This window comes from Nerophis ophidion, linkage group LG01 (assembly GCF_033978795.1).
Source record: "Nerophis ophidion isolate RoL-2023_Sa linkage group LG01, RoL_Noph_v1.0, whole genome shotgun sequence".
Classification (NCBI taxonomy): Eukaryota; Metazoa; Chordata; class Actinopteri; order Syngnathiformes; family Syngnathidae; genus Nerophis; species Nerophis ophidion.
Window position 1 is genome coordinate 38,654,921 of NC_084611.1, and position 144,179 is coordinate 38,799,099.

Genomic DNA, 144,179 nt, shown 5'->3' on the forward strand with positions numbered 1-144,179 from the left:
ATTTTTTTTTATCTAAGCTAACAAGTATTTGTTTTAAAAATAAATGAAGCGATCAAAAACAAACACCCTAAAGAGAAATTCATATATTTGTTTTGTGTATATACATATATACACACACACACATATATATGTATATACACACATATATATATATATATATACATACATATATATATGTGTATATATATATATGTGTATATATATATATATATATATATATATATACACACACACAATGTAAATAGTCATGAAATGAAAGAAAACGCATTGAATGAGGTGTGTCCAAACTTTTGGCCGGTACAGGGGGGTGTGTGTGTCTATATACTGTATATATATATACACATATACATACATACATATGTAAACATATATACATGCATAAATATACATATATATGCATACATATACTCAAAATGTTTCCAAGCAATCAGGAACCACATATAAATCATTTAATTCAAATAAAATGCGATCACTTTTTATATCAATTTATTACCAACTGAAACTCATTATAAATGACATTTATTTCAAGCTGCATTGTTACATTTTTATTAAACTTCTTTCAGGCAAACATAAATAAATTACAAACCCTGTTTCCATATGAGTTCGGGAAATTGTGTTAGATGTAATTATAAACAGAATACAATGATTTGCAAACATTTTCAACTAATTGTTGAAGCTTTGAAAGTGGAATTATTTCCCATTCCTGTTTTATGCAGAGCTTCAGTCGTTCAAGAGTCCGGGGTCTCCTCTGTTATATTTTACGCTTCATATTGCACCACACATTTTCGATGGGAGACATGTCTAGACTGCAGGCGGGCCAGGAAAGTACCCACACTCTTTTACTACAAAGCCATGCTGGTGTAACACTTGTCTTGCGGAAATAAGCAGGGGCGTCCATGATAACGTTGGTTGGATGACAACATATGTTGCTCCAAAACCTGTATGGACCATTCAGCATTAATGGTGCCTTCACAGATGTGTAAGTTACCCATGCCTTGGGCACTAATACACCCCCATACCATCACAGATGCTGGCTTTTGAACTTTGCGCCTATAGCAATCCGAATGGTTATTTTCCTCTTTGTTCTGGAAGACACCACATCCCCTGTTTCCAAAAATAATATGAAATGTGGAATTGTCAGACCACAGAACACCTTTCCACTTTGCATCAGTCCATCTTAGGTGAGCTCGGGCCCAGCCAAGCTGGCGGCGTTTCGGGATATAGTTGATAAATGGGTTTTGCTTTGCATTGTAGTTTTAACTTGCACTTACAGATGTAGCAACCAACTGTACTTACTGACAGTGGTTTTATGAAGTGTTCCTGAGCCCATGTGGTGATATCCTTTACACGATGTCGGTTTTTGATGCAGCACCGCCTGAGGGATCAAAAGTCCGTAATATCATCACTTTTGTGCAGTGATCTCTCCATATTCTCTTAACTTTTTGATTTTACGGACCGTAGATGGTAAAATCCCTAAATTCCTTGCAATAGCTCGTTGAGGAAGTTGTTCTAAAACTGTTCGACAATTTGCTTACAAATTGGTGACCCTCGCCCCATCCTTGTTTGTGAATTACTTAGCATTTCATGGAAGCTGCTTTTATACCCAATCATGGCACCCACCTGTTCCCAATTAGCCTGCACACCTGTGGGATGTTCCAAATAGGTGTTTGATGAGCATTCCTCAACTTTATTAGTAATTATTGCCACCTTTCCCAACTTCTTTGTCATGTTGCTGGCATCAAATTCTAAAGTTAATGATTATTTGCAACAACGAAAAAAAGTTTATCAGTTTGAACATCAAATATGTTGTCTTTGTAGCATATTCAACTGAATGCGGGTTGAAAATTATTTGCAAATCATTGTATTCTGTTAATATTCACATCTAACACAATTTCCCAACTCATATGGAAACGGGGTTTGTACATTTCTTGCTTGCTCTCCACGAAGGCGGACCTTTCCCTTCCCTCTTCCTAATCTTTTCCCTGCATTTGCTTGTTTGTCTCGTCCCATCTTTTTTGGAGCCTCTCTCCGCACTGTTCTCCAAAGCAAAACCAAAGATACATGGTTGACAAGTGTCAGCGCAGTTGACCAGATTTTCTGAACGAGAAGGCCAGGGACGAGGGAGGCAGTCTGCCATGGACGCAAGGTTTCCTGCTGGATACATGTTGGACACGTGGGGAAGTGCAGGGGTGTGGGCCTGGCGATTCTTTCCATTTGGGAAATCAAAGCTATTCTTAGCTAAGACAACAGGGCATCTGCTGATTGGATTAAGTGTTTCCCTGGTGTACCAACACATTTGGAAGACGACAGCACCCGTTAAAGGTGCCCGTCTTGACTGATGGAATGGGCCGGGTGGTATAGGCACCAAGACCACGTCTGTTTCTGAACTAAGTCGCAAACTGGTAAACAACTCGGAAAAGCTTTCCGCTCTGCAAAGCAAAATGATAAACAATGCGTGCCAGGAATAGACAACTAGAGTAGATATGCATAAATGGTCTGTATTCATATAGCGCTTTACTATAACTGGAATGATTTTCGAACATTTTAAACCGCAATTCACCCTCCTAACGCTGGCCTTCGGAAAAAGTCCTGCTGGAAAAACCCCTCCAGCAGTTTGCTGTCTTGAGACGCTCTGACCTTCCTCCTCCCCCCTTCCCTTATTGACACCTGTTAATCGTTGACTTTGGTTCTGACTAATATCACGGTCGTATCCATAGCAACCTGCTGTGTTTATTGCAACAAGACTGCAAAGTGGGGCGCAAAGATTGTTATGCCAGACGAAGCGACATCGCAGCAATATAGACACACTTGCATCCACAATAGTCCTGTACCCCCATCACATTGTATTTGATTCTTGACTAAACAAATGTCATACTTTTTAAGCATCTTCTAAAAACCAATATGTTTACAAATTCAACTACTTTCATCAATGTTATTGTACTACTTAGAAGTATGGAAAGAATGTATGTTTTTTTTTGGTTGAACAAGCATATAGTTACAAAGCATCTATTTTCTACCGCTTGTCCCGTTCGGGGTCGCGGGGGGTGCTTCAGCCTATATCAGCTGCGTTCGAGTGGAAGGTGACGTACACCCTGGACAAGTCGCCACCTAATCACAGGGCCAACACAGATAGACAGACAATATTCACACTCACATTCCCACACTAGGGCCAATTTAGTGTTGCCAATCAACCTATCCCCAGGTGCATGTTTTTGTAAGTGGGAAGAAGCCGGCGTACCCGGAGGGAACCCATGCAGTCCCGGGGAGAACATGCAAAGATCCCAAGCGCAGGATCGAACCCAGGACCTTTGTATTGTGAGGCAGACGCAAAAACCCCTCTTCCTTAACCCTAACAAAACAAAAAAATAATAGTACTACATCAATTATTCTAAGTTTAAAAGTGAAGTGTGTATTAAGTTTACTTTCTACAATATTCTAGCAAGGCGCATAAGAATGCCAATGATTTACATAATTCATTTGGTAACTTTGAACTTCCCAATCAAAGGGTTTCAGTTATGAAATTCTTCTTTATCCAATCCTCTGCACGTTGACGTAGACATGTGGTCCAGTCTTCTCTCTTCACACACTGCACATCTCAATTTATCAGTGTATGTTCTTCAAAATAGGTAAAAAAAAAAAAGGTGCACAGATTAGCACGTGTATAAAAACATTTTGTTTATACACAAAAATATTTTTTAAGTTAAACCAACAAGTCCGTTATAAGTCGTTAGCAATGTTGTGTAAACAGTTGTTGAACGGGGAGTAGTAAAAATATTTTTTTCCCCTCAAATAAATGCACTGAAAAGCGACATTAAATAATTATTTCGAACACTTAACCGAAAAACAACACGAGCCGGCTTAAACTTCCAACTGCTCAGAACCTTTATTTGGAGGGCTATGAGAATTAAAATTAAATTAAAATATAAAATTTGGATGGGCAAAAGGGAGGGAAAAAAATGGAGGTACACAATGAAGATAGGGAAGGAGTCGAGGGAGGAGTTCTTATGTATAAAAAAAAAAAAAAAGACTGAAAATGAAGAGAAATGCAGTTAGGTCGTCATGAAGCCCACCCCCACCTGTGAAGTCCTCATGTAGAAACATCAGTGCTGTTCTCTCCTGTTCCATGTTTTAATATATGTAACATCTCTTCCTGCTTGTGTTGAATCAAAAAAAAAAAGTCAAGAAAAAGTCCTTCAAAAAAATAAAATGCAGCCACCACGTCATGTTCTACTATTACATATACAGTATATATATATTTATATAAATACATACATAAATATCTTACATGTACAACCAATTTGGAGGGGGGGAAGGAAGAGAACCCCAAAAGACTTTAGAGGACTTGTAAAGGTGGGGTGTGGTTAGGGGGGGCAGCAGGGGACCAAAAGTTGCTGATTGAGGGAGTAGTGTGTGGCTTTACCTTGTTTGTGTTTTCCCTTTCAGTGCGCACACACACGCACTCGCACAAACACAAGGACACAGCTGTTAAACAAAAAGGGAGGAGGAGGAGGTGGGGTGGGGGGATGGGGGGAGGAAGGAGGTCGTGTTTGGGAAGCAATCCTCAGTTGCCCCAGTAGGGGGAGCTGCCGTAACTGGACTTGCTGCCTTGGCTTTTCTGCTGCATGCTGCTGGACTGACTGCGCTGACCAGGACCACCCTGAGGAGGGAGTGGGGGCAGATCCATCAATAAAGAATACAAATAATAATTTACCATTTGAAAGTGTTGTTTAGTAAATGTTAACTTGAAGTAAAAGTTTTGTAGTACTCAGTATAGGGCTGGGCGAAATATCGATATATTGGGGGTCTGTCTCTGTGCGATATAGAAAATGACTATATCGTGATATTCGAGTATATGTTCTCACGCACTTGCTTTTAGCTGCGGGCATTACACTGCATGCGTTTCCCACTCTTCTTGTCTCTTCTAACAGACAGCAAGCGCACCTTCTCACATACGTCACATACGTATATGCCCTCGCGGAGCAGAGAGGTTGCAGCATGGGTAACGTTAGACGTGTTGCGAGTGGTAATACGAGAGAAAGAAGGTGCGAATCTGGTAACAAATGAAGAATTAATTCCCAAGAAAAACAGCAGGGGGTCCATCGTCTGGCGGTGGTTTGGCTTCAAGTGGTAAAATGTCAAATAGACAACTGTAATTTGTCACGTTTGGTGCTGAAGCGTTGCTACAAAAAGTAACATTACTGCTAATATGTAACATTTGAAAAGTCACCTGCTAGAAAATGAAGAGTGCTTGAAACTGCATGACAACATCTCCATTCAGTGCCACACTCCCACAAAAATCATGCACAAAAGTGCATTTTATTTGTTTTAAACTATTGTAGTGGTGTTCTGTACAACAAGTGCACTTTAATTTAGTGTTGTTTTGATATGTCATATTAGTGATAAAAGTGCACAAATAGCTTGTTTTAAAATACAATGTTTTAAAATATCTGACAATCTTGCACTTTCTGTTTTGAAATGACATGAATGTTTGTGCCACTGCTTAATAACTGTTTAATAAATACAGTTTTGCTAAATTTACTTAGTTTTGATTTCCTTCACCACATGAAAGTTTAAAATGAGCATACATTATTAATGCAGTATGAAGAAGAATGTTTTAATGTAGACAGAATAATCATACTGGTGTGATTATATGCATCAAGTGTTCATTCAAGGCTAAGGCAAAATATCAAGATAGTGTATCGTGACATGGCTTAAAAATATTGAGATATTTAAAAAAAGGCCATATCGCCCAGCCCTAACTCAGTACACCACTGATACTTTGTTTACCACAGAATCCATCTATTTTTTACCGCTTTTCTCTTTCGGTGTATGCTGGAGCCTATCTCAGCTGCACGTTTCATTATAATTTATGTACCAACTAATATTGTACAAGAATCATATTGAATTGAGAATTGATTCTCTATGGAATCATCGTCCTACGAATCAGAATCAAATCGTGAGATGCCTGAAGATTCCCACCTCTACAACACTAAATTAAAGTGCACTTGTTGGGACGGCGTGGCGCAGTGGAAGAGTGGCCGTGCGCAACCCGAGGGGCCCTGGTTCAAATCCCACCTAGTACCAACCTCGTCACGTCCGTTGTGTCCTGAGCAAGACACTTCACCCTTGCTCCTGATGGGTGCTGGTTGGCGCCTTGTATGGCAGCTCCCTCCATCAGTGTGTGAATGGGTAAATGTGGAAGTAGTGTCAAAGCGCTTTGAGTACCTTGAAGGTAGAAAAGCGCTATACAAGTACAACCCATTTATTTATTTATTTACAGTATATGATAAGCATTTTACAAAATGTGAAGCATTTTTTCAGATGAATAAAATATAAAATCTCCCATTTACCAATTGAAACAATCACCTCATAGAAAGTAATAAAAATAATATTTTTCAGAGTCAAATTGTCATCACCATAAAGCAATGTTTTTAAAGTAACATTTAAAAAAAAAGTTAATTGGTTGAAGCTGGAGTCTTACTGCTACTTCATAATAATAAAGGTTTTGAGCGCATGCGAGTGTGGAAAGGAAAACATTTCGCTTTGACCCCATTCTCATTTATTAACAAATATACACAACAGCAAAAGAACCAATATTCTCATAGCTGTAAAAAGCAAACTTCTTCGTCGGCATAAAACGACCTGTTAATCGCTAATTATCGTATTTTCCGCACTATAAGGCGCACCTAAAAACCTCAAATTTTCTCAAAAGCTGACAGTGCGCCTTATAATCTGGTGCGCCTTATATATATACCAATTTTGAGGAACAACAGGTCTCGCAACTACGATAAGCAGCCGCCGACTTCCTTTTCCCTCGTAGAAGAAGCGCCCGGTGCATACTGGGATATATGACTGCGGGAGGCGTGCCGTTTCTGTGTGTTTATGTAAAGACCCCAAATGGCTCCTAATAAGAGACACGCTTACGACGCAGAGTTTAAACTCAAGGCGATCAGTCACGCAGTAGAAGACGAGAATAAAGTAGCAGCGAGAGAATTTATCATTAACAGCAGCGACACTGACTCGTTTAATGACGAGACGGAGCCGGGCATTTTGGATGCCGTGTTCGCCCAGCTGTTTGATTCGAACACTGAAGAAGAAGAATTTGAGGGATTTGTGGATGAGGAAAAACATAATAAAGTGAGTTTTACATGTTTATTTTGTGTGTTGTGTGACAATATCGTTTGAGCAACGTTGAGTTAATGTTGTGATTGCACTAACGTTTGACTTACCGTAAGAGTATCAGACTGTTTTTTACGTGTTTATTGAATCAAAGAAAATAATAAAACAGCTGTTTATTCATTTTGGGAGTGAACGGAGTGGTCAGAATGCTGGTTTGTAATCTATTAATAAAGTTTGACTGACCTGACTGTTTAGTTGACATTCCCTTTAGCGCAGCTACATCTAAAGGATTAATAACGTAACCCCAGCCTCTACTGTAGCATCCATTCCATGCGCCTTATAATGCGGTGCGCCTTATATATGAACAAAGTTTTAAAATAGGCCATTCATTGAAGGTGCGCTTTAAAATCCGGTGCACCTTATAGTGCTGAAAATACGGTACTTCCTCCCATCCATCCTTTTTCTACCGCTTGTCCATTCGGGGTCGCGTGGGATGCTGGAGCCTATCTCAGCTACATTCAGGCGGAAGGCGGCGTACACCCTGGACAAGTGGCCACCTCATCACAGGGCCAAAACAGACAGACAAACATTCACACACTAGGGTCAATTTAGTGTTGCCAATCAACCTATCCCCAGGTGCATGTCTTTGGAGGAAGCCAGAGTCCCCGGAGGGAACCCACGCAGTCACGGGGAGAACATGCAAACTCCAAACAGAAAAAAACCCAAGCGCAGGATCTAACCCAGGACCTTCGTTTTGTGTGGCAGAGGCACTTGGCCCTCTTCCACCGTGCTGCCAACATGATTAGTGTTAGTATTATATTAGTATCATGTTTGTGTTCAATTACAGTGTGTTTATCATTTTAACATTCCTGCCACTTAATTTTTTACAAACATTGGCATTTAGAGTATTCTTTTTTGGACATATACCACAATAATATCGTACTGCAACCTTGATATGAAGATAACGAACCGTGAGATTTTTATACTGTTACATCCCTATTACCTGGATGTCCACTATTAATGTGTTTGTTTCCCGTCTGGTGGTTGACCAGTGTCAACTCTACAACCGAATGTGACGTCATGTACAAAAATAAATATCGAATTATAGTACTGTTGTAGTTTAAAAGAATCGGTATTGACAAACTTTGACCAGTACCTACAGAAGGTACAACAATAAATTACAAAACTGTTAAGCTGTGTGAGAAATGTAAAAGAGTGGCCTTCATATCCGTGCAGGGAAAACTAAATGAGAAGTATGAAGAGAGAGTGGGAATGTTACCTGACTGTCCTGTGTCAGGTGGTGATGTAACAGCTGCGAATGGGGCTGCTGATGAGGAGGCAGTATGTGCAGGAAGGGACCAGGGCCGTAACCTGGGGGGCCCCCGGGGTTCATGGCCCCTGTTCCCCCTAGGGCTGAGGGCAGGTTGAAGGGAGGCGGCGTCCCTGTGTGGAACCCCTGTTTGTCAAATGACTGAAAATAAATAGAAAAAAACAATAAGATTAGACAAGTAAAAAAAAAAAAAAGACTTCTCAACTAGTTATGGTTTAAAGTTCAAACATGCATACAGTCTAAATATGGTACATCATATAGGTTTGTCATTATAGCAGGTCCGAAAAGGAGTAGGAAGAAGGAGAACTTATCCATGCCTACCTCTTTACCATTTCATAGCAATTTTAAACACCTTTGTTAACGTCCTGAATATATTATCAATAAAGTTCTGTAGAATTAATAGTTAATTCATTTGTTATTACAATGACATGAATAAGATTCTCATTTTTTATTAACGTTCAAGAAGTTTATCAGGATTCTTCTTCCTTGTACTCTGTAAACACAGAGTTTGAATAGTATAATGGAGGTAATTACAGCCTTTAATAGGTCAGTAATTTCTAACTGGGATTTTGAAGCCTTTTTATTTTTGGACCAATGACAGTTTTCTAAAACCTCACACTATCCTTCCTTAGCAAAAAAACGGAGGCGCTCAAAAAAGCGTCATATAGTGATATATAAATGTTATTAAAACACTTTCACGGCTTAACATTTTTTCAACAGCTTCAGACCTATCAATAGATACACTTTTATGTTTTTGTAATGTTTGTTTTATGCTGCTTTTGTAAAAAGAACAAAAAACCCCAGCATTTTTATGATGGGGAAAAACAAAATACACATAATTTCCAAAAAACTGTTGCAAAGTGGAATACTTTAAATGAGGTAATTACAGCCTTTAATAAGTCAATAACTCAAAACACTGATTTTCCCTGCATTACTATTTTCAGAACAATGACAGTCTTTCCCTAAAACTCATGCCATGCCTTGTTGCCAAAAAAAAGGACAAACTCAAAAGTCTTAAATGATTTTTTTTTTTTTTACTTTAAAACGCTTCAGACCTATGCATAGATATTACATTTTTATGATTTGGTAAATTGGTTATACCAGCGCTTTTCTACCTTCAAGGTACTCAAAGCGCTTTGACACTATTTCCACATTCACACACTGATGGTGGGAGCTGCCATGCAAGGCGCTAACCACTACCCATCAGGAGCGAGGGTGAAGTGACAAGGGGATCGAACCGAGAAACACACTGTACTGGACAAACTGCCCAACCTACTCAGTGGCCTAGTGGTTAGAGTGTCCGCCCTGAGATCGGTAGGTTGTGAGTTCAAACCCTTGCAGAGTCGTACCAAAGGCTATAAAAATGGGACCCATTACCTCCCTGCTTGGCACTCAGCATCAAGGATTGGAATTGGGGGTTAAATCACCTAAAATGATTCCCGGGCGTGGCCACCGCTGCTGCCCACTGCTCCCCTCACCTCCCAGGGGGTGATCAAGGGTGATGGGTCAAATGCAGAGAACAATTTTGCCACACCTAGTGTGTGTGTGTGTGTGTGTGTGTGTGTGACTATCATTGGTACTTTAACATTAGCATTAAAGATCTGATAATATGAGTCCAGATGGGCTTAAATAACTTTTAAACTGTCTAAATTCCTGCATCAAGGCTATATTTTGCCAAAACACTATTGTGGGACCTCTGAGACGTATTTGAAAGAGCTGACAAATAAGTGTTTTGATTGTGACAGTTGAGGTCACCTGTGTTTTGCTGTAGATTGATGCGTTCATGTCAGGGACTCCTCCACTGGTGCCGGATCCAGACAGCCCTGGTGCTGAGAGCAGAGGGAAAGACAAAGAATGTATGGAATATGTAAGGAGGAAAAAAAAGAGAGAAATTAAGAATGAATTCAACACCTGGTGTTCAGGTCTACTGTTAGTAAAAGGAGACGGTGGATGGGGGTCAGCCAATAGGAAAATGCTGATTAAGTGAGGCAGTGCACAAGCAGGAACCACTTATACATTCGTGCAAAATACACAGCGTCCTTGCTTAGTCACGCCCTCAAGTGCAGATGACAGTGCTGCCGATGGGCCACAGCCTTGAACGCCCACCTTCTGCGTGTATGTGAGTGTGTGTGGTTGGGGTGTGTACCTTTCCCTGGGCCGCTGCCCGCCGTCTTGGCTTGAGACTGGGCAGAGCCTCCGTACCCTCCCTTACTGTACTCCCCACCGTGGGCTTGAGACAGGTCGTCAAAGGCTGAAGGAGGGAGAAGAAAGAGAAAAAGATAGAATGTGGTGGGGTGGGGGGGCAGGAAGATAAGGACACAGGATTGATGAGGAGGTGACCAGGTGAAAAGCAAAGGGTGACAAGAGGAGGATGAGGATGAAGAGTGAGAAAAGCAGTAAGGTAACCTGACTATAATGGCACCTGTGTCTATAGTAAGCCAACCTCAGCAAAAGGGGCGGTTGGGGGGGCGCGCTGAGCTATCGCATGCAGCATAAGCACAAAAACACACAAAAAAGCCCGATACCCACAACCCACACACATGCAGCATTTGGTGGATGGAAGTGTTGAAAGTTTGACCATTGTGAGAATTTATTACACCTGGTTCCCCGTCCTTCTCCTTATTATTGATACATTTGACCTACCTGCCAGACATTATCATTACAGATGTGCAGATAAACTAAATTAAAATGAAGTGTAAGATGGAACCTCCAAAGTCAAACACACAAAAAAAGATTATAATTGTACAGGAAATGTTTTAATCATTTACATTCTCAACTGTTAAACAATTGTATGAGTAATTTAATCAATAACAGTGAGAGAAACAAATGCCTATTCAATAAATGCAGTCTTCCCTTGTTGCTGGAAGAAACTACCAGCATCTCTATTTAGGTCCAGGTCAAAAACATTTGCATTAACGTTGCTTTAACATGAGTGGTCAACATCTAGCAGCTTTATCTACCTCTGCATAAAGCTGGGAGATCCGGTAAACAAAAACATTTTTTTCCAAAAGATACGACTTTGAATGACATTTTCTATATTGATTTTGACCAGTTTTAGACCATATGAACGAAAAACTAAATAAACTATATATTAGTTGAATTGTTTTTTATCATACTGAGAAAAACTGCAAATTAAATACAAAAAGCACGGTAACATCATGTACCAATATAAGCCTTAGGCTTCTCAAGTAAAAGACAGCACACAGTTATTTCAACACTGATGGCCAAACTGTAGTATTAGACGCTGTCAAGTTATCATTAATCAATGAAGAGGCAGGATCAGATTGTCACATCCACAACAGCAAAACAGCTAGCATTAGCAGTAGTAGCATATGTTTTTGGCACACTTGCTGCAAAAAGAGCGCCCGCGGATCGCCACGCTAAACTAGCATGTGGAACGCAGAGGCATGCTCTCTTTGGTAGCTTTTTTGGTTTGTAGTGTGCGCAAAAGCACTTAATATGTGCGATACAAATCCCAGACCGATAGGCTTCTGAATATTTAGAAAAAAATAAATAAAAAAAATCACTTGTGCCCACAAGACAGCTTTTATCTAGTTAGAAATATAGTCACGTTTTAATCTCGCGAGATCTAATGTCTAGGAAACAATATTTCTTGCCTTCACGAGAGAATGTACTGTTTACACTTTTTCTGTTTAATTACGACTGCTGCTCCTCAGAACCTCCAACTAAATATATTTTAATACGAAAATGCAATGTGGAAGTTCTCTATAAAACATAAAAAAAAAAAAAAAGCAAAACACAAGTTGACTTAAGATGTCTCTCTGAGCTTGTTTCCAGATTGGCAGAAAAACTTAGATATACAAAAGCATGACATCATGCACAATAGCAGATTGATCTTTTTGTGAGTGTATTTTTAGAGGTTCCAAAGTAGGATTATAAAATCTGTTAAAGTAATAAAAATGGTAAGTAAATATTTTGAAAAAAATAAAATCAATATCTATATATAAATAAATATATATATTAGGGTTGTCAAACGATTAAAATATTTAATCGCAATTTGTTCATAGTTACAGTAAAATGAATTGCGATTAATCGCAAATTAATATAATTTTTCGTCATTAATACATGTACTCTACACAGATATTAACATTTTTAATACCATGACTGGAGAATTAGTTTGCTTTAATGAAATGTATTTTAAACATTATGCTTTTTTTAAACAGCTTAACACAAAAAGATCTAAACACGCTTTTAATGACAAAAACAAATTTTTGCAGTGCGTTGGTGTCATGCCAGATTTAAAATTTTGTAGGACTACATAATTTGTATTCCTGCTATAGGAGCACTTGCCTTCAGAGAGGATCAACACGATGTTTAGATACCAGTTTGATGCATTAATAACACAAAATGTGAATTGCTAGGATCATGGTTTGATTTTCAAAGATGTTAAGCAATATATCTCTGATATTTGTACCTGAATAAATTATTCTGATATTTTGCACATGTAATAAAGTTGATGGTATTCATATAATTGTTCAATCATATCTATTTATAAATAAAATGTAATATACAGCCTGCTAAACATTCTGTTATTGCAGACAATCTATCACAACAGGTCATAAAGAATGTACACTTTATTTCAATCTGTCACGAAACATTTATTTAGGTAGAAATATCACAGATTACATTACATCCATTTTCTACCGCTTGTCCCTTCTGGGGTAGCGGCGGGTGCTGGAGCCTAACATACTTGACAAAGCATGATCATAATGTAAAATGATTTTTAATTGTTTATTGGTTAGACTGGATGTGACACATAGCACTATTAATGTAAAGCCGGAAGTCTGAGATTGGTATGACAAGTCTCCTTTCATCTTTCTGACCGAAGTCGCCAATAAAAGTGACTCTAGACTTCCTCTCTATCGCCTTTTTTTTCTGCTGAGTGGATCTTCCATTTTACAAAAGCAGTTCGATAAACAATCCATCTTTTATGTTATTATTGCACTCAAATGTGATGTCAACACTAACGTGAAGCTCCTCCTCTCTGCAAGCAGCAAAGGGCCAGCAGGCGTTCGCTACAATGTCATCTCACGGCGATTGAAGATATCCTGTCGGGAGAACAACTTGCCATGGCTTTGGAACTGAGATTTTCATAATGTGGACCCCAGGAAGACTAGTGGGTTGTTGTGGCAACCAGCTAACGGGGATCCTTAATAAAAATAATGTCCCCTTTGGGAATTTATGCTCATTATTTTCGAGCTTGTGGCTCAACAGTTACCGGACGCCATTACATTTCCGCACGCTATGGAATGGATCACGGGTCAAAAAGGGCTCAATACGAATGCGTGTTAATGAAATTATTACCGGAAGTTATAGTAATGCATTGTCGCCTTAACTTTGACAACCCTTATATATATCTATATTTATTTAGATCTATCTATATATAGATACATATATACACACACACTATCCATATGATGTTTGTGGTTCCGTGTAGTCAGTCCTACCTGTGCCATACGCATGTTGTCCATAACTGGGCTGATGTTGGTGGTATTGATTGGAAGGATTCGCAAGGCCCATCGCAGGTTGCTTGGCTGAAGTAGGAGGCACAAAGACGGTGGGGCCGTACTGGAAGGCCGAAGGAACTCCGGGCATGCCGGTGTAGTACGGGAGACCTATGGAAACAAGGACAAAAACGAAAGAGGGCTCAGTAAAAAAAACACGTTTGAGCAAGAATCTTAAAATGTCGCAAGTAATGTGTACCGGTGTATCCACAGCCAGGGGGAAGCGGGGGGTTGAGGAAAGCCTGGTTCTGAGCCTGTTGGCCTTGGTTCTGCCCTTGACCCTGGCCCTGTGTACCAGCCTGGGGCGCCTGTAGGGCCTGAGACTGTACGCCAGCTGTGGACAAGCTGGTTGGCGGGGCCGGAGACGAAGAGTCGTTCCTGCCAAACTTTGTGGCCTCACCTGTCAGGAGAACATCTGCTGCTATACTCTGCAATATTGTTGCCAATGTAGTGTATGATGCCATTATATTTTAGACAAAAATTTGTGAAAAACAGTAATAGTCACCTGTGTAAGGATTATTGGCAAGCCCATCTCTTCCAGGCATGGTAGCTGTAGTACCAGGGAATGTTACACCATAGTAGTCCTGTGTTGACCAAAAGCAACGATTAAAACCATGCAATGGACTACAGATAGACAGATATGTTTTTTTAGGGCTGATTCAAATACCGATAATTAGCTGTCAAGGAGGCCGATGTTTGGAGCAGATATTCATTTGCAGTAAAATTTAGCTTAACCTGAATATAATGTCTGTAAATAGCTGGACAATGCTTAAAGTTGTTTATTTAACATTATTCTTTAGTACACTTTGGACCAGTAGTGATGTTTCATGCAGTGATAATGTTGTGGTTAATTAAACACCCAAAAACATCTAGGGATATCACTAGTGTTGTAACGGTACACAATAATTTCGGTTCGGTACGTACCTCGGTTCAGAGGTCACGGTTTGGTTAATTTTCGGTACCGTAAGAAAACAACAAAATATACATTTTTGGGTTATTCATTTACCAAATTTGCAAAATTTTCCACCAAAAATATTTTTCTTAGTGGAATATTTGATGTGAAGTAATCGGAACCTTAGGTCAATAATTCATAATAACATTGATTTTGATTCAATATTATGTTTTGAGCAATGACAGTTTGAAAGAAAAAAACAGCTTTGTTTTATTAGTCAATGTTGAAACTTTTTCAAAAATTACATTTAGCCTTTAAGCTTTTTTATTTCACTTTTGTTTATTTTAATAGTATTTTAAATGTGCCGCGGGCCTGTAAAACTTTAGCTGTGGGCCGCAAATGGCTTCCGGGGCACAATTTTGACACCTATGGCTATAGATAATAAAAAATAAAATCTGATAAATCTATGGATAAAGAGCAAAGCCTGGCGACATATGCGCGTTTATCATAACTCTCTCGCTCTCTCTGTCTCTGCCCCTCCCTCATGAATCTTGCTGCGAGCACAATTTATTTATTATTTTTAACCCCTTCTTAATCCTGAACGTACATTGAAAATACACGCAACCCTAACCCTTAATATGTCCGTGTGGAAACTAGTTCGGCACACCTCCGAACCGAACCTCTGTACCGAACCGGTTCAATACAAATACAGTTACACCCCTAGATATCACAAATCTATATTACGAGTGTCTAAAAGGAGCATCAGCATTTGCATTTCAAAATATAGGAGATCTCCTGAAAATTGGTAAATATATGGAACTTATAATTGGCTAGCTAATCAATTTTAAAGTGGTTTCTTAATGTAAAACATTGCAATGTTTCCTTATGAGGAACCCAGAAATTTGCTGGTTGGTAGGTTAAAGTGTATTTTGAACAGGTTCACGGTTTTAATATAATACAGCACATATTTTCATTTCTCTTTACAACATATCGAGAAGAAGTAGGAAGAAGCAAAGCTTATATAATCCTACACATTTTCCATTTAATAGCAATTACTAACAAAAATGCTTAGTTCCTGTTGTCAATTTTTAAACAAATTTACATCAATATGAAAAATATGATTTCTAAACATGGCAAACTTTAAAGAAAAATAATTCTGAGATCCTTCATGTAGCTTATGAGACATTTCTCAAGTTGGCTGAAAATGTATTCCTCAATGTAACAGAGATGAGCTGCTGCCTGCTCTTTACGTATTATGAAAGTCTGCTATTTGTCAATTTACACAAAGTGTGAGTTTTATTGTAAAATAAATATAGATCAATCATCTAAATAGATTAAATACTTAAATAAAAACACTAACTTTAGAATTGTCTAAAAGAAAGTTAGTGACTTGTAGTTAAAATGTTAAAAAAAAAAATTCCATATTGTGCACAAGAATGTATGCATACGCCGATTACATTTAAAGATGCTTTCAAACGGGAACGTCGATAATGATTTAAGTCACCGTATAAATTTAATATAAAATTGAAGAGGGAAGTTTGCCAAACATGAACAACATGTAAAAATCCAGTACAAGCTAACTGCATATAGCATATTGCAGTTAGCATTCCATGACCCACAATGCACTTCTGCCATGACCCTCCCCCGCCGAATTCTTATTGGTTGACGTTTATGTGACGATTGCTGACGTGTGTGTGTGACGATTGCTGACATTTTCTTGGTCTGTTCTGCGAATTAGATAATATTATTTGATATTGTGTAATCTGCAGTACATGATTTCCTTTTCGGTGCCATTGTTCAGCCCTTCTCAGTTTTTCTAAGTTACCGCCAACGATGAAATGAACCATCTTAATAGCTACGGCAGTAGCAAATAACAGTTAGCATTCCATGACCCACAATGCACTTCTGCCATGACCCTCCCCCGCCGAATTCTTATTGGTTGACGTGTATGTGACGATTGCTGATGTGTGTGTGATGATTGCTGACATTTTCTTCGTCTCTTCCACGAATGAGATAAATAATATTATTTGATATTTTACGGTAATGGCTTAATAATTTCACACAAGTCGCTCCGGAGTATATGACACACCACCGACCAAACTATGAAAAAAAAACTGCGACTTTTAGTCCGAAAAATACGGTAATTCAGTGGGCAAGTTGTGTGTTTTGTACCACATGTACTTACTGTGTTGTGGTTTTTGATGAATCAAACCATGGGTGGGAAAGGCCTTGTCACGCCAAATACCTTCCCCCCTACAAAAACCTCCACCCCCCCCCATTTACTTCCGGGGTCATGATTAATACAGACGTTTTGTTAACGCTATATTATAAAAATATAACGCTATATTATAAAAATATAACGCTATATTATAAAAATACAGACGTTTTGTTAACGTTATATTATAAAAAAAAAAATAAAAAAATTTTTTTACAAACACAAGGTATTGGATGATGCATTTACTTCCGGGGTCTCGTTTCCTCTTATGTCAATACATAGCTTGTGTTTGTAAATTGTTTTTTAATTTTTTTTATAATATAGCGTTAACAAAACGTCTGTATTTTTATAATATAGCGTTATATTTTTATAATATAGCGTTAACAAAACGTCTGTATTAATCATGATCCCGGAAGTAAATGGGGTGGGGGGAAGTTTTTGTAGGGAGAGGAAATTTGGCGTGACAGCCTTCTCAATGGTACCTATATATAGGGATAATACTCGAAACCGGTTTTCCCAGTTGTTCAATAAGAAAAGAACCGAGTCCTCGGACTCGAACCCCTTTTTGATAACCGGTACCCGTTATCGAGACCACCATAGTAAAGAAAAAGAGTTGGTTCTTTATTCAAATCCGTCCCGACCAGAAATGCACCATGAGACATCACAAGAAACGACGTCACGTAGCTCAGTCATTAGGCGCAGATAGCGAAAGCAGGAAAACAACGGACGGGAAAAAGCGCTCCAAGTTGTAATAAAGTTCAAAACAAAAGACATAATCCAATGAATAACTTTACTGAAATTTGAGTAGGGTACAAACACATGACCAACACTTTTACGACCAACCGGAACATAGCAACCAGGCTAGCAACGCACTTTACGGCAGCTGTCGCAACGTTCTTAAAGCAACCGCAGCACATACATATATATATATATACACAACATATCCCCCTTTTTTAACTTTTGTTTTTCTTTCTTTGTAAACAAAGCAAAATCACACTGTATATGTGTTGACAGTCTAATTATAAATAATGCAAACGAGGGGTGTTGGCTGAGTTCTTGCCCGGTGACGACATGCAACAACACTTTTCGGGGCTACTGCGCATGCTCGTCACTCCCGTTGCATGCTGGGTAGTGTAGATGTTGTATTCCCTAGCTCATAAAGAAATAATGTTAACTCAATAAAGTGTATTTCTTTTTTTAGCTTTAACTTTTCATATTTTAGCATTGTAACCACATTTGCAAACTTTTTTCTTCATAGAATTTTCTTTCAATAAAGAAATAAAGTGCAAAGATGTCATAGCATCATAAACAGTTATGTCAAATAGTAGCAGAAGTGCATTTTTTGGAGAGCTGTATTATTTTCATTTTTGTGCCCAAGGGACTGATTTTATTTAACACTATATTATTATTTATACACCTATAGTGATCACAGAGACAAGTTGTTTTTGTGTTACTGTATAGATTTTATTTTTTTCTCATATAATAAAAGTGATCTTTTGTTAAACCAAATGTTGTTTTTTTCCATGTACATCAACCTATCCGGACTCGATAAGAGAATCGATAAGGAATCGGTTCGATGAGAGGATTCGATAATAGGCTCGATCATTTCTTATCAAACATCATCCCTACCTATATAATACTTCTATGCATATTGCAATTCTCATGGTCAATTACTAACACCAATGATAAACTCCATCAGATGACAACACTCTAAATAGTTAAAGTCTGGCAAAGTCTTTACTTATTGCATCTATATTCAATCAGCTTTTAATCCTTTCATTTTTTTCCCAAAAGGAATGGGAGGAGTCAGCAAAATTAAATTATATATTGTATGATGACAGATGATTCTGATTCAATTCTTATTAAAGTACAGAATTTGGTACTCCAACTATGAATAGACCCATTTGCCCGAATAGACCCCTTGAGCCGATGACAAGTCTGCAAGCAGACGTGACGGCACACGAAAGACGGATATCAAAAACTGATATCATTTAATTAAACATCAACCCCCCCCAACCTCGAAAAGGACAAGCGTTAGAAAATGGATGGATGGCTGGTTCTCAGTAGTACCGACGGAATTCGGTTGGTGCGTATCAAGAAGTATCGAATTTGGTACCCATCTCTACATGCATCCCTCAATCATTCCATATCTTAACGTTTGGACACCTTTGCAACAAACACTATTCCGTTGCATGTTCTCCATATATGATTGAAAATATATGGTCGTCATAACAGCAGACTCACCATAGGGAGGCGAGATTGCAGCATCTGCAATTCTTCGAAGCCGTAGATCTGCTGCTGGGGAAAGAAAATGTCAATTCAACAATATTAGCAAGAAAGTTTTGTATTTGTATTATTTATATATTGTTACCGGGTAAGCATGGAACAAGCCACCGGGGCCCATGATGTACTGACTGGCCAGCACAGGGGGCACTCCTTGGGCTAAGTTCGGAGGAGCTTTTCCTGAGGGAGACATCAAAGATAGAAAATATGCAATTACTTGTTGCAAATCATGCAGACAGACAGTATACTTGTGGTATTTGAATTGGGGTGATTCTCTGATACCTACCGGAAGTGGTGGTGAGCAGTGGCGCGGTGCGGCTATTGGCAGCTGATAGCATTCCGTTTGTGCCGTTAGGAGTCAGGCCCGGCGCTCCCGACGGGTGCAGGACATTGCCGCTGGTACTGCTGACAGTCATGAGAACTGAGGAGGGATTGGTGGCATTGAGGGGCTGGCTGGACGACGTGGAAAAGGCGTGGAGATTGCTGGCGCTCTCCTCGTTGCTTGCCTGATGAGGAAACATCCTTACATTATCATACAGCTTCGGTTGAAAGTGACAGTGAGTGGACGCTCAAGTATGTCTTTTGTCTACCTGGAGAGAGGAGCTTGTAGTGTGGGTTGGTCCAGATGAGGGAGAACTGCTAACATGGCTGGAAAGTGAGTTACATTTGTTACATAAAAGTTGTACAAACATGTTCAAATAATTACTGCAGAGATTCGTGTTAACCAAAACATTATGGACTGGACTAATGTAGCCTTTTTTTGTTCCCCACAACATCAAATGTTTTTTTGTGTTGAAAAGGTATAACATTTCGACAGATATATCAAAATCTTTTACCAGGTGTCCCTTATGTCTGGACACAAAGGAAATATGAAGAGTTTGTAATTGTATAAAGTTAGGGATACAACGATATGAAAATTTCATATATGGTTGTTGTGACCAAAATTATCACAATTAATATTATAAGGGTATTTTCGAATGTGTTTAAAAAGCACTTACACACTGAAATCTTTTGACCAAGTCTTTTAAGCTACTAAAATAAATACACACTGTTATAAAACCCACTGTTCATAATGCTTCACTGATGGTGTAATCTTAGTATTGTATCTGTTTTAAAAGTCAAATTTGTATTGTTTTGAATATTGTTTGTACTGTAACACTTTAAGATTCATTTAAAAGAAAAGTGTGGAACAGATACATTCTATTATTATTATTTCTAGGCATTGTGGCGTCCTATTCAGTTCAGCGGCCCATGAACGTATCTTGTACTCCTTTGAACATAGAACGATCACTCTGTACTAAGAGACAACAGCTTGCAGGTTCAACGTCCATCCATTCACTTTCTACCGTTTGTCTCTTTTGGGGTAGCAGGGGGCTGGAGCCTATCCCAGCCGCACTCGGGCGGTAGTCCACAAGTTAGTATCTTAATTGCTCAGATACAGTCGCAATGTGCTTATAAGTTTAGATTGGGGTATGTGTTTATTAATAAGGAAAGACGTTAATACCTTTTGTTTTCATGTTAGCATTTAAACTGCCAAGCTGGCGGCAGTCAGTCCTTAAATTTACTAAAAAAGTGCAGTTATCAATCACAGTTTTAAAATTGTAATCTCAAACTAACCTTTGGGAGTTTTACCGCAGTTATCATTAATACGATTTATTGTCATATCTCTATATGAAGTTTACATCAATGTTACCAACTGGGAATCACTTTTGTTGTAAATCATATTTAAGATGTTATACTCCATGTGTCGAAAGTTTCATCCCTTGAAAATATTAATTTTTGTCTGTGTCCAGCCTTTAGGGACACCGTTTTTGTTGACCACATGTCCAAATACCTTTGTCCGTCTAATGTGGACACACTTTAAAATAAAAACTATATGCAATTTACAGGTGTGAAAGACATCTCTTACCTGTTGAGTGAGGGAATGGGCGCTGAGTGGGAGGTAATGGTGGCAGGAGAAGGTGTGTGATTGGCGGGGCCGCTGTGCCCCAATATTATTGGAGATTCTGTTTTCACAGTTCTTGCCGATTGTGTAGCTAAAAATAAAAAATAAAAAAAGTATTAACATTGTATCCACGCTTCAAAAGTAATGCACAGCTTTACCATCCTGTGGACTCTGCGTGTTTATACCACAGTAACCATTCTAGGACAAGAAGGAAAAAATTGTTATTGTCAAATTTTTTCTTTGGATGTCTTGTGCTGTGTTCCTTACGGTGAGAGGTGCAGCTGCAGATACAGGGTTGTCTTTGTTCTGAGAGAAGGCCAGGTGTGGCGGCAGGGATCGGGGTCCGCCGCTCTCTACACGCTTGCCAAGTGTCGTAGCTGCGGTGGAGGGCGGTGCGGCTGACCCAGGGAGACCCAGGGAGGGAGAGGGCGTGACACTGGGTAAGCCCAAGGATGGTGAGGGGAAGCTGGACTCCGCCACAGCAGAAGGAAGAGGGGGCTGGGTGTTCATGTGTTCGCTGTTTAGGCAAAAGTAAACATTGTAAAATTCCACAATTTATAGTAGTACCCGCCCGTTCACAGGAATTACCAGCAAAAACCCTTGGTGAATAATAAAATACAGCGGATAATGAACAAACCCACAAAAGTTAAGTTAAAGTACCAATGATTGTCGCACACAGGTGTGGCGAAATTATTCATTGCATTTGACCCATCACCCTTGATCACCCCCTGGGAGGTGAGGGCAGCAGCAGTGGCCGCACCTGGTAATCATTTTTAAAGATATAACCCCCAATTCCAACCCTTGATGCTGGGTGACAAGCAGGGAGGTAATGGGTCCCATTTTTATAGTCTTTGGTGTGATTCCGTATGGTTTTGAACTCACAACCTACAGATCTCAGGGCGGACACTCCAACCACTAGGCCACTGAGTAGGAAATGCACATATGCTAAATTCCGGACTATAAACCGCTACTTCTTTCCTACATTTATGGCTTACAAAACCAAGCGGCTCGATTAAGGGTTTTTCTTGGCTGAAAGCAATAATAAAAATAGTTTTATCTCAAACAAACAAAAACACTAACAGGTTTTTTTATTGTGTGCACTATGGCGCCATCTTTTGGAAAAATTTGCTCACTTCAAGTGCTGCAGTTTCCTTCAATTTATTGGTAGTGTTTTTTTCAACAGGAGTGCGGTTTAGTCTCCTCGCCGTCCATAGCGTTTTACTCGTATAGATTCTTCATTTATCACTGTAAACAACATTTATACGTTTTACAGTATAACAAACTGTTAATACTTACTAAACTTTCCCATGTGTCTGAAGGAGGGTTTTATTGCATATTTGTATGTGCTCTCATAAGCTATCATAATGTCATGATGCTAGCGTCGTAAGCATTAGGTAATATGCGAACACGTTTACGAGCGTCTGTGTTATTAACTTGCAACGACATTCTTTTTATTGTTTTATTGCCGCAAGTCAGTAAATTCACCAAGATGCCACCGTGGAGATATTGAGTTTGTTTAGCTGATGGGAGAGCTGGCTTCTTCAGTTAGACGGTCCATGAAGATGACTTGGTTTGTTTGATCACTCGTTTTTCTGCCATGCTACAGACATCGTCTGGAAATAAATTTGAAAGGTTTGCAATTAAACATTTACAAAATATTTCGTCCCGGCTAAATTGTAATAATTTGGAAAAATATTTTCTTCTAAAATTCAGTGGGTGTGGCTTATACCCCAATGCTCTCTTTAGTCCGGAAAATACAGTACTCTTTTAAACGCCATAATATTATGATTACCAACTTAAAGTCAATTAGAAGGGTTTTCTGTGGGAAAAATGGGAACATTTTTCCTGCAAATAAAAAAAAATGCCCTTTTTGCGTCGACAGAATGAAAAATCGCAGATCAGCGAGGATCTACTGTATGTGCAGGTTAGGAAAGAAAGAACATACCTTCCAGATCCTGGAGGCTTGGAAAACAGGCTGCCCTGTGGCTGCTGTGTGGGGGCAGTCATGGCCACTGTAGGTGCTGAAACCTTTTCCCTGGATAACTCTTTCTGGGCCACATCCACTGTCCCGGTGCTAGTCTCGGAACCAAAATCCAGAGCTCCAAACTGAACATTAAGGCCCGAAATGTCGGCTGAGCCCGGCATCTCTACTGCTGATGAAGGGATCTGAGGACCAGATTTAAGAGAGGGAGTGAAACCTGATCTACCAATTAAAAGTTTTAAGTATATTCTGTTACCATCTTGAACATGTATACAGTGGGAGCTTGGGATACAAGCAATGATCTTACAAGTTTTACGGGAAACAAGTTCTCTCTCTCTCTCTCTCTCTCTGCGAACTGTTGCTTTAGATTGCAGGCTAAAATTCGAGTTACGAAGCTTCACCCCTCTATTTGTGGTAGAGAATGCCACAGTGAACTTTACAAAATCTGACTAAAACAACCAGTCTTACACACCAGCAATAGCCTACAACTAGAGATCGACGGAACTTTTTGTGTTTCAACAAATGGAACAAAAAAAAGAGACTGCTGAGAAGAGGAAAATTAAATGTGAATTAAAGAAAGAAATCATAAAAACATGACCGTATGTAGTAGGGCCTGGCGATATGGCCTTTTTTTAATGTCTCCATATTTGTAAGCCATATCGCAATACACGTTATATATCTCGATATTTTGCCTTAGCCTTGAATGAACACTTGATGCATATAATCACAGCAGTATGATGATTCTATGTGTCTACATTAAAACATTCTTGTTCATGCTCCATTAATATATGCTCATTTTAAACTTTCATGCAGAGAAGGAAATCACAACTAAGTCAATTTAGCAAAACTGTATTTATTACAGTTAAGCAGTGGCACAAATATTCATGTAATTTCCAAAACAGAAAGTGCAAGATTGTCAGAGACATTTTAAAACAGGCTAATAGTGCACTTTTGTGCAATATGTCACTAAGAGGACTAATCAAAACACTAAATTAAAGTGTACTTTTGGTACAGAACGCCACTAAAATAGTTTTAAACAAATAAAGTGCACTTGTGCATGAGTTTGTGGGCGTGTGGCACCGAATGGAGATGTTGACACAAGAAGTAAGCACTCTTCATTCTCTAGCAGGTGACTTTTCAAATGATGCTACATATTAATAATCATAATGGATTAGATTTATATCGCGCTTTTCTATTGTTAGATACTCAAAGCGCTCACAGAGAAGTGGGAACCCATCATTCATTCACACCTGGTGGTGGTAAGCTACATCTGTAGCCACAGCTGCCCTGGGGTAGACTGACGGAAGCGTGGCTGCCAGTTTGCGCCTACGGCCCCTCCGACCACCACCAATCATTCATTCATCATTCATTCACCAGTGTGAGCGGCACCGGGGGCAAGGGTGAAGTGTCCTGCCCAAGGACACAACGGAAGCGATTTGGATGTTAATAGGTGGGAAGCGAACCTGCAACCCTCAGGTTTGTGGCACGGCCGCTCTACCCACTACGCCATGCCGCCCCTATTAGCAGTAATGCTACTTTTTGTAGCAACGCTTTAGCACCACACTTGACAAATTACGGTTGTCTGTTCGACATATTCCCACTTGAAGCCAAACCACCGTCAGACGATGGACCCCCTGCGGTTTTTCTTGGGAATTGATTCTTCCTTCATTTGTTACCAGATTCGCACCTTCTTTCTCTCGTATACCGCTAGCATCACAGCTAACGTAACCCATGCTGCTACCACTCTGTTCCGCAGGGGCGTATACATATTTCACGTGTGACGTGACAGTATGTGACGGGTGTAAAAAGGTGTGCTTGCTCTCTGTGAGAAGGAGACAACAGAGTGGGAAGAGCCTGTCATGTAATGACAGCAGCTAAAAGCAACTGCGTGAGAACGTATACTCGAATATGACGATATAGTCATTTTCTATATCCCACAGAGACTAACCCGCGATATATCGAGTATATCGATATGTCGCCCAGCCCTAGTATGTAGTCAACTTGGTAAAGCAGTTTGAGTGTAGCTGTACAGTGCTGGAGGAAAAAATATGCGTGCAGCGCTGTGCAGGAAGAAGAAAACGCCAGCAAAGGATGTTAATATAATATCCAAACGACTGACATGAAAATATAGAAAAATTGCTGATGGTGTGTTTGACGGAGAAGCAGCTCAAAGGAGATAGCACAAAAGTCCACTCTCCAAAATAAATGCTTGGCATTTTATGAAACTACTGAAATTTTTGGTAGTAAATTGTCTCATATTGTTTTTTGCCTTCGTAACATCAGCCAATGTTTATTAAAATAAGAGGAACACACCACAATGTATTCTACCAGTCATCTTCTAATTGTTTTGATACAGATAAAGTTACGACTCGGAATAAGTTATCACCATGGTGCGATATAATAATAAAACAATACTACAATAATAGCCATAATCAAGTCACCTTCGAGGGTGGTGGCACTCTGCGCTTCTGTGTCTTGAGCTGTCGAATGGGAGGCTCTGTGATGGGCGATTCCACTCCAGGCGGTTTCATTCCTGGAGAGGCCCCATCTCTTAGAGGGAGGACTGAGGACTCATGACCTATAGAAGATTGAGGAAGATTTGCAGTTGTCCTCGAACCTTTAGCAGATGGTGTTTAAATGCGATCATACCTGGTGGTGTGGGCACTTGAGGAGCATGTGAATGAGTCAGAACCAGAGGCTCTGTAGAGGGAAGAATGGATGATTGTTGATGCCTCTGCACTAGCTGGCTGAGCACCGCTGATGGTTCTGGTTGAAGCTTCATCTCTACTACAGTGAAGAGGAAACATTTAATGCATAGAATAAAACCCTTGTTAAATAAGTTTGATCGAAACATACTTTGTAGGCCAGCAACAGGTCCGTTGTCTAGTCTCTGAGGTTTGATTTCCACCGAGGGCATGGAGGCAAGAGCTGGACTTGGTACCGCAGGCGGCACTGCATCTTTGGAAACGCTACTGTTGCTGGTGGGGGTGGCCGAAGTCTGACTCGCTCTCTGACTAAGTCGAGGCCCATTGAGCTGCTCTGCTGTCCTTGCGTCCGATGCGGGCGTCGTCTTTGGTGCGCTCAGAGATCCAAAACCAGAGCCTAGGACCGAGGACTAGAAGGGAAAACTAAAATGACTCGACTGTGACAAGTAAAAGTGTTGGTGGTTGAAGGAGCAGTTGTCTGTACCAGGGCAGCATGCGCATAGGTGGTGCTAGCGGAGGCGGCGTGGGCGTAACTGTTGGCTGTAGCATGGGCGTAGCTGTGTGTTGCTGTGCGGCCATTGTGGTGGGAGTTGGTAAAAACTAGGCTTTGGCCCAAATCCTCAGGCCCATCAATTAGGTCTGACTCAACACAACCCCCCACAGACTTTGGCAGGAGACTGGCCAGGTCCACACTTGAAGGGAGAAATAAGTCATTATCCAGATTTTTCTTTTTTTTTTTTTAAGTAAATGTCAGAGGCATGGGTCGGCCCTCACTTGTGTCCAGGTGGGTTGTGGTTTCCTGGAGTGGAAGAGGAAGTGAATACTTTGGTCTCTGACAACTGTGGATAAGGAAAGACAAATATTTAAAAAAAATAATAAAAATCAAGGGAGGCTGACAACCTTCACAATGAAAAGAACATACTAATGTATGGTAGTAAATGATCAGAATGTATCCTTCAAAATATGAATATACCAGAAAAAAATGCAATATTGATTCATACCAATTTCTTAACGTCTATGTCATCACAAAAAAATCTGCCATTTTACTCTATCCGAATTTCCATTAGCACGACCAACACTTCCTCCTCACTCTCAGCGTCTACTATTAAGCTGTTGACTTTTTTCCCACTTCTCTGTGAGCGCTTTGAGTACCTAATAATAGAAAAGTGTGGTATAAAGTCTAATCCATTATTATTATTTATTATTATTTTGCTGTTCTGGCCGGCGAAGTTCGCTGGTTATGTTTCATCAGCCCACGGGAGAAGCGATTGCCTTAATTTGCTTCTTTTTTTATTCTACTGCAAAACTTTTCCCATGTGGCAACTACAATGTCTTACCATCTAACACATAACCAAGTCCCTCAAAAATTTTGCGAGGTAATAAAAAAGGTGTAGCCGGCAAACCTTCTCATCTGCACCACACCAAAGCAGTAGTAAAAAAAAAAAGCAGCCATGGATGTCAAAATATATCAAAATGGTGGACATTTAGCCATAAAAATATGGAGAACCTGCTGATGGTGTTTGAAGGAGAAGCATCTCAAAGGAGATACCGTAGAAGTCCGCTCTCCAGGAGAAATGTTGTACATTATTATACATTACGTCATAAAACTCCTGTAGTGGTTCGGAATACATTCTAATGTATTGATTTATTATGTAAAAATTTGTTTTTGATTTTAAACAGGTGTTTTCAGGGAAGCCAAGCACAGATTAAATTAATTTCAATTCATATCAATGGGTGACGCCGTTTCGCAATTCATGTTTTTACCAATTAAACTTGTATCCTGAGGTACCATTATGTGTCTAAACTATGCATATTTCAGCTGTATTGCATTCATATAAAGCTAAATGGGACAATTTTTATTAGGGATGGACAATATCTTGTTCGAGTCGATACCGACAATCAATCATGTTTTTTTACTTTTTTATTTAGATTTATCTGTAGTTTGTGTACACCTTTCTTTTCGGCTGGCTTTGGGGCAGTTTCTTCCGTCGTAGCGATGCTGTCATTTTAAGTGGCTAAAAAGCTTGACGCTTTTTCCATCCATCATCCAACCATTTTCTACTCCTCATCTCAGGTGTACTCGGGCGGAAGACAGGGTGCCCCCTGGACAAGTCACCACCTCATCGCAGGGCCAATACAGATAGACAAGCTTTTCCTCTCCTTGTGTAATGTTTGCAAAACATTAGTTCACATAAAATGACGTCCTCTAGAACAGTGAAGAAGTCCCCCACGATCGACGGTTTGTTTGTGGGAATATTTACAACAGGCGGTTGACAGCAAAAGCAGGAGAAAAGGAGCACCCTAACCCATCTACAGCACAGTATGGGTAATCTCGCCTCACTGGAGCTTTTTTTTTTTTTTTTACAGTTATCAGAGCGATATTTTGTATGTATATTTGACATATAAACACCAGTCTTTCAATTAGTCCTCTAAAGTAGGAGTGTAGTCACAAAGACGGCGTCGGTTAATTGTGTTGTCGTGTGTACAAAATCAAATCAACCAATTATTAACTGCCTTATTCACGTTTTTTGACAACCCAAACAAAAACACATTCCAACATACAAGCAAAGTCAGCCATACTCACGTCTTCATTCCATTCTTCTGAATTCCAGTCTTCTGGGTTGCCTCCCCATGTTGCTGAAAAAAAAAAAACATCAAAGTAGTAGTCATCTCAACGACACACTGTAAACTGAATTTCACTTATCAGCAACACAAGGACAGAAATTAAACTTCTGCAATACAAAGTGTCTTAGGCTCCAAGAATAAGCCATTTTCTCACAAAAGGTAGTAAACGGGCACCATGTCCTTAGAGCGTATCCCACTGAGATATGCACCCAATGAAAACAGTTTCTTAGACTATAGTCGAGGGCTCCAACTATCAATTATTTTAGTAATCTATTAGTTTGTTTGATCAATCGGATAAAATGCACTTTTAGCCTTAATGCATATTTAAGGAAACATAGGTGAAATAAGATTGACCTTTTATTGGCCTTCTAGTTAATCTTCTTGTGCCCTTTATTTACTTGTACTTTCTATTTCCTCATGTACCTTCAATTTACCTTTTTTACCCTTATTTTATAAGTTAGTTATACTTATTTAACATTTATAAAAATCAAAGCTTTTTTTCCTAATCATATCAATCATGTTGATCAATTAATTGTTGCAGCCCTGCTTACAGTCCATGTTTCTTACCAGTTGCCTCAGCAGGCTCGTTCGCATCGCCTTCCCAATTTTCGTGGCGACCAGCAGCGTTGGCGCCGTACTCAGCCGGGTTAAAGGTGCTGAGAATATGAAAAATGATTCTAATATGAGCAAATGGAGGGAACATGGTAATGCTGATAAGAAAATTTTCCTGGGAGGTTCAGACTTTGTCTACACGTATACTTTTAAGACATGTGCTTGTAATAAACATCACTACCTCCATTAGTCATCAATGGGAATAAAAACAATAAACACATGTTCTTACCCCATCCCCTGGGAGAACCTGTTGCCCATAGCTGCTCTTCCTCTGCCTCTACCACCTGCCCCTGAGAACAAACAATCAATCTGTGACATTTTATCACCGGTTGCTATTGTACTTTCATCTTATATATCAGAGGTCGGCAACCTGCGGCTCTTTGGCCACTCTGATGTGGCTCAGCTGCATAATCGCCGACCCCCCCGATTATTTCGGGGGAATTCCGGATTTTGGTGCCTTTCACGGACATCACCCGGGGCTAACATTCTCCGATTATCACTTAGACTAAAATATTGAGGGCGTGCCGCGATGGCTTTACTTTTAACGTCCTCTACAATATGTCATCGCGCCCGCCTTTACACCATACTATCTGAGTGCCAGCCGGACGCATGCATTTCGCTGCTTCTATCATCACACGAACAAAATTGCAAGCCATACTAGGTCAACAGCCATACAGGTTACACTGAAGGTTGTGATATGAACAACTTTAACACTTACTAATATGCGCCACACTGTGAACCCACACCTAACAAGAATGACAAACACATTTCGGGGGAACATCCTCACAGTAACACAACATAAACGCAACATAACAATTACCCAGAATCCCATGTATCCATGACTATTCCTGGCTATATTATACACCCCCGCACCCCCAACCACACCCACCTCAACCGACGCACGGGGCGGGAGGGTGTTTGGTGCTAGCGGGGAATGTAGTCATTCATAAAACTGGCACCCAGTGTTAATAAAAATGTATTTATTTTGAATCAAATGGTTTTAAATCAATAATCAATTCTGAATCAAATAACGTAGTATCCAAAGATTCACAGCCCTAATGTATATATACAAAGTTTAAAAAAGTGACATATGGTGCCATTCTTGTAAATGGTGACTAATAAAACAACTTGTGTTGCAGGCAAACATGCAAAAGGATGGTTTGTTTAAGGCATAAATCTAGCCAGGACCACCTTTGAGCAGTGTCAAAATGTTCCCAAAGAAAAGTTTATTACGTGACATGAGGCCAGCACATCCCGGCTGTTTGAGGGAACTGGTCAACAATAACCTCCTAACACAACTGATTAATATAGTGCGCTTTTGGTATGTCTCTGATGATCATAATAACCTCAAGTGTGATTTAAACACATTAAAACTTTACCTAAAACACCAAATAGCAGTTGAAAGTGCTTATCTGTTAGATCCGAAACTTGAAAGTTACTAACGCTAGCTTCTTAGCTTGTAGCATTCTCCGCGACTACAGTATTTACATTTCCACATACCTAAACAAGCTGAAATTACCACAATCGCCCCCCCCCCCCCCCCTGTGTACGAAAGGCACACTTGGCATAGCCAATAGTCACAAAGTAAGTGCATGGAAACTTGCACTTCACATGTACTGTAGATGTGAAAATAGAAGAAACTGAATTATTTTACAAATCAAAACTAATTTGGTGGATAGAAAACATACTGCCTGTAAAGAGACATGGCGTCAGACAAGGCAGCACAAATCTTCTATACCGGTAGTTACTTTCATCCCTCCATCCATCCATTTTCTACCGCTTTTTTCCCTTTCGAGGTCGCTGGGGTGCTGGAGCCTATCTCAGCTGCATTCGGGCAGAAGGCGAAGTACACCCTAAACAAGTCGCCATCTCATCCCAGGGACAACACAGATAGACTACATTCACACTCACTTTCACACACTAGGGACAATTTATTGTTGCCAATCAACCTATCCCCAAGTGCATGTTTTTGGAAGTGGAAGGAAGCCGGAGTACCCGGAGGGAACCCACACAGTCACGGGGAGAACATGCAAACTCCACAGACTTTCAAAATAGTTTTTCACGGAATACTCACTCAAGTAATTTATATGATGACTACTTTTTACTTAAGTCATAATATCGTTAAGTTATGGTACTCTTGAGTACAATTTTTGGGTACTCTATCCACTTCTGGTTGCAGGGCACGCCTAAGCTTTGGACAATCTCTAATGCCCAAAATGTGACACTCGACAAAGTAATAACCTACATGTTTAGGAGGAGGTGAAGGCCCACAACTATATTAGAACAAATATCCACTGAACATCAATAGGTGGCAGCTGTGAGGACTAAACTGATTCCACAAATGTTGAGTGCCAAAATACTTGGAAGGCTTGCCGACACAAATAGATGTTACACGCTATGTTAGTTCTCTAAACATGTGACGCAATCCACCAAAGACCAAGCTTGGCGAAAACACAAAACCATACTTGCTCATAAATCAAAAGACAAATCTTCATGCAAGCACGCATTGTCTAATAAATTAAGCTACATTTGTATTACAGACCAAAGATTTAAGAATTAACAGGGTTTCCCCAAGATTGATGCCTGTGGCGGTGTGGGCGTGGTTAGGGCCCTGGTCACCATGACATCGCACAATTTGCTATGATTTTTTTTAAAAAGGCTCAAAAAATGTATACATACATTTAAAAACAAATGGTATTAATTAATATTAACATATATTTTATATCGTTTTGCCATATTTTCAATTGTTGCTGCTTATTGTACAAAGTGCCTAGAAACCTTTAGTGACTTTTTTATTAAAAACGACCAGCAACAAATCTAGCATCTTTTTCTGGTGTTATTATAGAATGTGGTCGTGTTTGGAGACTCTACTTCTGTCCCTCGATGTCAATGACAAAAGAGACAACCTGCAGCGACCATGATGTCACATTTAAAAGCCACCCCTGTCTTCTTAATATTGGCACATTTTGTAGATCACTGTCCGCACATCCGTATTGCAGACATGCTAAATTAGCTCAAGATAACCGCGTGCATCTTGTTTACATCCGGTGCACATTACAAGCACGGAAACGCAAGACTTTGCACGGGAGGTAAAACATGTTGGAATTGTGCTGGTTGTTAACATAAGATTCGTAATAAAAGTTAAAAATAGAGTTGAACTTTGTGTCACTTCTTCCGGGGACTACAATACATTATTATTGTAGTTTGTTTTCACGTAAAAAAAAAAAAAATTTCAAGAAGTGGCGGCGATTAACTTGCCGTGGCGGTGCGCCACATTCAGTTACAATGAGGGGAACCCTATTGCCTAACTCAGCACTGGAGTGTACTTGTAACCAGACCGAGAACCATCTCTCAAGCGGTCACAGCCAGAGGGGAAATAATAGATTTTTTAGATACATTGCAATTCGGACATGAACGATTATAGAATCGATTACTAAACGTCAGTAATCGATAATCGATGTTTTCATTGTAAATAAAGTAACAAACAGTTTAAAATGTATCTGACCGCAGGAAGCCACCTCACCGAGATCCAACAAGCTCCTTTAAATTTGGTACTTAGACAAACTTTAATAATACACAAGGGAAATTGTTATGGTTCCCATGGTCCAGTTTTGCACACATTTTTATTAATTTAATAAATGTGAGATATAATTCAACACTCTTATTCAAAATTTATTTTCTTCTTTTTTTTCTTAATTGCAAGTGATAATTATTTTTTGAAACAAAAAAATCTAAACCTGCATAATCAATCAATGTTTATTTATATAGCCCTAAATCACAAGTGTCTCAAAGGGCTGCACAAGCCACAACGACATCCTCGGTTCTGAGCACACAATAAATATATATGAATTAAAGATGCATCAATAATCAATTTTTAATCGAATCGTAGCTCCTGCATTGTAATCGAATCGTGAGGTGCCCAAAGATTCCCACCTCCAAGTTTGGTCTGGTCCTAGGTTCTATGGACTGCGTCGACACTTCAACGCACGGCACTAGCAGACCAAACAGACTTGTTTGCTTTAATTGGACCAAAAATGACAAGGGTGAACATGCTCTTCAAGAGGAAACAAAAAGTCACTTTAAAATCACACCCTGTCGTCAAATTAGTCACAGGATTACTGCTGGTGAAAGATGATATGTTGGGCTGCCAGCACTCACGTGACTTAGAAAAAGCAAAATCATTGAGCTCAGTGTCAAGTTCAGAATCAGCAGTAAGAACAAATACAGCGTAATTTGGTATTTTGATCTTTGATTTTTTTGCAACTTGCACATAAAGGATCCACTGTATCATGAAATACTCTGACAGACACATCAGACAGAACTGCTAACAGTCAAGTCAACACGTCATACAAAGATTGCGTGTCTGACTGTTTGCGACACTCACCTCTACCACGCCCCCTGCGCCCACGGTCTCCACCCCTTTCTCCAGGCGCAACATCAAAACCGTTCTCTTCAACACGACCTGGATGAGCAAAGAACAAAAAAGTTAGTAAAATGGCCGAGAGAGAGACGCTACGCTGAAGATGTAAGGTTAATGCCGCAAGTTATTGCATGCTCGTTGAGTAATGAATCATCACCAGTAAAACAAATCCATCAACAAAGCTGTAACTATAATATTATACCAGAAATAGTCCAAACCATCAAGTCTAATATAGTCGCGAGGTCTATAAAAGCAAACACCCACCTGTTTAGCACCGGGTCAAAATGCATTAACAGCAGTGGCCGTGGATAGTCTGCTAATGTATCGTTTAAATCCACCTCACAAGATGACAGTAAGTGCATTTGAAGTTCAGCATCCAGCAGATGTTGGTGTGAATGTTATGTTTAGACATGTCATAATGTTGTTGCAATGAACTCATCAGCTATATTAATGCTGACTAAGCAGTGTGCTTACACATCAATTTGCTTGAGGACCTAACGTTTATGAACAAAATAAAAACTGCTTTAACACAGTAACAATTAACTAATTACATTATAAGCAATACGTTACTTTACTACTTATAACAAAAAGTCATACGAGTACTCAACACTGGTTATCTAGCTATAAAACACTTATACAACTTTAAGCACTTTGCCATTTTGCTTAAGAAACTGGTAAGTATTGTAAGGCTGGATGACGGTATTGTTAAACGTGCTCAAAAAGTACACACACTGAAATCATTTAATCAAGATGTTTTTTATTTTTTTTAAACTAAAATATAAAGCCACGTAAAATATTTTCTTGGCAGAAGAAACATCAAATATTCTTCTGGCTTAGCAAGAGACAGTTTTATTTTGTGTGTTTAAATATTTTTATAAAATAAATGCAAATTAGGTAATCAGTTTGTGTGACGTCAGTTCACTTCCCGTTGAACCGCCTGCTAACGCTATTGCTTCCATAAATTTATCAAAGACAGTTATCGATCAGGGTTTTTCGATAATTGTAATATAATATGGTAAAACAACCGTGGGGAGTTTTACAGCAGTTATCATTATTGTCGTTTATGTGCATGTAGTACAAACGTTATGCAAAAGAGTGACTGCTATTGTAATCAATTGCACATGGATATGGCGATTATTGACGCCGGAAATAATACAGACTTCATCTTCATTAATCGTTTAAGTAAATGACTTATCTAATACTTTCCTAACATTGACAAACTATTAAAAGGAGCCTTATGTAAGAAATGCATGTCAAGTCATTAAATGGCCCTGATCTGTCAAAAGGCATTATTAAATCATTTTCTTTTTGAATACCTCCATAACTGACAACAGTAGTTCAGCCAGGATATGCTAATTTCAAAATTAGATTTACAGCCCTGAAACATTGTTATTGTTTCATTTCGATGTCCCGCCCTCCAACGTTTTAATCCATTAGAAATTCCGTGAGTGCTACATCCAGGTTGCCAGTCATGCACCACCATCTTTGTCTAGTTACGGCCACTGGTTAAGTTACTAAACATTACATACCTTAGTAAATCTAAAAGGCCTCAATATGGTTCTCAACTTATTCATGACAAAGCCAGGAACAAAACAAAGATTTGTAATGGGGATGCCATTAAAAGGGGAACATTATCACAATTTCTGAAGGGTTAAAACCAATAAAAATCAGTTCCCAGGGGCTTATTTGATTTTTCTAAGTTTTTCTCAAAATTTTACCTATCACGCAATATCCCGAAAAACGGCTTCAAAGTGCCTGATTTTAACCGTCGTATATCCACCCGTCCATTATCCTGTGAAGTCACAGCGTGACCACACAGAAACAAACATGGCAGATAGCACAGAAAGATATAGCGATATTAGCTCGGATTCAGACTCGGATTTCAGCGACGTAAGCGATTCAACAGATTACGCATGTATTGAAACGGATGGTTGGAGTGTGGAGGCATGTAGCGAAAACGAAATTGAAGAAGAAACTGAAGCTATTGAGCCATATCCCGACAGACAGCGGCACGGGAGGAAGCAAGGACGAATTTGGCGATCGCCTTCTAACCAACGATTGGTATGTGTTTGTTTGGCATTAAATGTGGGTGGAGGGAAAGGCTGGATGAAAATATAGCTACAAATGAGGCATAATGATGCAATATGTACATACAGCTAGCCTAAATAGCATGTTAGCATTGATTAACTTTCAGTCATGCCGTGACCAAATATGTCTGATTAGCACAATCCACATAAGTCAATAACATCAACAAAACTCACCTTTGTGTATTCATGCACAGCGTTATAAGTTTGGTGGACAAAATGAGACAGAAAAAGAAGTGGCATAAATCACATCTTAGCCAACATATCCAGGGGGTTTACCTCGCTCGTCTGCCGGAACAGACTGCAGTCGTCCCTCAATAGCTCGCACTCCGGCAGATTCACTGGTGGTCTATTTTCCAATATTGCAGATTTCTTTGACTTTATCATTGGAAACGCATCTGCTTTGAGTGTGGCAGGATATCCACACATTCTTGCCATCTCTGTCATAGCATGGCTGTCGTCAGTAAAGTGTGCGGAACAAACGAGGGACTTTCGCATCTTTTGGCCACTGGTGCAACTTGAATCCGTCTCTGTTCGTGTTGTTACACCCTCCGACAACACACCGACGGAAAAGTCGAAAAAACGGAAAATAACAGAGCTGATTTGACTTGGTGCGTGTAATAAGATTGAGAAAATGGCGGATCGCTTCATGTTGTGACGTTACGGGTGAAAGGTCATCGCTCCGATAGGCCATCAAATGAAAGGCGTTTAAAACGAAATATTCACCCTTTTAGAGTTCGGAAATCGGTTAAAAAAACATATGGTCTTTTTTTCTGCAACATCAAGGTATATATTGATGCTTACATAGGACTGGTGATAATGTTCCCCTTTTAAAAATGGAAACAACTGAAGGCGGAGAAGATTTTTTCATATGTAGGTAAATTTGCTTATATCCTCCTTGATAGGCATATAAGGCATTTACATTTTCTTATAAAAGGATATGGAAATTTCATAAGTAAACTATAATGTCCAATACAGTCTATACTCTGGTCTAACAAAGCTAGTATGTTCGTGCAACGAACAGTGGTTCTCAACCTTTTTTCAGTGATGTACCCCCTGTGTACATTTTTTTAATTCAAGTACCCCCTAATCAGAGCAAAGCATTTTTGGTTGAAAAAAAAGAGATGAAGAAGTAAAATACAACACTACGTCATCAGTTTCTGATTTATTAAATTGTATAGCAGTGCAAAATATTGCTCATTTGTAGTGGTCTTTCTTGAACTATTTGGAAAAAAAGATATAAAAAAAAAACTAAAAACTTGTTGAAAAATAAACAAGTGATTCAATTATAAATAAAGATTTCTTCACATAGAAGTAATCATCAACTTAAAGTGCCCTCTTTGGGGATTGTAATTGAGATCAGTCTGGATTCATGAACTTAATTCTAAACATTTCTTCACAAAAAAATAAATATTTAACATCAGTATTTTTGGAACATGTCCACAACAAATCTGTCAACACTGAATTTTGCATTGTTGCATTTCTTTTCACAGTTTATGAATTTACATTCATATATTGTTGAAGTATTATTTAATAAATATATTTATAAAGGATTTTTTGATTGTTGCTATTTTTATAATATTTTAAAAAAAATCTCACATACCCCTTGGCATACCTTCAAGTACCCCCAGGGGTACGCGTACCTCCATTTGAGAACCATGGCTTAGCATGCTAGCTTGGTCAATGGGAGCATACGTATAGCCCAGTTCGATGACACATCGACATATAGGCTAAAGGGTAAAATATACGCCTGTCAGCTGGCATGTCGATGTGTCATCGAACTGACAGAGCAATATATATTTTCGACGAATTAAACCTGTGGATATGGATAGTGTCAGTGCCTTTTTTGTTCTCAATATGCCGATATGCTGAGGAAACGGGTTGCAACATTAGCACACCTGTCGTGGCAATGATAAACGTATGGCGACAGCCAAATCACATGATAAAATAATTCCTCATTCATGTTTGCATATTGTGGACTACATGTACCAAGTTATATGACAATCTGAAACATTTGAAACAGTAGCCTATAAGCATACATTTTGGTAAAATGTCTCCTTTTAGTTTTGGGAGTACATTAGGCTGCTAAGCCTGGTCTACTTATTTTCACCAGTTCAACAATTGTTAGCCTTGGTTGTAGTTTGTTTTAGTCTTTGTTTTCTGATATTACTGACAATAACCATATGATTGCCATTTGTTGTGATATTGTACAGAGGCATGATGTACTTTTTCCTGAAAATAGTCTAATTTCTGTGTAAAATGTGTTGGTTAGAGATTTGTTATTGACAAAACACTTGTCTATTCAGCTATTTTGGTCCCAGCACCTCATCCCCTAGTAAGAGGCAATGGAAATTTAAAGTTCTTTGGAGTAGCCCATTCGATTTGGCTGCGCTTCTGGCAACCTCAGTCAGGGACAGGTGGAGGGGACTACAGAATTTTGACCGTGATTGCAGTATAATTTCTAGACAGATTTTTACATATGACTCCTTTAAGTATATACGATACAAAACCTAAGCGCTCTCATTCAGTACCCCATTTTTAAGCGATTTATATAGCTACAAGGTATACCTCCAAAAAAGGGGTGTTTTTGTCATCAGCTTACCTTCACGGCCTCGGCTGACACCACGGCCCCCCCGTCTGTTTGACCCCCCTCGCCCTCGACTGGCCTCCCTTTCTCCTCCCTTCTTCTCTCGGCTGTCCTTTACCTCCGAGGGGCCTCCTTCTTTGCCGAGACTGCGCTTTTTCCCAACGGTCTCCCAGGAGTTCTGAACATGCGATGTAAAAAAAAAACATTGCTCAGCTAATTCAACCGAAGAGAGGAATTAAATGTGTGACGCCGCACCACTGTGTCTGAGGTGCTCTCCAGCAGGAAGTTGATGGCTCTGTTTACATCCTCATTGCAGTCATGGAGGGCAACCATGCACTCATCTTGAGTCTTGCCGGTGACCTCGATCAGCTGTGGGATTTGGTTTACTTTCATTAACAACACAATGTAAGAGTGAGAAAACGGACAGAAAAAAACAACACTGTTACCTGTTTGACTTTGCCCTCAAAGACGGCATCATTTTTGTCGTAGATCATTTGGGCCAAACGAATCTGTTCTGCTGTTGCCTGTGCATGAAAAATAAATTGAGTGAGACAAAAACAAAAAGAGGTAGAATCCAGGGGAACTGGCGGTCAGTCGCAATAAACTTTTTGTGGAAAAACTTGCTTCCAATGTTGGCCTTTGTCAAATTTTAAGAGACCGCATCTTAGCAAATATCTTAAAATTAATTCTACGTGCTTTACTTTGGCTCTCTTGGATGATGTCATCTTATAGCTTGAGATATAAAAGAGAAACACTAGACATCAGTTTGGTGAGCATCAAATAGTTTGCCTATTTTTTGGCCTAAGGTTTGGCAATATATACATTTTTTAAAAGAACCACTTCAAATATGAAGAAGGGGTTGTTTAAAGAATCTAAAAGAAGAACTACATGCAAAGGCAATCACGCAAACTATCTTAAGTAGACTCACGTTTGTCGTCACATTACGTTGTTTTTTCCCCCTTTACACCCCTTTACACCGCCTGTGCACCAATCGGGAATGGAAATCTCTGCATTACACTAGGACTGCACGATTAATGGGCATCAGTTTTAATTAGTGTGGTCACGTAACTGCCATAGGCATTTCACCAACGTCACCGACATCTGAGTGACAGCCATGTTTGCCTATCAGAATTGCTGAGCCTCCCGTTTGTTCCTCTCTCGCTTCAAACCGGAAGAATGACGTCTCACTCTGTGCATCGCTCTCTGCACCTGAGCAGGTTTATTTAACAGTAGAATTAACTGAACACAGCTAGCTGTCTTTTTAGGCAGCTTACACACAGGAAGCACAGACAGCCTCACTACTGGTGACTTGCCACAAAGTAACAAAAATTAGGAGGAAAAAAAATAGGATCACAAAGCTAAATGTACCGTTGTGGGAATATTTCAGCTTCAAATCCGATGAGCATTATTAGCCCATCAACACAGACGAACGAACGAGAATGCCGTGATCACATGATGGCAATAAATTAAAAATGTTCCAACCGGGAAAATAATGAACTTCAAGATGTTCAATATTTAATTTAAATGTTTGCTTACAGAAATGTTTTTTAATTATTTATTTAGGATAAAGTTAATTACTGGGAGTGAAACGGTATTGTAGATAAATAAACATTGATTGATAGATACCGCAGTATTGAAGTTTCAAAATCATCACAACTATGCTGTGACGTCCATGGGGCTTTAAAAGACTACACCCCCCAAAATCCCCTGCGCAGCGCAAGATAAGAAGGTGGGGGCGTGGAACGCAGTAAAGGGGAGAAAAGAAGGAAGCATGCAGGAGAAATGGGATCGGCATAGATAAGAGGAAATGTTTATTGTAGACATTTCCTGAACATTTTATCAAAGTCCATCCATAACAATTTCAATATTTTTGATTCAATAAATAAATGGTTTGTTTGTTCTTCATATGCAGCATAATGTATTATTCTAACTGATCTTTTTTTCCAGACCAAATATAAATGTTTTAGATAAGATTAAAATGTTATTTGAAACATCTCCTGTATTTATAGGTTCAATGGTGGTTACAATATGTCCGTGAACAAGATGATTATTTCCTTTTTTTTTTTTTTAAATCAGAACAAAACCTACCAGTACCAAATAACATACAGTTTTATTTTTTTCACGCTAAATCAATATGACTGTTGAAACTATCTTTGGGGTCCCACCGCAGTCCCAACGACCCCCTCTGTTCACCCTAGAAGGCCAAACAGTTGCTTTTTCTAAATACAACCAGATGACAACAGAAGTCATTCCAGGACACCTTATTCACACAACGGCATGTCAATTATGTTTCTAAATAATCAAGCCTTTACAATTCTACTCTGCTCTACATATTGTTAATGGTGGATTTTGGGGCAAGCCAGCTGTGGGTTTTGACCTTGTGGAACGTTTTCATTGATTTGTTTCATAAAATTGGGGCGGTTATCATACAGTTTATAACTGGCAAGGAGCAGTCACATTAGTCATTTATGACTCATCTACGCTACGCACAAGTTTCCAACGTTGTCTAAATTTACCCCCTGGAAACAGTTAACACTTGTCATCCACCCACCTGTATCTGTTTCTGTGGCTGTGTTGTCTGTGTGGTAGTGGGCAGCGTTCTGTCCCGAGTCCCCCGGGCTTGATTGCTGACCACAGAAGTCATCATATACAGTATATACAAAACAATGTATGTACAAAATAGAAAAAATCTGCAGGGGAAAGAGAAAAAGTAACAATAAGTGTCAGGCTAATAGCAAAACCGACTAAAAAAACTCAGCTCATTAATAGGGCTGGGCGATACATCGATATACTCGATATATCACAGGTTTGTCTCTGCGCGATATAGAAAATTACTATATCGTGATATTCGAGTATATGTTCTCACTAGAGCTGGGCGATATTGCCTTTTTTTAATATCGCGATATTTTTAGGCCATATCGTGATATACGATATATAGTTTACAAGTTTATTCACAATACCATATAACAATTACAATAGTGGTGAATATCATCATTTAAAGATGTTGGTAAGTGAAAGGGTCCCCCAAATAAGCTAGAAGAAGCTTTTAACAGGGGGCCCAAAGGACAATATATACATGGAAAGATTAAACATGGTAGCAAGCACAACAACAAAAAACAAAAACAAAACAACGCTATTTGATAAACACAAGATAATAGTACTAAAGCAAGCATACACATACATACATACATTCATTCATTCATTCAACCATGCAAAACCCAACAGTAGTCTAACCCCACATGAGGCATTAAAGATATGTGGTTAATAGGGAAGTTTTAAGTTTCATTTTGAAGTTGGAGAATGGATTCAGCATCTTGAGGCTCTCATTAAGCTGGTTCCAAATCTTTGGTCCCCTGCATACGACACTGTGAGCGGTACAAGCCAGTAAACGATGTTTACCTGTTATCAGATCTAAGTTACGAGTGTTGTGGGCATGCTTGGGATGGTAGATAGGAACCAAACTACAGAGCCTAAGATTCAGCCTGTAAATGACTTGATAGGTTAAACAAGCATTTTGATAAATATTGAACTCTGTCAGTCTTAAGAGATGATATTTATGAAATAGATGACATTCAAGTCATTTCCAAAACATAAATTGCAAGATTGTCAGAGACAATTTAAATGTCAAATAAAAATGAGCTGCATAATAGGAAATCAAATAGTATTCATCCTTCACTATGTGGTATGTTACTAAGGTTATTAAATTATCTTCATTTTCTAGCGAGTGACATTACAAATGATGCTACATATTAGCAGTAATGCTACTTTTTGTAGGAACGCTTTAGCACCACACTTGACAAATTACGGTTGTCTGTTCGACATATTCCCACTTGAAGCCGAACCACCGCCAGACGATGGAAACCCTGCTGTTTTTCTTGGGAATTAAGTCTTTCTTCATTTGTTACCAGATCCGCAGCATCTTTCTCTCGTACGGCTACGTTAGCCACGCCGCTAGCTCTCTGCCCTGCGAGGGCGTGTATGTGACGTATGACGTGAAAGAGCGAGGAGAGTCTGAAGTGTACGCCCGCAGCTGAAAGTCCTACGTAAGAACGTATACTCGAATATTACGATGTAGTCATTTTCTATAACGCACAGAGACAAACCCGCGATATATCGTATATATCGATATATCGTATATATCGACTAGCCCTAATTCTCACGCAGTTGCTTTTAGCTGCTGGCATTACACAACAGGCTCTTCCCACTCTTTCTTGTCCCTGCTTCTCACAGACAGCAAGCGCCCCTTCTTACATACGTCACATACGTATACGCCCTCACGGAGCAGAGAGGTAGCAGCATGGGTAACGTTAGCTGTGGTGCGAGCGGTAATACAAGAGAAAGAAGGTGCGAATCTGGTAACAAATAAAGGAAGAATTAATTCCCATAAACAAGAGCAGGGGGTCCATCGTCTGGCGGTGGTTTGGCTTTAAGTGGGAATATGTCGAACCGTAATTTGTCAAGTGTGGGGAAAAAGTGTTGCTACAAAAAGTAGCATTACTGCTAATATGTAGCATCATTTGAAAAGTCACCTTCTAGAGCAGGGGTCACCAATGCGGTGCACGCGGGCACCAGGTAGCCTGTAAGGACCAGATGAGTAGGCCGCTGGCCTGTTCTAAAAATATCTCAAATAGCAGCACTTACAGGTAAGCTGCCTCTATTTTTTAAATTGTATTTAGTTACTCGCAAGCTGGTCTCGCTTTTCTCAACATTTTTAATTCTAAGAGGGACAAAACTCAAATAGAATTTGAAAATCCAAGAAAATATTTTAAAGACTTGGTCTTCACTTGTTTAAATAAATTCATTTATTTTTTTTACTTTGCTTCTTATAACTTTCAGAAAGACAATTTTAGAGAAAAAACACAACCTTAAAAAGGATTTTAGGAATTTTAAACGCATATACCTTTTAAATTCCTTCCTCTTCTTTCCTGACAATTTAAATCAATGTTCAAGTATTTTTTTTTATTGTAAAGAATAATAAATACATTTTAATTTAATTCTTCGTTTTAGCTTCTGTTTTTTCGATGAAGAATATTTGTGAAATATTTCTTCAAACTTATTATGATTAAAATTCAAAAATATTATTCTGGCAAATCTAGAAAATCTGTAGAATCATATTTAAATCTTATTTCAAAGTCATTTGAATTTCTTTTAAATTTTTTGTTCTGGAAAATCTAGAATAAATAATGATTTGTCTTTGTTAGAAATATAGCTTGGTCCAATTTGTTATATATTATAACAAAGTGCAGATTGGATTTTAACCTATTTAAAACATGTCATCAGAATTCTAAAATTAATCTTAATCAGGAAAAATTACTAATGATGTTCCATAAATTCATTTTTTATTTTTTTCAGTTGAATTTTGAATTTTAAAGAGTCGAAATTGAAGATAAACTATGTTTCAAAATTTAATTTTCATTTTTTTTCGTGTTTTCTCCTCTTTTAAACCGTTAAATTAGGTGTTTTTTTCATCATTTATTCGCTCCAAAAAAAACTTCCGTAAAAGGAAAAAAATTGTACGACGGAATGACAGACAGAAATACCCATTATTTTTATATATTGATTTACTTATTAGAGGTAAATTTCTGGCAATTTATTTAAGTGTGTATCAAACTGGTAGCCCTTGCATTAATCAGTAACCAAGAAATAGCTCTTGGTTTCAAAAAGGTTGGTGACCCCTGTTCTAGAGAATGAAGACTGCTTACTCTGCATATTAACATATCCGTTCGGTGCCACACGCCCACACCATCAAAATGCAGAGGCAAACATTTCCAGATCAACACCATATAAAAAAAATAGTCAACAAAAAAAGGAGATAATGTCCGCAGTAACCTACCACATAGCAAAGGACATACACTATTTGATTTCCTATTATGCAGCTCATTTTTTTTGAGTTATTGAAATATTTTGTGTGACGTCATGCACAAAAGTGCACTTTATTTGTGTTTAACTATTGTAGTGGCGTTCTGTACAAAAATTGCACTTTAATTTAGTGTTGTTTTGATATGTCATCTTAGTGACATCATGCCAAAAAGTGCACTCATAGCTTGTTTTAAAATGTCTCTGAGAATCTTTCACTTTCTGTTTTGAAATGACATGAATGTTTGTGCCACTGCTTAATAACTGTTTAATAAATACCCCGCCCATCTCAACCGACGCACGGAGGGGTGGGGGCGGGGTTGGGTTGGTGGTAGCTGGGTGTATAATGGAGCCCGGAAGAGTCAGGATACATGGGATTCTGGGTATTTTTTCTGTCGTGTTAATGTGTTATAGTGCGTTTGTTCTCCTGAAATGTGTTTGTCATTCTTGTTTTGTGTGGGTTTACAGTGTGGCGCATATTAGTAAGAGTGCTAAAGTTGTTTAAACGGCCACCCTCAAGGTAACCTGTATTGCTGTTGAATAAGGATGCCTTGCAGTCTCTTACTTGAGTCTGCAATAGCCTCGTCAAACAATTATTTGGGCTGGCAAGCTATTTGTACAAGCTGTAGAGGGTGGTAGTGAAATCATTGTACACCCTTATTATTGTTCATTGGGTGAACACCAGTGTACATTCGAGAGAATAATTACTCCGAAAATTGGGAGTCTCCCGGGAAAATTGGGACGGTTGGTAGGTGTGACGCTGTCAAGCGCCGTTCATATAAAACTCGCGGGACGGTCTAAAACTACGTTTTCATATTAAGGTGCGGGCCGCGTGTCTGAGACCCCTGGTTTATTCATAGCACAAAGTAAAAAAAAAAAACTCTGTATGCAGTGTTATTTCATTTTAAATTTCAAAAGAGTTTTGTGGCTCCCATTGTTTTTCCTTTATTTTGTGAAACGGGTCAAAATGGCTCTGAGTGGTAAAAGTTGCCGACCCCTGCTGTAGTGTTATGCCCGCAGCCAAAAGCAACTGCGTGAGAACATATGCTCGAATATTACGATATAGTCATTTTCTATATCGCACAGAGACAAACCCGCGATATATCGCCCAGCTCTACGACATGGTTTAAAAAAAAATAGAGATATTTAAAAAAAAAAATTTAAAAAAGGCCATATCGCCCAGCCCTACTCATTAACATATAGTGAATATGCACTCTGACAGCGTAGTGGAGTATACCATGTAAGACCATCTGTCAAATTGAGGAGTTAAATTTAGCCCCCCCAAAGGGGACCGTGTGGGTGTCATCTTGCACCCCCCCCCCCCCCTCCCATTACAAAAACACCAACAAATGTTATGCAAACACTACCGTTAATAATAACAATACAACACTAACACATGACACGTATCAACTACGAATTGTCTTGATTTGACCCCCCGCGTCCCCGAAAGGGACAAGCGTTAGGAAATGGATGGACGGATGACGGAAATGCGTCGCCTTAAAAAAATTCACACCATCGCTTGATTTGATGGCTTGGTACACGACAAAAACAAGTTTAATAACAATATAGAACGTATGAGGAAGTAAAAAAAAGAAAAACTATGAAACGGCAGCAGCAGTGACGAAGGCTGAAGTTAGCTTAGCATGGCCGGGGCTAGCTCGTCTTTGTTCCGTGCGCAACAACGCGATACCCCACCCGAAGACAAACCTACATTAATTTACACGAATTGCTGGAAACACGCCGATTAGTTAGAAAATTACACCAGGTTTGTTCGATACACTTTGGGCGAATTAAAAAACAAAATTTCGTCTTATTGTGAAAGTCCACCCTTAAAAAAAATGAAAGCTAATGCTAGCGGCGGGCTAACTAACGTGACTGACAAGAATGCGCGGTGATTTACGCCACAAATACAACACACACACCTTAAAGTAGATAAAATGTGATTTTTGAATACACAGCGTAATGTTTTTAATACATATAAATGACCAATATCGGCATAATGCTTACCAGCCCGGTGTGTGTACGGCCTGCCGACTGACACAATATACAACGACGTGTTTCAAAAGACGGGGCGCTCACTTCCCTCCGACAAAGGCCATTTTATTCACTTTGGAGTGAGGCGCGCAGCTGGCGTTGCTTGAATAACAACAATAAGACGCCGTCATTAGTTATTGAGTTACCTGCTAACACGCTTCGCCCAGCCAGCAGCAGCAGCAGCAGCAGCAGCAGATGTCACGTGACCCTCCGCGCCGTTGTTGAACGTTGCTTTCTGTCCGCAGCCAATAGAAACCAGTCCTGCGGGTCACGTGGTATGAAAGACTTTCGTGCGCGTTGCCGAGAAGAGCGCGCGCACTATCGCCTAACACAGTGGTTCTCAACCTTTTTTCAGTGATGTACCCCCTGTGAACATTTTTTTAATTCAAGTACCCCCTAATCAGAGCAAAGCATTTTTGGTTGAAAAAAAGAGATAAAGAAGTAAAATACAGCACTATGTCATCAGTTTCTGATTTATTAAATTGTATAACAGTGCAAAATATTGCTCATTTGTAGTGGTCTTTCTTGAACTATTTGGAAAAAATCATATAAAAATAACTAAAAACTTGCTGAAAAATAAACAAGTGATTCAATTATAAATAAAGACTTGTATCTGTGTTGGCCCTGCGATGAGGTGGCGACTTGTCCAGGGTGTACCCTGCCTTCCGCCCGATTGTAGCTGAGAAAGGCGCCAGCGCCCCCCGCGACCCCGAAAGGGAATAAGCGGTAGAAAATGGATGGATGGACTTATACACATAGATGTAATCATCAACTTAAAGTGCCCTCTTTGGGGATTGTAATAGAGATCCATCTGGATTCATGAACTTAATTCTAAACATTTCAGTGCTATCAACACCGTGTATGGTGCGGATGGTGTTCTGCTGACTTCGACTGCGGATGTTGTGGATCGGTGGAGGGAATACTTCGAAGACCTCCTCAATCCCACCAACACGTCTTTCTTTGAGGAAGCGGTGCCTGGGGAATCTGTAGTGGACTCTCCTATTTCTGGGGCTGAGGTCGCTGAGGTAGTTAAAAAGCTCCTCGGCGGCAAGGCCCCGGGGGTGGATGAGATCCGCCCGGAGTTCCTTAAGGCTCTGGATGCTGTGGGGCTGTCTTGGTTGACAAGACTCTGCAGCATCGCGTGGACATCGGGGGCGGTACCTCTGGATTGGCAGACCGGGGTGGTGGTCCCTCTCTTTAAGAAGGGGGACCGGAGGGTGTGTTCCAACTATCGTGGGATCACACTCCTCAGCCTTCCCGGTAAGGTTTATTCAGGTGTACTGGAGAGGAGGCTTCGCCGGATAGTCGAACCTCGGATTCAGGAGGAACAGTGTGGTTTTCATCCTGGTCGTGGAACTGTGGACCAGCTCTATACTCTCGGCAGGGTTCTTGAGGGTGCATGGGAGTTTGCCCAACCAGTCTACATGTGCTTTGTGGACTTGGAGAAGGCATTCGACCGTGTCCCTCGGGAAGTCCTGTGGGGAGTGCTCAGAGAGTATGGGGTATCGGACTGTCTTATTGTGGCAGTCCGCTCCCTGTATGATCAGTGTCAGAGCTTGGTCCGCATTGCTGGCAGTAAGTCGAACACATTTCCAGTGAGGGTTGGACTCCGCCAAGGCTGTCCTTTGTCACCGATTCTGTTCATAACTTTTATGGACAGAATTTCTAGGCGCAGCCAAGGCGTTGAGGGGTTCCGGTTTGGTGGCCACGGGATTAGGTCTCTGCTTTTTGCAGATGTAGTCCTGATGGCTTCATCTGCCCGGGATCTTCAGCTCTCACTGGATCGGTTCGCAGCCAAGTGTGAAGCGACCGGAATGAGAATCAGCACCTCCAAGTCCGAGTCCATGGGTCTCGCCCGGAAAAGGGTGGAGTGCCATCTCCGGGTTGGGGAGGAGACCCTGCCCCAAGTGGAGGAGTTCAAATACCTAGGAGTCTTGTTCACGAGTGGGGGAAGAGTGGATCGTGAGATCGACAGGCGGATCGGTGCGGCGTCTTCAGTAATGCGGACGTTGTATCGATCCGTTGTGGGGAAGAAGGAGCTGAGCCGGAAGGCAAAACTCTCAATTTACCGGTCGATCTACGTTCCCATCCTCACCTATGGTCATGAGCTTTTGGTCATGACCGAAATGACAAGATCACGGGTACAAGCGGCCGAAATGAGTTTCCTCCGCCGGGTGGCGGGGCTCTCCCTTAGAGATAGGGTGAGAAGCTCTGCCATCCGGGAGGAGCTCAACGTAAAGCCGCTGCTCCTCCACATCGAGAGGAGCCAGATGAAGTGGTTCGGGCATCTGGTCAGGATGCCACCCGAACGGCTCCCTAGGGATGTGTTTAGGGCACGTCCAGCTGGTAGGAGGCCACGGGGAAGACCCAGGACACGTTGGGAAGACTATGTCTCCCGGCTGGCCTGGGAACGCCTCGGGATCCCCCGGGAAGAGCTAGACGAAGTGGCTGGAGATAGGGAAGTCTGGGCTTCCCTGCTTAGGTTGCTGCCCCCGCGACCCGACCTCGGATAAGCGGAAGATGATGGATGGATGGATGGATGGATCTTCACAAAAAAAGAAATCTTTAACATCAATATTTATGGAACATGTCCACAAAAAATTAAGCTGTCAACACTGAATATTGCATTGTTGCTTTTCTTTTAACAGTTTATGAACTTATATTAATATTTTGTTGAAGTATTATTCAATAAATATATTTATTAAGGATTTTTGAATTGTTGCTATTTTAGAATATTTAAAAACAAATGTCACATACACCTTGGCATATCTTCAAGTACCCCCAGGGGTACGCCTACCCCCATTTGAGAACAACTGGCCTAACATATCTCGGCGACGACGCTGATTGTTATGAATAATACAATAATTAAGGCATTTATAATCTGTATTAACATTTTTTTACTAATGTATTAAAAGTCAAATATTGGAAAATAGCTCAACCTTGTGACAATGAGCAAATTTAGAGTCAATCAATCAATCAATCAATCAATGTTTATTTGTATAGCCCTAAATCACCAGTGTCTCAAAGGGCTGCACAATCCACAACCCCCCCCCCCCCCCCCAACCCTCCCTCCCCAGGGGACCGAAAGCAATGGATGTCGAGCGGGTCTAACATGATGCTGTGAAAGTTCAACTTACGTGGATCCAATACAACCGTGAGAGTCCAGTCCAAAGTGGATCCAACACAGTAGTGGGAGTCCCGTCCATAGTGGAGCCAACAGGAAACCATCCCAAGCGGAGGCAGATCAGCAGCTCAAAGATGTCCCCAGTCGATACACATCTTTGGTCCCGACTCTGGACGAGCGGTCCATCCTGGGTCCCGACTCTGGACAGCCAGTACTTCATCCATGGCCACCGGACCGGACCCCCTCCACAAGGGAAAGTGGGACAGAGGAGAAAAAGAAAACAAACGGCCGATCAACTAAAAAGAGGGTCTATTTAAAGGCTAGAGTTTACAAATTAGTTTTAAGGTGAGACTTAAATGCTTCTACTGAGGTGGCATCTCGAACTGTTAACGGGAGGGCATTCCAGAGTACTGGAGCCCCAATAGAAAACGCTCTGTAGCCCGCAGAATTTTTTTGGGCTCTGGGAATTACTAATAAGCCGGAGTCCTTTGAACGCAGATTTCTTGCCGGGACATATGGTACAATACAATCGGCAAGATAGGCTGGAGCTAGACCATGTAGTATTTCATACGTAAAGAGTAAAACCTTAAAGTCACATCTTAAGTGCACAGGAAGCCAGTGCAGGTGCAGTATAGGTATATATATAGGTATATATGTATATAAAGGTATAGGTGTAATATGATCAAACTTTCTTGTTCTTGTCAAAAGTCTAGCAGCCGCATTTTGTACCAACCGTAATCTTTTAATGCTAGACATGGGGAGACCCAAAAATAATACATTACAGTAATCGAGACGAGAAATAAATTGCCAGAAAAAAACAATTTGCTCAATTTACCATTAAAGGCCTACTGAAATGAGATTTTCTTATTTAAACTGGGATAGCAGGTCCATTCTATGTGTCATACTTGATCATTTCGCGATATTGCCATATATTTGCTGAAAGGATTTAGTATAGAACATTGACGATAAAGTTCGCAACTTTAGGTTGTTAATAAATAAGCCTTGCCTCTACCGGAAGTAGCAGACGATGTGCACATGACGTCACTGGTTGTGGAGCTCCTCACATCTGAACATTGTTTACAATCATGGCCACCAGCAGCAGGAGCGATCCGGACCGAGAAAGCGACGATTTCCCCATTAATTTGTGCGAGGATGAAAGATTTGTGGATGAGGATAGTGAGAGTGAAGGACTAGAAAAAAAAAAAGAAGACAGGACAGTGGGAGCGATTCAGATGTTATTAGACACATTTATTAGGATAATTCTGGAAAATCCTTTATCTGCTTATTGTGTTACTAGTGTTTTAGCGAGATTATATGGGGGTGTGGCCACGGGTGTGGTGACCGCCAGTGTCTCTAAGGGAAGCCACGTTTCTCGACGAGGCGAAGCGAAGGCAGCCAGTCGGACCGGGCTGAGCTTTTTTTCCCCCTCCTTCACGGTGGAAGCATCCCACGTTCGGGGGCGGCCGGTCGGAGGAGGCAAGAGAGTCCGCAGCTGCCTCTTTGACAGGTGCACGAGGATAGGTTGATTGGCAACACTAAATTGGTTCTTCTGTGTGAATGTGAATGTTGTCTATCTGTGTTGGCCCTGTGATGGGGTGGCGACTTGTCCAGCGTCTATCCTGCCTTCCGCCCGATTGTAGCTGAGATAGGCTCCAGCAACCCCCGCGACTCCGAAAGAGATAAGCAGTAAAAAATGGATGGGTGAATGGATAAAAAAGGATTTGTACAATTACAACAGATTGATTTGAAGAGTTTCACAAATTGCATTACATAAGTTGGGACAAAGTTAAGTTATTTTGTCCATATGTAAAAATAAAAAAGTAATCTCCAATTGTGGTAAAAACAACCCAACTTGTGACATTTAGTTTCACAAATTGCATGAGGTTGTACTCATAAATTATTCATATACTACAAAATTATACTGATCGATAATGTACTTAATGTAATAACATAACTTAAATGTTTATATATTATGGCAGGGGTCCCCAAACTACGCAAGTCCCAAGTTGAAAAAAATTAAATGTTTAATTATTGTTTTTTAAAATCTGTACTTTCTATTCCCACCATCCATTTTCTACCGCGTGTTACTCTCGGTGTCTCCTTGCCACTCAGGTAAATTATATTGTCTAAAAATGCATATTTCCATCGATAACGTGACATCATCGCGCTCGGAATATATACATATATACACACACATTATATATATACACACATATATACAGTATATATACACACGCACATATATATATATGTATATACACATACACATATATATAAATGTATATATGTATTTATATATATTTACACATATAGAATAGAATAGAAAGTACTTTATTGATCCAAGGGGGAAATTCAGCACCAGTTCGCTCACAAGAGACAATAATAATAATAATAATAAATAATATATAACATATATTATTTATATATGAATAATATAAATATATTCTACATATATTCTACATTTAAATGCAGTCAAGGACATACCGGTATGGATTATACAGTCTGATGGCTGTCGGTATGGACCTCCTGTGTCATTCGGTGTTGCATTTTGGGAGTCTGAGCCTTCCACTGAACGTGCTCATTCTCTACGCAAGGTCTGAGTGTAGTGGGTGGGAGGTGTTGTCCATAATGGCGAGTTTTGCTAGACTTCTCTCTGACACCACCGCCAGAGAGTCCAGCTCCACACTCACGTGACTGGCCTTCTTTACCAGCTTGTCCAGTCTGTTTGCGTCCCTCACTCTCAGCCCGCTGCCCCAGCGTACAAGGCGCCCGCCACCGACTCGTAGAACTTCTTGTTTGTACAGACGTTGAAGGATCCTAGCCTCCTGAGGAAGTAGACTAATATAGAGAGTAATATAAACACACACATATATATATATATATATATATATATATATATATATACGGGCGTATATGTATTTATATGTTATATATAGATATATATTTACATATACACATATATATGTGTATATATACACATATACATATATACAGATATTTATATAGACACATATATATATACATACACACATATATAGTTTATATATATATATACACACACACACACATATATGTGCGCACACACACAGCCCTGGGCCAAATTTTTTTCACCAAATGCGGCCCCCCCCAAGTCAAAAAATGTGGGGTCCCCGGCTATATGGCATTAATTTTCACAAATCTCTGTGTACAAAAACACACTGAAATGTAATCATATAGATTTATTTGTAGATAAATAACAAAATAAATATCACAATACATTTGAACTACACTGCTAAGCAGTCCGCCATGTACACATCTTATCACATATTAATCCCTGAGTTGCAGCGGCATCGGCAGTCGATCAGGGGGTTTGTACTTTGAAAGCAGGGACATTAAAAAACAAATGTACACGTTCAGTACATTACATCCTTTTCTATGAGCTTGGTTTATTCAAGCGACGGGTTTACTCTGTTGTGTGTGCTGAAGCTCACTAACGGAACTAACGGAACTGCTCATACGATACAAGCGCATCTTGGCTCTCATGCTGTGCAAACAGCGGGCATTCCGCTCCATGATCTCCTCCAGCTTTTCCATGTAATCCCCAAATTCCTGCGGAAGAGCAGTGAGTTAACTCAAACTTGATTATACTCGTCAGGGCTGAATCAGGCTCAATTGAGGCCCTAACCAACATTTTATTTGGAGGGCCCCCACCCATTACAACATGTTTTCACACATTTAGTGGACTAGGACTTGAACTAGAATTTAATTAAAATAATGTTATTAGAGATGTCCGATAATGGCTTTTTTGCCGATATCCGATATTGTCCAACTCTTAATTACTGATTCCGATATCAACCGATACCGATATATGTGGAATGACCACATTATTTCTGCCTAATTTTGTTGTGATGCCCCGCTGGATGCATTAAACAATGTAACAAGGTTTTCCAAAATAAATCAACTCAAGTTTTGAAAAAAAAATGCCAACATGGCACTGCCATATTTATTAATGAAGTCACTAAGTGCATTATTTTTTTTACCATCTCAAAACAGCAGCTTGGAATTTGGGACATGCTCTCCGAGAGAGCATGAGGAGGTTGAGGTGGGCGGAGTTGGGTGGGCGGCGGGGTAGCGCGGGTGTATATTGTAGCGTCCCGGAAGAGTTAGTGCTGCAAGGGATTCTGGGTATTTGTTCTGTTGTGTTTATGTTGTGTAACGGTGCGGATGTTCTCCCGAAATGTGTTTGTCATTCTTGTTTGGTGTGGGTTCACAGTGTGGCGCATATATGTAACAGTGTTATAGTTGTTTATACAGCCACTCTCAGTGTGACCTGTATGGCTGTTGACCAAGTATACTTTGCATTCACTTGTGTGCGTGAAAAGCAGTAGATATGTGATTGGGCAAGTGCCTTCAAGGTTTATTGGCGCTCTGTACTACTCCCTACATCCGTGTCGCGGCGTTTTAAAAAGTCATACATTTTACTTTTTGAAACCGATACAGATAATTTCCGATATTACATTTTAAAGCATTTTTCGGCCGATATTATCGGACATCTCTAAAAGTTATGATATAGAACTACACATTTTGGACTAAAACAAATACATTTTTTGTGCAAAATAACCAACTTAACATTATTTAGCAAAACTTCCTGCCACGCGTGATTTGCTTTACAAGAACAGTGCATTAACTAACCTTATGTGCTGTGAGGAGGAACGTTTGCTAATATTAGTGACACAGCAGGAATAAGTTTTCACTCATTTTTGTTTTTTTTGTTTAGTTGGTTAAGCATATACATAATGCCTTTGCCACGACTGGACTGCCTTTTACAAAACAAAATAGCATCCACTGCGTCATTTCTTTTTTATGGAAAAAACATTTTTTACCAGCTGAAATGTAATGAAGAGGATGTTGATTATATTAAGATGTTAACAAAAGTTTCCAGAGATTTGCTCAAGGAAAAAGAGTTTCTTATGACTTTAATCAACTGTGATGATTAGCTCGGTTAAAAGAGTGGCCGTGCCAGCAACTTGAGGGTTCCGGGTTCGATCCCCCCCACTTCCGCCATCCTAGTCACTGCCATTGTGTCCTTGGGCAGGACACTTTACCCACCTGCTCCCAGTGCCGCCCACACTGGTTTAAATGGAACTTAGATATTGGGTTTCACTATGTAAAAGCGCTACTTAAATATTATTCACTTTACTTCATTTCAGATATGAAGCGCCCTGTCATTATTAATGTACAATTTTTCACACGAAATTGCCACCCCCCACCGATGATTTTCCTCTGACCATGTGGGGTTGCTTGCAGAGAAGGGTCTGCTCCTCGCGCAGCATAGGCTCCATCTCATGGAGCTTCTCCCAGTGGGCCTGAATGATACGCCATCTTAAAAGTGTGGAGGAGAGATGAACAGGGCAGGAAAATGTTGCATTCAAGGTACAGTTGTTGCTACAAAATGAGAAGTCTATTATTATGAAAGTGAAAAAAAATTGAAGCATTGTGGTTGTTGGTCTTTGTGTTTGTTAGTTATCAGTGTGGAGGAGAGACAAACAGGGCAGGAAAATGTTGCATTCAAGGTACAGTTGTGCTCAAAAATTATAATCTATTATAAAAGTAAAAAAAAAAAATTGAAGCATTGGGGTTGTTGGGCTTTGTGTTTGTTAGTTATCAGGTTGCGTTCTGGTTCACGGTGGATAGAAACAGGTGCAGTCATTATGATTCTATGGCGGTGGACGCTTGTGGGACAAATAATTGCATTTTAAAGGGAACTGCACCTTTTGATATTAGTGAAAAACTGCTCGTACGAGGCGGCTACCAATGCAGGTAATAAAGCCATTCATTTACTGCGCGTAGCCGTCTAAAAACATCCAACAGCCGCCAACAATGCTCCATTTACATGCAGTGACCTGCATATTTGTCAAGACTTGGACTATGGTGTGGTTTGTTTTCCCGTGGTGCAAATCGACTTGACCGGATATGGCGTGAAGGTACTGACATCTTTCGATTAATCACTCAAAAAGTACCAAACAAAAGGGCGCGCACAAGGCGGGGAACTAACTTAACACAGGAACAAACGAAAGGCGCTCTCAGCGGAGGTACAAAACTTGGCTATGAAAAGAAAACCCATTACTATAACGTAAGCTATGGACATACAACAAAACTTGCAAACTATGGCATGAATAACGAAAACTTACGTGAGTATGGATCATCAGCATGGGTAACAAGGGTGTGTAAAGGGTGATGTCGCCAGGCTGACTGGCTGGTAACTACAGGCTTAAATAGTGCTGTGATTATTGACAAGTGCATGAGTCCAAACAAATGAGCCAGGTGAAACTAATGGTTGTCATAGAAACTAAAACAAACCAGGGTGCACAAAAACAGGAACTAATGGAGTAAAAAACAAAACAGAACATAAATAAACAGAACATGATCACAAAGACATGACAATATTAACGCTATTGTGACACTGTTTCTTTAAAGAGCTTCTTTTTGTCCTGTCTAGCTTCTCAGGCAAATCTTATAGTTGATGTTGATGCTCGTGTCGGCTGTTCAGATATACTTTAAAAAAGAGAAGTGTAGGATACTTCTCGTTGCCTTATTTGTATTTGACTTTATTAAATGTATTTATATTATCATTTGGTGCAGCCGGGCCGCAGCAGGAGGGGATGGAAAGAGGAAAAAAAGGAAGCAAGATGGAGAAATTGTGGTGACAAGAGGGGGATTAGACAGAGACAAAAACAACAACCGCAAACACAACAATAAAAACAACATCAAAAATAGAAGAACATCAGCACATACAATATGTACAAATATGATGGTAAAAGTGATAGCAAAGAAGCAGTTAGCAAAATAAATAACACAGAAAGGACGATGAGCACTTTTACACTACAAATGGAGCATTACAAATACCAATAGAAATAGCGCTATTGATAATGAATATCTAAATAATACCAATAATTTACCTCTATTATCAACAATACAGTTGTTCAAATGCAACAATACATATACATATTGGTAACTAAAGATAAAAAAATAAATACCGAAAAATGGAGGGAAGGAAAGAGAAGCAACCTATATTAACCTTGTAGATTGTTATAGTAACAATAGGTTAAGCTTTGTCAGTGTGCCACGTGTTACCCAGTTTCCCCTAGGGCAACAACGTTATTATATGTTTGATGAAACGTGATAATGTGAAACACCTTGCTCCTCCAACCGCCAGCGAATACCAAGTTAAGGAGAGCACAAATGCTGAAAGATACAACATTCCATCAGCCGGTATCCATCTAAGCAGACATGGTAAGTTGGTGTTTTATGTAATTTGAAAGATTTAGTGCATAGTAACGGTAACGTTCATTGCTCTATCAATGCCCCCAGGAAAGACGTTTCGGTAAAGCTTAAAATGACCAAAATACAGTAAATATTTCCTGTTATCATAAATGTGTCTGTTAATAGATTACATGTACTTATAGCATGTACAAACCCCGTTTCCATATGAGTTGGTAAATTTGTGCTAGATATAAATATAAACGGAATACAATGATTTGCAAATCATTTTCAACCCATATTCAGTTGAATATGCTACAAAGACAACATATTTGTTGTTCAATCCGATAAACTTTTTTTTTTTTTTCCAAGTAATAATTTTCTTTAGAATTTGATGCCAGCAACACGTGACAAAGAAGTTGGGAAAGGTGGCAATAAATACTGATAAAGTTGAGGAATGCTCAACACTTAGTTGGAACATCCCACAGGTGTGCAGGCTAATTGGAAACAGGTGGGTGCCATGATTGGGTATAAAAACAGCTTCCCAAAAAATGCTCAGTCTTTGACAAGAAAGGATGGGGTGAGGTACACCCCTTTGTCCACAACTGCGTAGTTTAAGAACACGTTTCTCAAAGTGCAATTGCAAAAAAATTTGGGATTTCAACATCTACGGTCCATAATATCATCAAAAGGTTCTGAAAATCTGGAGAAATCACTCCACGTAAGCAGCATTGCCGGAAACCAACACTGAATGACCGTGACCTTCGATCCCTCAGACGGCACTGTATCAAAAACCGACATATATCTCTAAAGGACATCACCAGATGGGCTCAGGAACACTTCAGAAAACCACTGTCACTAAATACAGTTTGTCGCTACATCTGTAAGTGCAAGTTAAAGCGCTACTATGCAAAGCGAAAGCCATTTATAAACAACATCCAGAAATGCCGCCGGCTACTCTGGGCCCGAGATCATCTAAGATGGACTGATGCAAAGTGGAAAAGTGTTCTGTGGTCTGACAAGTCCACATTTCAATTTGTTTGTTTTTGGAAATATTCGACATCGTTTCATCCGGACCAAAGGGGAAGCGAACCATCCAGACTGTTATCGACGCAAAGTTCAAAATCCAGCATCTGTGATGGTATGGGGGTGCAATAGTGCCCAAGGCATGGGTAACTTACACATCTGTGAAGGCACCATTAATGCTGAAAGGTACATACAGGTTTTGGAACAACATATGCTGCCATCTAAGCGCCGTCTTTTTCATGGAGACTCCTGCTTATTTCAGCAAGACAATACCAAGCCACATTCAGCACGTGTTACAACAGCATGGCTTCGTAAAAAAAGAGTGCGGATACTTTTCTGGCCCGCCTGCAGTCCAGACCTGGTCTCCCATCGAAAATGTGTGGCGCCTTATGAACCTTAAAAAACGACAGTTGAACGAATGAAGCTCTACAAAACAAGAATGGGAAAGAATTCCACTTTCAAAGCTTCAACAATTTGTTTCCTCAGTTCCCAAACACTTATTGAGTGTTGTTAAAAAAAAAGGTGATGTAACACATTGGTGAACATGCCCTTTCCCAACTACTTTGGCACATGTTGCAGCCATGAAATTCTAAGTTAATTATTATTTGCAAAGAAAAATAAAGTTTATGAGTTTGAACATTAAATATCTTGTCTTTGTAGTGCATTCAATTGAATATGGGTTGAAAATAATTTTCAAATCATTGTATTCTGTTTATATTTACATCTAACACAATTTCCCAACTTATATGGAAACAGTGTTTGTATATAAAACAGTGTTGTTGTTTTTAGGGGGTTTCATAGGTAACCCCATGCATGCAAGGTTAGCCGCCTCTTATGAGCAGTTTTCACCATTGAGAAGATTAATGTCTCACACAAGTATTGTGCACGATGCGCAAAATTTTCCAAAGTTCCTCTTTAAAACAAAAGCAGTACTTACTTGTCATGATCCATGTGGCCAACAGAGCCCATTTTCAGTTGTAACTCCTGGTTGATGGTTGTCTCTTTATGAAGTAACTCTCCAGGACTTTCAGTTTGGACTGTAGAGTTGTGGCCCGAAAATAGTTGAAGTTGGTCTGCCGCAGGGTTTGCGGGACAAAGTGTCTTTGTCAATGACTTTGAGTGAGTGGGTTTGCAAGGGATGTTCTGTTCTGTATTGTTAGCTGGGGTTTCAGGCTGCTCTGGGAAATTAGTGGCTAGCTTGGTGTCAGAAGTAGGATCCCAGGGGTTCTTTATTACCGGACAACATTCAGCGTCTTTATATGTTGCATGTGTGATATGATCTGTCTTCCTCTCAAGAAAACTGAGATAGTTACTGGCATGGTCTCGTTGACTGGTGGTTGAATCCTCACAAGTATCTTCCTGAGACATTCTGGCTGTTCTTGGTGTCTGAGAGTCTCTTGAACTGGTCTCCCCACTCATTCTGTACGACACCAACTGAGATTTTGCTACAAATCGAGGTAGGTTTTTTGGCTTCTCGCTGTTTGGTTGACAAGTGGCGTGGGCTACAGACTGGCGGTCAACAAGAGGGGCGCCAAAGACGTCGGGCTTGTGGACGCAGTGGGCTGACGCTAGACTGTCAGTCCACAAGCCATCCAGCGAGGGATCCATTTCCAAAGAGTCCTCGCCTATCTCTGCGGAGCTGAAGGACGCCAGGGCGACATCAGCCGCCATGTGGGCCTCTTCTAGCTCTGTTGTTACCACCTGAGCCCACCTCAACTGTTCCCTTGGAACCCCATCGTTTTCAAGGGCGTCGTCCTTCCCGTTGTTAAAAGGCGACGGCGCACCATAGCTTCCAATCCCGCTGTCGTTCACACTGGAGGTGTCCTTCGAACTGGAATACATTTGGTCCGAACACGAGAGAGAGGATGAAGCTTGAGACGAGAGCGACTGTCGGCTGGAGGCAGACGGGGTGATGGCGAATGGCACAAACTTCTGCAGTTGCTGGTGATACTCGCGCAGGTGGTGCTGCATGTCTTCATCCCTCTTGCCCAACACATCATCACCTTCAGTCTCAACTTGCTTCTCTTGCCTTCTTCTATATTCACGCTTCTCTTCCCTTTTGTAACTGTCGCCCTTTTCCTGCGAGCCTACGAGTCGGCTCGCTTTTTCGGGCCCGACCCAGCGTTTGGCCGTGGCGGTTCGCTCCTCGTCACATCTGCTGCTCTTTGGTGTGGAAGAGCGGACCGTGTATGCTGAGGGCTTCTTTGAGGTGGGGAAAATAGCTTTTGGTATTCCCATTTTTGGCTTCTTTGGGAGACTGTTTCCTCTCGGGATGTCTCCATTGATGCTATTGGACAGGCTGCATTTGGTAAGAGGTACAGTTCTGCTTTCTCGTCCTCCTTGACCCCTCAACTCCTTCACACTGTGGTACACAAAGCAATCATTAACTTGTACAGCAGCTAACACCGCTCTCATTTCAGCAAGTATTCTTATTACATCATATCTTATCACCACTAAACTTGGATATACTTTAAGAGTAGGGTTTTGGTACTTGCATCGGTGTCAAAGTAAACGGTAGTAAGCCACCGGTGCTTCATTTCGGTGCTAAAAGAATGTGATCTCAGCCACCTGAAACAAGTGCTCAGCGGTTATACTGTAGCATACATACAGAAGCAGATCAAAACTCCTTTTAAACTTTATTGCCGACCTTAAAGGGGTAATGCAATTTTCAAAAAATTGTCTTTGTATGAGACAATAACACAACTAACAATGCAGTAGGGATGTAAAAACCATCTGCGGTCCTCTCCAAGGTTTCTCATTGTCATCCCACTGGGTTGAGTTTTTCCTTGTCCTAATGTGGATCTGAACCAAGGTTGTCGTTGTGGCTTGTGCAGCGCTCTGAGACACTTGTGATTTAGGGCTACATAAACAAACATTTATTGATTGATTGAAAAACATTACAATTTCATACCTTGTACCGTATTTTTTGGACTATAAGTCCCAGTTTTTTTCATAGTTTGGCCGGGGGTGCGACATATACTCCGGAGCGATTTATGTGTGAAATTATTAACACATTACCGTTAAATATTAAATAATATTATTTATTTCATTCGCGGAAGAGAGGAAGAAAATGTCAGCAATCGTCACACACACGTCGGCAATCGTCACACACGTCAACCAATAATAATGTGGCGGGGGAAGGGTCATTGCAGAAGTGCATTGTGGGTCATGCGATGCTATCTGCTATGTGCTACTGCCGTAGCTATTAAAATGGATAATTTCAACGTTGGCGGTAACTTATTAAAAACTAAGAAGGGCTGAACAAAAATGGCACCGAAAAGGAAATTATGTACTGCAGATTACAAGCTGGACGTAGTGAAATATGCAGCAGAAAACGACAAGAGGAAGCGACGTACCTTTGGCGTAGGCAGAGTTGTTTAGAAGCGACATCGAGGAAGAAGATTTCATGGGATTTATCGATTAGGAGTGACAGATTGTTTGGAAAACGTATAGCATGTTCTATATGTTATAGTTATTTGAATGACTCTTACCATAATATGTTATGTTAACATACCAGGCACCTTCTCAGTTGGTTATTTATGTGTCATAACGTACACTTATTCAGCCTGTTGTTCACTATTCTTTATTCATTTTAAATTGCCTTTCAAATGTCTATTCTTGGTATAGGATTTTATAAAATAAATTTTCCCCCAAAATGCGACTTATACTCCAGTGCGAGGTATATATGTTTTTTTCCTTCTTTATTGTGCATTTTTGGCCGCTGCGACTTATACTCCGAAAAATACGGTGTATATATATATATCCTGAACCGAGGATGTCGTTGTGGCTTGTGCAGCCCATTGAGACACTTGTGATTTAGGGCTATATAAAATAAAATAAGATTATCTAGAAAGTCAATGGATGGATGAAATACATTCAGAATGTTTATCATGGTTCTTCTTCTTTGTACTTTTTAAACACTTAAGTTTGAAGAGCTTCTTGAAGTGGATTATATTAGTACACTTTTCGATTTTTTTGCTTAATCCATTCCACAATTTAATTCCACATACTGATATACTGAAGGTCTTAAGTGTTGTATGTGCTTACGAATGCTTTAAATTATATTTTTCTCTAAGATTATATTTCTCGATGCTCAAATCAAAATTATAATGCTAATGTTAGCGATCGGAAATTTGAGTGGCAGCAATAAATAGCCACCAGCGTGATAGTTCCACACTACTTCCTTTCCTTCTTTCTTTGCTTCGGACCTGCATCCGATACATACATACATTCTTGGTAGTTGTGTCATGTTAATAGCACAATCCAAGCTCATTTATTGATAGTGTCTGCTATTTAACATCAGCATAGCCATTAGAGACCTAATATTTGTGCCAATATTACAGAGGACATCATGTCAGTTTGACACTATATCACCTTTCTCTCTGGCACTCATCGAGGGTGGACGATCCCCTTTCCTCTCCCTTATCTCTCCTGCTTGCCTTTGTCTTGTCTTAACTTTTTGGTTGCCTCTTTTTGCACTGCTCTCCAAATCAACATTGGAACTATTTAACTGGCCTCAACAAAATTGGTTTAGGGCAGGGGGTCTCAAACATGAAAATTTAATGTTGGTGCGGCCCGCAAGTCTTATATGAATGGCGCTTTTCAGCTTCATTCTTGTACATCCCGGGAGACTCACAATTTTCAGTGCCCTTCCAGACAAGGTAATCATTTTCTAGAATTTCACTCTAACAGCAATATTTAGGGGGCACCATGGAGGAACTGCCATTAGCGTCCTCTATTAATTATTCAAACAGTGTGCCAGACGCATGTTGTATGTGTCTTCTGTTAACCAGCAAGCGACTGTAAGATATAGTTGATCAACAGCCACACAGGTCACACTGAGGGTGGCTGTATAAACAAGTTTAACACTGTTACAAATATGCACCACACTCTGAACCCACATCAAACAAGAATGACAAACACATTTTGGGAGAACATCCGCACCGTAACACAACAGAACAAATACCCGGAATCCAATGCAGCCCTAACTCTTCCGGGCTACAATATACATCTCCAAAACCCCAACCCCGCCCCCTATTGTAGCCCGGAAGAGTTAGGCCTGCATTGGATTCTGGGTATTTGTTCTGTTGTGTTTATGTTGTGTTACGGTGAGGATGTTCTCCCAAAATGTGTTTGTCAATCTTGTTTGGTGTGGATTCACAGTGTGGTGCATATTTGTAACAGTGATAAAGTTGTTTATACGACCACCCTCAGTGTGACCTGTATGGCTGTTGATCAAGTATGTCTTGCAGTTACTTCTGTGGGTCTACAGAAGCCCCATGCAATGTGTGACTAGACCATCACACTGTTTGTATTGTGAAAAAGCAGACGGGACGGCAACTTGCAGAGGATGCTAAGCGCAGTGCCATCACAGCATGCCTTTAATATTATTGTCTGGGTGAAAATCGGGTGGTTGCCCCGGGAGATTGTCGGGAGTGGCACTGCATGATATTCACTGGTATTCGGGTATTTCCCGGAAGGATCGCGAGTGTTGGCAAGTATGTTGCTAGGGCAGGAAAGCCATTCAAGGAAGGTGAATTCATTAAAAAGTGCATGCCCAGCCTCACCCAGTTTCTGCATCCAGTGGCCCCCAGGTAAATTGAGTTTGAGACCCCTGGTTTAGGGGAACCTGCCACGACAAACTCTTGGGAGAAGAAAGAGTGCCGCGTGCCTGGAGACCCTGTTCTGTCGAGGACGTGAAGATATCCACCTATTCGGAATTATGACAACAGGACATCTGCTGATTGGAGTAACCGTTGCTATGGTTTGTCGACAAATTGGAAGTTGCTGGCAGTCTTCAAAGTACCCCAAAGCTGCCACAAATGACTGGAGGATGCGGGAAGAACTGTGGACACTATTGTGATTTTGGATCACATCGTACTGTCTGCCCCACAGGTTTGAAGACCAGTCATACACAATTTAGAGTAAAAAGCAAATTTAGTTTTCACTTGTATAAAAAAAAATCCTAACTTGGATTGTTTCCCTGGCTCCGAAACTCTCCCGAAGGACAGTGCAGCGAAGACACAACCAACTCCCTTCTTGTCTCTCATGGACACGCACTTGTTGTTCAAGACTTTGGACTAGCGCCTGCACGACATCAAGGCCGCGGAACAGAGACACACTGCAGGCTTACACATTAACATGCATCCACAAAAATATACGCCACACACATACATACCCCACCACCCCAATCCTCGACGTAAATCCCATAGGGGTGATGAAAAGATGGTCAGCGCCTGCAGCCTACCCCCATACCCTGCACTCTTTTCCCTCCGTGTCCAGATATCTTGAGATCTATGTTGTAATATGTATACGTGCTTTGCTATGGAGTTTTTTTCCCCACTCCAGACTGGGCACCCTTAGGAGCCCAGTCTAGATTGTATTTTTTTATTCATCCTTCCACAGCGTTTTACCTTTTCCCCCATCTTTTACGGGCTGCATTGTGGCGACCTATCAGTGTTCCAGTTCTGTAACCCTGTACACTGTCTAATCTTGAACGGCTGAAAACAAAAATTTGTTGTACTTGTGCAATGACAATAAAGACCTATCCTATCCTATCCTATCCTACCATGTGTGCTAGTCCTCATGGGAAATGTGGGCTTCTTCTCGCAAAACCCCAGATAACAATGGTGCTCACATTAGATAATGTATTTACACACAATTTGGGCATGTTCACTGTGAGGTGTTCATTGTCTCATTTTTTTTTACTGGATAGTAAATCTTTACTGCTATACAAACTGAACACTGACTACCGTAATGACTACCGTATTTTTTTTAATTAAAAGTCGCAGTTTATTTCATAGTTTGGGTGTGACTTATGTGTGAAAATTATTAACACATTACTGTAAAATATCAAATATTATTTATCTCAATCACGTAAGAGACTAGGCGTGTATCAGCAATCGTCACACACACACGTCAACCAATAAACATTTAGTGGGGGCGGGTCATGGCAGAAGTGCATTGTGAAAAAAAAAGATGCTACCTGCTGCTTCCGTACCTACGAAAATTGATCATTTCGACATTGGCGGTAACTTATAAAAACTGAGAAGGGCTGGACAAAAATGGCGCCGAAAAGGAAATCATATACCGCAGGTTACAAGCTGGAAGAAGTCAAATATGCAGCAGAAATTGTATATATTGTAAATAATTCAATGTATATACTCTGATGATTAACTTGTGTGATGACTGTATTATGCTGATAGTAAATATTTGTACCATGAATTGATTAACGTGGACCCCGACTTAAACAAGTTAAAAAACCTATTCGGGTGTTACCATTTAGTGATCAATTGTATGGAATATGTACTGTACTGTGCAAGCTACCATATTTTTCGGAGTACGAGTCGCACCGGAGTATAAGTCGCACCTGCCGAAAATGCATAATAAAGAAGGAAAAAAACATAAGTCGAAAAAACATAAGTCGCACTGGGGTATCTTTTTTGGAGAAATTTATTTGATAAAACCCAACACCAAGAAGAGACATTTGAAAGAAAATTCTAAATAAATAAAGAATTGTGAACAGGCTGAATAAGTGTACGTTATGTGACGCATAAATAACCAACTGAGAAGGTGCCTGGTATGTTAACGTAACATATTATGGTAAAAGTATAACATATAGAACATGCTATATGTTTACCAAATAATCTGTCACTCCGAATCTCTTATGTGAATGAGCTAAATATTAATATTTGATATTTTACGGTAATGTGTTAATAATATGACACATAAATCGCTCCTGAGTATAAGTCGCACCCGGCCAAACCATGAAAAAAACTGCGACTTATAGTCCGAAAAATACTGTACTAATAAAAGTTTCAATCAATCAATCAATCAATCAATCAAAAACGGCAATCGGGCAGCAGAAAGAAAGTTTGGAGTAACTAAGAAACTTGTAACTACATCCCATCCATCCATTTTCTACCGCTTATTCCCTTTGGGGTTGCGGGAGGCGCTGGTGCCTATCTCAGCTAGAATTGGACAAGTCGCCACTTCATCGCAGGGCCAACACAGATAGACAGACAACATTTGCACTCACATTCACACACTAGGGACCATTTTAGTGTTGCCAATCAACCTATCCCCAGGTGCATGTTTTTGGAAGTGGGAGGAAGCCGGAGTACCCGGAGGGAATCCACGCAGTCACGGGGAGGACATGCAAACTCCACACAGAAAGATCCCGAGCCCGGGATTGAACCCAGGAACACTCAGGACCTTCGTATTGTGTTGCAGACGCATTAACCCCTCTTCCACCGTGCTTGCCCTTGTAACTACATGTTATAGTTATTTGAATGACTCTTACCATAATATGTTACCTTAACATACCAGGCATGTTCTCAGTTGGTTATTTATGCGTCATATAATGTACACTCAATCAGCCTGTTCACTATTCTTTATTTATTTTAAATTGCCTTTCAAATGTCTATTCTTGGTGTTGGATTTTATGTAATAAATTTCCCCCCAAAATGTGACTTATACTCTAGTGCAGTGGTTCTCAACCTTTTTTCAGTGATGTACCCCCTGTGAACATTTTTTAAAATCAAGTACCCCCTAATCAGAGCAAAGCATTTTTGCTTGAAAAAAAGAGATAAAGTAAAATACAGCAAATTGTCATCAGTTTCTGATTTATTAAATTGTATAACAGTGCAAAATATTGCTCATTTGTAGTGGTCTTTCTTGAACTATTTGGGAAAAAAAAGATATACAAATAACTAAAAACTTGTTGAAAAATAAACAAGTGATTCAACTATATATAAAGATTTCTACATATAGAGGTAATCATCAACTTAAAGTGCCCTCTTTGGGGATTGTAACAGAGATCCATCTGGATTCATGAACTTAATTCTAAACATTTCTTCACAAAAAAAGAAATATATAACATCAATATTTATGGAACATGTCCACAAAAAAATCTAGCTGTCAACACTGAATATTGCATTATTGTATTTTTTTGTCAGTTTATGAACTTACATTCATATTTTCTTGAAGTATTATTCAATAAATATATTTATAAATGATTTTTGACTTGTTGCTATTTTTAAAAAATCTCACGTACCCCTTGGCATACCTTCAAGTACCCCCAGGGGTACGCATACCCCCATTTGAGAACCACTGCTCTATCCATCCATCCATCCATTTTCTACCGCTTATTCCCTTTTGGGGTCGCGGGGGGCGCTGGCGCCTATCTCAGCTACAGTCGGGCGGAAGGCGGGGTACACCCTGGACAAGTCGCCACCTCATCGCAGACCACTGCTCTAGTGCAACTTATATTTGTTTTTTTCTTCCTTATTATGCATTTGACCGGTGCGATTTATACTTCGGAGCAACTTATAATCCGAAAAATACGGTACTCTAAAGTATATCAAGTTGACTTTACGGTTAAATATACTTTAAAACAAAATAATTCCCCTTTCTTTGCACTTACCGGTCAGCATATCGCAGAGTGTTAAGTGTGTGCTCTGTTGCGATGTGACCGGGTGAAATGTTGGCAATCATGCAAGTCATTGAATTACCAACAAATGAGTCTTTCAAGACCTGGGGCAAAAAAAAAAATACCACAAGGGTTTTTAGTGATTCAACAAAAAAGGTAAACAATACAATCCAGGAAAAGTCTTAGTACCTGCGTGAGCTTGCTTTGTCTGAAAGGTGTGTGCCGCTGCTCTTGATCGAGTGAGCGGATGCATTCTTTAAGCTGAGAGAGGGCATTATCAGACATCGGTAAGAAAGCCAATAGAGTATCGGATATCCCAATGGCCTAAGCCAGGGGTGTCCAAAGTGCGGCCCGGGGGTCATTTGCAGCCCGCAGCTAATTGTTTACCGGCCCCCCACACAGTCTGGAAATGCTATTGGAAAAATAAAAAATAACATTAAAAAAATAAGAATGAGGTGAAGTCTAATGAGAAAAAGTTGCAATGTTGACACAAAGCTGCCATGCAGGCTGTTTTTTTTCTTTTGTCTTTATTTTACCACATAAAAACCATCTTTACCATGAATTGATTAACGTGGACCCCGACTTAAACAAGTTGAAAAACTTATTCGGTTGTTACCATTTAGTGGTCAATTGTACGGAATATGTACTGTACAATCTACTAATTAAAGTTTCAATCAATCAATCATTTATTTTTTTGCCATTGCTCAAAAAAAAAAAAATGACAAAAAAAATCCATGTTATAATGAATTATTTTCAAAGCTCCAATTAGATAAAATATTTCAATTTAAAATGTTTTATGTGGTAAATATTGCACATGTTGTGTAGTTGCCATATAAAAACAGTTTTCTTTGACAAAATAGCATAAAACATACAAAATAATAGTTTAAACGTAAAATTGACAGATATATCTGAAGTTCATCTCGTAACGTAAGTGTTGAAAATAAAAAAAATTAAAAACCTAACCTGTATCCCAAATATATTTAGTGGTATTTTATTTATCTTTTCACTGTGATTACTCAAAATAATAAAGAATTCAAATCAACGGTGTCCTGCCTTATTGATCTTTTAGGGCTCTAATTACTAAATACTGCATATTTCAGTTTAACTATAAAAACTTTTTTTTCAACAGAAAACCCGCGACCCCGAAAGGGAATAAGCGGTAGGAAATGGATGGATGGATGGAAAAGCCTTAAAAACTTTTTTTTAAAGTTGATATAGAGATTTACTATAAGCGTTAAATAAAAAATAATAAATATTTGACTTATTTTTAACATTTTAATAACTGAGACCCCTTATGGTCCCCGGGACCCCTAAAGGTAAAATACATTTTAAAAATCCATATATTTTGTTATGATTTCAAAATCAAAATGGCCCCCGCATGCTTTAATTTTTCCGTGTGCGGCCCATCCATCCATCCATTTCCTACCGCTTATTCCCTTTTGGGGTCGCGGGGGGGGGCTGGCGCCTATCTCAGCGGCCCTCAGTGGAAAAAGTTTGAACACCCCTGTCCTAAGCGTTTGTGCTTGTTGTAGCTTACAGCCAGCAGACTCTGGTTGATTTCCGCTCCCTCCATTCGAGTTTGCCAGTCTGTTGCCTTGGTGTCTGATGCCCTCTCGCTCCCTGCCAAGTCAATGAACCACATTCTGCACACAGGCACAAACATATGACTAATAGCAAACTCCAAGTATACTCGACATTATGAGCCCCAACCAGACAATGTTGTCTTTTACCTGCCAATTATCTGCTGGTTTGCAGATCGGAGCTGGATCTGAAGCAAGGCATGGGAACGAGACGAGAGCGGATTCACCCCACTGACCCTCTTGGTGCGTGCCGCTAAACCCTGTGACATCACCTTTAACCCCAACAGACAGGCAGATTGTTGCAAGTATTTAGAGGTTCTAACCCTAGTCTTAAAAAGTGCCTTTTTAATAACATACAAACATTAATGTGTCACTTAAGCCTCTTTATGAGCATGAAATTTGAGGAAAATCAATCATGCCCTCAATTGTTTGCTCCACTTTCTGAGAGAAACAAATACACTTTATTAAAGAAACACCTTTCCTACGTTAAAAATGCAAGCCAAACTTTGTTTGAAAATGAAAAGAAAATAAGTTGCGATTTTCCTGACAACTTGAAGTAAAAAGCTTGTTGCTAATGGACAGCAGAAGCATTTAAAGTCCCATCTTAAAACTCATTTGTATACTCTAGCCCAGGGGTCAGCAACCCCAGGGGTGGCTCTCGAGCCACATGCGGCTCTTTAGCACTGCCCTAGTGGCTCCCTGGAGCTTTTTCAAAAATGTATGAAAATGTAAAAATATGGGGAAAAAAACATTTTTTTCTTTTATTATGCTTCCTGGACGACAAACATGACACAAACCGTCTTAATTGTTAGAAATCCCACTGTTTTTTATCAAACATACTTCACTAATGAGAGCATTTGTCAAGTGTTGTTTTGTCCTACTAATAACGGCAGTCCTTGAACTCACCGCAGTTTATTTACGTACAACTTTCTCTGACGCTGCCACAGTAAGACGTGTTTTATGTCACCCCTTCTTTGTCTCATTTTGTCCACCAAACTTTTTATGCTGTGCGTGAATGCACAATAATGATCTTTGTTGACGTTATTGACTTGTTGGAGTGCTAATTAGGCATATATGGTCAGTGAAAGTTACTCGATGCTAACATGCTATTTAGGCTGGCATCATTATGCCTTGTTTGTAGGCATATTTTAGCTCTAAATTTATTTTACGTATGTCTTTTCTGTATTTAATTTATATTTGCACATCTCATGACACATTATCTGTGTGTAATATTGGCTGTATTTTTGACAGTTGTGCAGTTATAGACCACAGCAAACGTTACACAGCTTGCAAAGATTGTAATAAATCCATTAGAAGACAGCCTGCTGTTTCCTTTCACTTGGAAACAAACATCTTTGTAATAACTTTGGCCATTCTAAGCCAGTAACTGCCCCCTTTTACTAATGTTCTCCAATTTTGTAAAAAATGTGTAGAATAAATATTGAATTTCAACATTTCTGTCAACGAACATTTGCGTCAGCCTGCGACAATAGTAATTTTGATAGTAGGCTCATATAGCTAAAATAGACCCTTACATGATGTGTTGACTTCATTATAACACTCATATAAGGTGTTTAGTTTTTTGCGGCTCCAAACAGATTTGATTTTTGTATTTTTGGTTCAATATGGCTCGTTCAACATTTTGGATTGCCGTCCCTTGTGCTAGACCCACTCGACATCCATTGCACCGGTCTCCCCTAGAGATGTCACCCACATATGCGGTCCTCTCCAAGGTTTCTCATTGTCATCCCACTGTGTTGAGTTTATCCTTGCCCTGATTTGGGATCTGCACCGAGGATGTCGTTGTGGCTTGTGCAGCCCTTTTGAGACACTTGTGACTTAGGGCTATATAAATAAACATTGATTGATTGATTGATGCCCCTGTGGACCCGTTCCTTGTTGGTAAAGTGGGGAAAAAAAGGCCAGAAGAAATTCCATATGTTGCCAAACCTTCATCAGTGAGTTGACGGTGTCTACTCTGACATCACAAAGTCCTGCAATGTGAACCACGTTGTGACCATCTTCCCTCACAAACAATCTGTGTAAAAGCAAAAAGAATAAGATGGCACATAGCATGGAGGTGCCATTGAAACCATTTTAAAGCAACACAAAAACCTTTTCCTGTTGTTCAACAGGTCATAGAGCTGACGACAGTAGATCTCACAGAAGCTGACGTATACCAGCAGGGGGCTGTGCGTGGCCAACAGGTGAGCAAAGATGTCCTGGGCCGCCAGGAAGTACAAGCCCGGCTCATTGGGAGAAGAACCCATCATGGTGTGAGTCTTACCCGCGCCCGTCTGCCCAAAGGCAAAACAGGTAGCCTTCCCCCTACACGCACACAAAACACAAACATAAGACATCACATGGACAAAGATAAGACCTTCTGGGGGAAGGTTCTGTGGTCGGATGAAACAAAAATGTAGCTGTTTCGCCACAAAAGTCAGCAATATGTTTGGAAGAGAAAAGGTGAGGCCTTTAATCCCAGGAACACCATTCCTGCCGTCAAGCATGGTGGTGGTAGTATTATGCTCTGGGACTGTTTTGCTGCCAATGGGACTGGTAATTTACAGAGAGTAAATGACAATGAAAAAGGAGGATTACCTCCAAATTCTTCAGGACAGCCTAAAATCCGGAGGTTGGCGCAGTTGGGTGTTCCAACAGGACAATGACCCCAAACACACATCAAAAGTGGTAAAGGAATGGCTAAATCAGGCTAGAATTAAGGTTTTAGAAATGTTAGAATAATTATGTATATATTATCATCATAAATTTATGCTTAAGGGTCATTGATATAAATTATTCTATATTGTGCTAAAGTGGTATTTTTGTATCTATGCAAGCTGGCAATCCAAAAGATTGCTAGTTGTTTTTATCAGTGTTGTGCCCAGACTCGGCCTGCTGATGGCCAAGGCCGAACACCGCCGTGACGCAGACAGAGCAGAGACAAGGCGATATGACTTGCGTCACTTAATTTTATTTATTCTATAATCATATATTGTGTCTAATTGGAGTTTTCAAGATTACCCCCTTCCCTCATCGACAGCTTCAGTGATGTAACAGGGCTTTCCAAATAAATAGAGGAGGCGTGTGGGCTTGACTTGTAGAACGTAGTGTCTCCTCATGAGCTAAATTGAACTCTGTCTCTGTATGATTCCTTTCTTCTTGTCTGATTATTAGATGTAGTCACTGTTTGAACCTGACAGGAATGGCCCTCCCAAAGTCCTGACTTAAAAGTGTGGACAATGATGAAGAAACAAGTCCATGTCAGAAAACCAACACATTTAGCGGAACTGCACCAATTTTGTCAAGAGGAGTGGTCAAAAATTCAACCAGAAGCTTGTGAATGGCTACAAAAAGTGTCTTATTGCAGTGAAACTTGCCAAGGGACATGTAACCAAATATTAACATTGCTGTATGTATAATTTTGACCCTGCAGATTTGGTCACATTTTCAGTAGACCCATAATAAATTCATAAAAGAAGCAAACTTCATGAATATTTTTGGGAGAAACAAGTATGTGCTAAAATCACTCATTCACAAAAAGAGTTGTAGAAATTATTGGAAACTCAAAACAGCCATGACATTATATCCCTTACAAGTGTACGTAAACTTTTGACCACGACTGTATATTGTTATCCAAAGAGGCTGCACGCAATATACACCGCAATATAGATTTTAGGCCGCATAGCCCATCCCTAATTGGCACTAAAGACATAAGCTCAACAAATATAGAGAAAAATGGATGAAAAATTTAGGAAGAAATCCTTACTTTTCGTTTTAGCCCTTACACCAGACTTGGGCAAATTAAGGCCCGTTGAGCTTTTCAATCCGGCCCGCCGGACATTCCCAAATAATTTTTTTAGATCTTGAAGATGGAAAAGTATAGCTGCCATTATGGTGTGCAGTCATGTTTTCTAACTATACAAAGTATTTCAATGGTTACGCACCTGCCGAAAAGGCATAATAAAGAAGGAAAAAAACATATACGTCGCACTGGAGTATAAGTCGCATTTTTGGGGGAAATTTATTTGATAAAACCCAACACCAAGAATAGACATTTGAAAGGCAATTTAAAATAAATAAAGAATAGTGAACAACAGGCTGAATAAGTGTACGTTATATGACACATAAATAACCAACTGAGAAGGTGCCTGGTATGTTAACGTAACATTTAATGGTAAGAGTCATTCAAATAACTATAACATATAGAACATGCTATACGTTTATCAAACAATCTGTCACTCCCAATCGATAAATCCCATGAAATCTTCTTCCTCGATGTCGCTTCTAAACAACTCTGCCAACTCCAAAGGTATGCGCCGCTTCCTCTTGTCATTTTCTGCTGCATATTTCACTACGTCCAGCTTGTAATCTGCAGTACATGATTTCCTTTTCGGTGCCCTTTTTGTTCAGCCCTTCTCAGTTTTTATAAGTTACCGCCAACGATGAAATTATCTTTTTTAATAGCTACGGCAGTAGCATATAGCATATAGCAGTTAGCATTCCATGACCCACAAGGCACTTCACTTCTGTCATGACCCTCCCCCGCCGAATTCTTATTGGTTGACGTGTGACGATTGCTGACATTTTCTTTGTCTCTTCCGCGAATGAGATAAATAATATTATTTGATATTTTACGGTAATGTGTTAATAATTTCACACATAAGTCGCTCCGGAGTATATGTCGCACCCCCGGCCAAACTATGAAAAAAACTGCGACTTATAGTCCAAAAAATATGGTAGTTATTATCTATTGTGCTCTTATCTGCTTCGTGCAAGGGCACACAGCTTGTTATCTTCCACGGCATATGAGGGGTGGCCTCGCCGCGGATGTTTTCCTTTGTTTTAGCCTGCTAACATTTAAGGACTTCAAGTACCTCAACAAAGATAAGATGACAGCACGCAGACGAAGCAGAGACAAGGCGAAATCACAAGGCCCCCCAGCACATTCTGTCACGTATTGTGCGTACTGGTGCTGCTTTGCATGATAAGTGTGACAACTCCTTTTAGAGGCAGCCTCAGTGATGGTAACTAGGAAACTCCTGAATAAATAGAGGAGCACAAGGGGCTGTGCCTGAGAGCGCGGTGGAAGAATTTAACCGAGTGTGCTGTGTAGCGCTTTTCTACCTTCGAGGTAGTCACAGCGCTTTGACACTATTTCCACATTCACCCATTCACACACTGATGGCGCTAACCACGACCCATCAGGAGCAAGGGTGAAGTGTCTTGCTCAAGTACACGACGGAGGTGACAAGTTTGGTTGAAGGTGGGGATTGAACCAGGAACCTTCAGGTTGCTGGCACGGCCACTCTCCCAACCGCACCACGCCGTCCCGTGTAACAAAGAACATAGAAATGTAATTTTGTTTCCCTTGTTATCGCATCTTTTTTGAAGGAACCTTAATGCCAGCTTTACTGCAGCGAGATAAGTAATTTTTTTTTTGTCTGATTAAAAAAAAAAAGGCTGAAACATTACCCGTTAAGCATGTGCTGCACCAGATGATACGCCGTCTTCTTATACACCTCCTCGTTAGATTGATGCTCACCAAAAACCTGGTCGAAGTAGAACGGATGCTGCGTAACAGCGAGCCAGAATGAGCAATTAGCCAAGAGAATGGGAGCTGAACACACGTGTGTATGTACCTTTAAGATGTACTGAGTGAGGTCGACAGCTTCTTTCCCCTCTTGAACAATCACACACTCGGCACTGGGCGTCATCACAACGTCCGCCTCTTCTTTCCGTCTCTCTGCCAGCGTCAGAGGTCGTTTCCTCACGCAAACGAGGATCCTCGGCCCGCCAGTTTGCCTGCAACACACAAATAACGCCATCGAAATCAGTCGTGGATGGACTCTCACAGGTCCGTATCCCGTATGTCGATGGGGCTTTACTCTGAGTTCCTCCCTGATGACATACGGGAGACGGAAGAAACTAATTTGGCCATTTGTACCCGTAATCATGTCCTCTTGGTCATAACCCAAAGCTCATGACTATAGGTCAGGATAGGGACTCAGATCGTCCGGTAAATTGAGAGCTTTGCCTTCCGGCTTATCTCCTTCATCAATAACGACGGACCGATACGGGGTCTGCATCACTGCAGACGCTGCACCGATCCGCGTGTCGAGCTCATAAGCCACTCTTTCCTCACTTGTGAACAGGATCCCGAGGTACTCAAACTCCTCCACATGGGGCAGGCACTCCACCCTTTTACGGCCAAGAACCATAGACTCGAACTTAGAAGTGCTGATTTTCATCCCAGTCATTTCACATTCCCTTGGGAACCGATCCAGTGGCTACGTCCTGGCCAGACGTATCCAGCAAGACCACGTGACGACAGGTTGAAGAGCAGTGGTTATCAAATGGGGGTACACGTGCCCCTGGGGGGACTTGAAGCTATGCCAAGGGGAACGTGAGATGTTATTTTTTAAATATTCTAAAAATAGCAACAATTCAAAAATTCTTTATTAATATATTTATGGAATAATTCTTAAACAAAATATGAATGTAAGTTCATAAACTGTGAAAAGAAATGCAACAATGCAATATTCAGTGTTGACAGCTAGATTTTTTGTGGACATGTTCCAAAAATATTGATGTTAAAGATTTCTTTTTTGTGAAGAAATGTTTAGAATTAAGTTCATGAATCCAGATGGATCGCTATTACAATCCCCAAAGAGCGTACTTTAAGCTGACGATTACTTCTATGTGTAGAAATCTTTATTTATAATTGAATCACTTGTTTATTTTTCAACAAGTTTTAATTATTTTTATATATTTTTTTCCAAATAGTTCAAGAAAGACCACCACAAATGAGCAATATTTTGCACTGTTATACAATTTAATAAATCAGACACTGATGACATAGTGCTGTAGTTTACTTCTCTATCTCTTTTTTTCAACCAAAAATGCTTTGCTCTTATTAGGGGGTACTCGAATTAAAAGAATGTCCACAGGGGGTACATCACTGAAAAAAGGTTGAGAACCATTGCTTTAAGGCACTCCCCCAATATTGTTGTCCGGGTGGGATTCAGGAGAAATGTGGGAGAATGGTTGCCCCGGGAGATTTTCAGGAGGGGCACTGAAATTCGGGAGTCTCCCGGGAAAATCGGGAGGGTTGGCAAATATGGGTAACATGTCTTCCAAAACACGTTTTAGCAGAATCCATAATACTTTACACAATATGATCAAAAAGTATAGCAAATCGGGTGTTTACCGCGGCAGATACTCACTTTTTTGAAGCAACGGGATTCAGAGGTAGTCCATAGTTGTATCCTGGTTTTCTCTTTGCTTCAAAAACAGGTGTTGGTTTAGTAAATTGTCCACCATATTGTCTGTAAGCACTTCCTCTATCTGGACACATCTTCCCCACCAGTTGGCCGTTGAACCGCTTTGCCGTAGCTGCTTTGGGTTTCAGAGGGTGGGACGAGCCTGTCTGTGGCAGCAGCAGTGCGGAGTTAGTACTGTACATGGACAATCGTCTAGTGATGTCTGGCCTGCTGTGCTGAGCGGCTGGCCTGAGGCTGCCGTTCCACCCGCGTTGCTGACATCCATCATTGAGGTGCATGCGGACGCGGGGGGCGTTGGAAAAAGGGACCGGGTCGCCGTTAGTAAAAGTATCCACTAACGGGACTTCTTCATCACTCTCATCGGCATCCTCTTCCAGCCCCAGACCTTCTTGCTCCAGCGTTTTGATCAGATGCACCAGGCTAAAGAGCCGACTCTTGTCCTCCTTGGTGTGGATCTTCAGCATGGGGAGATCCTCCGAGGTGAGGCACAAGAGGTGGGTCAAATGACGGATTCCCATGGAGGTGAAGCTGAAAGGACAGGTAGAATTGACGGGCGGGTGGCGGGACATCTGGATGCAAGAGAGCGTTTTTACCGTTCGTAGTGATGCTGAAGACCAACTGCCTTCAGACAGTCAAAGAGGCCGAGCGTCATGGCTCCGTTTTCTGTCTCCATGGCCTCCACACACCCTGGGAGAGGAGCAGGTATCGAACTTAAGTTCCATTACATAATGTCCTTGCGTGTTACCTTTGCGCAAGAAACCTGATTGCCCTCTCAACGGAGGGTGCTTACAGACATCAGTCGTTTACCAAGCAAAGGTAACACGCAAGGACATTAACACATCCGACACGTACGTAGGATTAACCGAAGGAGCGTTCAAAACAAGATGGAATAACGCAAGGACATTAACACATCCGACACGTACGTAGGATTAACCGAAGGAGCGTTCAAAACAAGATGGAATAATCACAACGCCTCCTTTAGAAACCAGACTTTGCAGAATTCTACAGAACTCAGCATACACATTTGGAACCTCAAAGACCATAATGTTGAATATTCAATAACATGGCAGATTCTTGCATCCAGCACACCTTACAACAGTGGTAATAAAAGATGCAACCTATGCTTAAAAGAGAAACTGTTTATTATATATCATCCAGATCTATCATCCCTCAACAAGCGCAGTGAAATCATTTCAACATGCCGCCACAGACGGAAACACCTCCTAGGTAACACATGAGCCAATCACCACACCCTACACCTGCCTGTACCCACTCTGTGCCCTATATAAACCATTGTATGTGAATGCTTCCATTAAAATCTCCTGATGATTGAGGGAACCCCTCATGAAACAGTTCTGTAGAGACGAAGTAGTCTTGTAAATTTTCCCACACCTACATATTGCGCTCTACCACGGTATCGAGCACTATTCTCGGGATAATCCAATCAAGACATATATATATATATATACGTATATATAAATATGGGGACGGAGATACGATTCGATTCAATATCGATTCTTGGGGTCACGATTTGATAATATATCGATTTTTTCGATTCAACGTGATTCTCGATTCAAAAACGATATTTTTACGATTCAAAACGATTCTGTATTCATTCAATACATAGGATTTCAGCAGGATCTACCCCAGTCTGCTGACATGTTAGCAGAGTAGTAGATTTTAAAAAAAAGCTTTTATAATTATAAAGGACAATGTTTTATCAACTGATTGCATTAATGTAAGTTTGTTTTAACTATTAAACGAACCAAAAATATGACTTATTTTATCTTTGTGAAAACATTGGACACAGTGTGTTGTCAAGCTTATGAGATGCGATGCAAGTGTAAGCCACTGTGACACTATTGTTCTTTTTTTTTTTTATAAATGTCTAATGATAATGTCAATGAGGGATTTTTAATCACTGCTATGCTGAAATTATAACTAATATTGATACTGTTGTTGATAATATTCATTTTTGTTTCACTACTTTTGGTTTGTTCTGTGTCGTGTTTGTGTCTCCTCTCAATTGCTCTGTTTATTGCAGTTCTGAGTGTTGCTGGGTCAGGTTTGGTTTTGGAATTGGATTGCATTGTTATGATATTGCTGTGTAGTAGTTTGTTGGATTGATAAAAAATAAATAAATAAATAAAATAAAAAAATAAACGATTTTTAAAAAAATGAAAATCGATTCTGAATCGCATAACGTATTCGAATTGATTTTTCCCCACACCCCTAATATTATATTATATATATATATATATACAAATAATAATAATGGATTAGATTTATATCGCGCTTTTCTATTATTAGATACTCAAAGCGCTCACAGAGAAGTGGGAACCAATCATTCATTCACACCTGGTGGTGGTAAGCTACATCTGTAGCCACAGCTGCCCTGGGGTAGACTGACGGAAGCGTGGCTGTTAGTTTGTGCTTACGGCCCCTCCAACCACCACCAATCATTCATTCACCAGTGTGAGCGGCACCGGGGGCAAGGGTGAAGTGTCCTGCCCAAAAACACAACGGCAGCGATTTGGATGTCAATAGGCGGGGAGCGAACCTGCAACCCTCAGGTTTCTGGCACGGCCGCTCTACCCACTGCCCCATCCCGCCCCAAATATATATATATATATATATATATATATATATATATATATATATATATATATATATATATATATATATATATATATATATATAACAACTAAGTCAATTGACCAAAAGTGTATTTATTAAAGTTATTAAGTAATGGCACAAACGTTCATGTAATTTCCAAAACAGAAAGTGGAAGATTGTCAGGGACATTTTAAGTGCCAAATAAAAATGAGCTGCATAAATCAAAAAGTATTCGTCCTATGTGGTATGATACTACGGAATTCTCTTCTTTCTCTAGCGAATGACTTTTCAAATGATACTACATATTAGCAGTAATGCTACTTTTTATAGCAACACTTTTGCCCCACACTTGACAAATTACGGTTGTCTGTTCGACATATTCCCACTTTCAGCCGAACCACCGCCAGACGATGGACCTCCTGCTGTTTTTATTGGGGAATTAAGTCTTCCTTCATTTGTTACCAGATCCGCACCTTCTTTCTCTCGTATTACTACCACTTGTACGGCTACGTTAGCATCACAGCTAACGTTACCCAGTGTGCTACCTCTCTGCTGGGCAAGGGCGTATACGTATGTGACATGTGTAAGTTTGTGCGCCTGCTTGTCTGTGAGAAGGAGGGACAGAAACGAGTGAGAAGAGCCTGGAGTGTAATGCCCGCAGCTAAAAGCAACTGCGTGAGAACGTATACTCGAATATTACGATATAGTCATTTTCTATATCGCACAGAGACAAACCCGCGATATATCGTGTATATCAATATATCGCCCAGCCCTAATATATATATATATATATATATATATATATATATATATATATATATATATATATATATATATATATATATACACACACATATAGACATATATATATACTGTATGTATATATATATATATATATATACATACATATATATATATATATATACATACATATATATACAGTATACATATATATATACATATATATACATACGTATATATATATATATATATATACATATACTTTATACATATATTCATACATACACATATATATATATACATACATATGTATACATATACACATATGTATACATATACACATATGTATATGTACACATATACATATATATGTGTATGTACACATATACATATATATGTGTATATACATATATATGTATATATACATATATATTATACATATACTGTATGTATATATACATACATATATTGATACATACACATACATACATATATACACATATGTATATATACATATACATTGATATACACATATACATATATATACATACATATATATTATATACATATACACTCCCAACTGCGCTATACCGTCCCCATATATATATACATTCACATAACTCACAAAGCGTTGTATTGATAGACAAATATTATTAAGTTCTCAATAGTAATTCATTCCAGGTGGTTTTCAGAATTCCTGTCCACTCCCAAGAAGGGTCATGACAGAAAATAATTGAAAAGCACTGAATGTATGTATGGCATAATAATTACAGCACCTGGAGGACTTTTATACCTCTATTTTTGACAGTGTCGTGTCACACATGAAATATATGATATAGTACAGTATGCACACACAAGACAGCAACTGTTGCCTTTTTGGGCTTCCACAGTCCACGGGCACTATGAAACAATATAAGGTTATTTGCCTTATAATGGGTTAGAACGGGGTCTGCAACCTGGGAATCTACAGCCGCATGTGGCTCTTTAGCGCCGCCTTAGTGGCTCCCTGGAGCTTTTTCAAAAATGTATGAAAATACAAAAATATGGTTGAAAAACATATTTTTGTTTTAATAGGGTTTCTGTAGGAGGACAAGACACAAACCTTCCTAATTGTTAGAAATCCCACTGTTTATGTTATAAATGCTTCACTGATGAGTATTTGGCAAGCACCGTTTTGTCCTAATAATTTCCGTGATCCTTGAACTCATCGTAGTTCGTTTACATCAGGGGTCACCAACGCGGTGCCGGCGGGCACCAGGTCGCCCGTAAGGACCAGATGAGTAGCCCGCTGGCCTGTTCTAAAAATAACTCAAATAGCAGCACTTAACAGTGAGCTGCCTCTATTTTTTAAATTTGATTTATTTACTAGCAAGCTGGTCTCGCTTTGCTCGGCATTTTTAATTCTAAGAGAGACAAAATTCAAATCGAATTTGAAAATCCAAGAAAATATTTTAAAGACTTGGTCTTCACTTGTTTAAATAAATTCTTTTTTTTTTTTTACTTTGCTTCTTAAAACTTTCAGAAAAAATTTTTTAGAGAAAAAATACAGCCTTAAAAATGATTTTAGGGTTTTTAAACAAACATACCTTTTTACTTTTTAAATTCCTTCCTCTTCTTTCCTGACAATTTAAATCAATGTTCAAGTAAATTTTTTTTTATTGTAAAGAATAATAAATAAATTTTAATTTAATTCTTCATTTTAGCTTCTGTTTTTTCGTCAAAGAATATTTGTGAAATATTTATTCGAACTTATTATGATTAAAATTCAAAAAAAATAATCTGGCAAATCGAAAAAATCTTTCGAATCAAATTTCAATCTTATTTCAAAGTCTTTTGAATTTCCTTTAAAATTTTGTTCTGGAAAATCTAGAAGAAATAATGATTTGTCTTTGTTAGAAAAATAGCTTGGTCCAATTTGTTATATATTCTAACAAAATGCAGATTGGATTTTAACCTATTTAAAACTTGTGATCAAAATTCAAAAATTGATCTTAATCAGGAAAAATGACTAATGATGATCCATAAATTCCTTTTTTAATTTTTTTGAAAAGATTCAAATTAGCTAGTTTTTCTCTTCTTTTTTTCAGTTGAATTTTGAATTTTAAAGAGTCGAAATTGAAGATAAACTATGTTTCAAAATTTAATTTTCATTATTTTCCTGTTTTCTCCTCTTTTAAACCGTTCAATTAAGTGTTTTTTTTTTATCACTTATTCTCTACAAAAAACCTTCTGTAAAAGGAAAAAAATGTACGACGGAATGACAAACAGAAATACCCATTTTTTTATATATATAGATTTACTTATTAAAAGGTATATTGAGCAAATTGGCTATTTCTGGCAATTTATTTAAGTGTGTATCAAACTGGTAGCCCTTCGCATTAATCAGTACCCAAGAAGTAGCTCTTAGTTTCAAAAAGGTTGGTGACCCCTGTTTTACATATACAACCTGGGCCATACAAACGTATGGACCAGGTTTTATCCGGCCCGTGCGACGAGTTTGGAAAGTATAAAAATGTACCTGAAATTTCTGTTCTAAATATGTCCACTGGATGTCGCAATAGCAATTATTTGTTATCTTTGTAGATGATGCTACATATGTACAAAATAAACCACATAAAATAAACCGGGGCAGCATAGCTCGGTTGGTTGAGTGCCCGTGCCAGCAACTTGAGCGTTCCAGGTTCGATTCCCACTTCCACCATCCTTGTCACTGCCGTTGTGTCCTTGGGCAAGACCCTTTACCCACCTGCTCCCAGTGCCACCCACACTGGTTTAAATGTAACTTAGATAATGGGTTTCACTATGTAAAGCGCTTTGAGTCACTAGAGAAAAGCGCTATATTAATACACCTCACTTTAGTAAAAGCATTTAAGTCTCATCTAAAAACTCATTTGTATACTCTAGCCTTTAAATAGACCCCCTTTTTAGACCAGTTGATCTGCCGTTTATTTTCTTTCCTGCTCTGCCCCACTCTCCCTTGTGGAAGGGGGGGCACAGGTCCGGTGGCCATGGATGAAGTGCTGGTTGTCCAGAGTCAGGACCCGGGGTGGACCGCTCGCCTGTGCATCGGTTGGGGACATCTCTGCGCTGCTGACCCGTCTCCGCTCGGGATGGTCTCCTGCTGGCCCCACTGTGGACTGGACCCTCACTATTATGTAAGATCCACTATGGACTGGACTTTCACAATAATATGCTAGACCAACTCAGCGTACATTGCATTCGGTCTCCCCTAGAAGGGGGTTTTGGGGGAGGGGGGGTCACATCTGCGGTCCTCTCCCAGGTTTCTCAGAGTCATTCCCATTGACATCCCACTGGGTTGGGAGTTTTTCCTTGCCCTTATGAGGGATCTGAACCGAGGATGTCGTTGTGGCTTGTGCAGCCCTTTGAGACACTTGTGATTTAGGGATATACGAATAAACATTGATTGATTGATTCACACTTCACATGTTAGTGCAACAGTCGAGGGAAATTATCAAACTCCATAAATAACACACTGTAATTTAATTTTTATACAATTTTTTTTATCTTGATAGATTGAAAATTAACACCATAGAGTTGACCCCGGGAAGTCCTGTGGGGAGTGCTCAGAGAGTATGGGGTAACGGACTGCAGATGATGTGGTCCTGATGGCTTCATATGGCCAAGATCTTCAGCTCTCACTGGATCGGTTTGCAGCCGAGTGTGAAGCGACAGGGATGGGAATCAGCACCTCCAAGTCCGAGTCCATAGTTCTTGCCCGGAAAAGGGTGGAGTGGCATCTCTATGTTGGGGAGATCTTGCCCCAAGTGGAGGAGTTCAAGTACCTCGGAGTCTTGTTCACGAGTGAGGGAAGAGTGGATGGTGAGATCGACAGGCGGATCAGTGCGGCGTCTTCAGTAATGCGGACGCTGTATCGATCCGTTGTGGTGAAGAAGGAGCTGAGCTGGAAGGCAAAGCTCTCAATTTACCAGTCGATCTACATTCCCATCCTCACCTATGGTCATGAGCTTCGGGTTATGACTGAAAGGACAAGATAACGGGTACAAGAAGCCGAAATGAGTTTCCTCCGCCGTGTGGCGGGGCTCTCCCTTAGAGATAGGGTGAGAAGCTCCGTCAAAGTAAAGCCGCTTCTCCTCCACATGGAGAGTAGCCAGATAAAGTGGTTCGGGAATCTGGTCAGGATGCCACCCAAACGCCTCCCTAAGGAGGTGTTTCGGGCACGTCCAACCGGTAGGAGGCCACGGGGAAGACCCAGGACACGTTGGGAAGACTATGTCTCCCGGCTGGCCTGGGAACGCCTCGGGATCCCCCGGGAAGAGCTGGACAAAGTGGCTGGGGAGAGGGAAGTCTGGGCTTCCCTGCTGCCCCTGCGACCCGACCTCGGATAAGCGGAAGAAGATGGATGGATGGACTTGACTGATTAACATTATCACATAATTTATTCAGAAAATATAAATAACGACAAATAAAGATAGAATACTATTAACCGCAACATGTAAGTGTAAAACTTACCACTCCACTGACCCATGCCTTCTCTATCTGACCGACCACATTAAACATGAGGTGGACGCGGGCAAATACTACGGCATGGTCATGCTGGACATTCAGAAGGCCTTTGACACCGTTAACCACGCTATACTGTTGGATAAGCTCAGAGCAATCGGATTCGATAAAACCTCATCGAACTGGATGCAATATTTCTTGGAGGGGAGCAAACAAGTGGTAGAGGTGAACGGCACCATGTCCCCCCCCCCCCCCCCCCTCTCAGTAAGCTGTGGAGTCCCCCAAGGCAGTATATTAGGACCTTTGCTGTTCCTAATATACGTAAATGACATGCCATATCCGACTGTGAATTATTCCTGTTTGCGGATGACTCGGTCCTGCTGGTATCCGGCAAAGACAAGTCACAGGTGGAACAAATCCTCAGTGCTGAACTCCTTAGTATTTGCACCTGGCTCGCTGACAACAAGCTATCCATAAACTTAGGTAAAACGGAATCCATCAAATTCTGGGTCCCACATCAACCCTAAGAAAGTCAGTGACTTCACTATAAAAGTTGGTGACATTGTTATCACCAGGAAAGAGGAGATCACCAACCTAAGTTCCATTCTAGAGGCTATCTTTCCTGTGATAAAATGGCAACCAAGGTAATCAAAAAGGTCAACCAAAGAACAAGATTTCTCTACAGAATCTCCTCTCTGGTCAACAAAAGCACCTTGAAGATTCTAGCGGGAAATCTCGTTCAAACCTTTTTCGATTACGCTTGCACCTCCTGGTACCCCAGCACCTCCAAAATCCTCAAATCTAGACTCCAAACATTCCAGTACAACCTACTCAGGTTGCTTCTAGACCTACATCCCAGATCACACCTCACTCCAACCCACTTCTCCAAAGTGGGCTGGCTCAGGGTGAAGGACAGAGTCAGACAACTTGCACTGAGCCTAGTCTATAAAATCCGCTACACCTCCCTGATACCAAAGTACATGTCAAACTACTTCCTTAACGTAAATGACCGCCATAACCACAACACCAAAGGGAGCTCCACAAACCACGTTAAACCTAGATTCCAATCTAACAAAGGTCTTAACTCATTCTTTTTCTATGCCACATCGATGTGGAATGCACTCCCAACAGTGTAAAAGAAAGTGCATCTCTATCCTCCTTCAAAACCGCTCTAAAAACAAAACCTCCAGGCAATCAACCCTTTGCTAATACCCTCCTCCATTCATAACCCATCTCCCCGGATTGTAAATAACGTAATGTAAATAATCGAATGTATTTTTAATGTATATACTTGTTCTTATGCTATCTGAACTCACTATGTTCTCTGCTCGCTGTACATATCCTACTAAGTCAGACCTGAACTGTTTCAATGTCCACTTCTCTGATGATGCAATTGTTGATTACTGAAGTAGTGATATCAACCAAACCCTCCTCATCCCACCCCCCAGATTGTAAATAATGTAAATAATTCAATGTATATACTCTGATGTGATGACTGTGTTTTGCTGATAGAATATATTTGAACCATGAATTGATTTACGTGGACCCCGACTTAAACAAGTAGAAAAAATTATTCGGGTGTTACCATTTAGTGGTCAATTGTACGGAATATGTACTGTACTGTGCAATCTACTATTAAAAGGGGAGAGGGAAGTCTGGGCTTTCCTGTTTAGGCTGCTGCCCCTGCGACCTGACCTCAGATAAGCGGAAGAAGATGGATGGATGGATGACTGATTAACATTATCACATAATTTATTCAGAAAATATTAATAACGACAAATAAAGATAGAATACTATTAACCACAACATGTAAGTAAAAAACCCCCGACAAAATTATGGTTTGTACATTTTCAGAATGCGCTTGTTGTATTTTTAAACAAAGAAAACAATCTGGGGCCGTATTTATCAATCGTCTTAGGGTGCAGTTTTACACTTAAGTCCTGAGAATTTGTGAAATTTAGTCCTACTCTCACACTTAAAAATAAAAGCTATTTATCAACTTCCTTAACTCTAAAAATCACTCCTACTCTCCACGATATTTAAGAGACCTTCAGAGGTGTCCTAAGTGGTTAGGAGTTGCCAGCGGGGATGGCACTGAGGTGAGAGAGACGTGCGCGAACGTTCAGGGAGCAGAAGGATGTCCTGGCTTTGTTTGATGACGAGCAGCTGATCAAACGGTATCGTTTAGACAGAGCGGGTATTATTTTTGTTCCAGATTTAATAAGGGGCGTCATCTCATCAGCAACATCACACAGCAGAGCTCTCACAGCAGAAAATAAAAAAAAATAAAAAGACATGACAAATTAGATTAGATAGTACTTTATTTATTCCGTCAGGAAAATTACAATTTTCAGCACAATTTTTATTTTTATTTTTAGAATGAGGACATGATGGACACATTGTGCTCACTCAGTGCCTGTTTGAAAAAATTGAATGGGGTTGACGAACATTGTTCACAGCATTGCCAATATTGTTTGTTTGTTTTGTATTATTTTGTAGTTTGTCAAAATACACACTCCCATCGTCCACTTAAATATTTCTAAAATATTTATTTATTCTTAGTCAAGGGATTCCCTTCCGTGATTGGTCATTTCTATGGACACAGAAATGACGTCACCTAAAATTCCGTTTACGGCACATGGTAATGTCGTAATTCAGCTCTGAGTCTGACACTTAAGATTCAGTCCTACACTTTGCTGAAAGTGTGAGTACGACGCTTGATAACTAACTTTTAAGAGCAGGTTTCAGCAAAGAATGTCTTTACTCATAAGTCAACTCTTAACAGACTTCTTAGGAGTAATTCTAAGAAGCTTGATAAATACGGCCCCTTGTCTTTATTATTAAGGTATCATGCCTTGATTTTAATAGTAGATCTTTCTTCATGTGGCCCCCCAATCTAAAATTAGTTTGACACCCTTAGTTTAAAGGCCTACTGAAACCCACTACTACAGACCACGCAGTTTGATAGTTTATAAATCAATGATGAAATCTTAACATTGCAACACATGCCAATACGGCTGGTTTAGTTTACTAAATTACAATTTTAAATTTCCTGCAGAGTTTCTTGTTGAAAACGTCGCGGAATGATGACGCATATGATGACGCGTGTCCGTGACGTTATTGGTTGAGCGGATATTTTTAGCCCAGCACCACTTACAGCTAAAAGTTGTCTCTTTTCATCGCATACTTACACAGTATTTTGCACATCTGTGTTGCTGAATCTTTTGCAATTTGTTCAATTAATAATGGAGACTGTAAAGAAGAATGCTGTTGGTGGAAAGCGGTGGATTGCAGCTGCCTTTAGCAACCGAAACACAATCGGTGTTTCTTTGTTTTTTTGTGAAGCTTTAGCGAACACGTTTCTCTACCACATGTCAACCAGCAAGTTTTTTGATGAGAAAATTGTGATATTAAGTCGGCTCTTACTGGAGACTTGTGCCGAGTTAGCGTCCTCTTGCTTCCTCCATTGGCTTCTCTCAGAGACACTGGCGGTCACCGCAGCCCTCCGACTTTCAGGTATGACTTTATAATCTCACTAACACACTATTAACACAATAAGGAGATAAGGGATTTTCCAGAATTATCCTAGTAAATGTGTCGAATAACATCTGAATCACTCCCACTGCACTCGCTTTTTCCCCTTTTTTTTCCCTAGTGCTTCACTCTAACTTTCCTTATCCACAAATCTTTCATCCACGCTCAAATTAATGGGGAAATTGTCGCTCTTGCTGCTGGTGGCTGTGATTATAAACAATGTGAGGATGCGAGGAGCCCGACAACCCGTGACCTCACGCGCACATCGTCTGCTACTTCCGGTACAGGCAAAGCTTTTTTATTAGCGACCAAAAGTTGCGAACTTTATCGTCGATGTTCTCTACTAAATCCTTTCAGCGAAATGATCAAGTATGACACATAGAATGGACCTGCTATCCCCGTTTGAATATGAAAATCTCATTTCAGTAGGCCTTTAAATGAATATATTAAACTTGACTTAGTGAAGCCAAACTAGTAGACATGATGAAGAAAACTCCAACTTACCCCAGTGGTGTGCATGCATAAATGCAGGGCAGCAAACACAGCGGACAGGCAGCGTTGTGGAAGTATTATGATGTTGTAGAAAGTCAATTCAACGACACAGAGGAGTGTCGTAATTGATTATTAAAGTAACCTGTATGCCAACGTCATTTGACGCAGTCTCGAATAATAATCGTTGGCTCAACGAAAGGGCGAACATTTTACAGGACGCTAACTATTGTGAGGGAATAACGCCATGTCATTAAAAATAACTTTACTTGTAATATCCTGGCTTTCGAGTGGAATAAATGTGCGTCGATACATACACAAATTTGGTCTCCATGGTGATGTGAATGCTCGGCGTCAAAAGTGATATTTTATCCATGTGAAATACACATGCACGGCATGGCTGAAAAAAGAAGAGGTTAATCCAATTTAAGTTTTAACCTAATCACGAAGGTGGCGTCTTGAGGTCGCACAAAAAGGGGGCGTTTAACTTCTTATTCGTACTCAGTGTGAAAACACATTTATAAAACATATTACGTTGCGATATGCAACGCAACACGTATTAATGCTAATCCGATACATGGAACCAGCTCTGCGGGTGTGTTTCAGCGGGGCAACAACAGAGGTAACAGCAAATTTTCCGGACCGTATTGAATGTAGCACACAACAATGTTTATTTTCCCGCTGCTCGCGAGTTACGCTAACCTTCAACGGCCACTGGAACTGAAGTTAAGTTTGCTATTCGTTTACTTCACATATCAAGCAATATAAAAAAAATATAAATTTAATGTAGAAATTGGTCAGAAATTAGTTGCTTTTGGCAGTATTTTGTCAGCGTTAAGGCTAATGCTACACTGTCATTCAGCACACTGTACCCATCAGCACTTTCGAGGGTCTCCTGTTCTCGTTTTTATGCGTTTATTAAATGATCACATAGTCTTATTAAACATTCGAAAATATCCCTTACCTCTCTTCTTCCCCACACGCTCTGTCCCCGTGGCCATTCGTCTGTTTATAATCCTCGTTTCCCGTCGGACTGTTCACTTGAATTCCCTTTTCATTTGACCACCTCTCCCCCATTTTTAACTGACCACAAGACCTGTGGCGCATGCGCATACCGCAGTATTTATTAACCACTTTGTCTTTATCCACCCATCCATTTTTTTTTACCGCTTATTTCCTTTGGGGGCGCGGGGGGCGCTGCCCTATCTCAGCTACAATCGGGCGGAAGGCACGGTACACCCTGGACAAGTCGCTCTCTCATCGCAGGGCCAACACAGATAGACAGCATTCACACTCACATTCACAGATATGCACGTTAAAAGTGATTTCAGTCACATATGTAGTATTTTTGCCAGCATAACTGCATGATCTGCTTCATCTTTCGGAGCTTTTTTTCCTGCATTACTTGCTTCCAAAGTTCCACATCATCTTTTTAGCATCTTTTTTTCAAACTAAGTTGCTTCTTTTACCTGCATATTGTTAGCTTTTGGGAGATTATTTCACCATCTTAGGTTTTCACGTTTCCCTCTTCTTCCTTATCTTTTGGCAGTCTCTTTTGCCATATATTATGTATATGTAAATGTGTGTATGTATATACAAATGTGTGTATATATATATATATATATATATATATATATATATATGTATATATATATATATATATATATATATATATATATATATATATGCGTGTGTTTGTTCAGTTTGTGTTGTTTTTCCAAAGTATGACATCAGCGGATATTTACATATATGGTAAAGTTTTACCTGAAGAGCTTTGCGCTCATCCACCATTGTAGTCTGACTTCATAGTCAATAAGCTCCTCATTTTTCTCTATCCTTCGCTGCGAAGCCGGCGGCGTTTCTGGGTCTTGTTGATAAATGGCTTTCGCTTTGCATAGTAGAGTTTTATCTTGCACTTACAGATAAAGCGAAGAACTGTAGTTCCAGACAGTGGTTTTCTGAAGTGTTCCTGAGTCCATGTGGAGATATCCTCTACACGTTGTCGGTTTTTGATGCAGTACCGCCTGAGGGATCAAACGCCCGTGATATCATCGCTTACGTGCAGTGATTTCTCCTGATTCTCTGAACCTTTTGATGATATTACGGACCGTAGATGGTGAAATCCCTAAATTCCTTGCAACAGCTCATTGAGAAATGTTGTTCTTAAACTGTTCGACAATTTGCTCACGCATTTGTTGACAAAGTAGTGACCCTCGCCCCATCCTTGTCTGTGAATGACTGAGCATTTCATGGAAGCTGCTTTTATACCCAATCATGGCACCCACCTGTTCCCAATTAGCCTGTTCACCCGTGGGGTGTTCCAAATAAGTGTTTGATGAGCATTCCTCAACTTTCTCAGTCTTTTTTGCCACTTTTGCCAGCTTTTTTGAAACATGTTGCTGGCATCAAATTCCAAATGAGCTAATATTTGGAAAAAATAACGTTTCTCCGTTTGAACGTTAAGTATCTTGTCTTTGCAGATTATTCAATTGAATGTAGGTTGAAAAGGATTTGCAAATCATTGTATTCTGTTTTTATTTATGATTTACACAAGGTGCCATCTTCACTGGTTTTGGGTTTTTGTATTTTATTTTGCCAGCATGGTCTCTACATCCTCTTTAAACAGCCTAACTTGATCTTTCGGAAACTTCCTTCGCCAGCATAGTGTCCTCTCCGCCTTTTGTATCCTTTTGAATAAAATCATCCTTTCCTCGAGCAGGACAGTAACAAGGAGCCATCATGTCCTCTGAGAAGGAGACGTCCTCATCTCCTCGTCCTTCACCTTCTTCTCACTTCATCGGGAAGAGGGACGACATCATCAGACACGGCCGCGTGACCAAGCTAGTGAACGGGTGCCGAGACGTGCTGGTCATCTACCACCAAGGGGAGTTCCACGCCATGGACATGCGTTGTTACCGTAAGAAAGGGTGAGTTGGGAATGGGAGTTGGGACGTGGAAGCTGATTGTGGCGGTTTTGCTTTGACAGATGCAGGTGGTGCATTAGCGCATGGAGACATTGAGGTGAGTTGTATACAAATATCCCTGCAAGAGTTGGATTATTACATCTTTCTGCATGCTCGGCCGCCATGAATTGATTAACCTGGACCCCGACTTAAACTAGTTGAAAAACTTATTCGGGTGTCACCATTTAGTGTTCGATTGTACGGAATATGTACTGTACTGTGCAATCTACTAATAAAAGTCTCAATCAATCAATCAATCAATCAGGAGTTCAACGGCCGGGCATGTATCGTATGTCCGTGGCACAAGTACAAGATAACGCTGGCGGAAGGCGAAGGGCTGTATCAGGCCGTGGACAACCCGGCGGTCAAACCTCTGAGGACACGCTGGCGCTCCAAAGGCATCAAGCAGAGGGTCCACAAGGTCAACTTGGTGGACAACGACGTGTACGTCACGTTGAACGACTCCCAGGAGGCCGTGGAGTCGGATTACTACCAGACAGAGCAATACAGGACTGACTCATGCAAGGTTCAGGCCAAAAAAGTCCACTGACGGACAATGTGTCACTTACAGTGTTGGCACTAACGCGTTACAGTAACGTTATTTTCGGCAGTGACGAGTAGTCTAACGCGTTATTTTTTATATTCAGTAACTCAGTTACCGTTACTACATGATGCGTTACTGTGTTATTTTACTGTATTTTTTTATATATAATCTGCTAGAAACTGAGAAGATCTGAGTGTTTAATTGGATAGTTGCAGTGTCGTCCTTGTTATTCTTCCGGGGTCGCAAGCCGGACAAGAGAGAGGCGAGCTGTGTGTGTGTTCGTGTGTGTGTGTGTGTGTGTGTGTGTGTGTGTGTGTGTGTGTGTGTGTGTGTGGGGCGGGGGCGTGTCTGTGTTTATTAACAAGACATCATGGCGAAGCCAAAGCCGAGTTTCTTAACATGGAGATATTCTAGTTAAATGGAAGTTGTGTCTTGGATCAAACCTCCCATCTACAGTTGTGATCAAAATTATTCAACCCCCACACAATTTTGGTGTTTTAGCAAGTTGGACATTTATTCCGTACTTTGTTTATAGTCATATCAAATAAAGATGTGTCAAATAGACGAATGCGACTTAAATTATAACACTGTATTTTACAAAATACCAAAAAAGGACATTTTTCTTAATATCTCATTGACAAAATTATTCAACCCCTTGAAGATCATAACTCTTAAGAACAGAATTTGGATAAGGTTTTTTCAATCAGGTGTTGAAAACTCCTGTAGATGTGATTAGAACCATAACGAGCAACAATTAACCTGATTGAAAAAGACTGTGACGCTCAGCTTCTTGTAGATGGTCAATGGTGTATTTGCAACATGGTGAAGTCCAGGGAGTGGTCAAAGAAGTTAAGAGAGGAGGTAATTTCTCTTCATAAGAAAGGATATGGTTATAAGATAATAGCAAAGACATTACACATTCCAAGAGACACAGTTGGGAGCATAACTCACAAGTTTAAAGTTAAGGCACAGTGGAAACACTACCTGGGCGTGGTAGAAAGAGGATGCTGTGTGCGTACAGTGGTGAAAAACCCCCGGGTAACAGCTGAGGAACTACAACAGGACATTGCAGAGGGGGAAACGCAGGTTTCGCCCCAGACAATAAGGCGCGCACTATGAGATGAAGGCCTCCATGCCAGAACTCCCAGGCGCACCCCACTTCTGACTACCAGGAACAAGAAAAATAGACTTCAGTATGCCAAAAATCATCTGGACAAACCCCAAAGGTTTTGGGAAACTGTTCTATGGAGTGATGAGACAAAACTGGAACTCTTTGGGCCTATGTATCAACGTTATGCCTGGAGGAGAAAAAAATGAAGCTTACAAAGAGAAGAACACCTTTCCTACTGTTAAGCATGGTGGGGGGTCAATCATGCTCTGGGGCTGTTTCTCTGCCTCAGGTACCGGGAATCTCCAGCACGTTCAAGGAATTATGAAATCTATTTCCTACCAGGATATATAAGCTGCAAATGTCATGAAGTCAGTGACGAAGCTGAGGCTTGGGAGACGTTGGACCTTCCAACAGGACAACCATCCCAAGCATGCCTCCAAATCAACATCAGAGTGGTTGCAGAAGAAGGGCTGGAAGACTCTGGAGTGGCCTTCACAGTCGCCAGACCTAAATCCTATAGAAAACCTGTGGTGGGACTTGAAGAAGGCAGTTGTAGCACGCAAGCCCAAGAATATGAATGAACTAGAGGCCTTTGCCAAAGAGGAATGGTCTAAAATACCTGTAGATCGTTACAAGAAGCTTGTGTCCGGTTATGTATCATGTTTGAAGGATGTAATTACTGCCAAAGGGTGTTCTACTATGTACTAAAGATGCATGTAACTAGGGGGTTGAATAATTTTGTCTATGAAATATTGAGAAAAATGTCATTTTTTGGTATTTTGTAAAATACAGTGTTACAATTTAAGTTGCATTTGTCTTTTTGACACATCTTTATTTGATATGACTATAAACAAAATACGGAATAAATGTCCAACTTGCTAAAACACCAAAATTGTGTGGGTGTTGAATAATTTTGATCACAACTGTATTGCCCAAAAGAGCAATTCAAATCTGCTGAAACAGCTACAAAAGCAACATGTTTTTAAACCCTGCTACATATTTATTAGATTAGATTATATTAGATTAGACAAACTTTAATAATCCACAAGGGAAATTGTTCCACACAGTAGCTCAGTTACAACAGATGGAAAAGGTAAGGATGGAAAGGATAATGCAGATATAAAGTACACAAAAAATGTACTGTAGTAGCAATATAAAATATAACATATATGTAATATTTACAGTATATGACATACGTATACTGATATATTTTATATAATATATAAAATAAATAACAATTACCATGTACAATATTACAGAATATGCAACAGCTGCAGCATAAAATATAGAGTAGATCCTGCAGAAAATATACATTATAAACAAATGAATACATTACCATGAATTGATTAACGTGGACCCCAACTTAAACAAGTTAAATAAATAAATGATAAATGGGTTGTACTTGTATAGCGCTTTTCTACCTTCAAGGTACTCAAAGTTGAAAAAATTATTCGGGTCTTACCATTTAGTGGTCAATTGTATGGAATATGTACTGTACTGTGTAAACTGTACTGTTTCATATAATGTATTGATTGACTGATTGAAACTTTTATTAGTACATTTGTTAGTATTCTCTTCCTTTGCAATCTACTAATAAAAGTTTCAATCAATATATATTAAAAAAAAATCTATTGCTGTATGGCGAGTGATTATACAGCTGTATGGTGTAATCCATCCATCTATATATTCTACCGCTTGTCCCTTTTGGGGGTCGCAATAGTTTTAGATAATATGATCTCCGAGCGGTCCCTGAAGTATACACAAATATGATTGGCCCAAGGATTGAGGGACTTCCTGTTTGAGCGTCGCCTGAAATGTGATGTGTTATTGCCAAGATAGACCATAAGGTGAACCAGGAAAAAGTGGCTAGAAAGTGATTCCCGTTCCCACGTCAGGGCACTACTCTTTGTTTGCATTTTTGCATAGACAATGCCATTGTGGACATTAGGTTAAAAGTTCTCCGCAAAATATCATGGCAGTTTTTTTAGAGCCATAAATGTATAAAAATAGGAACTACAAAAAACGATCTTCCTGTCTGACATTTGTTCTGCTTGCAGCTGCAGTGGTCTACCTTTAACACACTATCAGGGGCAGGATTTGTAGTCATCCATGTAACTATTAACCATCCATCCTCAATGTGCCATCCAATTACATTGGGTGAAGGAGCAGACATTATACCTTTGAGATAGTCTCATTATTGCAGCTTGGTAGTTTGCTTTTTTGCAGTGTGGGTGCAGGGCGTCACTTGTAGGGGGCATTGAGAGTTCTGGCAAAGCTGATGATGCCATGCAGAGTGCTCTGTACCTTGCAGCTTTGACATCTTCTGCAGATGATTGGCCATACAGGTGGCACACATATTTCCTCAGCAAATCAAATGTTGACTGGTCCAATTCAAAACTGCTTCCCAGATGTGTAAATGCAGACAGATACGCCATTCGTATGGTGAGTAGTTCCAAGACCTGACAGTGTCTCCTCCTCAACGTCAATATTGTCCCACACCAGTATTGTAGGAGTCTTCTTCGAGAATCCAACCGGGAATTTGTCTTTGCCCTCTAGTAGTTGTAGTTGGGTAAGGCTAGTGTCTAGACTGACAACTGTGTCCCATGAAGAAAAACACCATTTGGGGAAAGTCCAGAGTCAGTCTTCTGAACACAGGGAAAGAGCACAAGGATGTAAATAAAGATATATTCATATTGAAAAGTATTAGTAGTTTCAATATATTATCAAAGCCTTTTTTCAAATTATTATTTTGATATTTTCCAGCATAAAAGGGTTTTACATCGCTGCCGAAAAAAGCTTATGTTGTTACTTGTAGTTTGAAGCATCACAATCTTCATGTTCTTGCATGGTATTTAAAAACATTCGTCTTAGCTGGTTCATTCTCAGTACCTCCTGATAAGACTTATCCTTTGGCGGGTGATCCTCTCGCAGAATATGTTGTAGCTGGCATCAAAGGTTGGTTGACTTCTGAAAAGAAACATACACACACACACTTAATATGTGCAAAAGGTATGCAGTCAAGATTGTAGTTACATACAAACAGCCTTTACAAGTGCATCTAAAACAACGTAATATATTGGGAAAGTCCATTTTCCAAAAGTGAAACTTATATTTATTCTATATGAATTTCATAATTATTGACACTATCTGTCATGCATCTATAATCCATCCATCCATTTTCTACTGCTTGTCCCGTTCGGGGTCGCGGGGGGTGCCGGAGTCTATCCCAGCTGCATTATGAATTGTAATTTATAGTGTGTATATAATTGATAATGCATTTTAATAACTTACACTTCTTCTCCAGCCTTTTGGCCAGTTTTTCAGCATAATCCAAACGCTTTTTATCAATGAACCGCCGGTAACAAGTCGGGCGAAGCCCGGTGCAACACCGGCGTCATCAGGGATATCTTTCAATTCAACGTCAATACAGGCTTAAATGGGTTTAAATGTCTCGGCTACTTTGAGACTCGCCATCACAGCAAAGCCACCGTTTTAAACAATTCCTGTAAGTATCCCACCTTCTGATAGTGAAATCATCAACTTCTTCATTCCTACCAGACGTTTCATGTATGAAACATTGTTTGTTGTTCTTTTTTCGAACTTTTTTAAGGTGTTTTATAGTATGTTCCTCTTTTGACATCGCCATCTTGAATCTGCGTGGCTACCCGATTGGTCGAATTTCAAGCACGTGACAAAAACGCCACCTCTTGAGACGAAAATATTGTTACGCCAAGCACGAAATAGTCCCGACTTTAAACACTAATTTAAAAAGGTTGCCTGCATCTCCAGTGGAGAACTTTTTTTTTTTCTCCTGAAAACCAAAAATTATTTTTTTTAAGAACCAAAAATTATTTAGTGCCCAGACATGGGAAAGGGATGAAACGAAAAACGGGTTCACCTTACGGCCTAAGAGCCGTGAACAAAAGTGCAGTTTTTGTACTTACTTTGATTATTGTTTTCATCCATCCATCATCTTCCGCTTATCCGAGGTCGGGTCGCGGGGGCAACAGCCTAAGCAGGGAAACCCAGACTTACCTCTCCCCAGCCACTTCGTCTAGCTCTTCCCGGGGGATCCCGAGGCGTTCCCAGGCCAGCCGGGAGACATAGTCTTCCCAACGTGTCCTGGGTCTTCCCCGTGGCCTCCTACCGGTTGGACGTGCCCTAAACACCTCCCTAGGGAGGCGTTTGGGTGGCATCCTGACCAGATGCCCGAACCACCTCATCTGGCTCCTCTCGATGTGAAGGAGCAGCGGCTTTACTTTAAGTCCCTCCCGGATGGCAGAGCTTCTCACCCTATCTCTAAGGGAGAGCCCCGCCACACGGCGGAGGAAACTCATTTCGGCCGCTTGTACCCGTGATCTTATCCTTTCGGTCATGACCCAAAGCTCATGACCATAGGTGAGGATGGGAACGTAGATCGACCGGTAAATTGAGAGTTTTGCCTTCCGGCTCAGCTCCTTCTTCACCACAACGGATCGGTACAACATCCGCATTACTGAAGATGCCGCACCGATCCGCCTGTCGATCTCACGATCCACTCTTCCCCCACTCGTGAACAAGACTCCTAGGTACTTGAACTCCTCCACTTGGGGCAGGGTCTCCTCCCCAACCCGGAGATGGCACTCCACCCTTTTCCGGGCGAGAACCATGGACTCGGACTTGGAGGTGCTGATTCTCATTCCGGTCGCTTCACACTCGGCTGCGAACCGATCCAGCGAGAGCTGAAGATCCCGGTCAGATGAAGCCATCAGGACCACATCATCTGCAAAAAGCAGAGACCTAATCCTGCGGTTACCAAACCGGAACCCCTCAACGCCTTGACTGCGCCTAGAAATTCTGTCCATAAAAGTTATGAACAGAATCGGTGACAAAGGACAGCCTTGGCGGAGTCCAACCCTCACTGGAAATGTGTTCGACTTACTGCCGGCAATGCGGACCAAGCTCTGGCACTGATCGTACAGGGAACGGACCGCCACAATAAGACAGTCCGATACCCCATATTCTCTGAGCACTCCCCACAGGACTTCCCGAGGGACACGGTCGAATGCCTTCTCCAAGTCCACAAAGCACATGTAGACTGGTTGGGCAAACTCCCATGCACCCTCAAGAACCCTGCCGAGAGTATAGAGCTGGTCCACAGTTCCACGACCAGGACGAAAACTACACTGTTCCTCCTGAATCCGAGGTTCGACTATCCGACGTAGCCTCCTCTCCAGTACACCTGAATAAACCTTACCGGGAAGGCTGAGGAGTGTGATCCCACGATAGTTGGAACACACCCTCTGGTCCCCCTTCTTAAAGAGAGGAACCACCACCCCGGTCTGCCAATCCAGAGGTACCGCCCCCGATGTCCACGCGATGCTGCAAAGTCTTGTCAACCAAGACAGCCCCACAGCATCCAGAGCCTTAAGGAACTCCGGGCGGATCTCATCCACCCCTGGGGCCTTGCCACAGAGGAGCTTTTTAACTACCTCAGCGACCTCAGCCCCAGAAATAGGAGAGTCCACCACAGATTCCCCAGGCACTGCTTCCTCATAGGAAGAAGTGTTGGTGGGATTGAGGAGGTTTTCGAAGTATTCCTTCCACCTATCCACAATATCCGCAGTCGAGGTCAGCAGAACACCATCCGCACCATACACGGTGTTGATAGTGCACTGCTTCCCCTTCCTGAGGCGGCGGACGGTGGTCCAGAATCGCTTCGAAGCCGTCCGGAAGTCGTTTTCCATGGCTTCCCCGAACTCTTCCCATGTCCGAGTTTTTGCCTCCACGACCGCTGAAGCTGCACACCGCTTGGCCTGTCGGTACCTGTCCACTGCCTCCGGAGTCCTATGAGCCAAAAGGACCCGATAGGACTCTTTCTTCAGCTTGACGGCATCCCTCACCGCTGGTGTCCACCAAGGGGTTTTAGGATTGCCGCCCCGACAGGCACCAACTACCTTGCGGCCACAGCTCCGATCTGCCGCCTCGACAATAGAGGTGCGGAACATGGTCCACTCGGACTCAATGTCCAACACCTCCCTCGTGACATGTTCAAAGTTCTTCTGGAGGTGGGAATTGAAACTCTCTCTGACAGGAGACTCTGCCAGACGTTCCCAGCAGACCCTCACAATGCGTTTGGGCCTCCCAGGTCTGTCCGGCATCCTCCCCCACCATCGCAGCCAACTCACCACCAGGTGGTGATCGGTAGAAAGCTCCGCCCCTCTCTTCACCCGAGTGTCCAAAACATGAGGCCGCAAATCCGATGACACAACTACAAAGTCGATCATGGAACTGCGGCCTAGGGTGTCCTGATGCCAAGTGCACATATGGACACCCTTATGTTTGAAGATGGTGTTTGTTATGGACAAACTGTGACGAGCACAAAAGTCCAATAACAAAACACCACTCGGGTTCAGATCCGGGCGGCCATTCTTCCCAATCACGCCTCTCCAGGTTTCACTGTCGTTGCCAACGTGAGCGTTGAAGTCTCCCAGTGGGACAAGGGAATCACCCGGGGGAGCACTTTCCAGTACTCCCTCGAGTGTTCCCAAAAAGGGTGGGTACTCTGAACTGCTGTTTGGTGAATAAGCACAAACAACAGTCAGGACCCGTCCCCCCACCCGAAGGCGGAGGGAGGCTACCCTTTCGTCCACCGGGTTGAACTCCAACGTACAGGCTTTGAGCCGGGGGGAAACAAGAATTGCCACCCCAGCCCGTCGCCTCTCACTGCTGGCAACGCCAGAGTGGAAGAGGGTCCAATCCCTCTCGGGAGAAGTGGTTCCAGAGCCCTTGCTGTGCGTCGAAGTGAGTCCGACTATATCCAGCCGGAATTTCTCGACTTCGCGCACTAGCTCAGGCTCTTTCCCCCCAGTGACGTGACGTTCCACGTCCCAAGAGGTAGCTTCTGTAGCCGAGGATCGGACCGCCAAGTGCCCTGCCTTCGGCTGTCGCCCAGCTCACAATGCACCCGACCTCTATGGCCCCTGCTATGGGTGGTGAGCCCATTGGAGGGGTGACCCACGTTGCCTCTTCGGGCTGTGCCCGGCCGGGGCCCATGGGAACAGGCCCGGCCACCAGGCGCTCGCCATCGTGCCCCACCTCCGGGCCTGGCTCCAGAGGGGGGCCCCGGTGACCCGCGTCCGGGCGAGGGAAATCTGGGTCCATGATTTTTCATCTTCATAAAGGTCTTTGAGCTGCTCTTTGTCTGATCCCTCACCTAGAACCTGTTTGCCTTGGGAGACCCTACCAGGGGGCTTTATGCCCCCGGACAACATAGCTCCTAGGATCATTGGGACACGCAAACTCCTCTACCACGATAAGGTTGCAGCTCAGAGAGCTTATTGTTTTCAACTGTTTGTAAATGTTGAAATTTATAAAAAAAGGATTATTTAATAAAAAAAAAAAAAAGTACAGTTAGCAGCATGAATTGATTAACGTGGACCCCGACTTAAACAAGTTGAAAAACTTATTCGGGTGTTACCATTTAGCAGTCAGTTGTACTGAATATGTACTGAACTGTGCAATCTACTAATGAAAGTATCAATAATAATGATCAAAAAAAGCTTATTTCCACAATACGGAACAAGACAGATGGAGTGCATAACTTAAATTTTGAACTATTAGTGTATATTTGTTTGTTTATACCCGGTATAGAAGTTACTCTTTTTTTAAAAAAGGTTTTTAAAAAAACAATACGGAACAAGACAGATGGAGTGCATAACTGAAATTTTGAACTATTAGTGTATAGTTGTTTGTTTATACCCGGTATAGAAGTTACTCTTTTTTTTAAAAAAAGGTTTTGAAAAAAACAAACATTAATAGTAAGCTGTGTGATACACCGGCGAAAGAGCAGCAGTAGCACCATTATTCGCTAGATGGCAGAAGTGTATATTTGGAATATGTTGTGCGGCATCGAAGTGAAGAAATGTGAAGAAGAAAAGACCGACAAAAGAGAAGTCACACTAGTGGAGCGAACATTTACTAAAACATTCATATTTTTGACTTAAAATCCTTTACATGAAAATTATTTCGCTACGTCGTGTAGTAAGACGACAAATGGACGCTGGTAGTGGTTAAAACTGCGGGAGCCAACAGTAACACGTCGCCATGGCGTCAGGTTTGTGTGTAATGGGACGACGACAACAACAAAGTGTGTTACTGAGTTTTTTTCTTTGTCCGCAGAGGATGAGATCAGCCTGCTGGTTATTGTGGTGGACGTTAACCCAATATGGTGGGGGCAGCAAGCACAGCGTGAGCCGCAGGTAGGACTGCGTCAGGATACCAGGTCATTCAAAAAAAGGATGTAACGGTATCAAATCTCACGGTACGATATTATCACGGCATTAAGGCCACGGTACGATGTTATTGCGGTGTGTCCAATAATTAAAAGGAAAAAAAGCTGGGTAAAAATGGTAAAGTGTGTAAAAAGCTGGGTAAAAATGGTAAAGTGTGTAAAAAGAAGTCACAATAATGCATGGGAGAAACACACTTACTGTAATTGAATACAAATCAATCATCCATCCATTTTCTACCGCTTATTCCCTTCGGGGTTGCAGGGGGTGCTGGAGCCTATCTCAGCTACAACCGGGTGGAAGGCGGGCTACACCCTGGACACGTCGCCATTAAAGGCCTACTGAAATGAGATTTTCTTATTTAAACGGGGATAGCAGGTCCATTCTATGTGTCATACTTGATCATTTCGCGACATTGCCATAGTTTTGCTGACAGGATTTAGTAGAGAACATCGACGATAAAGTTTGCAGCTTTTGGTCGTTAATAAAAAAGCCTTGCCTGTACCGGAAGTAGCAGACGATGTGCGCGTGACGTCACGGGTTGTAGGGCTCCTCACATCCTCACATTGTTTATAATCATAGCCACCAGCAGCTAGACCGTTTTGGACCGAGAAAGCGACAATGTCCCCATTAATTTGAGCGAGGATGAAAGATTTGTGGATGAGGATATTGAGAGTGAAAGACTACAAAAAACAAAAAAAAAGTTTAAAAAAAAAAAGCTTGGGCAGTGAGAGCGATTCAGATGTTATTAAACATATTTACTAGGATAAATCTGGAAAATCCCTTATCTGCCTATTGTGTTACTAGTGTTCTAGTAAGATTATATAGTACCTGAAAGTTGGAGGGGTGTGGCCACGGGTGTGGTGACCGCCAGTGTCTGGTGGGAGGAGGTAATAGTCCGCAGCTGTTGCAGGAGGACGCCATCTCCACTCACAACTACGGTAAGAGCCAACTTATTACCACAATTTTCTCACCGAAACCTGCCGGTTGACATGTGGTCGGGAACCATGTTCGCTTGACCGCTCCGTTCCATAGTAAAGCTTCACCTTCGAGAATTTTAAACAAGGAAACATCGGCTGTGTTTTTGTGGATAAAGGCTAAAAGCTTCCCACCTCCATCTTTCTACTTTGACTTCTCCATTATTAATTGAACAAATCGCAAAAGATTCAGCAACACAGATGTCCAGAATACTGTGTAATTATGTGATTAAAGCAGACTACTTATAGCTTGGATCGGGCTGAAAAATAATGTCCGCTACATCCCGAGACGTCAAACGCACGCGTCATCATACCGCGACGTTTTCAACAGGAAACTTCGCAGGAAATTTAAAATTGCAATTTAGTAAACTAAAAAGGCCGTATTGGCATGTGTTGCAATGTTAATATTTAATCATTGATATATAAACTATCAGACTGCGTGGTCGGTAGTAGTTGGTTTCAGTAGGCCTTTAATCAATCATCCATCCATCTTTTTCCGCTTATCAGAGGTTGGGTCGCGGGGACAGCAACATAAGCAGGGAAGCCCAGACTTTCCTCTCCCCACCTACCTCGTCCAGCTCTTCCCGGGGAATCCCGAGGCGTTCCCAGGCCAGCCGGGAGACAGTCTTCCCAACGTGTCCTGGGTCTTCCCCGTGGCCTCCTACCGGTCGGACGTGCCCTAAACACCTCCCTAGAGAGTTTTCGGGTGGCTTTCTGACTAGATGCACGTACCACCTCATCTGGCTCCTCTCCATGTGAAGAAGCAGCGTCTTTACTTTGCGCTCCTCCAGGATGACAGAGCTTCTAAACCCTATCTCTAAGGGAGAGCCCCGCCACCCGACGGAGGAAACTCTTTTCGGCCGCTTGTACCCGTGATCTTGTCCTTTCGATCATAACCCAAAGCTCATGACCAAAGGTGAGGATGGGAACGTAAATCGACTGGTAAACTGAAAGCTTTGCCTTCCGGCTCAGCTCCTTCTTCACCACAACAGATCGATACAGCGTCCGCATTACTGAAGACGCCGCACTGATCCGCCTGTCGATCTCACCATCCACTCTTCCCTCACTCGTGAACAAGACTCCGAAGTACTTGAACTCCTCCACTAAGGGCAAGGTCTCCTCCCCAACCCGGAGATGGCACTCCACCCTTTTCCGGGCGAGAACCATGGACTCGGACTTGGACATCAATCAATAAATATTTATTTATATAGCCCTAAATCACGAGTGTCTCAAAGGGCTGCACAAGCCACAACGACATCCTCGGTTGAAATCCCACATCAGGGCAAGGAAAAACTCAACCCATTTGGACAATGAGAAACCTTGGAGAGGACCGCAGATGTAGGACCCCCCAATGCATGCATGTTCTAAATAAACACAAACTCAAACTCTCTGCTTCCTACCTTGCTGTTTCTGTGCAACGGATTCTGGGAGATGTAGTTTATTTACTATTCTGGCTCATGCTAAAATGCCAGATAAAAAATACACTGTAGAGATTTCTCTCCTCCGGGTTCTTCGGACCACCAAGTACTGACATGACAGTCTTGTCCAAGCTTACAATACTGTTTATTTTTCAATAAATTGTTTTGCTTTTCAGCAATTGGTTTGTGTTTGTCTGTCTTGCGGGCACCACGGTGGAAGAGGGGTTAGTGCATCTGCCTCACAATACGAAAGTCCTGAGTACTCCTGAATTCAATCCCGGGCTCGGGATCTTACTGTGTGGGGTTCCCTACGGGTACTCCGGCTTCCTTCCACCTCCAAAAACATGCACCTGGGGATAGGTTGATTGGCAACACTAAACGGTCCCAAGTGTGTGAATGTGAGTGTCAATGTTCTGTCTATCTGTGTTGGCCCTGCGATGAGGTGGAAACTTATCCAGGGTGTACGTACGCCTTCTGCCCGAATGCAGCTGAGATAGGCTCCAGCAACCCCGAACGGAATAAGTGGTAGAAAATGGATGGATGGATGTCTGTCTTGCACTCGCTCCAACTCCAACCACTCTCTCTTCTCCGGCTGCTGCCTTTCAACAGAGCGACAGGTGATTAGATAAGCAGGCCCAGGTGGGCTATCTACACACCTGTCGCTGATCTCGCAGCCGGTCATGGCACACCCCGCTTCGCTGCAGGTCCGCAGGCCACGCCCCCTCCACATACACTCACCGAGTTTTCGTTTGATACGTCGCAATATTATTGAGAAGACTTTGAAACCAAAATACTGTGGTATTAATAGTACCGTTACATCCCTAATTAAAAACTCAATATTTAGGTCAACATCTGGCATTTGTCGCTCCAGTTTACCTTGTCCAAATGTATTGACGCCGTCATGGTGATGGCCAACTCCCACGTGGCCATGAGCAGGACCAACAAGCTGGCCGTCATCGCCAGTCACTGTCAAGACAGGTGACCTCCCAGCTGACCTCTCGAAGGACATCCAGTGCGTAGAAAGAACTAACAATGTCGCCTTGTCTGTACGTCAGCCACTTCCTGTATCCCAGACGGAGTCACGGGAACGGCGACAACGGAGACGACGCGTCCTCCAGCGGCGACGGAAAGTACGAACTGCTCTCAGTGGCCAATAACATCATGGCCGAGGAGATCAGGAATCTGATGTCCAAAAGTAGGTGACGGCCACATCGTTAGGCACGCGTCCAGACCCAACACAAAGATGGTATAGTGATTGTTGAATATTTTCTTTTTGTGTGTTTACAGTTGAAGTGAAGGGAAATTCCACAGACACTCTGCTGGCGGGATCCCTCGCCAAAGCTCTCTGCTGTATCCTTCAATCCACAGATATTTACTTAGCTACTTTTTCAAGTTTGAATTAATTTAGAAATTATTACATATGGAGAAATAGATTTAAAAAAAAAAAAAAAAATGTAAAGGTTATACTTATGCAAAATCAAATTTTCTTACGTATTGGTACTTTTTTTGTGTATTTGGGCTCTAAGTCCTAAACAGCATGGCTCGTCCACCCTTGTAGTCTGATGTTATAGTCAATAAGCACCTCATTTTTCTCTATCCTTCGCTGCAAAGCTGGCGGCGTTTCTGGGAATTTTTACTTACACTTACAGATGTAGCGACAAACTGTAGTTCCAGACAGTGGTTTTCTGAAGTGTTCCTGAGTCCATGTGGGGATATCCTTTACACAATGATGTCGGTTTTTGATGCAGTACTGCGTGAGGGATCGAAAGTCCGGCGGCTTTTCTGGGTGGTGTTGATAAATGGCTTTCGCTTTGCATAGTAGAATTTTAACTTGCACTTACAGACATACTTGCCAACATTGACACCTGCGAATTATATAATCCATGAATGAGTATATCCGTTCGTCTACAATGGACAAGTCTGATCTACAAAATTTGCATGCAGCATACCCCTTCCCCTTCGAGCTGTCTGGATGAACTGAAAATATTTTTTTCCAATCATTTTGAAACTTGCAAGCGTACTTCTTCTTACTCGTCGTCGCCATGTCTCTTCTTCGTTCTTCTGCTTCGTCTCTGTTATGTTTTTGGACATTACTACTTGGCGTAGTTTCAAAGCAATGCATGTTGGGAATCCGGATGTTGTGTGTCAGTGTATTAACGTGCCGGCTGGAATAAACACACACTGAGAAATAGCTCCGTGCCTGCCTACTTTATGAGGTATAGATAAACCTATGGATAACGAAGACATATATAATAGTCTCCTTTTCAGGTGCGCGAGGACGCTAAAGGCAGTGCCTTTAAGGCACGCCCCCAAAATTGTTGTCCGGGTGGAAATCGGGAGAAATTTGGGAGAGTGGTTGCCCCGGGAGATTTTCAGGAGGGGCACTGAAATTTGGGAGTCTCTCGGGAAAATGGGGATGGTTGGCAAGTATGCTTACAAATGTAGCGAAGAACTTTAGTTACTGACAATGGTTTTCTGAAATGTTCTTGTGCCCATGTGGTGATATCCTTTACACACTGATGTCGCTTTTTGATGCAGTACCGCTTGAGGTGTCAAAGGTCAAAAGTATTTAATGTTGGTTTTCAGCCTTGCAGAGATTTCTCCAGATTCTCTGAACCTTTTGATATTACGGACCGTAGATAGTGAAATCCCAGAAACGTTGTTCTTAAACAGTTTGACAATTTGCTCACGCATTTGTACACAAAGTGGTGACACTCGCCCTATCTTTGTTTGTGAATGACCGAGCATTTGATGGAAGCTGCTTTTACAGGTGGGTGCTTCATGGCACCCACCTGTTCCCAATTAGCCTGTTCACCTGTGAGATGATCCAATAAGGTTTGATTAGCATTCCTCAACTTTCTCAGTCTTTTTGCCACTTGTGCCAGCTATTCGAAACATGTACGGCGTGGCGAAGTTGGTAGAGTGGCTGTGCCAGTAATTTGAGGGTTACTGGTTCAATCCCCACCTTCTACCATCCTAGTCACGTCCGTCGTGTCCTTGGGCAAGACATTTCACCCTTGCTCCTGATGGGTCCTGGTGAGCGCCTTGCATGGCAGCTCCCGCCATCAGTGTGTGAATATGTGTGTGAATGGGCAAATGTGGAAGTACTGTCAAAGCGCTTTGGGCTCCTTAAAAAGGGGTAGAAAAGCGCTTATACAGGTACAACCCATTTACCATGTTACAGGCATCAACATTCAAATGAGCTAATATTTGTAAAAAAAAAGTTTTCTCACTTCAAAGGTTAAGTTTCTTATCTTTGCAGTGTATTCAATTGAATATAAGTTGAAAAGGATTTGCAAATCATTGTATTCTGTTTTTATTTATGATTTACACAATGCGCCAACCTAACTGGTTTTCTGAAGTGTTCCTGAGTCCATGTGGGGATATCCTTTACACAATGATGTCGGTTTTTGATGCAGTACTGCGTGAGGGATCGAAAGTCCGGCGGCTTTTCTGGGTGGTGTTGATAAATGGCTTTCGCTTTGCATAGTAGAATTTTAACTTGCACTTACAGACATACTTGCCAACATTGACCGCCCATAAAATTGAGCATCCTGAAGAGCGGGTCACAAAGCGGTTTGAAACGGGCTGAAAAACATAATTTATGCAACATTTTGACCAAAGAACCACCAGTACATGTTCTATAGACCACAAGGGAGTGTTGTAAAGAAAAAAAATCATATGACGACACTTTGGAGTACAATGGCAAACTCACGTGTAAACCTCTACCATATATGGAGATAGCCACTGACGGAGCTCGTGACCTCACTAGCTTCTCAAATTCCTCAAAACTTGTTTGGAGGAAGTCAATATAGGTTTATAAATATTTCCGGCATCCCTACATGGTTTGATTGAAACATTTCTGGACTTACACAGATTCCAAATACACAAATCTGGTACCAATATGTAAAACAAACCTCCTCATGCTCTCCCAGGGAGAGCATGTCCCAAATTCCAAGCTGCTGTTTTGAGGCATGTTTTAAAAAAATAATGCACTTTGTGACTTCAATAATAAATATAGCAGTGCAATGTTGGCATTGTTTTCCATAACTTGAGTTGATTTATTTTAGAAAACCTTGTTACATTGTTTAATGCATCCAGCAAGGTAATCACAACAAAATTAGGCGTAATAATGTGTTAATTTCACGACAATATATATCGGTATCGGTTGATATCGGACTCGGTAATTTAGAGTTGGAGGATATCGTATATCAGCAAAAAAGCAATTATTGGACATCTCTAGTTTTAGGTAAACATTAAACAAATGTGTAGGTGTGAATACAAAAAATACATTGGATTCAAAAACGTCCTCATAAAAAAAACAAATATTAGTAATAACACATTAAAATACTTATTTTCCACAAATACACAGTCATTAATCCTTTTTAAACTCCACTGTCAACTTCAGCTTTACCGCTGCCATGTTTATACTCTGAGTACTTTCCGGTATGGTAATATAGATAGTACTTTATCGATTCCTTCAGGAAAATCAAAATTCCAGCAGCAGTGTACAGAGTTGAGATCAATTTGAAAAGTAAAAAGTAAATAATGGGGGTATAAATGGAAACAAAATAGAAAAATATTACAATAAGAATAAAAATAAAAAGCAACAATGGGAATAAAAATATAACAGTAAAATAAGAACATACGAGAAACTAGGCAGAAGTACATGTTAAATATTGGCATGTCATGTTTCCTTCATCTTTGCAACTCAGATTTCAACAGAGTCTCAAAAGAACGCCAAAATAGAAAAATATTACAATAAGAATAAAAATAAAAAGCAACAATGGGAATACAAATATAACAGTAAAATAAGAACATAAGATAAACTAGGCAGAAGTACATGTTAAATATTGTCAAGTCTTGTTGCCTTCATCTTTGCAAATCAGATATCAACAGAGTCTCAAAGGAACGTGAAGGTAAGTTTGGTTTCATTAAAAGGTCTTCAATAGTCAGACACACTTTTTTTTTTTTTTTTAGCTGGACAGGATATCAAGTCACGGATTTTGGTAAGCTCCAAATAGCAAATCATTTGAATAATGTTATCATATTTTTTTTAATTATGGCTACTAATAAACTTTAGGTAATAAAGGCAGCAGACGACTGCTCCCAGCAGTACATGCACTTCATGAATGTGATCTTTGCTGCCCAGAAGCAGGTAACATACTTTTTATCATTTGTTTACATTTCTTTTGCTTTTTCATCATATACTGTATATGACTTAACAGTTCAACATTTATAAAAAACATAAAACAGAACATCCTGATCGATGCATGCGTGCTGGAGTCGGATTCTGGTCTCCTCCAGCAGGTGAGTCATTTTTATATTGATTTTATTTGTTTTATTCAGATTGAATGTGCCATAAAAGCATACTGCTAATACATATTTACATATAAAATGTCATCCCTTTTAAATATAACATGAGCGGACCAGCCAGGACACCTCTTGTTCACTATAATGTTAGATCCACTATGGACTGGACTCTCACTATTATGTTAGATCCACTGTGGACTGGACTCTCACTATTATGTTTGATCCACTATGGACTGGACTCTCACTATTATGTTAGATCAACTATGGACTGAACTCTCACTATTATGTTAGATCCACTATGGGCTGGACTTTCACAATATTATGTTAGATCCACTGTGGACTGGACTCTCTCACTATTATGTAAGATCCACTATGGGCTGGACTTTCACAATATTATGTTAGATCCACTGTGGACTGGACTCTCTCACTATTATGTTAGATCCACTGTGGACTGGACTGTCACTATTATGTTAGATCCACTATGGAATTGACTCTCACTATTATGTTAGCTCCACTATGGACTGGGCTCTCTCACTATTATGTTAGATCCACTATGGACTGGACTTTCACAATATTATGTTAGACCCACTTGACGCCCATTGCATCCGGTCTCCCCTCGAGGGGTTGAGGTCACGCACATCTGCGGTCCTCTCCAAGTTTTCTCATAGTCATTCACATTGACATCCCACTGGGTTGTGAGTTTTTCCTTGCCCTTATGTAGGCTCTGAACCGAGGATGTCGTTTTGGCTTGTGCAGCCCTTTGAGACACTTGTGATTTAGGGCTATATAAATAAACATTGATTGATTGATCTTTAGCATTAACATTTAACCATACCTTTGCCACACTCCTATTTTCGTTCGGCCTATGACTTCAGGTTTGATTATTCTTATATTTTATTATGAAGTTATTGTCTAGTGATGTTGGTCATGTCATTTTTGTCAGGCCTGTGACATAACCGGAGGCTTGTACCTGAAGATTCCACAGAAGGTGGCCATAGCTCAGTACCTGCTGGTAAGCACACAGCACCAGTGCATTCATTCATTCATTCACCAATAGTACAGCGTAAGATGTAAAGGCAAAACAGGAGTTGAACTCTAATATCACAAAAAATGTGCCTGAAAAGTTCCAATAGTGTCAATTAGAGATGTCCGATAATGGCTTTTTTTGCCGATATTCCGGTATTGTCCAACTCTTAATTACCGATTCCGATTACAACCGATACCGATATATACAGTCGTGGAATTAACTCATTATTATGCCTAATTTTGTTGTGATGCACAGCTGGATGCATTAAAACATGGGTGTCAAAGTTAAATACAGAGTGGGCCAAAATGTAAAACTGAACAAAGGCGCGGGCCAAGGTTGAACAAATTAACCTTATAATAGGGACCCAAACAAGTTTTGCATTAAATATTGAACAAGCAAGGCTTATATACCTTTATAGTGACATGCAAAATAGTTTCAAATAATAATAATAATTAAAAAATATAAATTGCATATGAAATGCCTCTTTTCTATTTGCAGCCTTCTGAGGTAAATATCAAAATAAAATTTTTCCACAGGCTAATAATACATTTGAAAATAAAATAACAATAATGAATAAAACAACATTCAAGCCTTGAAGTAGCAAGAGAAAGTGCATGAATAAAACATTAATTATTGCTCAGTTTGCTACACAGATTTGCTTTAACACTGAATATGGAATAAGCAATGCTTATATAACTTAATATTGCAAAATCAACTTAAAAAAAACAAAGGAAAAAAAACATCAGTGGTATATTAAATCAAATTTAAATAAAAAAAATAATGCATCTTTTCTATTGCAGCCTTCTGAGGTAAATATCGACATTAAGTTTTTCCACAGGCTAATCAATTTGAAAATAAAATAACAATGAGGTGGGTGGGGTTTGGGGGGCGTATATTGTATTATCCCGGAAGAGTTGGTGCTGCAAGGGGTTTTGGGTATTTGTTCTGTTATGTTACGGTGCGGATGTTCTCCCGAAATGTTTGTCATTCTTTTTTGGTGTGGGTTCACAGTATGGTGCATATTTGTAACCGTGTTAATTTGTTTATACGGCCACCCTCTTTGTGACATGTATGGCTGTGACCAAGTATGCCTTGCATTCACGTGTGTGTGTGTGTGTGTGTGTGTGTGTGTGTGTGTGTGCCGTAGATAATGTGATTGGGCCGACACGCAAAGGCAGTGCCTTAAAGGTTTATTGGCGCTCTGTACTTCTCCCTACGTCCGTGTCCCACTCCGTATAGCGGCGTTTTAAAAAGTCACACATTTTGCTTTTTGAAACAGATACCGATAATTCCCGATATTACATTTTAAAGCATTTATCAGCCGATTATATCGGACATCTCTAGTGTCAAGTAATGGAACTTCTTAATATTGTACTATTTTCCTGAGGGGACTCTCCTGAAGGAATTAATAAAGTACTATCTATCCATCTATATTGACCCCATCGAGATTCTAACCTTTTTGCCGTGTGACCATGAACAGTGGGTGTTCCTGCCTGACGCGGAGCAGCGCTCTCAGCTGATGCTTCCGCCGCCAGCCCACGTGGATTACAGGGCGGCATGCTTCTGTCACCGCAACCTCATCGAAATCGGCTACGTCTGCTCCGTTTGCCTGTCAAGTAAGTGCCTTGCCGCATTTTTCTATGAAAACAAATGCTCGGATCCTCTGGAGAAACTTTGATGGTACATACACAGATACATTGCAGGTGTATCCGAGGGCGGGGCGATATATCAATATTTCGTGAAATAATCGCTACTCTATAAAAATGAGGCACTTTCGATGTCATTAATTTGTCCATGTTTTAACAGATGTAAGAATAGGCTGCTCAAGACGTTAGCAACAACGCCAGAACTCACACGCAGATATTACTTGACGATCAGGAGGTCTCACTCTGTTGAACGTGTGATAGGCTGAAGTACTATAAAAAGGGTAACATATAAATAAACTAAATATAAATAATAGACAGACGTCACATGTCTGAAGTGTTTTATGGTTTTATATAAGTTTGAATGTCTTGTTTTGACTGTAGAATTGACAATGTTTTTTGTTTTTTTTCAAACATAACGTGTGTCTTTCTACAACACGATCATCTATTGCAGAGCTGGGCCATTATTTTACTCGGAGGGCCAGATTTGGATAAAAGTGTGTCTGGGGGCCAGTGTATCTATTTTTAGGAACACTAATACAAAACCTCACAATAATGATTGGTAGCTAAGAACGTTATGACAGACTGCCCTAAAAAATGGAATGGAATTTGATTTTTTTTTTCTACTGAATGAGACACCCAGAATGTAGGTGAAAATAAAAAATGTGGGATTTACAATATTAACTATGAATGATAAAACACTGAATATTGACAACACATTTTACAATTAACCGAAACACAACCAAAATGCAACAAACATAGTGAAAAAAACCCTACCTACAATCAGAGATATCTCATAGTGACCATAGTAACTATTTAGATGACCATAGTAACTAGTATATGATGCAGATTCCAAGCATTGAAAGACTTAGTATAGTTGAAGACTTCCGGTCATTAGAAAACATGACTGCACATCATATGGCAGCTACACTTTCCATCTTAAAGCTCTAAAAAAATATATTTGGGAATGTCCGGCGGGCCAGATTGAAAAGCTCAACGGGCCGCAAGTGGCCCCCGGGCCTTAATTTGCTCAGGTCTGATCTATCGTTTCATTTTCAGGTACATTTTTACCCAAATTAATCTGATTTATTGCATTTATATTAACACATATGTGCAACAATATAGTGATGTTACAAGATACATTTTGTGTACATTCTATTTAAAAAAATCAGCACACTTACGTGATGGATAATGTTTTAATCGCCTCCCACCCCCACCAAGGACTGTTTACACAAGAGATGATGTCCGATAATGGCTTTTTTGCCGATATTCCGATATTGTCCAACTCTTAATTACCGATATATACAGACGTGGAATGAACACATTATTATGCCTAATTTTGTTGTGATGCCCCGCTGGATGCATTAAACAATGTAACAAGGTTTTCCAAAATAAATCAACTCAAGTTATGGAAAAAAAGGCCAACATGGCACTGCCATATTTATTATTGAAGTCACAAAGTGCATTTTCTTTTAACATGCCTCAAAACAGCAGCTTGAAATTTGGGACGTGCTCTTTCTGAGAGAGCATGAGGAGGTTTAGGTGTGGGGATGGGGTGGATGTATATTGTAACGTCCCGGAAGAGTTAGTGCTGCAACGGATCCTGGGTATCTGTTCTGTCGTGTTTATGTTGTGTTACGGTGCGGATGTTCTTCCAAAATGTGTTTGTCATTCTTGTTTGGTGTGGGTTCACAATGTGGCGCATATTTGTAACAGTGTTAAAGTGGTTTATACGGCCACCCTTAGTGTGACCTGTATGGCTGTTGACCAAGTATGCCTTGCATTCACGTTTGCGTCAAAAGCCGGACATATGTGATTGGGCCGGCACGCAAAGGCAGTACCTTTAAGGTTTATTTACGCTCTGTTTTTCTCCCTATGTCTGTGTACACAGCAGCGTTGTTAAAATGTCAAACATTTTACTTTTTGAAACAGATACCGATAATTTCCAATATCAGATTTCAAAGCATTTATCAGCCAAAAATATCGGCAGTCCAATATTATCTGACATCTCTAATGATTATCAAATATGTTGTAACCAATATAGAGTCAGCCATCCTTTGATCTTCCGTTTTGGGCACCCCTGACCTAGAGGTACTTTGGCTGAGTCCACTCTCAGTGCTGCTGGAGTGATTGCAAAGTGCGGACATGCAAAAAGCCGGCTGATTGGGTGTGAAGTCGCATTCAGTCCAAGTACCGTAACATGGTACCATTGAATTTGACGGGAATTTGTCTACACTGTATAAAGTCAGTGTTCAAAAACAAGAAAAATTAAAGCTGCAAGCAGCGATGGACGGGACCGACTTCCGCTGGAGTTTCCTGCCTTTACCCATTCAACATATCTTTATCTGCACATTACCTACCTTCCTTGCATCCTGGGATCACACTGGTGCTTCTTTCTTTCACCCATACACGCTGGTGCTTCCTGCCATCATCCAGACAACATATCTTTACCTGCACATTACCTACCTTCTCTGTATCCTGGAGTCAAACTGGTGCCTCCTTTCACCCAGTCAACATATCTTTACCCGCACAGTACCTACCTTCTCTGCATTGTGTGGTCACGCTGGTGCTTCCTGCTTTTAAGCGGCCATCTTGAGACGGCAGCAGCGTAGCGGTTCTTTGAAAGCTCGTAAAATAAAAACTGGAGCAGTTAGAAAAATTCTTTCCGCAACTTAATTAGAAGGGTTCAATCTCTCTCCTGTGGTAATTTGAAGCAGACACAACAAACGCGCTCAGAGGAGATAATGTTTGAAAAAAGGTGACTTTTGTTTTGAAGGGGTAATTGCCAACTTCCTGTTAATTTTTGCTGAAGGTTGTAAAGGAATGAAATGTAGGTCGAAGCGAGACCCACAGAGGTTTTTGTTTCATGTCCCTACGACATTCCTACTGGAAGTTACAAGCAGTTTTGTCTGTGTTTTATTCCTAGGGAGCGCTAGAGTGCAATTTTAAGTTTTTTTTTTTAGATCGCAATTTTCGCCAGTCCTGTGTGTGTGTCCAGTTTGAGTTTAGAAGCATTTTAAGGGGGTCAGATTACAGCTCAGAGGCAAAAATTACATTTTTTAGGAAACTTTTGTTTTGAAAGAGTGTTTGCCAACTTCCTGTTGATTTTTGCTGAAGGATGTCATTTTATGAAATGTAGGTTTAAGTCAGACCTACATGGAAGTTTTCATTTCATGTCTCTACGACATTCCTAATGGAAGTTACAAGCAGTTTTGTCTGTGTTTTTTCCTAGGGGGCACTAGAGGCCAATTTTGATTTTTTTTTTTTTTTTTTTTATTAGATGGCAATTTTCGCCAGTCCTGATGTCTGTGTAAAATTTGGTGAGTTTTAAAGCATGTTAAGGGCGTCAAATTACAGCTCAAAGAGGTGGCGGTATAATAATAATAAAACCTTAGAAATACAATAGGGTCCTCTGTCCCAAAGGGACATTAGGTCTCTAAAAATACAAAAATGAGGGGTATTTTATTTGAACTAAGCAAAATTATCTGCCAATAGAACACGAAAATTTGGCTGGTGAAGACTTTCCAAAACAAGTAAAATTAGCTAACCTCGATGAACCCAAAAATACCTTAAAATAAGTATATTCCCACTAATAACAAGTGCACTTTTCTTAGTAGAAAAAAAAAAAAAGAGACCTTTTTGCTCAATATGTTGAAAAATATTCTTAAATGCTAGTGACATTATCTTGACATAGAGATATGCGCTCGGCTTCATGATTTAAAAAAGTACTTTTATACTTGTGTTGATGACACAGCTTTGCAACAGTTGATATTCTAGTTTCAAGCATGTTTTACTCAATATAGATCATAACATCTCAGCAACAAGCTGTAATATCTTACTGAGATCATTTAGGACCAAAACCCTTAAAACAAGTAAAACACTTCAGACATAAAATAAGCAAGTATCCCCCTTATTTGAGATACTTAATCTTACTTAGATTTCAGTTTTTGCAGTGTAGGACCAGCGGGATGCGGCCGGTGCCGAAAAAGATTTCTCAATCGCGATTGATAGACTGATATGTAAAGAATATTGTGATATGAATTTTTCTTATCGCCCAGCTCTGTTGTTTCCTATCATGTCTTTTATTATATATATATATATATATATATATATATATATATATATATATATATATATATATATATATATATATATATATATATATATATATATATATATATATATATATATATATATATATATATATATATATATATATATATATATATATATATATATATATATATATATATATATAATATATATAAATATATATATATGTCTTGATTGGATTATCCAGAGAATAGTGCTCGATACCGTGGTAGAGCGCCCTATATAAACCATTGTATGTGAATGCTTCCATTAAAATCTCCTGATGATTGAGGGAACCCCTCATGAAACAGTTCTGTAGAGATGAAGTAGTCTTGTGATTTTTCCCACACCTACATTTGGGGTTGTGAAATATATTTGTATTAAGGCCGGCGCACGGACAATAATGTTATTTCCGCAATGTGTGTCGTTCCGCTTTTCCTCGCTACAGCAACACGCCGATCGGCGGATAATAGCCGGGAAAGTACCAGGATAGCGAGCGCAAAAAAGTGACGGCTCCCGGAGTGTTACCCGGCGTCGTATACAAATACATGTAGTGTTCATCGTGTGAGGCAATGCAAATTAAACAATAAAAAAAAACAAAAAAACTGGTCCAGGTTATCAGGGATTGTAATTACTGACGGACAGGTGTCACGGTGTGACTGCAGCCAGGCACGTAAGAAAACCCTTGTCTCCATGGCAACGTTTCTGTCGCTTTCACTCATTTGCCGCTTTTCCACTAACGCCGGGGGAGGCAACCCAGAACGCTGAAAGAGCCATTTTGGACCCAAATAACACAACGCTGTCAAGCGCCATTCATATAAAACTCACGGGCCGCACTAACATTAAATTTTCATATTAACGTGGGGGCCGCGTGTCTGAGACCCCTGATTTAAAAGGTCATGAAATCAGTTTAAATGTTATTTAAAAAGGCCATTTATTTCATTTTCACTGTATTGACCTAATTGAGTGACCTGCCATTATGCCACACTTAGTGCATTTTTAAATAATACAACTTAATTTCCTTTATCAATCGATATATATTTGTGTATTTCATGTATACCATTTGTCTGCTTTCATGCGGTCATAAGAGTACATGTTATGCTGTCTTCTCTCAACAGTATTCTGCAACTTTAGCCCCATCTGTACGACCTGCGAGTAAGTTTTTTTTTTTTCTGTCATCTTTAATCACATTAAAATCATGTGTAACGATGTGATTTTTTTTTTGTAGGACTGCTTTCAAAATCCAGCTCCCACAGATGGTTAAAGGCAAAAAGAAGAAACTCAAAGTATCATGATGACATCATTGACTAAAAATAAGCATTCACAAATATGTTCATTTAATTTTAACTTTAAAATGTGTTAAGACATTTATTTTCACTAATAAAAACACATCTCTTTATTTTGCTCTTTTAACTTGTGAAAAATGTACATCACTGGTTTTATTTGTATTTTTTGCTAAAATATTTTAAATTAGTTTTTTACTCTGTCAGTCATCTCATGTAGATAATTAAGTCATCAAACAAGTCGAGTTGTAAATTAACAAGTGTGAAGGTGGATGCAAGTGTCTTAATGAAGTGTCCCGAGAATGTGCGTTCCTAACAGTGTTATCTCACGTGACATTTGAGACAAGTCAGCCAAATTTTAAAGGTTGCAAGGTTTATTCCTTGGTAAAGAAAACGCCCTTTTGAGCAAGATGCTTCAAAGACATTATTGTCTTGCTGTTATCATCACTGAGGGACTGGGTTAATATTGCACCTGGACAACAAAAAAAAACAAGCATGTAGTAAATATATTTTGTGGTATTGTTTCTAGTGCTCAGGCATGTGAGTACCCTTCGGGGAAAATGGAGAATCATTTCGGCACATAGTGCTGTCGGAATTAAAATAAAATAAAAATCAAGACTACATTTCCAGCAATAGGGTGCAGGAAAAGTGTCAAAAAGACTTTTTGTTGTCCAACAGAATGTATTTTTTTAGTAAATAATTTACTAACATTATTATCATAAAAAATGTAACGTAAAATGATTTAACATCCATGCAAACAACTCAGATAATTTACAATTATTCAAGTCTATCCTGTAGCCACGCCCCCTCAGGTTTGATTGAGAAGTTTATTGACATCTAAAAGAATTGAATCCATGTAATGCTTTAAAAAGGCAAATGGATGACACAAAAAGCCAAAAGGCTTGTTTATATTAAATATCCATCACATTTGATACATTGAATAATAAGATATATAACCTGTAAAATGTATATTAAAAAAAATAAGTTAAAAAAAATTGATAAATGATGTACATATACACAGTATACATGTCAGGTGATTTGAAAAAAAAAAACATACAAAAAAAGGGGGGCGGGGGGGTATATGTACATGACACTATGTAAATAATGACTCCAAAAGTGGGCAAAAAAAAGAATGTACATTTGTGACTGCCATCTACTGGTCATGCTTTTCATTTCAAAATGTACCAAATGTAATAGCTTTGAGGTCCATAGGCACGACCAAAATTATTTAGTACATCAGGCGCACCAGGTTATAAGACGCACTGTTGAGTTTTGAGAAAATGAAAGGATTTTTGTGTGCGACTGCCATCATTTTGCAGTCTACACGTATCTCTTGTGTGTGATTGCCATCTACAGGTCACACTTATTTCAAAATGTACCAAATAAAATAGCTTTGAGGTTGCTAAGCATGACCAAAATTATCCCGTACATCAGGCGCATCGGGTTATAAGACAATGAAAGGATTTTTATGTGTGACTGCCATTATATTGCAGTTTACACGTCTCTTATGTGTGACTGTCAAATACTGGTCACGCTTATCATTTCAAAATGTACCAAATGATAAAGTTTTGAGAAAATAAAAATTATTTTAAGTGCACCTTATAGTAAAAATACAGTATAAATTTATCACAGCTATTTATTTTATGGAGGAATGTAGTCAATCATAGAACGGGCACCCAGTGTTACTAAAAAAGTATTAATTTCGAATTGAATCGTTACTACCGAGCAACGAAAAATGTGGTGCCCAAAGATTCCCAGCCCTACTAACTGTGCTAACTCGCAAGCTTGTTTCTGCTCCCCTGATCAAAACATTTTGTTGATCGGGGGGGTGCCGGAGCCTCTCTAGGCTGCATTTTGGTGATAGGCCAAATTTACCATGAATTGATTATCTTGGACCCCGACTTAAACAAGTTGAAAAAGTTATTTGGGTGTTACCATTTAGTGGTCAATTGTACGGAATACGTACTGTACTGTGCAATCTACTAATAAAAGTTTCAATCAATCAATCAAGGCAGCGTACACCCTGGACAAGTCGCCACCTCATCACAGGGCCAACACAGATAGACAACATTCACACTCACATTCACACACTAGGGACCATTTAGTGTTGCCAATCAACCTATCCTCTGGTGCATGTTTTTTATATTTCATTGAAAATTATTATAATTTATATTATATTTTGACACCAAAATGTTAAAAACCCCCCACAATTTTTAGCATTTTTGGAGGCTATTTCACATGCCTGAGTTGTAAGGACGTGTTGTTGCGCTGACTTACCCCAGCAGACCCCTGCCAGACCACCTCCGCGGAGTCAGGCTAATGTGAGCTTTCTGACCTCCCCGGATCACCGTCACCCGTAGTGGCTTCTGCATAGGACGAGGAACAGGAATCATGCTGAATACATCTTTAGCCATGTGTAGGACTTTATGCATCAGATGATGACATGTTTTATTTTGGCATGTCAGCTACAGTGGACCCCACTTAGAAGTCCAAAAATACAATTCAAGAAGTTGTATAGGCTTGGGGTGGGACAGTATCACAATGACGTTTCGGATAGTTTACTGGTTGCGGGGAGCCTATCTCAGCTGCATTCGGGCGGAATGCGGGGGTACACTCTGGACCAGTCGCCACCTCATCGCAGGGTCAACACAGATAGACAACATTCACACACTAGGGCCAATTTAGCATTGCCAATCAACCTATCCCCAGGTGCATGTCTTTGGAGGTGGGAGGGGCCTATCCTTAGGTGCATGTCTTTGGGAGGTGGGAGGGGCCTATCCCCAGGTGCATCTCAGTGGCCTAGTGGTTAGAGTGTCCGTCCTGAGATCGGTAGGTCCTGAGTTCAAACCCAAGCCGAGTCATACCAAAGACTATAAAAATGGGACCTGTTACCTCCCTGCTTGGCACTCAGCATTAAGGATTGGAATTGGGGTTTAAATCACCAAAAATGATTCCCAAACGCGGCACCGCTGCTGCTGCCCACTGCTCCCCTCACCTCCCAGGGGGTGATCAAGGGTAAGGGGTCAAATGCAGAGAATAATTTCACCACATCTAGTATGTGTGTGACAATCATTGGTACTTTAACTTTTTAACTTTAACTTTGGAAGTGGGAGGGGCCTATCCCCGGGTGCATATTTTTGGAAGTGGGAGGGGCCTATCCCCAGGTCCATGTCTTTGGAGGTGGGAGGGGCCTATCCCTAGGTGCATGTCTTTGAGGTGGGAGGGGCCTATCCCCGGGTGCATGTCTTTGGAGGTGGAAGGGGCCTATCCCCAGCTGCATGTTTTTGGAGGTGGGAGGGGCCTATCTCCGGGTGCATGTCTTTGGAGGTGGGAGGGGCCTATCCCCAGGTGCATGTCTTTGGAGGTGGGAGGAAGCCGGAGTACCCGGCGGGAACCCACGAAGTCACGGGGGAGAACATGCAAACTCCACACAGAAAGATACCGAGCGCAGGATCGAACCCAGGACCACTCAGGACCTTCATATTGTGAGGCACATGCATTAACCCCTGTTGCACCGTGGTGCCCTGGGCGCGGCCGTTTTCATAGAAATCTTGCGTTTGTTCATTTTTGAAAAGGAAAATCTTACCCCTTCACTATGCTGCACCACAGAGGCAATATTGTAGACGCTCTGAAAGTTCCCTGTGTTCACCGATCCAAACTCAATGACTTCGTCGCCGTTTTTGAGGCCCTTTGCAGAAACACAAACGGCATGTTTTAAAGTTGAGAAGAAGTCTTTTAGCGCCGGATGTCCCCCGTAACTCACGGCTTCGGAGGCGGGCGAGCCCTGTATGACTGAATTCACGCGTGCGAAGGCGGGAGGGAGCGTGACCTGCAGCTCCATGGCCTCCCCCCGGGCTTCGGTCTCATCGCGATGCCTCTTGGCCTTCTCTCGGGCGTGCAGCTTGTGTAAGGCTTCTTCTATCTCCACCATGATGGCCTTGTGGTCGTTTTGCAGGCCTGATGGAACAAACCTAGCAGAATTATTTATACTCTGTCCCGTGCAATCAGTGACACAGGTCACAGAGGACGCCTGGTGCAGAAAATTGTGCCCATACAGTCATGCTCATGAGTTTACATACCCTGGGAGAATTTATGATTTTTTGGCCATTCTTCAGAGAATATGAATGATAACACAAAAACCTTTCTTCCTTACACTCATGCTTAATGGTTGTGTGAAGCTATTTATTGGCAAACAACTGTGTTTACTCTTTTTGAATCAAAATGACAAAAGAAAGTACCCAAATGACCCTGATCAAAAGTTGACATACCCCAGTAACATGCACAAAAGTTGACACAAACAGGTTTGAATGGCTAATCAAGGTTCCAATCCTCACCTGTGACATGTTTGTTTGTAATTAATGTGTGTGTATAAAAGGTCAGTGAGTTCTGACAGACCATTGCATCTTTCATCCAGTGCTGCACAGATGTTTCTGGATTCTGAGTCATTGGGAAGGCAAAAGAATTGTCAAAGGATCTGCGAGAAAAAGTAACTGAACTGTATAAAACAGGAAAGTGGTATAAAAAGATATCTAAGGAATTGGGAATACAAACGCTGATTAAGAAGTGGAAAATGAGGGATTCAGCAGAGATTTCAGCCACAACTGCCATCAAAATTGTTTGAGATGCAAAGAAACAATCCACAAATAACTTCAGCTGAAATCCTGGACTCTCAGAAAAATGGTGGTGTGGCTGTTTCCAGATGCACAATAAGGAGGCACTTGAAGAAAAATGGGCTGCATGGTCGAGTTGCCACAAGAAAGCCATTTCTGCGCAAATGTCACAAAGTATCCCACTTACATTACGCCAAACAGCATAGAAACATGCCTCAAAACTTCTGGAACAAAGTAATTTGGAGTGATGAGACCAAAATTTAACTTTTTGGCCACTCGACCAGGGTATGTAAACTCATGAGCACAACTGTAAATTTTTCTAGTTAACACTATGTTTGTTGTCCTGTTTTTGTTATTGATTGTCTTCTCAGGTAACTAAATGAGAAAGTTGTACCAATATATTGGCGTTATGATGTCTGGAGGGTACATTGTGGTCATCTACCACCGAGCATCGCTACGTGTTTTCTTTATTGGTCGTCGTTTGCTGTACATTGTTTCTACATTTTGTGTCCTTTAGCAAAACATTAACACAATATATGTAAAAAGGACGTGTCTATAATTGACCTCTTGAAACAATATCAAAAGGTACTGCAAAATTTTTTCAATTAAGGATGTGTGCTGGGATAAATTGTGGTAATGCGCACACACACATAAGTTATCATTTGGAAACAGGGACCAAGTTTTTGATCATCACTTGTGGGAACCACCCTTTATACATGTTTTTTTGTATCCATACCGTCAGAGGTCCCCTAAAGGTGACTGTGTAAGCAGAGCGATATCAGTCACCATTTCTACAGGTCCCCTGGGTGGTTCCCACAAGTGATGATCAAAAATTCTGTCCCCATTCCAAATGATAACGTGCGTGCGACCATTTGGAATGGGGACAGCATTTTTGATCATCACAAAAGGTAAAATGGCCCCTGCCCAGTTAGCTCATACACGCCTTTAAGCGGATTGTATGTGTGAATGTGGAAATAGTGTCAAAGCGCTTTGAGCACCTCGAAGGTAAAAAAGCGCTCTAAAAGTATTTGACGTCAGAGAGGAGAAAAAAAGCGGCCACTTACATGAAATACTGTGTCTGGCGGTTCTTATCTGGTACAAGTTGACGTCAGACCTCGGGTAACCTTCCGTGTCCACCAAGGAAACTTCTAGACCGACACCTTGCTGTTTAATAGGTTAACAGACACACAACTGTTGTGGTTAAACAAGGGACTCGTCGATTATCCGTTCAACTCACTTCTTCCAGGACCTCGTAGTAAGCTTGAATTTGCTCTTCTATGTCGTCTTTCTTTTTGATAAGGCTTCTAACGTCTTCCATAGAAGCTTCTTGGCTCTCAGGTTTGTTTTGGTCCGTCATCTTCATGACAATGTGTGTTACACTTTATTTTGGTCCGTCTTAGAAACCATGGCGGAACCTTTTATTTACTTACTGGTTGCTTTCATCCGATTATCTTTACCGCCCCCAATCGGTGAGGAGGTATCAAGCAGGCGACTAGTTTTTCGGTGTAGTTATAAACCAGGGGTGTCCAAAGTACGGCCCAGGGGCCATTTGCGGCCCGCAGCTAATCGTTTACCGCCCCGCCACACATTCTGCAAAAATTTCAAAATTGATAGTAATGCAAAAATAAAAAATATAACATTTTAAAAAAGTGCAATGAGGTGAATTCTAATGAGAAAAAGTGGCAATGTTGACACAAAGCTGTCCTGTAGGTAGTTTTTTCCCCTTTTGTCTTTATTTTCTTTTTTTTCAATTGCTCAAAAAAAGGACAAAAAAATCGATGTTATGATGAATTATTACTCAAAAATTATCAATTTAAAAGGTTTTATGTGGAAAAAATATTGCATATGTTGTGTGGTTGCCATATAACAACATCAACGTTTTGACAAAAGAGCATAAAACAAACAAAATAATAGTTCAAACTTAAAATCGACAGATACATCGGAACTTGATCTTAAAATTTAAGTGTTAAAAATAATATTTAAAAAAATAATAAAAATACATCACTTCATGAGTGGGGAACCTTTCGAATCTCAAATATATTTAGTAGGATTTTATTTAACTTTTCACTGCGATTACTCAAAAATATTAAATAATTAAAATCAATGGTATCCTGCATTATTGATCTTTGAGGGCTTTAATTGCTAAATAAAGGAACTCTCCTGAAGGAATCAATAAAGTACTATCTATCTATCTATCTATCTATCTAAATACTGCATATTTCAGTTTTACTATAAAAAACAAAGTTGTCTTTGACAGAAAGGCTTAAACCTTATTTGTTTTACTTTATATCAAACTCAAGTTGATATAGAGATTTACTGTAAGTATTAAATAAAATAAAAAATAATAATTTTACTTATTTTAAAATTTTTAGTGACTGAGACCCTCTATGCTCCCAAGGAGCCTCAAAGATAATAAAAAAAATCTATATATTTTGCTATGGTTTGAAAATTAGAAATATCAAAATGGCTCCCGCATGCTTAAGTTTTTCCGTGTGTGGCCCTCTGTGGAAAAAGTTTGGACACCCCTGTTATGAGGTGTCACCAACCTTTTTGAAACCAAGAGCTACTTCTTGGGTACTGATTAATGCGAAGGGCTACCAGTTTGATACACACTTAAATAAATTGCCAGAAATAGCCAATTTGCTCAATTTCCCTTTATTAAATAAATCTATACATATGAAAAATTTGGTATTTCTATCTGTCATTCCGTCGTACATTTTTTTTCCTTTTACAGAAGGTTTTTTGTAGATAATAAATGATGAAAAAAACACTTAATTGAATGGTTTAAAAGAGGAGAAAACACAAAAAAATGAACATATACATTTTAAAACATAGTTTATCTTTAATTTCGACTCTTTAAAATACAAAATTCAACTGAAAAAAAATGAGGCGAAAAACTAGCTAATTCGAATCTTTTTGAAAAAATTCAAAAAAGAATTTATGGAACAGCATTAGTAATTTTTCCTGATTAAGATTAATGTTAGAATTTTGATGACATGTTTTGAATAGGTTAAAGTCCAATCTGCACTTTGTTAGAATATATAACAAATTGGACCAAGCTATATTTCTAACAAAGACAAATCATTATTTCTTCCTGATTTTCCAGAACAAAAAAATTAAAATAAATTAAAAAGACTTTGAAATAAGATTTACATTGGATTCTACAGATTTTCTAGATTTGCCAGGATATATATTTTTTTATTTTAATCATAATAAGTTTGAATACATATCTCACACATATTCTTCGTCGAAAAAACCGAAGCTAAAATGAAGAATTAAATAAAAATGTAATTATTATTCTTTACAATAAAACAAATACAAAAATACTTGAACATTACTTTAACAATTGTCAGGAAAGAAGAGGAAGGAATTTAAAAGGTAAACAGGTATATGTGTTTAAAAATCCTAAAATCATTTTTAAGGTTGTATTTTTTCTCTAAAATTGTCTTTCTGAAAGTTATAAGAAGCAAAGTAAAAAGATAAATGAATTTATTTAAACAAGTGAATACCAATTCTTTAAAATATTTTTGGGGATTTTCAAATTCTATTTGAGTTTTGTCTCTCTTAGAATTAAAAATGTCGAACAAATCGAGACCAGCTTGCTAGTAAATAAATACAATTTAAAAAATAGAGGCAGCTCACTGGTAAGTGCTGCTATTTGAGCTTTTTTTTAGAACAGGCCAGCGGGCTACTTACCTGGCGGGCACAGCGTTGGTGACTCCTGAGTTATAACATAAATGTAAAAAAGATAAATTAACTGTTTAAAAAAATAAAAATAAAAAAAAATAAAAAAAATAAATAATAAAAAAAAAATATATATATATATATATATAATTTATTCCCACAAGGAAGATTCGATTTATGAATATACATATTCTAGATTGCAGTCAATGGTATGTTTTTCTGTTCTATTAATTGGCAAACTACACAGATTAGTACTATATTAATACACAGTACTTCTATACCAGACCTGTGCAAATTAAGGCCCAGGGGCCACACGCGGCCCGTTAAGCTTTTCAATCTGGCCCACCGGACATTCCCAAATATTTTTTTTTAGATCTTTAAGTTGGAAAGTGTAGCTGCCATTATGATGTTTTCTAATGATTCTGCGCTTTTGGATGATGAAACAGTTACTATGGTCATATAATTAGTTACTATGGTAATCTAATTAGTTGCTATGGTCATCTACGTCACAGCAGCTCAGACGAGGCACAAAGCAGTGTGGGCGGGAAGCGTTTCCACAGACGCGGAAGGAGATTTTCACAACAAAGTTCCAAAGCGTAGTGAGGTATCAGATATATAACAGGTGCATACTGTGGGGTAACTTCTCTTTAAACAGGTGCATACAAGGGGGTTACTTCTCTTTAAACAGGTGCATATAGTGGGGTTACTTTTCTTCAAACAGGTGCATAAAGTGGGGTTACTTCTCTTTAAACAGGTGCATATAGTGGGGTTACTTCTCTTTTGAACAGGTGCATACTGTGGGGTTACTTCTCTTTAAACAGGTGCATACAACGGGGTTACTTCTCTTTAAACAGGTGCATATAGTGGGGTTACTTTTCTTCAAACAGGTGCATACAGTGGGGTTACTTCTCTTTAAACAGGTGCATATAGTGGGGTTACTTCTCTTTTGAACAGGTGCATATAGTAGGGTTACTTCTCTTTAAACAGATGCATACAGTGGGGTTACTTGTCTTTAAACAGGTGCTTATAGCGGGGTTGCTTCTCTTTAAACAGGTGCTTATAGTGGGGTTGCTTCTCTTTAAACAGGTGCTTATAGTGGGGTTACTTCTCTTTAAACAGGTGCATATAGTGGGGTTACTTCTCTTTAAACAGGTGCATATAGTGGGGTTACTTCTCTTTAAACAGGTGCATATAGTGAGGTTACTTCTCTTTTGAACAGGTGCATATAGTAGGGTTACTTCTCTTTAAATAGGTGCATACTGTGGGGTTACTTCTCTTTAAACAGGTGCATATAGTGGGGTTACTTCTCTTTTGAACAGGTGCATATAGTGGGGTTACTTTTCTTCAAACAGGTGCATAAAGTGGGGTTACTTCTCTTTAAACTGGTGCATAGAGTGGGGTTACTTCTCTTTAAACAGGTGCTTATAGCGGGGTTGCTTCTCTTTAAACAGGTGCATATAGTGGGGTTACTTTTCTTCAAACAGGTGCATATAGTGGGGTTACTTCTCTTTTGAACAGGTGCATATAGTAGGGTTACTTCTCTTTTGAACAGGTGAATATAGTAGGGTTACTTCTCTTTAAACAGGTGCATACAACGGGGTTACTTCTCTTTAAACAGGTGCATATAGTGGGGTTACTTCTCTTTTGAACAGGTGCATATAGTGGGGTTACTTTTCTTCAAACAGGTGCATATAGTGGGGTTACTTCTCTTTAAACAGGTGCATATAGTGGGGTTACTTCTCTTTTGAACAGGTGCATATAGTGGGGTTACTTTTCTTTAAATAGGTGCATAACTGCGGGGTTACTTCTCTTTAAACAGGTGCATAGAGTGGGGTAACTTCTCTTCAAACAGGTGGATATAGTGGGGTTACTTCTCTTTAAACAGGTGGATATAGTGGGGTTACTTCTCTTTAAACAGGTGCATATAGTGGGGTTACTTCTCTTTAAACAGGTGCATATAGTGTGGTTACTTCTCTTTAAACAGGTGCATACAGTGGGGTTACTTCTCTTTAAACAGGTGCATATAGTGGGGTTACTTCTCTTTAAACAGGTGCTTATAGCGGGGTTACTTTTTTTGAAATAGGTGCATATAGTGGGGTTACATTTCTTCAAACAGGTGCATATAGTGGGGTTACTTCTCTTTTGAACAGGTGCATATAGTGGGGTTACTTTTCTTTAAATAGATGCATAACTGTGGGGTTACTTCTCTTTAAACAGGTGCATATAGTGGGGTTACTTCTCTTTAAACAGGTGCATATAGTGGGGTTACTTCTCTTTTGAACAGGTGCATATAATGGGGTTACTTCTCTTTAAATAGGTGCATACTGTGGGGTAACTTCTCTTTAAAGAGGTGCATATAGTGGGGTTACTTCTCTTTAAACAGGTGCATACAGTCGGGTTGCTTCTCTTTAAACAGGTGCATAACTGTGAGGTTACTTCTCTTTAAACAGGTGCATATAGTGTGGTTACTTCTCTTTTGAACAGGTGCATGGAGTGGGGTTACTTCTCTTTAAACAGGTGCTTATAGCGGGGTTGCTTCTCTTTTGAACATGTGCATATAGTGGGGTTACTTGTCTTTTGAACAGGTGCATATAGTAGTGTTACTTCTCTTTAAATAGATGCATACTGTGGGGTAACTTCTCTTTAAACAGGTGCATACAGTGGGGTTACTTCTCTTTAAAGAGGTGCTTATAGCGGGGTTGCTTCTCTTTAAACAGGTGCATATAGTGGGGTTACTTCTCTTTAAACAGGTGCATATAGTGGGGTTACTTCTCTTTAAACAGGTGCATATAGCGGGGTTACTTCTCTTTAAACAGGTGCATATAGTGGGGTTACTTTTATTCAAACAGGTGCATATAGTGGGGTTACTTCTCTTTAAACAGGTGCACACAGTGGGGTTACTTCTCTTTAAACAGGTGCATAACTGTGAGGTTACTTCTCTTTAAACAGGTGCATATAGTGGGGTTACTTCTCTTTTGAACAGGTGCATAGAGTGGGGTTACTTCTCTTTAAACAGGTGCATATAGTGGGGTTACTTCTCTTTAAACAGGTGCATATAGCGGGGTTACTTCTCTTTAAACAGGTGCATATAGTGGGGTTACTTTTATTCAAACAGGTGCATATAGTGGGGTTACTTCTCTTTAAACAGGTGCACATAGTGGGGTTACTTCTCTTTAAACAGGTGCATAACTGTGAGGTTACTTCTCTTTAAACAGGTGCATATAGTGTGGTTACTTCTCTTTTGAACAGGTGCATAGAGTGGGGTTACTTCTCTTTAAACAGGTGCTTATAGCGGGGTTACTTCTCTTTAAATAGGTGCATACTGTGGGGTAACTTCTCTTTAAACAGGTGCATATAGTGTGGTTACTTCTCTTTAAACAGGTGCTTATAGCGGAGTTGCTTCTCTTTAAACAGGTGCATATAGTGGGGTTACTTCTCTTTTGAACATGTGCATATAGTGGGGTTACTTTTCTTTAAACAGGTGCATGTAGTGGGGTTACTTCTCTTTTGAACAGGTGCATATAGTAGTGTTACTTCTCTTTAAATAGATGCATATTGTGGGGTAACTTCTCTTTAAACAGGTGCATACAGTGGGGTTACTTCTCTTTAAACAGGTGCTTATAGCGGGGTTGCTTCTCTTTAAACAGGTGCATATAGTGGGGTTACTTCTCTTTTGAACAGGTGCTTATAGCGGGGTTGCTTCTTTTTAAACAGGTGCTTATAGCGGGGTTGCTTCTCTTTAAACAGGTGCATATAGTGGGGTTACTTCTCTTTAAACAGGTGCATATAGCGGGGTTACTTCTCTTTAAACAGGTGCATATAGTGGGGTTACTTCTCTTTAAACGGGTGCATATAGTGGGGTTACTTTTATTCAAACAGGTGCATATAGTGGGGTTACTTCTCTTTAAACAGGTGCACATAGTGGGGTTACTTCTCTTTAAACAGGTGCTCATAGCGGGGTTGCTTCTCTTTAAACAGGTGCTTATAGCGGGGTTACTTCTCTTTAAACAGGTGCATATAGCGGGGTTACTTCTCTTTAAACAGGTGCTTATAGCGGGGTTTCTTCTCTTTAAACTGGTGCTTATATAGTGGGGTTACTTCTCTTTAAACAGGTGCTTATAGCGGGGTTGCTTCTCTTTTGAACAGGTGCATATAGTAGTGTTACTTCTCTTTAAATAGATGCATACTGTGGGGTAACTTCTCTTTAAACAGGTGCATACAGTGGGGTTACTTCTCTTTAAAGAGGTGCTTATAGCGGGGTTGCTTCTCTTTAAACAGGTGCATATAGTGGGGTTACTTTTATTCAAACAGGTGCATATAGTGGGGTTACTTCTCTTTAAACAGGTGCACACAGTGGGGTTACTTCTCTTTAAACAGGTGCATAACTGTGAGGTTACTTCTCTTTAAACAGGTGCATATAGTGGGGTTACTTCTCTTTTGAACAGGTGCATAGAGTGGGGTTGCTTCTCTTTAAACAGGTGCATATAGTGGGGTTACTTCTCTTTAAACAGGTGCATATAGCGGGGTTACTTCTCTTTAAACAGGTGCATACAGTGGGGTTACTTTTATTCAAACAGGTGCATATAGTGGGGTTACTTCTCTTTAAACAGGTGCACATAGTGGGGTTACTTCTCTTTAAACAGGTGCATAACTGTGAGGTTACTTCTCTTTAAACAGGTGCATATAGTGTGGTTACTTCTCTTTTGAACAGGTGCATAGAGTGGGGTTACTTCTCTTTAAACAGGTGCTTATAGCGGGGTTACTTCTCTTTAAATAGGTGCATACTGTGGGGTAACTTCTCTTTAAACAGGTGCATACAGTGGGGTTACTTCTCTTTAAACAGGTGCTTATAGCGGAGTTGCTTCTCTTTAAACAGGTGCATATAGTAGGGTTACTTCTCTTTTGAACAGGTGAATATAGTAGGGTTACTTCTCTTTAAACAGGTGCATACAACGGGGTTACTTCTCTTTAAACAGGTGCATATAGTGGGGTTACTTCTCTTTTGAACAGGTGCATATAGTGGGGTTACTTTTCTTCAAACAGGTGCATATAGTGGGGTTACTTCTCTTTAAACAGGTGCATATAGTGGGGTTACTTCTCTTTTGAACAGGTGCATATAGTGGGGTTACTTTTCTTTAAATAGGTGCATAACTGCGGGGTTACTTCTCTTTAAACAGGTGCATAGAGTGGGGTAACTTCTCTTCAAACAGGTGGATATAGTGGGGTTACTTCTCTTTAAACAGGTGCATATAGTGGGGTTACTTCTCTTTAAACAGGTGCATATAGTGTGGTTACTTCTCTTTAAACAGGTGCATACAGTGGGGTTACTTCTCTTTAAACAGGTGCTTATAGCGGGGTTACTTTTTTTGAAATAGGTGCATATAGTGGGGTTACATTTCTTCAAACAGGTGCATATAGTGGGGTTACTTCTCTTTTGAACAGGTGCATATAGTGGGGTTACTTTTCTTTAAATAGATGCATAACTGTGGGGTTACTTCTCTTTAAACAGGTGCATATAGTGGGGTTACTTCTCTTTAAACAGGTGCATATAGTGGGGTTACTTCTCTTTTGAACAGGTGCATATAATGGGGTTACTTCTCTTTAAATAGGTGCATACTGTGGGGTAACTTCTCTTTAAAGAGGTGCATATAGTGGGGTTACTTCTCTTTAAACAGGTGCATACAGTCGGGTTACTTCTCTTTAAACAGGTGCTTATAGCGGGGTTGCTTCTCTTTAAACAGGTGCATAACTGTGAGGTTACTTCTCTTTAAACAGGTGCATATAGTGTGGTTACTTCTCTTTTGAACAGGTGCATGGAGTGGGGTTACTTCTCTTTAAACAGGTGCTTATAGCGGGGTTGCTTCTCTTTTGAACATGTGCATATAGTGGGGTTACTTGTCTTTTGAACAGGTGCATATAGTAGTGTTACTTCTCTTTAAATAGATGCATACTGTGGGGTAACTTCTCTTTAAACAGGTGCATACAGTGGGGTTACTTCTCTTTAAAGAGGTGCTTATAGCGGGGTTGCTTCTCTTTAAACAGGTGCATATAGTGGGGTTACTTCTCTTTAAACAGGTGCATATAGTGGGGTTACTTCTCTTTAAACAGGTGCATATAGCGGGGTTACTTCTCTTTAAACAGGTGCATATAGTGGGGTTACTTTTATTCAAACAGGTGCATATAGTGGGGTTACTTCTCTTTAAACAGGTGCACACAGTGGGGTTACTTCTCTTTAAACAGGTGCATAACTGTGAGGTTACTTCTCTTTAAACAGGTGCATATAGTGGGGTTACTTCTCTTTTGAACAGGTGCATAGAGTGGGGTTACTTCTCTTTAAACAGGTGCATATAGTAGGGTTACTTCTCTTTTGAACAGGTGAATATAGTAGGGTTACTTCTCTTTAAACAGGTGCATACAACGGGGTTACTTCTCTTTAAACAGGTGCATATAGTGGGGTTACTTCTCTTTTGAACAGGTGCATATAGTGGGGTTACTTTTCTTCAAACAGGTGCATATAGTGGGGTTACTTCTCTTTAAACAGGTGCATATAGTGGGGTTACTTCTCTTTTGAACAGGTGCATATAGTGGGGTTACTTTTCTTTAAATAGGTGCATAACTGCGGGGTTACTTCTCTTTAAACAGGTGCATAGAGTGGGGTAACTTCTCTTCAAACAGGTGGATATAGTGGGGTTACTTCTCTTTAAACAGGTGCATATAGTGGGGTTACTTCTCTTTAAACAGGTGCATATAGTGTGGTTACTTCTCTTTAAACAGGTGCATACAGTGGGGTTACTTCTCTTTAAACAGGTGCTTATAGCGGGGTTACTTTTTTTGAAATAGGTGCATATAGTGGGGTTACATTTCTTCAAACAGGTGCATATAGTGGGGTTACTTCTCTTTTGAACAGGTGCATATAGTGGGGTTACTTTTCTTTAAATAGATGCATAACTGTGGGGTTACTTCTCTTTAAACAGGTGCATATAGTGGGGTTACTTCTCTTTAAACAGGTGCATATAGTGGGGTTACTTCTCTTTTGAACAGGTGCATATAATGGGGTTACTTCTCTTTAAATAGGTGCATACTGTGGGGTAACTTCTCTTTAAAGAGGTGCATATAGTGGGGTTACTTCTCTTTAAACAGGTGCATACAGTCGGGTTACTTCTCTTTAAACAGGTGCTTATAGCGGGGTTGCTTCTCTTTAAACAGGTGCATAACTGTGAGGTTACTTCTCTTTAAACAGGTGCATATAGTGTGGTTACTTCTCTTTTGAACAGGTGCATGGAGTGGGGTTACTTCTCTTTAAACAGGTGCTTATAGCGGGGTTGCTTCTCTTTTGAACATGTGCATATAGTGGGGTTACTTGTCTTTTGAACAGGTGCATATAGTAGTGTTACTTCTCTTTAAATAGATGCATACTGTGGGGTAACTTCTCTTTAAACAGGTGCATACAGTGGGGTTACTTCTCTTTAAAGAGGTGCTTATAGCGGGGTTGCTTCTCTTTAAACAGGTGCATATAGTGGGGTTACTTCTCTTTAAACAGGTGCATATAGTGGGGTTACTTCTCTTTAAACAGGTGCATATAGCGGGGTTACTTCTCTTTAAACAGGTGCATATAGTGGGGTTACTTTTATTCAAACAGGTGCATATAGTGGGGTTACTTCTCTTTAAACAGGTGCACACAGTGGGGTTACTTCTCTTTAAACAGGTGCATAACTGTGAGGTTACTTCTCTTTAAACAGGTGCATATAGTGGGGTTACTTCTCTTTTGAACAGGTGCATAGAGTGGGGTTACTTCTCTTTAAACAGGTGCATATAGTGGGGTTACTTCTCTTTAAACAGGTGCATATAGCGGGGTTACTTCTCTTTAAACAGGTGCATATAGTGGGGTTACTTTTATTCAAACAGGTGCATATAGTGGGGTTACTTCTCTTTAAACAGGTGCACATAGTGGGGTTACTTCTCTTTAAACAGGTGCATAACTGTGAGGTTACTTCTCTTTAAACAGGTGCATATAGTGTGGTTACTTCTCTCTTGAACAGGTGCATAGAGTGGGGTTACTTCTCTTTAAACAGGTGCTTATAGCGGGGTTACTTCTCTTTAAATAGGTGCATACTGTGGGGTAACTTCTCTTTAAACAGGTGCATATAGTGTGGTTACTTCTCTTTAAACAGGTGCTAATAGCGGAGTTGCTTCTCTTTAAACAGGTGCATATAGTGGGGTTACTTCTCTTTTGAACATGTGCATATAGTGGGGTTACTTTTCTTTAAACAGGTGCATGTAGTGGGGTTACTTCTCTTTTGAACAGGTGCATATAGTAGTGTTACTTCTCTTTAAATAGATGCATACTGTGGGGTAACTTCTCTTTAAACAGGTGCATACAGTGGGGTTACTTCTCTTTAAACAGGTGCTTATAGCGGGGTTGCTTCTCTTTAAACAGGTGCATATAGTGGGGTTACTTCTCTTTTGAACAGGTGCTTATAGCGGGGTTGCTTCTTTTTAAACAGGTGCTTATAGCGGGGTTGCTTCTCTTTAAACAGGTGCATATAGTGGGGTTACTTCTCTTTAAACAGGTGCATATAGCGGGGTTACTTCTCTTTAAACAGGTGCATATAGTGGGGTTACTTCTCTTTAAACGGGTGCATATAGTGGGGTTACTTTTATTCAAACAGGTGCATATAGTGGGGTTACTTCTCTTTAAACAGGTGCACATAGTGGGGTTACTTCTCTTTAAACAGGTGCTCATAGCGGGGTTGCTTCTCTTTAAACAGGTGCTTATAGCGGGGTTACTTCTCTTTAAACAGGTGCATATAGCGGGGTTACTTCTCTTTAAACAGGTGCTTATAGCGGGGTTTCTTCTCTTTAAACTGGTGCTTATATAGTGGGGTTACTTCTCTTTAAACAGGTGCTTATAGCGGGGTTGCTTCTCTTTTGAACAGGTGCATATAGTAGTGTTACTTCTCTTTAAATAGATGCATACTGTGGGGTAACTTCTCTTTAAACAGGTGCATACAGTGGGGTTACTTCTCTTTAAAGAGGTGCTTATAGCGGGGTTGCTTCTCTTTAAACAGGTGCATATAGTGGGGTTACTTTTATTCAAACAGGTGCATATAGTGGGGTTACTTCTCTTTAAACAGGTGCACACAGTGGGGTTACTTCTCTTTAAACAGGTGCATAACTGTGAGGTTACTTCTCTTTAAACAGGTGCATATAGTGGGGTTGCTTCTCTTTAAACAGGTGCATATAGTGGGGTTACTTCTCTTTAAACAGGTGCATATAGCGGGGTTACTTCTCTTTAAACAGGTGCATATAGTGGGGTTACTTTTATTCAAACAGGTGCATATAGTGGGGTTACTTCTCTTTAAACAGGTGCACATAGTGGGGTTACTTCTCTTTAAACAGGTGCATAACTGTGAGGTTACTTCTCTTTAAACAGGTGCATATAGTGTGGTTACTTCTCTTTTGAACAGGTGCATAGAGTGGGGTTACTTCTCTTTAAACAGGTGCATACTGTGGGGTAACTTCTCTTTAAACAGGTGCATACAGTGGGGTTACTTCTCTTTAAACAGGTGCTTATAGCGGAGTTGCTTCTCTTTAAACAGGTGCATATAGTGGGGTTACTTCTCTTTAAATAGGTGCATACTGTGGGGTAACTTCTCTTTAAACAGGTGCATACAGTGGGGTTACTTCTCTTTAAACAGGTGCTTATAGCGGAGTTGCTTCTCTTTAAACAGGTGCATATAGTGGGGTTACTTCTCTTTAAACAGGTGCATATAGTGGGGTTACTTCTCTTTTGAACAGGTGCATATAGTAGTGTTACTTCTCTTTAAATAGATGCATACTGTGGGGTAACTTCTCTTTAAACAGGTGCATACAGTGGGGTTACTTCTCTTTAAACAGGTGCTTATAGTGGGGTTACTTCTCTTTTGAACAGGTGCTTATAGCGGGGTTGCTTCTTTTTAAACAGGTGCTTATAGCGGGGTTGCTTCTCTTTAAACAGGTGCATATAGTGGGGTTACTTCTCTTCAAACAGGTGCATATAGTGGGGTTACTTTTATTCAAACAGGTGCATATAGTGGGGTTACTTCTCTTTAAACAGGTGCACATAGTGGGGTTACTTCTCTTTAAACAGGTGCTCATAGCGGGGTTGCTTCTCTTTAAACAGGTGCTTATAGCGGGGTTACTTCTCTTTAAACAGGTGCATATAGCGGGGTTACTTCTCTTTAAACAGGTGCTTATAGCGGGGTTTCTTCTCTTTAAACTGGTGCTTATATAGCGGGGTTACTTCTCTTTAAACAGTTGCATATAGCGGGGTTACTTCTCTTTAAACAGGTGCATATAGTGGGGTTACTTCTCTTTAAACAGGTGCATATAGCGGGGTTACTTCTCTTTAAACAGGTGCATATAGTGGGGTTACTTCTCTTTAAACAGGTGCATATAGTGGGGTTACTTCCCTGTAAACAGGTGCATATAGTGGGGTTACTTCTCTTTAAACAGGTGCATATACTGGGGTTACTTTTATTCAAACAGGTGCATATAGTGGGGTTACTTCTCTTTAAACAGGTGCATACAGTGGGGCAAAAAAGTATTTAGTCAGCCACCGATTGTGCAAGTTCTGCCACTTAAAATGATGACAGATGTCTGTAATTTTCATCATAGGTACACTTCACTCCTCTCTGAGCTGCCACCTTATCGTGGTAGAGGAGTTTGCGTGTCCCAATGATCCTAGGAGCTATGTTGTCTCCCAAGGCAAACAGGTTCTAGGTGAGGGATCAGACAAAGAGCAGCTCGAAGACCTCTATGAAGAAGACAAAACATGGACCCAGATTTCCCTCGCCCGGACGCGGGTCACCGGGGCCCCCCTCTGGAGCCAGGCCCGGAGGTGGGGCACCGTGGGTCACCCCTCCAATGGGCTCACCACCCATAGCAGGGGCCATAGAGGTCGGGTGCAATGTGAGCTGGGCGGCAGCCGAAGGCAGGGCACTTGGCTGTCCGATCCTCGGCTACAGAAGCTAGCTCTTGGGACGTGGAACGTTACGTCACTGGGGGGTAAAGAGCCTGAGCTAGTGCGCGAAGTGGAGAAGTTCCGGCTGGTAATAGTCGGACTCACTTCGACGCACAGCAAGGGCTCTGGAATCACTTCTCTCGAGAGGGACTGGACCCTCTTACACTCTGGCGTTGCCGACAGTGAGAGGCGACGAGCTGGGGTGGCAATTCTGGTTGCCCCCCGGCTCAAAGCCTGCACGTTGGAGTTCAACCCAGTGGATGAAAGTGTAGCCTCCCTCCGCCTTCGAGTGGGGGGACGGGTCCTGACTGTGTTTTGTGCTTACGCACCAAACAGCAGTTCAGAGTACCCACCCTTTTTGGGTACACTCGAGGGAGTACTGGAAAGTGCTCCCCCGGGTGATTCCCTTGTCCTACTGGGGGACTTCAACGCTCATGTTGGCAACGACAGTGAAACCTGGGGAGGCGTGATTGGGAAGAATGGCCGCCTGGATCTGAACCCGAGTGGTGTTTTGTTATTGGACTTTTGTGCTCGTCACAATTTGTCCATTACAAACACCATGTTCAAACATAAGGGTGTCCATATGTGCACTTGGCACCGGGACACCCTAGGCCGCAGTTCCATGATCGACTTTGTAGTTGTGTCATCGGATTTGCGGCCTTATGTTTTGGACACTCGGGTGAAGAGAGGGGCAGAGCTTTCTACCGATCACCACCTGTTGGTGAGTTGGCTGCGATGGTGGGGGAGGATACCGGACCGACCTGGCAGGCCCAAACGCATTGTGAGGGTCTGCTGGGAACGTCTGGCAGTCTCCTGTCAGAGAAAGTTTCAATTCCCACCTCCGGAAGAACTTCGAACATGTCACGAGGGAGGTGCTGGACATTGAGTCCGAGTGGACCATGTTCCGCACCTCTATTGTCGAGGCGGCTGATCGGAGCTGTGGCCGCAAGGTAGTTGGTGCCTGTCGGGGCGTCAATCCTAAAACCCCTTGGTGGACACCAGCGGTGAGGGATGCCGTCAAGCTGAAGAAGGAGTCCTATCGGGTCCTTTTGGCTCATAGGACTCCGGAGGCAGTGGACAGGTACCAACAGGCCAAGCGGTGTGCGGCTTCAGCGGTCGCTAAGGCAAAAACTCGGACATGGGAGGAGTTCGGGGGAGCCATGGAAAACGACTTCCGGACGGCTTCGAAGCGATTCTGGACCACTGTCCGCCGCCTCAGGAAGGGGAAGCAGTGCACTATCAACACCGTGTATGGTGCGGATGGTGTTCTGCTGACCTCAACTGCGGACGTTGTGGATAGGTGGAAGGAATACTTCGAAGACCTCCTCAATCCCACCAACACGTCTTCCTATGAGGAAGTAGTGCCTAGAGAATCTGTGGTGGACTCTCCTATTTCTGGGGCTGAGGTCGCTGAGGTAGTTAAAAAGCTCCTCGGTGGCAAGGCCCCGGGGGTGGACGAGACCCGCCCGGAGTTCCTTAAGGCTCTGAATGCTGTGGGGCTGTCTTGGTTGACAAGACTCTGCAGCATCGCGTGGACAACGGGGGCGGTACCTTTGGATTGGCAGACCGGGGTGGTGGTCCCTCTCTTTAAGAAGGGGGACCGGAGGGTGTGTTCCAACTATCGTGGGATCACACTCCTCAGCCTTCCCGGTAAGGTTTATTCAGGTGTACTGGAGAGGAGGCTACGCCGGATAGTTGAACCTCGGATTCAGGAGGAACAGTGTGGTTTTCGTCCTGGTCGTGGAACTGTGGACCAGCTCTATACTCTCGGCAGGGTTCTTGAGGGTGCATGGGAGTTTGCCCAACCAGTCTACATGTGCTTTGTGGACTTGGAGAAGGCATTCGACCGTGTCCCTCGGGAAGTCCTGTGGGGAGTCCTCAGAGAGTATGGGGTATCGGACTGTCTTATTGTGACGGTCCGCTCCCTGTACGATCAGGGCCAGAGCTTGGTCCGCATTGCCGGCAGTAAGTCGAACACATTTCTAGTGAGGGCTGTCCTTTGTCACCGATTCTGTTCATAACTTTTATGGACATAATTTCTAGGCGCAGTCAAGGCGTTGAGGGGTTCCGGTTTGGTGACCGCAGGATTAGGTCTCTGCTTTTTGCAGATGATGTGGTCCTGATGGCTTCATCTGACCGGGATCTTCAGCTCTCACTGAATCGGTTTGCAGCCGAGTGTGAAGCGACCGGAATGAGAATCAGCACCTCCAAGTCAGAGTCCATGGTTCTCGCCCGGAAAAGGATGGAATGCCATCTCCGGGTTGGGGAGGAGACCCTGCCCCAAGTGGAGAAGTTCAAGTACCTAGGAGTCTTGTTCACGAGTGAGGGAAGAGTGGATCGTGAGATCGACAGGCGGATCGGTGCGGCGTCTTTAGTAATGCGGACGTTGTACCGATCCGTTGTGGTGAAGAAGGAGCTGAGCAGGAAGGCAAAGCTCTCAATTTACCGGTCGACCTACGTTCCCATCCTCACCTATGGTCATGAGCTTTGGGTCATGACCGAAGGATAAGGTCACGGGTACAAGCGACCAAAATGAGTTTCCTCCACCGTGTGGCGGGGCTCTCCCTTAGAGATAGGGTGAGAAGCTCTGCCATCCGGGAGGAACTCAAAGTAAAGCCGCTGCTCCTCCACATCGAGAGGAGCCAGATGAGGTGGTTCGGGCATCTGGTCAGGATGCCACCCGAACACCTCCCTAGGGAGGTGTTTAGGGCACGTCCAACCGGTAGGAGGCCACGGGGAAGACCCAGGACACGTTGGGAAGACTATGTCTCCCGGCTGGCCTGGGAACGCCTCGGGATCCCCCGGGAAGAGCTAGACGAAGTGGCTGGGGAAAGTGGCTGCTTAGGCTGCTGCCCCCGCGACCCGACCTCGGATAAGCGGAAGAAGATGGATGGATGGAGGTACACTTCAACTGTGAGAGACAGAATGTGAAAAAAAATCCAGGAATTCACATTGTAGGAATTTCAAATAATGTATTTGTAAATTATGGTGGAAAATAAGTATTTAATTAACCATTCAAAGCTGTCACTGATGGAAGGAGGTTTTGGCTCAAAATCTCACGATACATGGCCCCATTCAATCTTTCCTTAACACGGATCAATCGTCCTGTCCCTTTAGCAGAAAAACAGCCCCAAAGCATGATGTTTCCACCCCTATGCTTCACAGTAGGTATGGTGTTCTTGCGATGCAACTCAGTATTCTTCTTCCTCCAAACACGACGAGTTGAGTTTATGCCAAAAAGTTCTATTTTGGTTTCATCTGACTACATGACATTCTCCAATGTGCTCTCTGGCAAACTTCAGACAGGCCTGGACATGCACTGGCTTAAGCAGGGGGAAAGGTCTGGCACTCCAGGATTTGATTGCCTGTTGGCGTAGTGTGTAACTGATGGTAACCTTTGTTACTTTGGTCCCGGCTCTCTGCAGGTCATTCACCAGGTCCCCCGGTGTGGTTCTGGGATTTTTGCTCACCGTTCTCATTTTGACCCCACGGGATGAGAACTTGCATGGAGCCCCAGATCGAGGGAGATTATCAGTGGTCTTGTATGTCTTCCATTTTCTGATAATTGCTCCCACAGTTGATTTTTTTCACACCAAGCTGCTTGCCTATTGTGAATTCACTCTTCCCAGTCTGGTGAAGGTCTACAAATCTTTTCCTGGTGTCCTTCAACAGCTTTTTGGTCTTGGCCATAGTGGAGTTTGGAGTCTGACTGTTTGAGGCTGTGACAGGTGTCTTTTATACAGATAACAAGTTCAAACAGGTTCCATTAATACAGGTAACGAGTGGAGGGCAGAAGAGCTTCTTAAAGAAGACGTTACAGGTCTGTGAGAGCCACAGATCTTCCTTGTTTGAAGTGACCAAATACTTATTTTCCACCATAATTTACAAATATATTTTTTTTAATTCCTACAATGTAATTCCTGGATTTTTTTCACATCCTGTCTCTCACAGTTGAACTGTACCTATGATGAAAATTACAGACCTCTGTCATCATTTTAAGTGGGAGAACTTGCCCATTCGGTGGCTGACTAAATACTTTTTTGCCCCACTGTATAGTGGGGTTACTTCCCTGTAAACAGGTGCATATAGTGGGGTTACTTCCCTGTAAACAGGTGCATATAGTGGGGTTACTTCTCTTTAAACATGTGCATATAGTGGGGTTACTTCTCTTTAAACAGGTGCATATAGTGGGGTTACTTCTCTTTAAACAGGTGCATATAGTGGGGTTACTTCTCTTTAAACAGGTGCATATAGTGGGGTTACTTCTCTTTAAACAGGTGGATAAATAAGTGTTTGATTGCGGGCTGATTTTATAAAGAGAAGTAACCCCACTATATGCACCTCTTTACAGGGAAGTAACCCCACTATAAAGTGGGGCAAAAAAGTATTTAGTCAGTTCTCCCACTTAAAATGATGACAGAGGTCTGTAATTTTCATCATAGGTACACTTCAACTTTGAGAGACAGGATGTGAAAAAAAAAAAAGGAATTCACATTTTTTGCCTTTGAGGAAAATAATTTTAACAGAGACAGAATGTTAAAAAAATAAATAAATTGTATTAGATTGAAAGCAAAAACCATTAATTTTGGCCCTAATAAATATCAGATAATTCATATATTTTCAATATTTTTCCACATGTACAGAGATTTAAAAAAAGTAATTCTACACTAGAAATTCCCTAAAAAAAACTCTGATTGCTATTACAAGTTTTACTGTTGTCTATCTGCTCAAAAATCCATCCATCCATTTTTCTACTGCTTGTCCCGTTCGGGGTCGCTGGAACCTATTTCAGCTGCATTTGGGCGGAAGGCGGCGCACACCCTGGACAAGTCGCCATCTCATCGCAGGGCCAACACAGATAGACAACATTTATACACTAGGGACAATTTAGTGTTGCCAATCAACCTATCCCAGGTGCATGTCTTTCAAACAATCCGGAATAAATAGATGTCTCCAAAAGAAAACACAATAAATCACGTGTCAATTTTAATATATGATCATCTATGACACAACCCCACTTTGATTTTGCCAACAATGTGTACCCGCACATTAGCACAGATACAATAGTACAATAGTTTAGTTACTTCATATTCCCACAGATATAGTAAAGACCTCAGTTTGTCAAATACACCTTATAACATTTTTTAAGATTTGACATTGTTATATAGGCACATGAGTTAGATTATTTGGAGCAAGGGGGGGAGGGGACAACCTGAGTGCTTAGTACAGTATTGCTTGTAATTACATTGCAATGTATTGATTAGTGCCTTCGCTGACACACATTAGGAGTGCAAATCATCTTCAGAAAATGGATCTACAAAATCCGCCCTCACCACTGTGTGCTGTATTCTTCACCATGAAAATCAGTTAGCAAAACATCAGTGCTGAGGATTTATATGAGATAGAAAATCCCTTAATGGATGGGAGGTTTGATTAACAGTCGGAATCGTTCGGTCCCGCATATTTATCAGTAAGCACCAACTGCTGTTTGACCTCTTCTCCTGTTGGCGACGACAAAGACGAAGACAGCTCCCTCTGAACCGTGGCGAACTTGGAGGTGGTCTCGTCGAGCTCGGAATGTACCGTCTGCACCCACTTCTGCAGCTGCGTGTTGAGCGTGTCCACGCCACGGTCCAGCTCCTCCTGCCTGCACGTTAGCTCGTCCAGCAGGTGCTGCGTCTCTTCCGCCGCCTGCTGCCTCAGGCTCCTGGCGGCGGCCGGGCTCCGTCGATGCCTCATGTAATCTTCGAACTCGGTCGGGCTGAGGTTGAGCGCTGGTCCGTCCAGTTTTTCGATGAAGGCCACTGCGCAAGACTGAAACAGACCAGTTGCACAATTCGATGCAATGCAGAAAAAGTTTCCCATTTGGCAACTCTATCCTGTAGCCACACCCCCTCAGGTAATATACTTTCAGTGTTGTGACCTTGGTTTACATCCATCCATCCATCTTCGTTCGCTTATCGTAGGTCGGGTCGTGGGGGCAGCAGCCTAAGCAGGTAAGCCAAGACTTCCCTCTCCCCAGCCACTTTATCCAGTTCTTCCTGAGGGATCCCTAGGCCTTTCCAGGCCAGCCGGGAGACATAGTCTTCCCAACGTGACCTGGGTCTTCCCCGTGGCCTCCGACCGGTCGGACGTGCCCTAAACACCTCCCTAGGGAGGCGTTCGGGTGGCATCCTGACCAGATGCCCGAACCACCTCATCTGGCTCCTCTCCATGTGGAGTAGCAGCGGCTTTAGTTCGAGCTCCTGCCGGATGACAGAGCTTCTCACCCTATCTCTAAGGGAGAGACCCGCCACCCGGCAGATGAAACTCTTTTCGGCCGCTTGTACCCGTGATCTTGTCCTTTCGGTCATAACCCAAAGCTCATGAGGATAGGAACGTAGATCGACCGTTAAATTGAGAGCTTTGCCTTCCGGCTCAGCTCCTTCTTCACCACAACGGATCGATACACCGTCCGCATTACTGAAGACGCCGCACTGATCCGCCTGTCGATCTCACCATCCACTCTTCCCTCACTCGTGAACAAGACTCCAAGGTACCTCAACTTCTCCACTTGGGGCAGGGTCTCCTCCCCTGCCCGGAGATGGCATTCCATCCTTTTCCAGGCTTCACACTCGGCTGCGAACCGATCCAGTGAGAGCTGAAGTAAATATCTTTAAACAGAGCTGGCATACCAACTCCATTAATTAAAGGCCTACTGAAATGAGATTTTCTTATTCAAACGGGGATAGCAGGTCCATTCTATGTGTCATACCTGATCATTTCGCGATATTGCCATATTTTTGCTGAAAGGATTTAGTAGAGAACATTGACGATAAAGTTCGCAACTTTTGGTCGCTAATAAAAAAGCCTTGCCTGCACCGGAAGAAGCAGACGATGTGCGCGTGACGTCACGGGTTGTGAAGCTCCTCACATCCACACATTGTTTACAATCATGGCCACCAGCAGCGAGAGCGATTCGGACCAAGAAAGCGACGATTTTCCCATTAATTTGAGCAAGGATAAAATATTTGTGGATGAGGATAGTGAGAGTGAAGGACTAGAGAAAAAAAACAAAAAAAAACAAGACGGCAGAGCGATTCAGATGTTATTAGACAAATTTACTAGGATAATTCTGGAAAATCCCTTATCTACTTATTGCGTTACTAGTGTTTTAATGAGATTATATGGTTGTACCTGTACAACCTGAAAGTCGGAGGGGTGTAGCCACGGGTGTGGTGACCGCCAGTGTCTCCGAGGGAAACCACGTTTCTCGACGAGGCGAAGGCAGCCGTAGGGGCCGGGCTGAGATTTTTTTTCTTCCCTCCTCCACGGTGGAAGCATCCGACGGTATGGGGCGGCCGGTCGGAGGAGGCAAGAGAGTCCGCAGCTGCGTCTTTGACAGGTGCAGGAGGAACTACGCAAGCTCTCCGCTCATGTGTACGGTAGGAGCCGACTTATTACCACCATTTTCTCACCGAAACCTGCCGGTTGACATGTGGTAGGTAACCATGTTCGCTTGATCGCTCTGTTCCATAGTAGAGCTTCACCGTCATCTTTCAGGAATGTAAACAAAGAAACACCGGCTGTGTTTCTGTTGCTAAAGGCGGCCGCAATACACCACTTCCCAGCTACATCTTTCTTCTTTGACGTCTCTATTATTAATTGAACAAATTGCAAAAGATTCAGCAACACAGATGTCCATAATACTGTGGAATTATGCGATGAAAAGAGACGACTAATAGCTGTGAACGGTGCTGGACCAAAATATCCAATACAATGCGTGACGTCACGCGCACGCGTCATCATACCGCGACGCTTTTAGCATGATACTTCCGCGCGAAATTTAGAATTGCAATTTAGTAAACTAAACCGGCCGTATTGGCATGTTAAGATTTCATCATTGATATATAAACTATCAGACTGCGTGGTCGGTAGTAGTGGGTTTCAGTAGGCCTTTAAGTCTCTCATTACACATCAGAAAGCCAAACATTTCTGGCTGTCTGTGTCGGTGCCTAATATACAGAAATACAACACGGAAAAGAACAGTCATTTTTCTCTGCGAGTCAACTGACCAGGTTGGTGAAATAGTAACCGCTCTCTCCTGCCATAAGACTGTGCGGGAGGCCAAAGCGGATGACGTATTGCATGTTGGAGTGCAGACGAGGCGGGTTGGCCTTGAGCACCACGTACACCAGGGCGGACAGGAAGTCGTCAGCGTTGGCTGGCTCGCTGTTGGAGGTGGAGAGTGCCTCGAAGACCTGCTGGCTGCACTTGGACACGCACACCAGTTTGTCCTGAGGCGCCCGCTTGGCGTCCATCTCAATAATGGCTGTCAAGGCGGGGGAGAAAAGCGTGACAATCTTACAAACATTATACAAATGAAAGGGTTGTCTTTTACCTGTTATAGCAGGAAGAAAAGGATCCCCGATAATAGGACTCTGTATATCAGGAAAGGGCACACCAAGCATTTGTGGGGTGACCCACGCTAACGAACTAAAAAACA

General features: G+C 40.9%; 6 protein-coding genes across 15 annotated transcripts in view; 2 read left to right on the top strand and 4 right to left on the bottom strand.

Annotated features, from left to right (window-relative positions):
• Nucleotides 1-3,858: 3,858 nt before the first annotated feature.
• Nucleotides 3,859-46,462, bottom strand: LOC133553773 (ubiquitin-associated protein 2-like). 5 transcript variants are annotated; one of them, XM_061902186.1, is made up of 29 exons: nucleotides 46,360-46,462; nucleotides 40,875-41,013; nucleotides 38,770-38,847; nucleotides 38,579-38,692; nucleotides 38,339-38,501; nucleotides 33,617-33,694; nucleotides 29,462-29,522; nucleotides 29,188-29,276; nucleotides 28,580-28,632; nucleotides 26,770-26,834; nucleotides 26,480-26,687; nucleotides 26,147-26,405; nucleotides 25,940-26,077; nucleotides 25,732-25,868; nucleotides 23,255-23,475; nucleotides 21,577-21,826; nucleotides 21,468-21,507; nucleotides 21,274-21,400; nucleotides 19,955-20,012; nucleotides 19,651-19,870; nucleotides 19,453-19,544; nucleotides 19,326-19,379; nucleotides 14,480-14,558; nucleotides 14,174-14,374; nucleotides 13,918-14,085; nucleotides 10,596-10,700; nucleotides 10,205-10,278; nucleotides 8,399-8,590; nucleotides 3,859-4,657 (listed from the first exon to the last, which is right to left on the bottom strand). In XM_061902186.1, the coding sequence occupies exons 2-29, from the start codon at nucleotides 40,968-40,970 to the stop codon at nucleotides 4,562-4,564; spliced, it is 3,516 nt and encodes a 1,171-aa protein (XP_061758170.1). In that variant the 5' UTR covers nucleotides 40,971-41,013; nucleotides 46,360-46,462; the 3' UTR covers nucleotides 3,859-4,561. The 5 variants fall into 5 exon arrangements, with proteins under 5 accessions (XP_061758170.1, XP_061758172.1, XP_061758171.1 ...); XM_061902188.1 differs by lacking the exon at nucleotides 46,360-46,462 and adding an exon at nucleotides 46,187-46,343 and having other exon boundaries at nucleotides 25,940-26,074; XM_061902187.1 differs by lacking the exon at nucleotides 46,360-46,462 and adding an exon at nucleotides 46,187-46,343 and having other exon boundaries at nucleotides 19,326-19,376.
• Nucleotides 46,463-52,531: 6,069 nt separating this feature from the next.
• Nucleotides 52,532-88,875, bottom strand: LOC133553829 (kinesin-like protein KIF24). 4 transcript variants are annotated; one of them, XM_061902194.1, is made up of 14 exons: nucleotides 88,075-88,372; nucleotides 76,489-76,582; nucleotides 75,839-76,423; nucleotides 74,255-74,417; nucleotides 74,088-74,185; nucleotides 70,728-70,940; nucleotides 70,563-70,650; nucleotides 68,763-68,884; nucleotides 68,570-68,675; nucleotides 67,222-67,293; nucleotides 67,027-67,136; nucleotides 58,540-59,964; nucleotides 54,605-54,698; nucleotides 52,532-52,925 (listed from the first exon to the last, which is right to left on the bottom strand). In XM_061902194.1, exons 2-14 carry the CDS (start codon nucleotides 76,566-76,568, stop codon nucleotides 52,767-52,769), a joined length of 3,315 nt encoding a protein of 1,104 aa, XP_061758178.1. In that variant the 5' UTR covers nucleotides 76,569-76,582; nucleotides 88,075-88,372; the 3' UTR covers nucleotides 52,532-52,766. The 4 variants fall into 4 exon arrangements, with proteins under 4 accessions (XP_061758178.1, XP_061758175.1, XP_061758174.1 ...); XM_061902191.1 differs by lacking the exon at nucleotides 88,075-88,372 and adding an exon at nucleotides 87,773-88,066; XM_061902190.1 differs by lacking the exon at nucleotides 88,075-88,372 and adding an exon at nucleotides 88,722-88,875 and having other exon boundaries at nucleotides 52,533-52,925.
• A 616-nt stretch (nucleotides 88,876-89,491) lies between these two features.
• On the top strand, nucleotides 89,492-91,470 carry LOC133553867 (Rieske domain-containing protein). The gene is made up of 3 exons (XM_061902210.1): nucleotides 89,492-90,674; nucleotides 90,744-90,778; nucleotides 90,986-91,470. The coding sequence occupies exons 1-3, from the start codon at nucleotides 90,497-90,499 to the stop codon at nucleotides 91,268-91,270; spliced, it is 498 nt and encodes a 165-aa protein (XP_061758194.1). The 5' UTR covers nucleotides 89,492-90,496; the 3' UTR covers nucleotides 91,271-91,470.
• An 8,779-nt stretch (nucleotides 91,471-100,249) lies between these two features.
• gtf2h3 (general transcription factor IIH, polypeptide 3) lies at nucleotides 100,250-116,514 on the top strand. Of its 2 annotated transcripts, none has more exons than XM_061902220.1 (13): nucleotides 100,250-100,470; nucleotides 100,536-100,615; nucleotides 103,885-104,018; nucleotides 104,096-104,235; nucleotides 104,328-104,390; nucleotides 107,930-107,959; nucleotides 108,021-108,049; nucleotides 108,124-108,198; nucleotides 108,297-108,350; nucleotides 109,297-109,365; nucleotides 110,861-110,996; nucleotides 116,234-116,270; nucleotides 116,344-116,514. In XM_061902220.1, the coding sequence occupies exons 1-13, from the start codon at nucleotides 100,461-100,463 to the stop codon at nucleotides 116,408-116,410; spliced, it is 924 nt and encodes a 307-aa protein (XP_061758204.1). In that variant the 5' UTR covers nucleotides 100,250-100,460; the 3' UTR covers nucleotides 116,411-116,514. The 2 variants fall into 2 exon arrangements, with proteins under 2 accessions (XP_061758204.1, XP_061758210.1); XM_061902226.1 differs by having other exon boundaries at nucleotides 100,251-100,470; nucleotides 103,912-104,018.
• A 240-nt stretch (nucleotides 116,515-116,754) lies between these two features.
• psmd9 (proteasome 26S subunit, non-ATPase 9) lies at nucleotides 116,755-122,432 on the bottom strand. Its single transcript, XM_061902237.1, has 6 exons — nucleotides 122,246-122,432; nucleotides 122,073-122,172; nucleotides 120,162-120,355; nucleotides 119,985-120,086; nucleotides 118,676-118,764; nucleotides 116,755-116,870 (listed from the first exon to the last, which is right to left on the bottom strand). The coding sequence occupies exons 1-6, from the start codon at nucleotides 122,369-122,371 to the stop codon at nucleotides 116,843-116,845; spliced, it is 639 nt and encodes a 212-aa protein (XP_061758221.1). The 5' UTR covers nucleotides 122,372-122,432; the 3' UTR covers nucleotides 116,755-116,842.
• An 18,235-nt stretch (nucleotides 122,433-140,667) lies between these two features.
• Nucleotides 140,668-144,179, bottom strand: part of LOC133553906 (rab5 GDP/GTP exchange factor-like) — a 19,550-nt gene continuing 16,038 nt past the window's right edge. For both annotated transcript variants that reach the window (XM_061902240.1, XM_061902246.1), the window contains 3 exons: nucleotides 144,075-144,169; nucleotides 143,749-144,005; nucleotides 140,668-141,508 (listed from right to left, as the gene is read on the bottom strand). In XM_061902240.1, coding sequence (XP_061758224.1) covers nucleotides 141,128-141,508; nucleotides 143,749-144,005; nucleotides 144,075-144,169 — 733 coding nt within the window. In that variant the 3' untranslated portion in view covers nucleotides 140,668-141,127. The remainder of the gene's footprint in view (nucleotides 141,509-143,748; nucleotides 144,006-144,074; nucleotides 144,170-144,179) is intronic.

Excerpts from the sequence above, each read along its gene's own strand:
- LOC133553773 (XM_061902186.1), bottom strand. The coding sequence starts at position 40,970 with ATGATGACTTCTGTGGTCAGCAATCAAGCCCGGGGGACTCGGGACAGA. Across the intron at positions 29,277-29,461 it reads AGGTTCTCCCAGGGGATGGG|CACCTTTAACCCGGCTGAGT; the intron begins GTAAGAACATGT and ends TCATATTCTCAG. Across the intron at positions 8,591-10,204 it reads CAATCTACAGCAAAACACAG|TCATTTGACAAACAGGGGTT; the intron begins GTGACCTCAACT and ends ATTTATTTTCAG.
- LOC133553829 (XM_061902190.1), bottom strand. The coding sequence starts at position 88,758 with ATGGCCACGGGGACAGAGCGTGTGGGGAAGAAGAGAG. Across the intron at positions 76,583-88,721 it reads GCGTGTGGGGAAGAAGAGAG|GGTGTGTGGAGGCCATGGAG; the intron begins GTAAGGGATATT and ends CTCCTCTCCCAG. Across the intron at positions 52,926-54,604 it reads TCTGCAAGCAACCCCACATG|GAATTTGGGGATTACATGGA; the intron begins GTCAGAGGAAAA and ends GCTCTTCCGCAG.
- LOC133553867 (XM_061902210.1), top strand. The coding sequence starts at position 90,497 with ATGTCCTCTGAGAAGGAGACGTCCTCATCTCCTCGTCCTTCACCTTCT. Across the intron at positions 90,675-90,743 it reads CATGGACATGCGTTGTTACC|ATGCAGGTGGTGCATTAGCG; the intron begins GTAAGAAAGGGT and ends TTGCTTTGACAG. Across the intron at positions 90,779-90,985 it reads TAGCGCATGGAGACATTGAG|GAGTTCAACGGCCGGGCATG; the intron begins GTGAGTTGTATA and ends TCAATCAATCAG.
- gtf2h3 (XM_061902220.1), top strand. Across the intron at positions 104,391-107,929 it reads CCTCGCCAAAGCTCTCTGCT|ATATCAACAGAGTCTCAAAG; the intron begins GTATCCTTCAAT and ends TTTGCAAATCAG. Across the intron at positions 107,960-108,020 it reads AGTCTCAAAGGAACGTGAAG|CTGGACAGGATATCAAGTCA; the intron begins GTAAGTTTGGTT and ends TTTTTTTTTTAG.
- psmd9 (XM_061902237.1), bottom strand. The coding sequence starts at position 122,371 with ATGAAGATGACGGACCAAAACAAACCTGAGAGCCAAGAAGCTTCTATG. Across the intron at positions 120,087-120,161 it reads GCTCGCCCGCCTCCGAAGCC|GGCCTCAAAAACGGCGACGA; the intron begins GTGAGTTACGGG and ends GTTTCTGCAAAG. Across the intron at positions 118,765-119,984 it reads TGGTGCAGCATAGTGAAGGG|AAGCCACTACGGGTGACGGT; the intron begins GTAAGATTTTCC and ends CGTCCTATGCAG.